Source organism: Channa argus, chromosome 19 (assembly GCF_033026475.1).
Source record: "Channa argus isolate prfri chromosome 19, Channa argus male v1.0, whole genome shotgun sequence".
Lineage (NCBI taxonomy): Eukaryota > Metazoa > Chordata > Actinopteri > Anabantiformes > Channidae > Channa > Channa argus.
The window spans coordinates 17891334-18035512 of record NC_090215.1 but is presented as its reverse complement, the minus strand read 5'-3'; the positions used below and the strand labels follow the sequence as shown (position 1 = coordinate 18035512).

The 144179-nt window shown below is 38.8% G+C and overlaps 1 protein-coding gene across 3 annotated transcripts; it reads left to right on the top strand.

The window, feature by feature from the left end:
- The first annotated feature begins 49553 nt into the window (after window positions 1–49553).
- On the top strand, window positions 49554–137678 carry LOC137104933 (cadherin-12-like). 3 transcript variants are annotated; one of them, XR_010911762.1, is made up of 12 exons: window positions 49554–50053; window positions 79641–80074; window positions 94180–94474; window positions 97903–98022; window positions 99798–99965; window positions 102442–102629; window positions 117502–117755; window positions 122591–122727; window positions 126117–126238; window positions 132184–132304; window positions 133147–133269; window positions 133632–133771. XR_010911762.1 is itself a non-coding variant. In XM_067486823.1 (12 exons), exons 2-12 carry the CDS (start codon window positions 79829–79831, stop codon window positions 136848–136850), a joined length of 2415 nt encoding a protein of 804 aa, XP_067342924.1. In that variant the 5' UTR covers window positions 49556–50053; window positions 79641–79828; the 3' UTR covers window positions 136851–137677. The 3 variants fall into 3 exon arrangements, 2 of the variants coding, with proteins under 2 accessions (XP_067342924.1, XP_067342925.1); XM_067486823.1 differs by lacking the exon at window positions 133147–133269 and adding an exon at window positions 136339–137677 and having other exon boundaries at window positions 49556–50053; window positions 133632–133883; XM_067486824.1 differs by lacking the exons at window positions 49554–50053; window positions 79641–80074; window positions 94180–94474; ... (4 more) ...; window positions 122591–122727; window positions 126117–126238 and adding exons at window positions 126246–129825; window positions 136339–137678 and having other exon boundaries at window positions 133632–133883.
- Window positions 137679–144179: the final 6501 nt, after the last annotated feature.

Genomic DNA, 144179 nt, shown 5'->3' with positions numbered 1-144179 from the left:
AATATTTAGACTGACATTTATTAAATAAAAGATAAATAAAGCCAAATGGAAGCCCCACTTACCGCAATAAGTAGGTATTTATTGACTTTTTGTGCCTGCTAAATTAGTGACAAAATAAATAATGCATTATTGATTAGTGAGTACTGTGTTGAGCAGCTGTCTGGTGGAAAATCATAATGTACTTTGGTGAAGAATCTCACCAGATGAGCCCCTCCATTGAACAGTCACCACCATCCCCAGCTACAGTTCAGAGTGTTTCTATTGTGACATTAAACCTATAAAGTTTGGATTAAAGTTTGCCTTTGTCGCACGGAAAGCAATCAATATAGAACATAAAAAACATCACACGCACACAAAATGATGGTTTCAGAAATGAGTGACAAAGTAATGAAGGCCCCTTTTAAAATGTCAAGAGCGTATTATAACACTTGATGGCAGTAAACAGTTACAGCAATTTACTCCTGACTTGGCTCAGAAACCATGTTATGTACATGTTTTCTACCAAACACTATGCTGCCGCTGTACACTTGAGTAATTATTTCCCACAAGTCCCCATCTCAAGATGACAGTGCACTTTAAAAAAAACTCTTAGTCATAGTTTCAGCTTGAGTGAGGACACTGTGATTTGGTTGGAAAGACCCGCATGTTCATGTTTAACTGGAGAAAATGACTAATTCTGCCTCCCAGGCAGAATTGTGTGCCAAGCCTGTTAGCATTTTGACAGTTTTGTGTATTAGACCACATGCTCTTGCCAACATTTCTCTGTGGTCTTTGGCAGTGAGGGATGCCTTAGATTGAGAGCGAGTCACAAGCCACAACTAAAGCCTTCCATGTTCCCTGCTGGCTACTAATACATTATAGTGAAAGTAGGTGAGGACATCGACATCTTGTCAGTGGCAGTTGCAAATGACCTCATATCATTTTATGTGGTATCTGGTATCATTTGGAACAATGCTTGTACGTTCTGGCATCTACATATTGATGGAACATTTACATAAAAACATTACAAAGAGACGATAAAACCAAAGGTCCTCTTATGAACATATGCAGAAAAGGATTACCATACATTATAATTCATCACACGTATTTTGGATGTACTCAAGAATTATTAATTATAGCAAAAGAAATTAAGTTGTCCCGTGACAGTTGCTGATAATATATTAATAGTTGGAGGACAATAAATATGAGCATCCAAGACAAAGATAAGAATGTGCGATGTTTTATTAAAGATACAGCTTAAAGATAAAGTATAAAACTGGTAAAGTTGCCATCCTGTTTACTGCAGGAAGATAAATAATGAAATGCCAAGTTTTGTCAACTCGTGTGATTTCAAATGAGAGAGCACTTTAGGAATCCTTTAATGCTTCTCTATGTCTCTGTGCAATTACAATTTAGTTGTATGTTTTTCACCGTTTTATCCAGGCATATTATTTGCTGTCACTGATTTATGGGTCTAAGGATTTATAGGTTTGTTTGTTACAAATCCTCCAATTTTAATTATCAAAATACAGAAAGCTTTGCATAAAACATACAATATTAGATTTGCGTGACAATGGAATTTATCCGTCGTTTCCCCGGCACATAATAACATTTGATGTTTTTAAGCAGACAGCCTGAAATTGTACCTGTGTGTGATTTGTTTGGTCAGCATACGACAGCCCCGGGTGCTGGCATTTTCCACCTTTGGTATGTAATTATTCCCCTTTGTCTAACACCGTGTGCTTTTTTTAAATGCAACTCTCCATACACAGAAGGGGGCATCATAATTGGATACAGAAAAACAACACCCATACCCAAAGCTTTTGGGGGTATTGGTACAACTAGCATTCTGTCGTTAATAGACTGCTGTGAAATTAGCTGTAATTACACATTCTAATGTAATGACTGTGACTTGTTGTGATCAGATTATCTGTTTTTATGTAATTGTGGTTTGGTTCTGGTTAATATTCTTAATTGTATGAACAGGGACTGCCTTTCAGACCTGGGAATGAAGCATATATGATATCATTATTGTCTTGTGTCGCACAAACTCTGGTAGATACAAGAATAAACGCACTCACTTATGACAAATCCACAAATCATTTATTCTGGTCTCAGTCTTTACTATTTTATGACATGTCCATGTATGTGTTTATTTCATGTGTCTCACATGCCATTTGACAAAAAACACAAAACAAAAATGTGATCTCTGATTATATTATTATCTTGTGAATGCTGGTTTCAGCTCAGTATGGCCCAGTTTTCTGTGGTCATGGTCGAATTAGTCTTTATTTGGACACAGCTAAAGGACAATCAGCCTTTTCAGACACCTGGCCTGACCAAGTCTGAGCACTCAACATGATGGGAGAAGGGCTGAGACTGGTTATACCGTGCTAGGTGTTTTAAAATTCTAACCAAAAACACAAATTAAGAAAGAAGCCGCCACTGGACATAGTCCTCATTAAATGAGATTGAATTTGCCACTCAGGAAAGGACAGAACATGTGAACAATGTGATAAATAAGATATTTAAACCACATAAATGTGGTGTCACCAACATTAAACTTTACTCTATCCCAGAAATTGTACTCGTACTCGTTGTTTGGCTTTATAAATGTAATGAATAAATAAAGTTTATTCATTTCATCGAACTGGTCTCCATCCATTGTCTTGAATGCTTAGCAGCCTAACAACTCCAGACAATAAAGACCTGGGACTTCTCCTGAGTCAAAAGTGAAGTGGTGACAAGTCTTTAACACCTTCAAGCAAGTTCAAGTGCTACAGGGTAGAATCTAAGGGGTAATTATTTGAGGAAAATATTGAGCAGATTAATAGATAACGAGAATAAATGTTGCCTGGTGGGGAAAAAAAACGCTTAAAAGCTTCCTTATTTGGAAAAACACTGACCATTCCCTTCAACAGTTTCCATTCCTAAAGGCTCTTGCAAAAGGACAGAAATAATAGAGTAGCCTGCTGACAAATGTCAACTCTTCCAACCCTCTACTTTGGGCAATATGTCATTGAATGATGTGCTCCACTCCCCTTAAATATGGCTGGGCACTTCATATTTAAAATTCCCCTCTCACCAAATTATTTTTTTTTTTGAAACAGGTTTAGTGAGTGTGCCCTGGGAGCAAGATCTGAAAATCATGACATGTCTACAGCCACGACTAGGGCCACGACTTGAGTGACAGAATAATTCTCCATTAACGGAGCAGGTCACTCAAAGATCCCTCTAGGCTTCACATGACAACCAATGTAGACTTCACACTCCAAAACATGAGCACAGCACAGTGCTGAGAAGATGCTTGTGGAACACGACAATATAGAGGCTGAGAAAAATAAATGCTTCTTTTACAGGTTAGAGGGGTTTTTTTTGAGGGGGGGGTATCTGATTCTGTAGAACATAAAAAGGTGGTAAATCTCCTCACACGGACTGCTGGGGATCTAGAAGAGAGTCTGCAATATATATCAAACTGTGCTAAAGGGCTTCGCTACAGTTAATGATACATCCCCACTCTTTACCTTAGGACCTTAAAGCACAACTTTGGCAAAGTGTTTGTATAAATAATTTTGTAATCGTACAGACACAAAACCAACAACGAATTGCCTCTACACTCAGTTTATGTCCGTCAAGCTGCAGCCTCACTTTTTCTTTACCACCATCATCTGTCAGAACTTTTAATTTGCAAAATATTTTAGCATTAAGCTCGGGGGCAGATTTTCAGTCAACTGGCAGACTAAATTCAAGCATGCAAGGGTAAAATGGGGGAAAAGGTTGTTTGTTTGTTTTTTTTTGTTTTTTTTTTTAAGTTTATTGTTTTTTGATACCTGTTGTGTCATGCTTAAAAAAAACTACTAGGAATTTATCTGCTGCTACTTTAAAGCAGCATTCAGTACTTCAATCCATAGAGTTTAAGATCAGCTGGTAGGTTTTGTGTCTCGTCTTTAAAAAGGCAGATGAAAAACTAGCCAGGAGGCCAGGCAGCATTAATATGTTACAGATGATAGCTGTCAAGCACTAAATAGTTGTAAGAAGGTTTCTCAAAAAGGTAAACAGAGACAACTGCATGGAACTCTGAATTCTAATTGCAAAGATTTCTTTTTGATGTAACTTGGGAGATCTAAGAAGTGCTTTTTTGAGCTAATTACAGAGTCATGGCAGAGATCTAATTAGAGTGGTGCTAATGAGCCTTGTTTATTCTTATCTGATGTCAGAATAAAATTGGTTGAAATCCAAATAAAGACACCAGCATTAGCATCTTACCAAGTGGAATACAAAATGTCAGCAATTTTATTGTTTTCAAGAAAGGGGATTATACAGTTAGTGTTTCACTGAACTTCAAAATCAGAATGAGAGATAGATATGTATGTTAGTAGTTTGATGTTGCATTATCAGTATGACATTTAATATATGTACAATAGCAATGCAATTACTTAAACATATTTAATTTGCATAAAACTATATTCATGATGCATTAATCAATGCAGATGTATATCATTCCCTGAATCTCCACCTCTCTATTTCTGTGTTTCTGCCTGTATGTGTTTGTGTTTTAGTTTTGGAAATTTTCAATGAAATGCCCTCAGCAATCGGGAAGATGACTGCTGTGGGTTCCCAAGGGGTCTACAGATCAGGGAGTGCACCAGCTCCCTGCTCCGGGCCCCGTCAATTTAAACAAGACTTCAAAAGAAAGAGTTTGTACTCTCAGTGACCTTGAGCACACAGAAGCCCACATTCTGCGTAAGGAAGGTCCAGCTTTTCATTAACAAGAGAAAGTATTGAAATTTAAGATTAACCCATTCAGCTTTCAAGTCACGCTCTGCAACTAAAGAAACAGCATTACGATCACTGGATTCAGTGCTCCGATCTAAAGGGGAAGCAAAGCAAATATATCTATGCGCAAGCGAGTTAGTTTTGCAGATGTGCAGAATATATTAAAGTATAATACATTTTAAAAGACATGTGCTTAGCAAACTCAATATTACTCTTATAGCTTGGCATAACACTTTATAAAAGAAATACTGTAATTAAGGTCATTACTACTCAAATGTAAAATGTAAAACATTTAGTTCTGTAAACGTGGATGTTTACTACCCTCAAGTGTATTCTACAAAATAAATTTTAACCTACCATTGCAGCAAACACACTACTGAGTAACTAAACCTGCCCAGTTGAGGGTCAATCGCTAATAATGGTTACACTGTTAAAGCAACAGCCGTTTTACAACTCAATAAGTGTGTGGCGTGAAATTCACTAATGTGATATTTACATGACTATCATTTAGAATTATCCTTTTTCTAAGTGTAATATACAAACGATACATTCCTGAATGTCAGTAGGTTAAACTCCAGCTGCACTTGATAAGCTCAACAATTGGACTGCAAAAAATCCCCAAGGTGCAAATCACCTTGATTTCAGGTGATATTTAAGTCTTGGGAGTGTTCACATGATATCTGCAAAGAGCCAGAATAAGGTGTTATCAGGACTATGTCAACAAGGACAGGGACACTAACTTGTCACCTTTAAACCTACCCTATAAAAATAAGGGGAGGAGGTAAAATTTACAGTATTTGACAAAATGTTACAAATGATTTCAGCACATCAGAGAGTGCTTCTTGAGTTCTGCACTGCTCTTAACAAAACTCAGGGTTGAGAACTTTCAGCTGGCTCCGATTTTCCTAATGAAATGTCAAACAGCAGGCTGACGACAAGCCTGGTGGCGGTGTGTGCGCGCTCTTGGCATATCGGTGAGGAAAGCGGCTTCAGCGTGGCACCACTGTGTATATCCAAGTAAGAGGTTTTAACGGACTGTAGCTGCAACGGGAGTGAGAAATCTTCTGTGACAAAATGACCAGCTGTTTCATTAGTTTCAGAACTTCCCAACAACTCATTTTTTTAATCATGTCCAAAAATAAAATAAATCAATCAATTCCATAAGGTCATCTGATAGCTGCTTTTGTTTACATTGCATATCCATTTTAACTGGGTATACATACTTCACTTGGCACAAACATTTGATAGACTCAGATACAACAAGCAAATTCTATACTGGATTGAGGGTGGATGAATAACTGTGCACCTCAGGTGAGAAAACTGTTTTCACTTTTTGGATCCTCAGCAATTTGCTCCTAGGCGAAAATGCAGTTGCGTTTGGAAACAACTTGTTTTGCTGGGCATTTGTAGTCTGGCAGTTCTTTAAAGTCCATTTCAAAACTCTGGAAACAGATTGCAAATCTAGATGATGGTATAAAAGAATATATGACCTTTCAGCCAGATCACTAATTCAGGTGGTGAGTTTTCACTGATGACATTTATTTCTAGATGAGTTCAAGTATAATTACTATTTTTTTCCCTTAAGTTACCTTCAAAACATGACGACTTCCTCAATAAAACTCCTTTCATTTTATGTTAGGTTAAGAACAAAACGTGAGTAAAAATAACACGGTGTGAATAATCCCAAACAGATGGGCTGCAAATGAGTGCTGCTTTAAAACAGGATTAAATGGATCAAATCATTGACTGGTCCTTATTGACTCGCTCAACAGAGGATGTTATTCCTGAAAAGTTCAATGTGCTGTAGCCATTAAAGGTGTGACAGTGAGTCTATTCTGCACTCGTCTATGGGGAAAAGAGGGTTTTGGCACCTTCTGCTCAGAACAAAGTAAACTACATCATGAAAAATTTTGTTTACCAACCAAATGTGATAAAAACTGGAGAACTGGCCTCCATCAAATCTAAAATTATGATGCGTCATGTGTCAGGATTAATATTTTATACAGGTGTCTTATGGAATGGTTAGAGTTTTTGTCTGAGGATAAAAGTCCAACTTGGCTGCTGTGGAGAAATAGTGTGATTTATAGTTTGCATAGAGCTGAGGAGTTCAAAATTCTTCCCATCTTTATGTTGGAGTGAGACGTGAATAGCAGTGATTTATACAACAGTTAGTCATGGACTTCAATAAATCAGAACATCTAATTTGTAGAGGAGTGAAATATGTATAGTATACTCAGCCATTTTCTATAACAGAGCCATGTGGCTACTATGGCTATAAAACGGTTACAATGACATCCTTTACACGTTGGTGACAGCTAGCCCGGACATAGCCTTGATGCTTCTCTAAGAAGGTGTCAATGTTGACACAGGAAATACTTTATGAAGGTGAAAACATTAGTTGACAGCTAGTTGACAGAGAAAAAAGGATTTGTTTCCAATGATCAATGGGATCTCACCAGCATGCTCAGAGGTTTGCATACAATGTTTTGGTGAAACCAAGAAAAAAGACAGCACTCATATCATAGTCAGGGATTACTACCGATAAACATTAATCTTCTTACACTCTTAAAGTGGTATCTTAAAGAGAGTGGATTAGGGCAGAACGTGCTTGTAATCATTAGTAAAACATAAAGAGTCACATCTTCAAATGGCTCCAATTAGAGGGGATACCTGTCAGACATTTAGTTCTGCTTATCATATTTCGATTCAAGAGATAGAAAATTCAAATAATGAAAGTATAAGCTCTCACTTAAAAAAAAGCTAGTTCCATCTTTGCATAGGTTGGCATTTATGGTAAGGAAATAAACAGAACCAATCCAATGATGCAAGTGTCATGACCCCATGATGGTGGAACGAGCTACCAAACTCTGCACGCTCAGCAAACTCACTCCCAATATTCAAAAAATTGCTGAAAACAGAACTCTTCCGCATCTTCCTATGCACTTAAATCTATTTAAAAAATAAATAAATAAATAAAAATTCTTTTGTACTCTCTCGCACTTGCATCTTCATAAACTGAACACTTTTCTGATAGCACTTTGCTTTGATTTCTCTTTGACTTAGATTTTTGCTGCCTTGTACCTCACTTGTAAGTCGCTTTGGATAAAAGCATCTGCTAAATGACTAAATGTAAATGTAAAGTGTATAAACCCCCAAAACAGAGAGTCTACACTCCATCATATAAAATGTAATAAATGCATGTGGTGTATCATGTGTAAGCAGTTGATGAATATCATATTCTGAGATTAAATCCCCCCGTTATCAAGTTAAACCCCTTTGGGGCAGTGCTCACTCAAGGGACAGCCTTTCTTCTTATTTTTAAGAGCATTGGCTCAAAGGCAATAAAGATAACCAGTCAGCTCCCAAGCACAGATTTACATTTCCCACTGATGCGATTAAAGTATACAGACATTTGAAATGTAGACAGACATACTTGAATGTGATAAATAGTAAACAGTCCATGGATTATTGGTATAGTTCATTGAGATACTGCCAAAATTTCTCCATCAGAGTTTGCTCTGCCATAAAGAATGGTTTATATTCATTTTAAATAAAATGGCACGCACAAAAAAAAAAAAAAAAAAAAAAAAAAAAAACTACTTTGTTTTTAAAGTTCACAGACACCTGATGGGAGACATTTTCTCCACCTAAAAGAAAAAAAAAAGAAAAAAACCTCAAACAGGTGGGGAAGTAGTCCAGCAATAATGCCTGCATCTGGCATCTGTATGTTAAGCAAACTGCCAGAGTTTTGGTACAGATGGAAGCAATGAGGTGTAAGAAGTATTTCTGATGACAGCACAATTGGCATGAAGGCAGTAGGGGCTGCATGCAATACAGAATAAACCGGAAGACCTCTAGTATACTGCATATCTGAAAACCATACCGAGTTATTTTGCATCTCTAGGTTTATGTTTTACGTGGCTTGATTTTAAATGTCTTATCTGATTGTCGTAACAGATAATGACAACATTGTTTTCCTCAGTGACAATGTGGGTCTCTAAGGTTGGCTAAACGGGAACTGAAGTCTGAGTGTTCAATGTTTTATATAGACTTTCTGACACGCTCATCCAAAACAGCCTGCTGCACTACACAGATTGTTCTGTTTTCATTATGGTATGTGTAAGGCTGAGCCCTGAAGCAGCAAAGAAATAACCTCTTTATTTTTTCGGTTTGCCATCTCTTTGTTAGTGTGCACGCATGCAATAAAAACTACATTTAAGCACAAACAAAGGAAAACGACAGCATTACAGTACATGACTAACCAAGTAGCAGCCTTCACCATGTTATATGCACTGAAGTAACCCAGTTACAGAGGATTTCTAAACTTGTTTCTCTAACCAGAGTAGAGGATTAGAGTAACCTTATTTCCCCGGTCATATTTTGCTGCCACGTTTATGACGTCAGGTTTTTACAAGAGCGCATCTGCAGGAGAAAAGACCGCAGAATAAGAAAAGTGGCAGGATGTAGTGGCCAGATGACAATTCCTCATATTTCAAAACAAGTCTGCTTAAAGTCCTGCTAATACTGATATGAACACTAATTGGCTTGTATACATCTACATAGGTCAATCTCCACTGTACGTTTATTTAAGTGAGCTGTGAAAAGAAGCTCTGTTCAGTTTTCCAGGCTGTTTCATTGTTTATCTGCTCCGATACAGAGAGAGAGAGAAAACAAAGGAACAAATCAAGTACATCTCCAAAATCTATGAGCTATATAAAGACAACATCTTCCTTAATCAAAGTAAAATAAAATTAAAAAAATCACAAACTATGGCTAAAATCATTGTATGTTTTTGTCCAGTCTACAGTTGTAAACCCAAACGTCAATCACCTAAGAAGCTAAATAACAAAGCGCTAGATTTTATCAAAAGCCACAGCTGCTGTTAGGTTGTCCCCGATTTTCCACCACCACACCCTGCCATGTGTTTACAATAATTACATTATCCCTGTGTAGTAATGTAGTTGGAAGCATTGATTGTTTTGACTGGTGTTTAGTGTGGTGCATTCAAGTGCTGGCAGGAAGGTTTTAAATCTGTCAAGATGCAAGGGACAGCTTGCACTTTACTGCACCAACACTGCATTACTCAGTAACAATATTGGAAGTTAGAATAAAAAAAGGAAGGCAGCCAAAAGCCCATTGTGATAGACCAAAAAAAACATTTACGTGTTCTTAAATACAACTTGAGATTGATAAAGGCCACAAATGCAAAACAGTATAATAATCTATTCACTGTCCAATCATTACTTGATATAGGAAAAAACAAATCCTCGGGCAGTTCACAGCATCCTGCAAACACCATCCTAGATTTAATGTGCTCAGTTATGACCAAACACATTAGTGGATGAATAGACAGGACATTCATATTTGATGTGCTGTCACTGGCTTTCTGCTTTTGGTTAATACTCACATGCATTTCTGTCTTATTATTGTAGCTGCTTCAACCCTTGGGAGCTAGAGTAGCGATTGTGGGTCGGACGGAGGGTGGGTTGACAGGGCCATTAGAGGAGCAGTGAGGGGTCTCGAGGTTGCCCACCAGCTGCCTTGCCTACGCTCTTTTGTTCCTGCAGGCCTGAGCACAGCAGGGGCTCCCAAGTGTTCCTAATAATTGAAACGCACCTCTAAGGCTAATGCACTTGAGATATCGCTGCAATTGTTGGAGTAAAGACATCACCAGTTGGGGAGATGTCAATGATTCATCCATTATTGATCTATTGTGGTTAATAATTTAATTTATAAAAAGAGCAAGGCAGAAAGTAGGAGCATAGCAGAGCAGAATGGATTAATTGAGTTTCGTGCGAGCACTAGCTTAAGTTGAATGTTGTAGCTTTAAGGTAGATGTTCTTTGAAACCAAACCACTAGTCTAATGTTTTTGTTTAAACCGAACCAAGTTGTTTTTAACAAACGGAAGTTTATATCGGCACAGAGACAGGCAGCTGAGAAGCTGGCTAATTTTAAATAACTATTTTAACTACAGCAATGAGCTTTGTTGTTGCAGGCCAGGGGATGAGACTGCACAAGGAGAAACTGCAGTTGCGTTAATGTTCAGGAGAAGCAGCAACCTGATAAAACACGATCGTCACAAAAGCGATAAACCATTTAACAACTCTCTGCTCTGAATATACAGGTGCATCTCAAAAGAATTTAATATAAAACATTTTAAATAAATTATACTCTATTGTAGAGTTCGTACATAAAGAGTACGAAACCTAGAATCTAATGAATTGAAATGACAATTTATTGTGGAAAAAAACCCAATCATGCAATTTCTATTTATTTATCTCATTTAAAGGGCAAATTAGACTCGTGTGTGACAATCAGGTCTGAGTGTGAATGAATGTTCGAGCCCTGATGGTGGACAACATTGAACAACTCTCCAGGCCTCCACTACTTTCCAAAAAGATCATTGCTGCCAATCTACAGTTTACATTACAAATCTAGGTGTTGAGCAATGTTTTTTTGTATTTGAAATATTGGCAATTCCTAATTCACAGGAAACCTTGTTTACATCAGCTGCGTTTAATTACAACACGAGCACTAAACTTAGAGTATCAAAGATGAATCTGCTTTTGATGGGTAATATAGTCAGCCATCAATTAGGGAAACTGCTTAAAATTTGCACCTATGATTTCCTGGTTACCAGCTGCTACCACACCAAAAACAATTTTGTACACAGATGATCAAATAAAAAGAACCAGAGAAGAAAGACAGCTGGAAAAAAAGATGATTATGTTGGCAAACGTAGACCAGGGGATGGTAGAGATGGCGAGTACATTTTTAAGGACCCTGTTTAAAGAGCAGAAGAGGAAAGTTAGAGCATGTCTAGCGAGAGAGTTAAATTAGTCTGGGGTCCATAGATTGCTTTAACAAGTGATTAGGTCATCCTTAATAGGTGTGTTTGCATGGAAGTATTAACATTTGCTTTACATACATAAACATTTTGATACTACTCCATGAACAAATTTATTATTTGTGTTATATATCTGTTGGATACATCTGACATCATCTGTTTGGTTATTAAGTGCCAGGTTAAGATGCATCAAATCCATCTTAACACTATGCATTAACCGTCTAATCTAGAAATCTAACAGCATCTCCTGAGAGGATATTACACCTCACACTGAACAAGTCTTCCATCCCAGGCATGAGCGTTTTGGTCTTTTGAAACCCAGAGGAAAGATTTATTTACATCCAGAGTATAGCTGATTTTGACAAAAGGCAATACACAAAGAGGTGCTCATTCCTCACTGAAATGTCCTTTGGCACTTTCCTATTAGAACCTGTCAGGTGGGCTGGACTCATTATTACATCATCATAATGGTGTCATCCCTGAACTTCAGAGTAATTGCTGCAATTTGTCACATTGAGAGAGATGTGCCTGTGGATAAGTATCTGTATGCATAGACATCTCAACAAGGAAAACAATGCATTTTCCACAAAAAAAGAGAAATATTGTTTGTTTTAGTTTGCAGTGTGATCCGACCTCATTTACGATTTAAATCTAATTGGTCTTTGTGTCCCCACTTGTTTATTTTGGAAAGTTTTTAAGAATGAAAATGAATCTCAATCACTTAAGACTACAATTAAACACTTGGGATATGCATACGCAGATCGAAAAAGATTGAAATAATTTAAAAATATATAAATAAATGGCAGGCTAAAAATGTAAGTTTGTGTTTAAAAACATGTGCAGCTGCTTACAGAATCTCAGACACACCATCAATCGCTCAGAGCATTAAACCTAAAAACTTATTTAGTGAGTATTTGAATGTGTGGCCTCATTCATCGTTTTTTATTTCTCGTGTTTGTTGATGATTTAAAAAATATTTTTAAATGATCTCCTTTTTTTAAAATCCCGTGCACAGAGTAACTAAATTAACTAACCAATAACCAAGGCAATTAGTTGAAACATGCGAATATGTGCCATTTTTCTGAGGACCCACCTTCATGCAGACGGATAAGACGACATCTCATATTCATAGTAATTACAACCGAAGCAGGAATGACTTTATGCATTTTAAATAAACCAAAGAGAATAGGTGGGCATCAAATCAAAGGACATTCAAGTTCGAGGTTGTTTGTTTCCCACTTACAAGTGCCAGTAGATAGTATTTGTACTTCAGTATTTTGATTCAAATTACAATACCACCATTGGATGGTGTGATAACTTTCCGACTCCGTGTCTTGATTTTTAAAAAAAGTACAATCACTTCCAGTTGCTACGTCTGAAATAGACTAAATGGAGCATTCTGTAATTGTCACACAGGGACCAATGTGCCTTTTTAAACAAATCTACAGTGACAGGATACCCTGAAGTGTGCAAAAAGGGGGTTAAATGCACTTGAAGTTCCTATTTGGCTATTACCCCATCACCAGAAACACTCTTGTGCTCTCAAAAAATAATAAATAATAAATGTTGTTAGATATAGTCCCTCTCCTCTTACCTTTTAAAAGGGTGGAGAAAAGTGATAAAGTTCATGCATTTCATGTTAAAGAAATAAAAAAATAAAAAATACAATTATACAATGGACCCATTATAATCCTGACTATTTGCAGGTACAGAAATTATTTATAACCAGATAATCCCACACTAACGACAAATTGCTTATCACAGCCCTGATTAATAAGTCTGTACTTAAAATGGACAGGATGCTTTTTTTTAACATAAGAATTTATGCATTTATTGTTACTCCTGAGGAAAACTATCCAGTCTGCGCGACAGCGGCACATGTTCCGCATGGTTGAACAGGTTGGTATAAGTTAAACTGACACCTGGGACAAACCAAACTGGAGGCATGTGTTTAAAGTTGCTATTACGCCACAGAGAGGAGCATTTGAAGGGTGTTGGTCTTCCACCGTGCACTGCCCAAAGGTGCGAGTGCTGGTTTCAGTTTAAGCACAGCAGTCTACAAACAGAATGCCTCGTGTCTATTCTTAGCTCCATTAAAACTATTGAAAGAAACATTATTAAATAGCTTTAAAAGGAATTTCACATCAATTGAATGACATGCTTCAGTGTCAGTCTCTGACAAGAATAATCCTGTACTTTTACCTCTGTATGACACTATTCTAGTTACATCAAAGTGTAGATCTTAAGCCAAGTGAGACAAACGTTAGCTTTTTTTCCTTTTTTATGGATGAAACGTTGGGATGCATAGGTGAGGAAACAGGCAACAAAGCACTGGCTGGCTTGGCTTGGCTTGCTCAAGCAGCCAATATTGTAAGCAAGCCAGCACATTTACAGCATTAGTCACATCATTGCTCGTGTCTGCCTGATGCAGAGCCTACAAAGAGGGATGCAGCCGATTCTTTTTATACTCTGTACCTTCTTCGTCTCTCAATCACTATGGCCCTCATCCTTTTATAATAGGGTCAGTGGGGACACAATCAAACGCACTCTTTCAGAACAAAAAAGAAGCACGTGTGCATTGCAGGTAAATGAAAACTCCTGCAGATGCTTAAGTCGTGTGTATTGCAGAGCGAGAAGAGGGGTCAATGATGAGTTTGATCCAGGGAGTGTGAACGCTATGTCTTCTCACCACCTTCAAAGATGTGAAGCTGTTGAAGGCACTGGGTTTTCAGCACAGTCATGAAATCTGTCATTTACTCTGGCAACCATAAGAGTCCCTGACACCTATCAAAGGTTTCAATGAAAACCTCAAATTCCATTAGAAACCAACTGCTGACAGATTTCTTGTATTCGGGGCTTGCACACAGCATCCCCTCTCTGGTATTTCATATCACTTTTATCTTTTTTTAGCGACAAACCAATCACCAATTGGGGGGCAGACACAACAGCTGCTGTTTGTTTAAAAAGGAAAATGGTGGTTTTATTAACTGATGCCATTTGTATTGTGTTTAGGTTTCTGTGGGAAGAGGTCAAAGTTGTGTTTGAGCGTAAGGTGCTAATATAGTATAATATAGTACGGCCTTACTCATAGTGGTTTCACAGTGGTGAAAACCTGCAAACAAAAATTTAAATTTGCTTTAAATGTTTCACTTGCATATAGCCTACTTTTGATTTGTTGTTAGCGCCATGGCCTCATTGCAAGAATTAGAAAATGCTCAGCAAGTTTACCCACATCATGTGTGAACTCTCAAGTATAAAACCCTCATTAAACAGTCATGACATACTGAGCAAGAAGTGCAACAAACAATGGAGCCGATGCCTGTTGACGTTGATTGCAATAAATGGTTCAAACACAGTGCTTTAGTTCTCTAGTTGTACTACACTGATGAACAGAAGATCGAGAAAACAAACCAAGCACACTTAATTAAATCTTTGCTCTCTGGGAATTATCTCACGAAAACATTTGCGCTGAAGCATTTTGACTTTTGACAGTCAAGAAATTGGCAAAAGGAAAGCCGCTTGTTCAGCAAATGCCTCAAGCAGAAGAACAGAATGCTGCAAACAATAGAGGGGGAAGAACACCAAATGGAAAAGTGGGTATATGATTTACAGCTCGTCACTGGCAGCATTCACACTGCAATTCAAATTTGCACACGTCCCATCTACAGCCCTGCATGTGTCATATCTTCTGGTTAATCAGAGGAGCGGACAAGTGATCTTCAACCTTACACTATTCTTTACAGCAGTGATTATTTTGTAGTTTTGTAATTTAATTTTGTAATAAATAATTGTATTAAAATAAAATCCTTTAAGTTACCCTCTGAAGGTTTTCTACTACTATCCAGCTTCAAGTTAGAAGGAAGCTCTCCCAGAAACTCCTTTCACACAGAGCTGCAGCTATTGTATTGCACTATTTTGCTATAAAATGCAGCCTGTTAGCCTGTTGACATTAACAACTGCATAATTCCTGCTGCCTGCAGATGTTGGAGAAACTTGCTGCTGCATTACATTTGAAGTACACAAAACTCCTGGTTCAAATTAGTGTTAAATGTTGGCATGTAAGGGGATGCAAACCCAACCCATAAACTAATATAATAATGCAAATTTATTAAGTAAGAATTTTCTAAATATCTGAATAAACAAAAATGATCAAGCATTGCTAAAGTTTCCACCTTGATTATACAATTAAAATTAACTTCTGCTAAAAAGGTCGCACTGCTAAAAAGGTCCCTGGTTGATCTCAATCTTGTTGTGGCCTTTCTTTGTGGAGTTTGCATGTTCTCCTCAGGATCTCCCTGTTCTCATGACGTGGGTTTCTGCCAGGTACTGTAGTTTATTCCCACTGTCCCAAGACCTGCATGTTAGGTTAATTGGCGACTCTAAATTGTCTGCAGGTTTGACTGTGAAAGCAACTGTGGTGGCCCTGAAATGGGCTGGCAACCTCTCCAGTGTATACCCCACCTCTCATCCTATGACAGCTGGGATAGGCTCCAGCCCTCCATGACCCTGAACACAATAAGTAGTTGGATGGATGGATGGATTCTTTAGTTTCTTAAATTGACTTCTTGTCACTGACAAGTTAATTGAGTTGGATACTTAGGTCACGGTATATTCATCTCTAGTCCAGTTACATAATCCAAAATCATTATTTAGCTTAGCACCATGCAAGAAAAACAAACATCAATTTTATATTTGAGAAACTGGAAACAACTATTTAAGCGTTATTTGAATAAACTTCAACAGAATAATTTTAGAATTACTTTTTATAAAAAACTGATATTTGATTATCAAAGCAGTTAGTCAGGTAATCATTGCAGCTCTACTTCCAATTAGAATGAAATGACCGTTTAACTTTTTATTTTTTTAGACGGGGAGCCTTTACTGAAACCAATGACCGTTCATACAGGAGAACACTGTGTACAAAACAAATAAAGTACACGTATACAGACCAAAAAGCTCACAATATAACAATATGATAATCAAAATGCAGAATACAATTGGACACTCAAGAATAACAGTGGGTGGATAATCAGGTATTCTGTACTCAATCAGGAAGGTCAAATACTTTGGCTTCTTGCATAATACGTCCTTAAATAAATATGCACATATGCCTTCCAGAAGCCAATGAAGACCAGCCCACCTTTTCATAGAATTCACAACAGTGAGCACTGTAGCTACCTGCAGGTATGAATCAAATAGTGACGTGATAAACTACATTTAGAAAGCAGCAGCAGACAGTGGCTTCATCACAAATTTTTTTCCTGTCGAATGAAAAACAATATTTGTTTTAAAAATGAAAATACATTTTGGGTTAGTAAGCTAGTTAGGGACATCTGAGTAATGTGCCCTTTTGCAAAGCAAATATTTTGTCTTATTAGAGCACAGCATAAAGACAAGTTAGCAAACTGAAAATCCAGTTTCTGTTAACGAAGTTAAGTTGGAAATGTGACAAGGAAACTTGCATTGTAATCAATTCCTGCAGTCCAATTTTTGCAAGGTGTCCTGAGGTACTTATTAAGGACAGGAGGGACTTGAGATCATGGTAATCTTGACTTTTAGCACCAAAAATCTACCCCTTTATGTCAAATTTGAAAAAATAAAACCCTTAAGCAGACATGAGATGCTGCATAAGTAGGAGTAGATGGAAAAATGTGGTACGACAAAATATTTCATAACATAACGTGTTGAAAAATGATCACTGAACGGTGTGGGGGTATTCTATACAAGAAAACCATTTTACAGCATAAATCTAAAGAAACTCTTATATTTTGGTTGAACATTTGCAAAAGTTACCATGGCATAGAGCAATAATAAAGTTTAAGAGCTGAAAAGAAATCCTGATTTCCAAACCTGTTGGAACACACTGTACTTGAATCAACTAAAGTTCCAATAAAGATAAAAAGATTAGATGTGACTCTACAATACATGCAGGCCTGCTGCTCAAATGAAGAAACCATTAAGGGAACAATAAAGAAACACTGTCTTTGCTTGTCTGTCTGTCTTTTGTCCCCATGGTGACGTGCAAGAGCACTTAACCTGCCAGCAGGGTGCTCGACAGTGTTTCCACCTGATCGCAGGGGCTGTCACGAGAGGGAGGTCCGCAGGGACTCAAAACAAAAGGCCATGGGCACGCAAGGCCAGGCACAATCTGTCCACCTCTGCACTTACACGAGTAGACAACACTGACAGGGAAAGAGGGGGTTCATGTTCTAGAAGAGTGCTGAGCTACACAACAGATTCGCCAGTGGCACTCAAACATCTGACCACAGCACTGACTGGGCAACACTTCTCCCCCCCAATATCTGACTGCACATACACACCCAAACAAATGCACACAAAACCAGTATTGTGTGGGTGGTCAGTAATTAAAAAGGGTAAAAGCCAGAGAATGTTTTTATAAACAATGAAAGAATTTTTATTAAGTCTCTTGTACATAATATGCAAGTGGAATAATCTGCGAGGAACCAAAGACAAAGTGTAGAAAGATAAAAACACAAAAGCAAATCATACATGCCTGCGGTGATGATACTAGCAGTGAGACTGTCCTAGAAAGACTTTGATCTCATATGACTTTAATCTCAATATGAGTAATTTAATGGAAAGCAGATAATTGTCATCTTCATATTTTAGCCATCTTACAGATTTCATGCATTAGACAGTATCACACTTATTTTAGGCACAATAAAAAGAACGATTGCATCTTCTGTGCAATACTGCACAATACTGTAAAATTATAAATAGGAAGGGAAAAGTGAGGGAATGACATTGTTGTAACCATGACTTTAGAATCACAGGACTCATAAGTGTTGGAAGGAACCAAATAATGGAAAAATCCATTATTGCAACACCAAAAGGCTGAAAGCCCAGTATTTCTGCGAGGAAGGCCAAGATAGGCAGAATCAAATGTCCCCCTCCTGCCAAGACTGCAGAAGAGAAGGGGACTCTGGAGAGGCTTGACGAGACTATTCAATTGCTGAGGCCGACAACTGACAATGAGGATCATGTCCAGAGGATAGAAATAGGCCTAAGAACAAAGGAAATGAAGGCAGCGCACAGCAGGCTGCCTTTGGTCCCCCAAAAGCCTGGACTGTTAGGATGGCACGCAGCCTGAAAAATTATAGCAACCTTAAAAATCATTGTACAGTGGAGGCTGTTAGAGCGAGCTGTGACAATATTAGACAGACTCTCTCTCTCTCTCTGGTTGCAAATGTAGACCGCTTTAGCTGCCACCAAACCTTGCCTCAAATACAATGACTCATAGTGGCACATATCCATTGCAGAATTGCCATCAGCAGATGTAAATGTTTACAAAGCACATACAAAATGCATTCACATTGAGCACATCTACTTTAAACAGAGATTTCTGTTTTTGTCATTATAGATTTGCTAGATGGAAATGACACAAATACATTTCTAGCAAGGCTGGGCAGTACGGCAATGTCTTATCGATTAAGTATGTAGCTATTACTATCAAAGGGAAGAATACACAATCATCATGTTTGTTAAACCTCACAGTGTGGTACTATGAGAACCATTGAATATATATTGTTAAGTACCTTGCAATTTGATTAAATAAATAAATGTAAAAAGATCCTTTTGGCTCAAAACAATCATTGAACCAACATGGTATAGCATGTGTGCTTACTGAGCTCGCTTAAAACTCTTAGCAGGGCTGTGAAAAAGTGTAAAGCTGTTTTCTAGCAAGCTGAAAAATGGTGCTATCCTGAGACTGAAACAAAAGGCTTGTTTGTAGCCCAGCACTTGGACAGCTAACTTGGCTTAGGTCACCTGTCCAGTTTACAGTTGACATGGCTCAAATCCCATTTCCATAAGCTCTCATAGTTGCTCATATTTACCTCACTGATAAAATACATCTATTTCACTTAGGAGGAGGTTGCAGGTGAGCATCGAGTCGTCTGTGTTAGCTGTTGCCCCGAGAACAGTAACAATTGCAACGTCTGCAAACACTTCTCCAACACCCTCCTCTGGTACAGCACCCTCTCTTCCTGTCCCCTTGAGACATGTTAGCCTGTAATTGACACAAAAACACTTTTTCCCCCCTCCATGAAATGGATGAGTAAGAAAGCTAATTAGACAAGAGATCCAACAAAAATGCTATAATGAAGCATTATACTCTGATGCAAAGTGCTGTAATTCTGTTTTGTGGCTTAAAAACAGACCCCTGTAAACATATTATTGAGGGATCAGATGCATTCTCATTGTGCCATCCTCAATTACAACGGAACCGTTTCACACATGCTCAGTATAAAAGATGACAAAGTCTGGACAGTAACAACAGTAAGTAGAAACGCTCATTCGTTGTTTTGACTGAGTAACATTAAAATGTGAGGAAAATAAAACAGTATTTCTAAAAAGCTTTACAAGAACAGTGCCAAGCAGGTTAAAATAAGCACTACATACATTAGATATACCGGTGCTGCAGACATGGCACGATTTTGGCCGGTCCACCAGTCTCACCTGCCACTCAGCCAATTACACCGCAGCGACAACAATTTACCATATAGATATGGTCAAGACGATCTGCTGAACCAAAGAAGACTCAAGCATCAAAATGGGGAAGAAAGGTGATTTAAAAGACACTGAGCATGACATGGCTGTTGCTGCCAAACAGGCTGGTTTTAGTATGTCAGATACTGCTGATCTCCTGAGAGTTTCATGCCCAGCTATATCCGGGGTTTACAGCGAATGGTCCAAAATGCCAGAGGTTAGAGGAGAATGGCCAGACTGCTAGAAACGCCATTTTAGAACTAGTTTCTTGAACATGACAATGGGTTCACTGTACTTAAACGGCTTCTGCAGTCACCTGATCTTAATGCGATAGAGCACCTTTGGGATGTGGTGTAACATGAGATTTGCCACATGGCTGTGCAGCCAACTGCACAATGCAAGCGTGTCAATATGGACCAAAATCTATAGGGAATGTTTCCAGTACCTTGTTGAATGTATGCAGGTAATCTTGTGAAGGTAAAGGCAGGTTCAACCACGTACTTGTAACATGTACCTAATAAAGTGGTCAAAAAGGAGGGTTGGCAGTTTGTCACTAATATATTCACCGTTGTACGAGTAGGACCAACAATGGCACAGTAATAAACCAAAAACATAACTGCTGTAGTGGAGACAACGACGTGTTGGGTCTTCTGCTTTACATTTCTTAGTCAAAAGTAATCTATTTTAAATGGAGTTTATTTTTTTGTAGTCCGCTTTAAAGGTTGATATACTGAATATATAGGATGACTAAAAAATGCTTTTGTAAACCATGGTTTCTTTGATTAAAAACATAATATAGTTACACCGGATCCTGTGTAGATTTTGTAATTATGCCTTTACCTTCCAAAAATGATTTGGTCTCTTAAACCCCCAAACGCCTTTTGGAATTTCCAGTATCTACTGTATACTTCTGTCAGTGTTCTGTTAAAGTATTTTTGGTCGGCAGTGGCTCAGTTGATAGAGTGGCCGCTCACCGATCATAGAGTCCAAGGTTTGAACCCTGCTCTTCCCAACCACGTGTTGAAAGGCCCCCCCCCCCAGTAAAAACAGTGCCAAATCAATATGCGAACTAACGGTCTCCTGTGGAGACCCTATGGTAGAAGCCGAAAGGACAAAAATGACAAATTAAAAGCTGTATTAAAGCATTTTTATTAAATTTGGATGAAAAGAGAACAAGTCTGAGTTTGAAACATGGACAACTGAATCTGAGCTTTCATACATTTCACTATTAATTTACAGCTCCGAAGGTGTGTAGTAATTTTACTCTGGATACTTTTGTGGGCTTATCATACAATGTAGAGAAGAATAAGTGAAAACAGGACAGTGTTGTAACTAAAACGCCCTGGGTTTATTCTAAATGTTTTATTGGAAACAAGCAGATGCTACATTTACACCATTTTACACATGCACACTTTGGTAATTGTTAAGATTTGTTAGTCAAGGCTGTATGGAAACAAAGCCATTTCGATCCTTTGAACTCGTATGGATAGAATCGATCCCTCCATGCACACTTCGAAGAGTAACATATTGAAGGGCACTTTGCCCTAATAAAATGGATGAGGCACACAAATCTTGGCCAGGCAACAGACAAAGGAGAGAAGGCTAGAGGGGTTGTAAGTGCGCAGCCAAGTCTGATTCATCAACTTATACTGTTCAAATAAAAGTGAGTACAGCTTGCCAGCTTGATTATCAGATGGCTCCTGCTGCATTAGAGTAGATGACATGCTACATTTTCTCTGATGTCTCAGCACTGCCTAAGAATTGCTGGTCTTTGTGAAGATGGGAAGCTACCAGGATTATAGTGCACTCTCTGTCATGGTTTTCAAATTTATATTTACTGTTTACTAGGAGAGAAGTGCCATTTTCTATAGGCTCCTTTGTTGAGATCAATTTCTATTTCTGGACTTTTAAGTGCTTCAAGTGTTTGAGAGTGGGTTAGACTAGCTGTGGGGAAAATATTAATACACAACATATATCAAGTATTCAAAACAGTCTGATTTAAAATTAAAATGATTACTCCAGATAGTTTCTATTTATCTCAAAATACATTAATTTATAACTAAGGTTTCATTGCGATACGTACTGGTAAAAACAAAAACATTGAATCCTACTGTGATAATGCAGTTTCACAATCTCCATGCACAATATCTAAAGAAAAGACAATTGTAACCAAGCCAACCTAACAAAAAAGAGTAAAAGGTGTACTTCAGGGCAGCTAGTTCTTACTTTCATTAATCTTCTGTATTAATTTAAATTGACTTGTTAAATTGTTCTTGATCCCATCTTGTTTAATTGTTTAAACCCCAAAATATTCTGTATAGAATATAACAACAACAATCAAATATTCACAATTATTTATACCCAAGAGGCTGGAAAAGTGGCAAAAAAAAAAAAAAAAAAAAGGGCTTTAAATAATTACTTTATCAAAACAATGGTATATAGTTTCTGGCAATTCACATTTTGATTAATTGTATAGCTATTTGAAGATTATGTGAGTAGGACTGTATTCTTAAAGGCGGCCTAGCACATGCACAGTAACGTACCTCAAAAAGCATATTTTTACTGCGGGAGTCACATGAATGTGGTTTTAAGGACATAGGGTAAACAAAGCCAAAAAACACATCATGTGGCAGCTTGGCTGCCGCTGTCAAACAGTCCTTTTGCAGTGACAGCACTTAGTGAGGCTTAAAATATAAACTTGACATGAGACCATTATAACATAACAAGGTCCTTAAGCACATCACTTCATATGGATTACTATCATGTCTGAACATCAACTGTGCATAGAGACTTGCTAAATGACTGTTTATAAAGGGCAATAAACATAAAATAGACTAAAGGTATAAGGATACATAATGTATTTATGCGCGCACACACAGTAGTCTCTTCTAGTTATGTGTTCTTTTTGTGCCTTTATTTTTACAACAGATACTTCTACTTCATAAAAATGGCAACTTGAAAATTGTTGAGGTGCCTCCGGATGGCTAAAGGTTGAATAGTAGAGGATTCTTAGTGCCTGCCCAGGGTGTCATATTAAAGTGCTGCACTTGTATTAGTGTCTCCACAGGCACCTACACCAAATACAGTGAGTATCTTTTAAAAAAAAAATGAAAATAAAGAAAATCACAGACCTGAAACCAATGCCTGTCCAGTGAAGGTCTTGGAGGGGAGTGCATGTGTGTTCCAAGGGAAGGCTTACTTGAATAGATGAATCATAAATGGGCAGAGAAAGTGTTTTCTAAGGTGAAACGTTCATCATGTAAAACAAAGAAAAGATACTGACAAAGTTTGGGAGAAGACTCCAACAATGGGGGTAAAGAGAGAAAAAAACACAAGTTGGAAACTTTTAATTGTGCATGAACTGAGCATAAATAACTTGAGTTTCACAATATTAAAATGTGTAGCTCCAGCTTGTGCCATTAAACTAGCTCTGACCCATCCAGACGTAGACGCTTCAGAACTCTGAAGCTGTCCTCTAAGGATGTGCTGCTGACATCTTGGTGCTAAAGTCCTGTGAATTGCAAGGTTTTGCCTCCAACCGGACATGTTAATGCCATCGATCCCACAAACGATTGATCAGAATGAGACCTGGGAAATATGGATGAACGGGCAACTCCTTGAACTTGTTGTCATGTTACTCAAAATATTTTTGTACTGTGGCAGGGTGCAATCAGGTAATGAGGGGAATCTGCAACAATTGTTTAGTTATTAGGCTGTAAGAATGTCAACATTGTTGTTCTTCCTCTGACAACTTTTGCTCGGTACTGAATAGAAATGTTTTTAAGACTGAGCGCAAGTACTTACATATGAGTACTTGCCAATACAGAATACAGATACGAGTACGAAACCGTTTTACCAGTATTTTAAAAACTGAGCAACTATTGCCAAACAGAACAAGGAAAAAAGATGAGCAAAGTACAGATCTGGGACGAGTTCCTAGATGGAAAGGTGCATACAACATGGACTGTAGAGTCTACAGAGGAATATAGAATATAAACTTCGGAAACTTTCTAAAAATAAAAAGCAAACTTCAATTTATTACATAGAACCCTCGCTGCCGATGTCAGTTGCAAATAGTATGACTGTTAATAATGGATGGTTTTTAAACTTTAGCAGGGCAGAGCATCATCATCGATTACCTTTAAACAGCTCCAAACAGCTCCAGACATTTTCCACCTCCACCTACCTGCAGAGTTTCATGTGGTATTGGGTGCAGTACCGGAAGTTTTATGAGTAAAAGTACAGAAAGGCTGGATCAGACCTGATGTCAGATGCTGGCTGGTATCAGCAGACATCCCTAGTACTTATCTATGGAGGCCAGAAACACGCTACAAGTCCTACCAGTTCAAAAATGCTCAAAAGTCATTCAGATCCTCAAGCATTATTTTTCTATGATTCAAAACATTGGCTATAACAACTGACAGTTCACTTGTTGCCTAAAATCTCTCACCTCTAGACAGGTGCCATTGTAATGACTTGTAAATTCTATTCTCTTTGCCTGTAATTGATTTCCAAATTTTTGGCTAATCAGTGAGCCGTAGTTTGTGATGGCTATTAGGTGCTTGTTGTTGCCATGGTTGTATTTATTGCATTTGCTGTAAATATGCCAAAATGTAATAATAAATATAGTGAATCTGTCTGCACTGTGGGTGTCCAAAATAGATGTTGGCAAGTGTAGACTGACAAATGGGACAATGAATAACGCACTGCACTTAGCACTTCCCCACTTGCTTACTCAAGTCTGTAAACATCATGTAAAAAAGCCACTATTACGCTTTAGTGCAAATAATCCCCTCTCTGCGAACCACACAACAACTGACAACTGAGTGAATAAATATTGCACTATGGTACACTAATTGAAGCCCAAGCAACTCCACATGAAGTGCACCAATCATAAAATAAAACAACATGAACAACAGCATGAACATTCTTGCTCAGGCAGCACAGGAGTGCATGCGCTTCTATCTTGTCACCTTAATAATTGCAGGACAGACGCAATTGGAACCAACACACCAATGGTCCCCAATCTCACCAGCTTGTTATTAGAAAGAAGCCCAGTGGAGCTCGTTAGAGGATGAGGGAAGACGCGGTAAATAAGGTTAATTGGCCGATCTGTCAGACCCAGGAAGATGCTCATGCTGACACGAAACAACCGGAACATGATTTCACCCTTTGCGCCCGCACCCACCCCCTCCTGTTTTCAGTCATTAGCATTTTGAAGGGTAGGGATGTGCTGGCTGTAGTGGTGGAGATTGTAGCCAAGGTGTGCTGTGCTGAATCCACAGGTAGCAGGAGATCAAGCTGAGAGCGTAAACCTTTTGTGTTCTGTAGTCCAGCAGTCTGCCACATCCAGCTATGTAATGATTTATTTGGAATAACCATTCTGACTATCATCACCAATAAGGCAGCATATTTTAAAATTCTTTCCGATTTTCAAAGTCTTTCACTTGGGGCTTTACTAACACTAATTTGTCACATTAAAATCATAATGGGTTTCTTTGAACTGATTGTGACCCAACATATGGAGCATGTACCACTGACAGACTAGAGGAGTAGTAGTAGTAGTAGTAGTAGTAGTAGTAGTAGTAGTAGTAGTAGTAGTAGTAGTAGTAATAATAGTAGTTATAATAATCATCTTCATCACCATACTCACCTGCTTTAAAGCAGTGGTAGAATTCACAGGCACTTCAGTGGACAAAAGCACTGTAAGAAATGTTAATGAGTCTGACTGATATGACTGTTACTTCAAAGGGTAACTCATTAGTTCCAAGTCCAAAATGGAGGACGGGATAACACTAAGACGAATGGTTTATGCATAACATCAGCACACCGTGTTTTCCTCTTCATGCTCTCATTCGTTTTCACAAGCTCTACAGTAGAATGGCTAATGGAGGCTATAGTTTTGGGTGGACTCAGAAGCCATCACAATATTTTGGCTGCTCCCGTTAATGACAAAGCACTGGTAATTAAAAGTCTTGTCTTGTGGAAAGTGTATCCACCATCAGCTTTTCTGAACCCATCACAGTCTTACAAAAGAAATTTCAAAAGAATGCTCTGTCTTGATTAGTTGAATATTGCTGCACCAAGATGGTGGGTGCAGATAAAAAGTGTGGAGAAAGTAAAAAAAATAAATAAATCACTTGAGAGTAATTCTGATACTGAACATAAAAGCGTCCAATAAAGTACTTCCTGTGTATTTTTCCCGGTATATAGTAACAAAAGCAACAAAATCTATTGCTCCTTTGAAATTTCAAGACCTTAATCTGAAAATTGATTTATAACTGCACGCATGCTTTCTCAATATAAATCCCTTCAGAGACCCAGAATCCACTGTAGTTACACTGGACTTTGCTTTTAGCCATTACTGGATAAAAAAAAGCACCTAAACACCTAACACCTAAACAAATGCATTAAGTGGAAAGAAATATTTAACTATAGACAAAAAATAAAAACTCTCCATTGAAGATATTTTGTGTCCTTGAGCACTTTCTGTTTCCAACCAAATGACACTCAAAGGCTCAAGAAGAAAACTATGATGTGAGTTTCCACCACACTGATTTCAAGGACACCGCTGTGAGTGCAAATGGAGGTCTTTGAACGCATAAAACTTCCCCCCCTCCCCCCCCTCAGGTGTATGACTAATTTGTACGCATGTGTTTCAGGTAAGTTGGTTTTCACTTTTTGTAATTATTTATTGGCCTTGAAACTACAGTGTGTAAACACAACAGTCTTCTCCATCTTAGAGGAAAGATGGCACCTTGTCAGTTTTATGTATAATGTATCTCTTATGTAGCACCACTGCTATTAGGTATTTAAAGTGCTATACAAATTAATTTGGTCAGTAATTATGTAGGAATAAATGGCTGTTTTATTATTACAATTACCCTGAAAGCTGAGATCCTGAATATTACAAGATCATTGTGTCAATAGGTGAAACGTGCACAGTATAACACAGACCAAAAAATGCTCAGAATTTATATAAAAACATATTATATCCTATTTTTACAGTCATTGTAGTTGTAGGAATACATATTGTATTTGCTTTGTTTTTTTTAAACCTCATAAAACTTAAGTAGAAGTACAATTTAATGTATTGTAATTTTACTTATCTGTCAAAAATCACACCAAAGCTGGATTATCCCAAAAACAATAAAAATTACATTTACATTACATTTTCAGAATTTGTTAACTTGAGCTTCAAGCAATGCGCTTGATACTTGTAGAATAATTAAAAAAGGTGGGTATTGCGCTACAGTAATTTAACTTGCAAGGAGTGTGAGGCTGGTAGACCTTTCCCCATTAGCTGATCTGCCTTTGATGTTAATTTATGCTGCTGGATCTCCTTGTCTCCACTGAGCCAAAGTAATGGATTTTGAACCAGCGATCAAAGCACCCTCAAGAGTTCTTTCACTTGCCCTCTAGCATGTAATCCTTCTGCATTTAGGAAGCGTATGTTAAACAAACCACTTGGTTCCATTAAAGACCCTTCGATTTAGTTTCAACCTCCAGAAACTTGGAGCAAATATCATTTTTGGATCACATGTCATACTGTTGACAAAATAAGCATCTGCAGATTTAATGTTAAAAAACAAAACAAACATAAAACCTGTTGAGAAGGCTACATGCTGCAGAAAATGTAAAATGAAATGCTGATATTGAAAAAGTAATTCATCAAATGTTATACATCCCAAGGCAGATAAGTAAAGTGTTGTAACCTGTCAGGACACTTGACTTTGTACATTTTTTAAAAAAGAAAAAAGGCAATTTTAATTATTGAAAAACAATATTTGTTTGATTTACAGGTTACTGCGAAGGTTTAAGCTATGTAGTTTATGTCACCACAGCATGTACAGCAATTCATTACTGCATTCACCTCCTAAAGGATTCTAATATTTAATGCCCCATTATGTTGTATAGAAATGAACCAATTTAAATGTCCCTCATCCCAGAGCCCAATCTAAATCATTTTTTAATCAAGTGAGTGCCCTGACTATAAACACTTGTGCTGAGAAGTGGTACATTATGCGTGACCTTGGATGGTGATTTATCTGTCAATGCTTTTATTTATGCACCCATCTTATGATCACACACTAATAAATCCTAGGTTAAACTTTAGAAGCACTGGCATTTCAAAGACTAAACTGTCACCTGACAACGGATAGAAAGACTTTATGAGCATGGGGAACAAAACCATATAAAAAAAAAAGCCCTTCATTTAATCTGTAGTTGATCAAGGGGGATGCATCAATAGGGTTATTATGGCTCCCTGAAGGAAGTAGCAGCAAGTGTGATAATAAATCAATAGTATGCCATAAACTGGCTCTACTAAATACTTGGGTGTCAGAACTGTGCACACAACACTGAATGTTTGGCCTGAAGCACTTTGAAAAGAAAAACAATATGCTGGAATTACTTGAGCAAATGCCATGAGTCAAGACAAATTGCAGCTAATGCAACATGTTTGTTGGGACCACAGACTTTAGCATTTTCATGTTTTGTGTCTTAAGGCAGCCATTACTCAAACATCAAAATGTATGGAAATTCAATTAGAAATTAGACTTCACTGTTGGGCTACTTTGAAGGTGGCTATATTAAAACCCAGCTGTCATGGGGAGGTTAGTGTCCAAAATGCAATATATGAAGTATCAAAATATTTGATAATTTCTAAGTACATATGAAAATATGATTGATACAGCAGCCTTCTTGTTGCAAATCATTCCTCATACATCGTAGTAGAGTTTCTACTCAATTCAAGTTAATAAAACTCATTCAAGTTTTACTAATAATAAATAGTTGTTAATGTGCGTCTCTTGCTAATAATGTGAATACATAGATTGAAGATGAAAGGCAAATCACCCTTTCAGCAAAAAACAAATACCGAGAGATAATGTAGAGTCAATGACACTGAATCTCAGTCAAGTGTTAGTTTCTTTTCTAAAACAAATATTACTACCAGCATTAATGCATGAAGGGGAAAAAGAGCAAGGGAGAAAAAGAAATTGAGTGAATGTAGCACTGCAGTAACAGAAAGCAACTGCAAAGAGGGATTGGAAGCCCGCAGTCAATGTTCGAGGCTTAGGATTACTACTCCAACACATCCAAGTTCAAATCCAAAGTTTTAAAGGTAAAGGTCCAAAGGTTAACAACAGCTTGGCTAAGGTTAGAGAAAGAATGTAATTTTGTCTAAAAGCAAATAATTATATTTTCCAGTCTCTCTCTTAAACAACTGCTGTGACCACCTAAACACATTTATAAAAATGTTAATGATGTTGTAGTCATACTTAGGCAATATTTGGATACATCTTCAGTATGAATATGTCTAAAACTTACCTTGTTCATCCTCAACATATCCAGATCTTGCTTACAAAAAATAATGAGTTGCTATTGCTTTCCACACATTTAGTTGTATAACCTTAATAAAATTAAATCCTGTTACAAAAAAAAAAAAAAGTTTTAAGATCATGCAATATAAATTTGTAAAAAAAAAAAAAAAAAAAAAAAAAAAAAGATCAGGATTAAATGCGCAACCTCAATATCTGTAATACAACCTTGTACTCACAGAAATAACAGGACAGTAAATAAGGAACTAGACACTAAACTGATGACCCAAGGGCAAAAAATAAATGTTATGCAACTATAAACCTATATTCTTTTTCATGCACCAACTGTTGCAAATAGTCTTTTGTACTTAAATACATGGAGCTTGATAGCTAGGGAAAAAAAAAAGCACTGGCTCATTGTAAACCCTGCCACTGTTTTCTAGTCGGCCTAAAATGGAACACCCTTGTGCTATTCATCATATGCTACTCAATTATGAATGTCTGAAAACTTGAATGTGCTGCAGTAATACATTTGCAGGGGATAAGAGGAGAAAGAGCTGTGCTCGGAAAGCCAGAGCAAGCCATGCAGCTATTAGAATGCAGAATGGATTCTTTGTGAACTAGACTTTGAAATAAAAGCCCTTTTCATCACTAAAATATGGCTGCATTCACAATAAATACAAATTACACGCCCATCCACGGTATCTTATGTTATTGATTTTACAGACTTTAAAATGTATGCAAGCATAACATGAATTACTACTTAGTCGGTGGGTGTGACTAATGCTGCATTAAAAGCTGATGCATTGCAGTGCGTGGCGACCTCTGGTTAATTTTCTTTTTGATGCATTAACATATGGCTAAATAATCAGGGCAGTCAGTCAGTCATTGTCCTCTTGCAGCCCTAACTAATAACAGTGAATCAGCAAAAGCCATTGGGGTTCCCAAACCTAATTACCCAAGCTCTCTTTGTCTAAAGACATTAAATAGAGGATGTAAAAAAGCCTTAGATGTGTCCGATCTGATATACTAACTGATGTGAGTTCACTTTCTTTATGGTTCTAATTACTGAAATTAGATTTCCAACAGAGACTACTGTAAATAACTGCAGCAGGCAGGCTCTTCATCTCCAGCTGTAGCCAACTCTCTTTGTTCTGAGAAACAAGCCTTCGGTTCTTGGTTTTCATAAAACTAAGAATGAATGATTCAGAGTCAAATAAAACACTTTTTTTTTTAAAAAAAATCTACTATTGCGGAAAGAGTCTCTTTCTCTTCAATGTGTTAACTTTACTTTCTGATATGATAAGAGGGGAAGACTGCCACTTAGATGCATATAGTTGTACTAGCCCTTGACTTGCAGTAGCAAAACCTTGCCAGTGTCTTCATCACAGGGTCTCGTTATGTATTACATAGATAATTAAAAACAAGAAATGCTTTCTTCACAATGGGGTCATCCTTGGAGGTTTAATATTTAAATAAGATGGTCCGAAGGGCCAATTGGGATTTTTCGCCACATTGACATCCTCAGGAGTTTATTTTATGCCAAAAGTACATTTAAAAAAATTTTTAAAAATGACTTAACATTTGTGTAATTATGTCAGCCCCTCATTATCTGTGATTAGATCTGTGACTAGGAAAGTCACATGCTCACTGTGTAGAAAAACAACATTTTCAAGTGCAGGAAGACGTCTGAAATGAATCTTAGGAACAGACCAACTGTGTAGAAAAGGTTATTTATCCAGCTAGCTGATTCAAGAGGTATGTTTAATTGATTAGAATTGTAAATGAAATTTACCACAGGCATTTGAGAAAACAGCTAATAGCTTTGCCATCAGCCAACACTATCATTTGTCAAAAACAACTGGCAAAGCCAGCGGGGAGATCTTTGTTTTCTTTGAGGATAGTCTCTTATTACATTCACTCCTGCACTGCAACATGGCACAGAGCAGCACACGGAAAATAGTAAATAGTAGCCTGTTGTCAATGTACTAATTTCAGGGATATTTTGTAGATTGATTCCCATTAAATACATAGGGACCAGCGCATTTACGGTAGCTTATCTTAAATAGGCACCTGTTTTGAAAAAAAAAAAGTAATTTACTCCTAAATCTGGCTGAAAACAATTTTTTTGGGATAAATGATAAAATGTTTCTTTCCTTGAGCAGCTTTATTGAATATTCATAGGCACATTAAATTCAGTCCTTTGAATGGTAGTCAGTAAAGTACAGTCAGCATAGCTTTAATTTTATAACTACATGTATAAAAGGCAAGATCAGAGCAAGTTTTTTTTTTTCCACTTCCCGAGTTACAATTGGCAGGTAAACAGAGGCACTGAAACACAGGTGGCAGCATAATAGCCCACTGGGAGAGCTGAAAATGTGAATCTCTGTCCTCTTCCAACAGAACTGGATTATGCAGTTTATGAGGGCCAAGAAAGCAGGTGGAGTAATTGACCCTAAATTTTACATGTTCACTGGTAGAGAAATCAGTGCACATATACTAACACAGTCTGCCTCTGCTTGCACACAGAATCAACTGAGAACAAACCATAGTATGAAACTATGTTAGACTTTGCAGAGTTGTTAGAACATTTGAGAAAAGGAGTCAAAATAGATTTTGCTTGACCATACTTAAAAAAAAAGAGTTTGAAATTAAAACCACCAACGAAACAACCACATGTTTAACACAGCTGACTTCTCATTCTACATACTGCTAATGTCTTCCACAGTGGAACAATGCAGGAAATGGATGGTATCAATATTAGTACAGTTTTTTTTTCTTCCTCTGGGATTGGGTCAATACTATTCTCTCCAGAGAAAAACACAGGAGGTATTAAATGAAAGTGTCCCTGCCAAAGAGGAATTGGGTAGTAATGTCCCAGGCTCTAAATGGAGCTAAATTACCCCCTCAGTGCTGTGTCCTCCATCAGCTCTCTTTTCCAGCATAACCAAACACTTCTGATCCCCATGAAACCACTGGGTCTCAGATCACTTGGTGATTGGTAGACGCTGGGCAGAGATTAAATTAAGTTGGGTTTTGTGGTCATTAGTGGTCAGCAGGTTTACACAACACCCAACCAATACTCCACTGTGAACCTGTGTCTGTGCTCGATCACCAAAAACACACAAGCTTCAGTGCAATTCAAAGGACACAATTCTGTGGTCAGTGGAAATAATTAGTAGTGCATGTGAAATTTAGCAGGCCTGTTCAGCTAACAAAGGAGCAACTTATTTCCTTTAAAGATTGGTATTTTATTCTTAAACTTCACCAAAACGCCCTGCATATTTCGCTGGAATGGAAAGACGAGCATTTATGTCAAGGACACAAGATTTTCAAGTCCTTTGATTATATGCTCACACTAAAGAAAGACTGATTGCAAATAGTTTGAAATGAGAGGCAAGAAACAACATTTAAGAAACAAGACAAAAGGAGAAAAGAGGCTGCAGAAGTGTGAACCTTTCAGCAGAATTAAAAAACCAACAGAACATCTGAAGTGAAGTGCTGCTTCACACTCCTAAAGTCATTTCCCAAAGATTTATCCCCCAACATTGACAACTGGATCAAAAAGAAGAAGATCTGTTGGTCACAAACAAGTATTTTCACAGACAAGTGTCTATTTAAATGTGAAAAGTCTAACTAGAACTCTTAGTGTTCTAGAACAAAAGAATGCATCTGATGCTTGTTTGTGGTGCCAGATATTCAAATGCAGCCAGTAATATATATATCTGTCAATACACTCCTAAAGGTGCCTTCAAGCAATGCACACATTTTGCACCTCACAGTGGATGAAAGTAACAACATGGCTGTTTTAAGTTATCATACACTTAAAATTGAAAAAAGAAACCAAATCCTGTGCGCTCTCAGAATTATCTGAGGAGGAGAAAAATCAGCAATGCTGTTCTCCTGTTTAATCAAGTGTTTTGTCTGCATCATTCAAATGCTTCTGGCACAAGCCGCTTCTTTTCAGGCTTATGAGTAATCAACGAGCCAGTCAAGAATGTTTGGATTTTACAGCAGTCTGTCATTAAGAGCCAACGGAGCTCAAAAGGCGTTCACTGGAATGATCACGAAAGGCATGAAATAATAAGCAATGGGAAAGCGCAGTATCACCACCTTTTGATTTGTGCTTGGCCCAAAAACAGAGGCAATCACAAACACTGTGTAAGGCAGCCATGGCCCTCAGAAACTGCAGCAAGCCAGCTACATTACTAGCCTGATTGTCTCATTCCACAACTGCAAATAGGCCATAAACGAAAAACAGCAGGGAAAGAGACACTTAGGGCAGAATACCATTTATACAGAGGAAAAGCAGGCTTGCATCAAAACCTAGAGTTGCTATTTATAGGCTGCCTGCATGAACACATAGTAACACACTTCTCAGACGACTTTATGACGTTTTTGACTGAAAGGCACCGACTCCTCTGACATTTTTAGTCCACAGTACCTTGTGCCCATTACCTGTGGCACACAGACGAGTGTTTCTGTATTTAGCATATGGCTTCACTGATACAGATGTAGTAAGATGCATAAAAAACCCCTGTTAGGAAACAACACAATACAACAGCTTCAAACACTGCAGCCTCAGAGATGATCATACAGGTGAATCACAGACCAAAAACAATTTTGTCGACAGTACTTTAATATGTTTGTTAACACAACAAGAAGCTTCTCCATTTCCCCCTAAACTACAAACATCTTCACAATCGCTCTGGAACAGTTGGTTCTTTCCAAATTAAGCTATTCAAGGCATCTAGTGAAAATTCCTGTAGTTATTGCAATATACATCACGAACATAAAACAATATCCCAATACAAGTTATTTCCCAATTTCATGCAGTCCCAATTTAAGGGGCAGCAGTGGAGCAGTTGGTAGAGTGGCTGCCTACTGACCATAGGGTCGGAGGTTCGCCCCCGCTCTTCCTGAACACGTGGAAGTGTCTCTGGGCAAGACACTGAACCTCCAACAGCCCATCCCCCAGTTTGTTTTACTTTGTATTTTCATTCCATACATGCAATCACTGTCATTATGCCAGCAAACCCAACCCTCGATTGCTACTGATTTATTTTTCATGCAACACACAGCAACAAAACCATGAACATTTGTTTTGCTATATAGCACAATGGAAATGCATTCATGTCATCACATTTATAAATATGCCACATATTTTTCACATTAGTCTTGCAGCTAAGCAACCACTTCTCTATCCAGTCATTTGTCCTTTGTGATTATGGTTTGTTTTCAATGGGGTTTAACTTTCTTGGAAGTACTTTGTGACTTCTGAGTGTCAGTAATACAGCTGGGCCACCGATAATGTCCCATCGTCTCAAACGCTCCTCTTCCAATATAAGTTCACTTTGAAGTCCAGTCAAAGGATCAGACAGAACATTTTAAGCAGTTAATCCCTCATTTTTAGTCAAATGCACAGTATCCGCTTAATATTTACCACAGAGAGGTTTCTAATTGTCCTGCTTACTACTTTAAAGTATCACACTGATTTTCTACGTGACCACTGGAGAGATATAGGCCATTTCTTGAAAAGTTAAAAGAATGGGTGGAAAATGCTTTAAATGGTGTAATTAGCATACCTTTGAAAGGAAAAAAGAGCATCTCTTTTTTTAGTTGCCCTATGGTCATGGTGTCTAAGTACAGCAGTTTAATTAAATTTGCTGTCCATAACATTTGAGGAACATTATGCAAATAAGATTTTAATTATTGCCCATTCCACATGTCAAAGTGCTTGTCTAAGAGGGGATAAAAATGCCTTCATCAGTCCTGTTATTTCCCATTGCTGCATTTCCCACTATTAAAAGGAGAAAAAAAGAAAAAAAAGAAAAAGAATCCCAGCTCATCACAACTGCAAAAACTTTTCCGGAGACATTAAGTTCTTGCCATTTAAAAGTAACTCAAAAATCACTTCAATACCAGTTGGCTAAGTAAATGCTAAAAACAGCCATTCATTTTGCTTTCTGAAATAAAAAGAATAAAAAGAATCATTTCATATATCTAAACATTTAAAGAAATAGTAATGCATATTCTGATTAAGAAATATATTGTTGGATTTATAAAGGCCTAAACTATATCTTGTTACAGTTTTGCACAAATTACACACCCAGAGTCTGAATTTAAACATCATCTCTGATTAATTTTTCTCTTTATTTGGCAGATGTGTGGCCAGATGCCTTAAATGCATTTATGGAGCACAATCTATGGAAGCGAGTCATACCTGAAATTATTTAGGTCAAACGGCACTGATTGTGAGGGCACACTTGGGAGAAAAAAAACAAATATATAAATATAAAAATCAAATACTGGCACAATCTGCCATACCAATTTAAGAGAATTATGCATCCAAGAAAAGAATTAAAATGGGGATGCGTAGGATGTGATGACTTTGGGCATTGATCAAATATTGATTGTTGAGCACAGTAGGGGAAGAAGAAAATGCTGAGAAGTCCAAAATCCATACTGTGAAATTTGTGAGACGTGAACCTCCATTATTTAATTATCAATTCATTGAGTGGGATCAGCTCTCCAGTCAAGACCTGACAGCTCCTCTTGAAAAGAACCTGACAGAGGGAGCAAGGACTTTAATTTGCAACTTTTCTTTCCCTTTCTTTCATTTCCGCCTTACTGGTTCACCCTGAAGGCAGAGTCGATTCAATCCCTCTACAGTAAAGAACAAAGGACTATTCCAGAACGCGTATTAGGCACAGGTATTGAGATTTATCACCAAAGACAACATGAAGTGAAAGAAAATGCCAACTTTGGAAACTGTTAGACAATCGTTCAAGAAAAGTTTGAACATCATTCCACCCCTGTCGTACAAAGTCACATGTGTAAATGTGCAAATATTCCTAAACTTTTCTAAGGTCTTATTTCCTCTATGGAATTATTTGAGAATTAATTATGTGAGGAACACTTCAAATATCAGTGTCCCCAACGTACATTGTGCATGCATGGAGCAAATCACAGGGGCCTCACACACACACACACACACTAGTTCGGGAAGGAGCCTCCAACTCAGAATTAGAAACTTGTCACAGCTTACCCAAGTATGAGTATTAGAAAACATTACTGTCATTTTTTGGGGGGCCAGGGCTACAAATTCAAAGGCTTATTCAGGGTAAATCAATGCTTACACGTCTCTGTGTGTTTTGACTCAACAGATGGACAGCAAACTGTTCCGTTTTCCCTCTGATGAAGCTAAACAGGATTTATGTCTCTGCTCATCAGATCAGGAAACTATGTGGGAAAGAAATCCAAGGGAGCTTTAGCCAACAAGGTTTAAATGAGGTAGGAGCAGAAGTTCTCCTCTAGGGCTGGGTGATATTAATTTTTTTCCCCTAATAATCATCTTTTTCTACGTCGGTCAATACTGATAATTATCCACCCCATGTTGGTACAGGTTTCTGACACAACTGGCAAACCACGGATATTTGATTCACATCTGACTTTTAGGTCTGACCTTTTCCAAATGACAGGGGATCCTCCTCTTTCCGTATTAGCTAACTCTTTCTCATAGACTTTGAGCTTGGCCGTCAGCCACACTTTTTCTGATTTTGGCCTTGTTAATGTCACACACAAATGCAAATTATCAAGTATATGGTCAATAGAAAATGCCCAATTTGTATCATAGGAAAGAATTATACATTATATTTACCATAAACTGTAAAATGTGACAACATGCAGTGCAGCAAATTCCTGTCCTTGAAGTTAAACATATGTTTACCTTTTTTTCTTCATGTTTTTATTTTTTTGGGTAGAATGGTGAGATTTCTCATGTGTGCATCACTCTCTCTCAGAGAAAGAGATCATCAGAACTAAGCCTTAAGCAGAGCTCTCGAGACCTTCATTATGTGGGGACCTCAGGTAATTAATGAACTATCAACAACCTCTGTGATTTATACAGTCACGGGTGAAAAATGCACTAAAAGCACCAGTCCCGTCAATACAGTGGTCAAAACTGACCGATCTAATGTGACAAAATGTGCTATTTCCCTGGAAAGATATTACTATTTAGCAAAAAATAATATATTCATTTTTACAGAAAGCACTCGGGTGGTAAGGGTTCAAATTAATGGCAATTGCCCTGATCTGCTTACTGTATGCTGCCATTTTTACTTTATGTACTTTTTATACACTAGCATAACAAAGATATCCCAGTTTCACCATTTCTGCAATTATTTGTTTTTACCGTCAGAACTTATAAACCTGATTTACCTACTGGACAGACAAAAATAATACATGTAACGTACAGAAAATTGTAGGTTCTCCATTAGATGGAATTTCATCCACACCAAATGTAACATGTTTCATCTTGTGTAAAAAATAACAATGGTTTAAGGCAACATGTTTCCATGCAACCTTTTAGGAAAGTCAACTAATTTGGGTGTAAAAATCAGCTTCAAATTATAGGGATCTACAATAATGTTAAAGTTTAAAGACCCTGGGTGTGTTTGCAGAACCCAAAATAAATACATAAATAAAATATTCAATGTTGTAGATAACAAAAACTGTAAGATTAATCAGAACAAAATTATGCAAAACACACTACACATAAAGACCTTAATATAAATTCTGTGAAAATAGAGCGCAGTTACAAATACTTAAAAAAAAAAGAAAAAACAAACTTCCTTTCTTTATGGCAGAAGAAATATTAGAGGTCAACTTGTCAATCAAAACAAAGGTCAGGAGAACGCCAATAAAACAATAAGGATTTCTTCAGGCCTTTGGATCTTTGGAATTGAAGATCAACTCTCAATCTCAAGAACTCTGTACACACATACTAGAAGGTGCCTTACTAAACTTTCCCACCATCCTTAAGCTGTTGGAAATGTTTCCCAAAGTTTGTCACTACTCATTTTTTGTTTTTAGTAATATGAACTTGAAACCAGCTGCCAATCCATTTTCAATAGGATGGAAAAATAATACACGTCTCCCACTGGAGTCCCCGAATTGTCAAAGAGGAACAAAGTTACCGCTGGCGCTCAACACTTATTGCAGTTTATGAAATATCTTTACCCAAAAGGCTCAGATGTCCATCCTGCACTTGCTGTGAACTGAGCCCTAAAAGAGTGAATGCGTGAAACGGATAAATAAGTAAACACACACTCAGCTTTATATTCTCTGTCTGTATGCACCCGCCTCCTTTCATATTGTTGGGACCAGCTTCAAACAAGGTGAAAAGATACACCCTTCCAACACTTCAAAAGTGCATTTGATATCCTAAGCTGGACATTTGGCACATAAATAATAGATTGTGTGATTTTATATTTAAAAATCAATGGATGCGTCTTCTTGGAGGACTGTTTCTTTATGTGAAAGCAGGAAAAAGACACACACACAAAAAAAAGGCAACATGGGAAAATGTTGGCCTTTATGTTCTAAAGCCCTCCATATGCTATAAGAGACATAATGCATTTGTAATCCACCAGTGTGGAAGGGGGCGGGTGGAGGTGGAGTGGGTGGTAGTGAACAAACAATGTAATGGTGAATGACTCAAAACACTTCCCCTGCCTCATTTTCATCTCATCTGTGTTAGATGTATGTGGATCACCCTTGTTCACCTCTGCTACTTTCTGCAATAATACCATTTCATTTTCATTTAATTACAAGTCTCGATGTCTATCGGAGTCATGTGTCTGTTCAGAGAAGCCATCACAAACAATAGTTTTATATTCCATTGAGAAGTTAATCCCTACTGTCTGCAGTTAAATGCTGAATGGCCAGTACCAGAACAATGTGGGAGTACTGGACCCCCCAACGTGTACATTTTGTTAGGTTTATGTAGAATAACACTACATAAATGCTCTATACCAGCTCAGAATGTCATGATCAGTCACGAATAGCTGTCCAAAAGATCACCAGAACATATTGTAACTGAACTATTGTAACAAGCTTCTTTTAACATTGTGTTCGGTTTATTTATATACTTCAGAAAAAAAATCCATAGCTGCAGAGATTAAAACAATGTACTATTATATATGATCCACACCTTGCCATATTAGAGCCTAAATGTTTAAACTAATCTCACACTCAATTTATGAGATTTTAAAGGCCAAATGTGATAGATTGAATAGCGAAGGAAATAATGAGGAGATATTAAAAATAATTCTTAGTTGCAGTGGTAATCATTACTCATATTGGTTAATTTATCCCAAATACTTGTTTAGCTATTGCTACATACATCGATTATGAATATTTGCTTTTCTTCACATTTGACTCCACTTCTTTTCTCCTGTGCCCATGCCGTCCAATTCTTTTTCTTCTTAAATTTTGTTTCATTACCTCCCTGAGTCTTGAACACTGTTTCACTGACACATTTTGGCCTTCCTGACAAGAGAGCAATTAGCCAGCGTAAGGGTGAACAGCTTGAGTCCTATAGCTGCCAACACTACTCTTTAGTGCCTGTTGGACGGAGCCATTTGATAATGAACCCGCACTCAACGTCACAATAAGCTAAGTCCAATAATGACCGGACCTCTTGCCAGGCAGGCAGGCCCTGATTGTGACAGGTCATAAAAAAGTATGTGCTGAAATACAGTAAAATGAACTACTTCCTAAAATGACTCCAAGTTGCTGTGCAGTGCCACATAATAAGCCACAAGCAGAGTCCGTGAGAAATCACCGCAGAACCAGTGTATTTAGTCTACTTCACATACAGTGTGTATGTATGTTTTATTTATTTGGGATTTGCCAAAGTGGGAAACATGCCGATTAAATTGCAGATTAAAATCTCCAAGTCACTAAGAGCATTCAAGCAGAACCAGTGTTATTTGTTGCATACAAGCCTGTTGACATTAGTCAAGAACGCCTGTGATTTCCCTTGCCAGCAAATAAAATGGAAAACATCAAAAACAAAAAAAAAAAACCCTCAAGTTCCTTTGGTAAAAAGAGAAAATTGAAAATGCACTTGCATGTAAGAAGATCACACACTATTACCTCAAAGAGTCTGATTCTAGTCAATATCCAAATCTTGTCTCCTTCTTACTATGATGCACAAATGTGCGTCAGAAAAAAAAAAAAAAAAAGAAATCACGTTCACAGCCAAGGACCATATTGAATCATATTCCACTATTAGCTTGCACATTCAAATGCAACAGCAAGTCCCAGTAGCCGCTGGTAGAGATTACAGAATAAAATGGAGTGGCAATTTTAATACACATCCACTCCAGTTGTAGTATTTTTTTCCCTAAATTCCTTAGTAGACATTATATAACAGAGGAATAGCCCTTTATTTAATTTAGCACACATTAGCCACTGAGTGGCCACCATGTATGTCGAATGAACTGGACAGCTCATTTAGAGCAACTAAATTAACCACATGGTGCCATCGTTTTAGGAATTTGTAAAGAAATGTGTTCTGTATGTAACACACACACACACACAATCCAGCTGAACATTAATTTAAGCTTAGCTTGCCAAGAAGGGTAGATGCAGCAGTGCCACAGCAGCGTCATCTGGCTTTAATGACATAGTGCCAAATGAATTAGACTGACAGCAATTTATTGACCCAATATTGAAACAGAATTGCTGGAATCACAGTCAGCGAAAAAAATAAAAAAGGCTCTAGATGGTAAATGCTGCAGAGATACATTGTATTATCACAATGTCCAAGCTAGTTGTGACAAATGCACAGGGCTCATTATTTCCTGTACATTTTAAAATGAAATGAAGAAATAGAGGGTATACTGGTTGCCTAGTAATTTAAGAAGCGCACAGTGTAGCCACAGCATCTTTGTTTCAAAACCATCTGGGGACCTTTGCTGCATGTAATCTTCCTGCTTCCCACTGTGCCAGTGTTTCCTAGCCCCCCAATGTATGATCCAACAGGCAGAAATTAGCAAAACAGGAAGAAGTGAAACCTGAAAGCATTCCAATGTGTTTATTTACTTAACAGTTACATGAGGGACTGTGGATCATAATGAGCACTTCATTTGGTTTTATCTCTCTTCTACTCTACAGAGATCCTGTGCTTTCCAAGAGACGACCCTCCTTAACTCTTATTGTGTATTCTTGCTGCACAAAAACACAAACCATCGTGTGGCAGATAAATCTAGCTGGAACTCTTTAAACCCACATCCTGTGTGTGTACGTAGGATGTGGACGCATTAGTTTGAATGTACGGCAATGCATGGATGACATGGATACATCTGCATTACTTAAAGTCTAGTTTTGTAGAAAAACATTTCTAGGAAAAAATAACAATTGTTTGCCAACTTCCAGAGACCATATCTGGAAATGTTTCAATTTCCACAAACACAATGCAGAACTGAAAAGAAAGGAACAGCAATTTGCAAAATCTGCAGCAGCAAGTAAGGAAGGCATAATGAGAGCAGTCAATGCAGTGTTGAATCAGAGTGGGAAAGAAAAAAACTATCTGGAGGAGCAGTCAGCCCGAGGTGAGTAACCGTGTTAGCAGTGGCTTTCAGAGCACATTAGCCTACAACTCCCCAGGTCAAATGCAATAACTGAAGCTCTAAGCTAATGTCATTTCATTTGTAAGGACATAGGTCTGTAGAAAGTTGAAAATGTGAGATTTAGACAAATGACTGACTGATGTACAGTAACAAGTCAGTAGCATATCAATGATGAAATGCAAAAATAACACTGTATGACAAGGTGAAGAAAGTTGATGAAGTAGTCTACAGATGAAAAGCTCAACGGCTTTCAGCTCGTCCCTTCAGGGGGTCTCCACAGCAAACGTGTTCCGCACATTGATTTGACTGCCGCAAACCTCCCATCTCATCAGAGCACGGGACACTTGTTGCCTACTACTCATCATTTAGATTATTGTCTTATAATTACTGATATATTATTGCGTAAACTTTACTGTTGCAGTTGGTAAATTCAGACCTGATTTTAACCACTTTGTGGACAAGGTGGATAATCCACAAAAATACATCATTTATTAGTTATTTGTATGCTGCAATTACATTTTGCAGTTGAAAAGTATCTAAAGCTCTCAAATGAATTTAGTGGGGGTAAAAACAAAGTTTACACTGTAATTGAAAATAAATAAATGGTAATACTACCAGTATTTTTAAAAATCTGAACTGAATAAAATACTTAAATGTAATATTAAAACAGTTCATATCCAGTTTTGAAGCATATTTCTCTTTGGCTAGTTAGAAAAAACTAAATATTACTGAAATGTTTTAACATCATCAGTCTATTAAATCATGGATTGTATATCAAATTGCACAATGAATTAGCCAAGTAGGGATCTGAGATCCGCACCCCTACCAATACAAGTAATTTGGTCTTAAATTGCATTTTTGCCTTTTCCCTTTGAGTGGATTTGCCATGACACTCAGTTTTGAGCTCTGGTGAATCCTGTTTCCAATGCTCATTGTTAAGGTGTTTCTACAACTTGACTGGAGTCCACCTGTGGGAAATTCAGTTGATTGGCCATAAAAAGCATACGCACCTCTATAGAAAAAGGTCCTACAGTTAACAGTGCATGTCAGAGCACAAACCGAGCCATTTAGTCCATCGAACTGTCTGTAGACACAGGCTGTATCGAGATACCGAAAAATGTCTGCAGCATTAAAGGGCCCAATGAGCACAGTTGCCTCCATCCTCGGTAAATGGAAGAAGTTTGAAACCTATTAAGCAAAGGTGGCGAATGCTTATGTACACGTGATTATTTTATTTTTGTTTTTATTTTTAATTAATTTGCACAGATTTCAAACTAACTTTTTGACGTTGTCATTCTGGGTTATTGTTTGAGGAATTATAAAAAAAATTATGAATTTAATCCATTTTGAAATAAGGCTGACACATAAAATGTGGAAACCGTTATTTTAGCTGTCTAATTTTTTTTCATGTGACCAAGTCAATGTTTGGTAGCACAGTCCTTTAGTGATAAGCGCTGCTGGAGATTAAAGTTCTATAGAATTGCAAGATCTCCCTCTACAACGCTCTGTGTGAACAACCACTGAAAAACTATTTGCCCACCTGGTTAGCAAAATTATTCTGGTTAAATTATCCCGGACAGTGTTACTACCATCAGCCACCACCAAAATTAGCCAAAAACTACAATGAATACTTTTGTTACGTACGCTCATTCCACTGTTATCTGTTTTTACAATTTTTATTATACTCTGAACTAAATGTTGGCTTAATATTCTAGCTACGCAATAAAGCAGCTCATAAGATGACTCCATTTGCTAACAATACCTTGGCAATCATCACTTTTGACCATGCTGCGTTACATGATACAATGTCACTGGCTGAAGGGGAGGCTTGTTGGGAGGGAAGACAAATTCTGTTTAAACACATCTGTTGATTGGCCACACCATGGGAATTCAGAGAATAATACACCGTGAAGGCAGTGGGAGAGAGCTGGGATGAAGGGATCTAAATCCGGGCTGTGGACAAACAGCAAAGCCATTTCCCTGGCATCAGTCCGCCCTCAGAGATTACATGTCTCTCGTTTTCATGATAACATCCAAGTTGGCTTGCTACCATTAATAGGACAGACCTCAGTACTTATCCCATCACATCGGACTGGCCAGACATACAGGCCACAGTGGAGCAACTGTCATGTACACATCGCTGGGTTTGCACAGCACACAACATCTCAGTACAAGTAGACTGTGTGGCATTTAAGTACATTACTTCTTTTCAAATGATAGAACAACAAAATCCCTTTCACAATGTAAAGCTGCAGGTAAAATTACGCAGTCACATTGAAATACTAAAAACTCAAAAAGCTCAAGTGTCAGGCTGTGGGCTGCATTTAGGTGGACAGCATGAAAAGGTAATATACTGTAGCATCAGAGCAAAATTCAGAGCCTGCGGTGAACTGAGGCAGTTTCTGCACCACGGCCCTCCTGGCTCTTCAACCAGTCCTCGTTCACTCGCTCAATATACCTCCACCTCTGCAGGCTGGATCCCATATACTGGCCGCTTCATCTCTCCACAGTATTTAATGTGTTTCTTCCTTCCCACTCCAAACCTTTGCCAAATGCTTGCCTGACAACACATCCCTCAGCCTTTGCAGCAGACAAGTAATATGGGCTCATTTTGCAGCAGCCTGTGGCACTGACAGGAGTGGGCTTGTGTCTGCCAGGACTGATTACTTGCAAAGATTGCTGATCAAATTGTCAAATCATCCAAACTTTGAGACAACTTTCACTCCTACCTGCAGAACATGTGACCCCACTTTATTTGTGGAGCAATTTCGGTGACATGCTCATTTGACAGCCTAAGCCTGAAGTGATTCTAAACGAAAATTGCACGCGGGCTTTTCTCCCTTTCAAAAAATATTTATTCATCCATAAGATGTTTACGCTCATATCTTAAATCTTTGTTGAGAATAATTTTTCGAGCATTATTACCTTGCTTTTATCTTCAGTGGAGGGAAGAACATATCATCAGGAAAACACATGCTGGCCTCTCTCTCAAATAAGCTTTTTTAATCTCTTTCATTAGGTTGGCATTAGAGCTTTGAGAAGTGATTAGATGTCTCATTGCTAGTGCCTGCACTGATTGTTAACGGCAACCTGTACTGCAGGGGCACTGTCAGACTGAGTATTTGGAGTATCTGCCCATGCAACTCTCTGAAACACATAGATGTCTTAATTACTGCTTCATTCAGATCGATGCGTCTTGGGTACCGTGATCAGTATTCAGCATTTGAATTTTACTTAAAAACTCATTCTTTGTTGTGCCTCAGGGTCTTGATTGTGATGAGCCCGTTCACGTGAGCAGGCTTAATCAACGATTTTTGTACTCAGATTTACCATTTGGGTGCCATCTGTGAATGAGCTCTCAGAATCAAATACAATACTCTGAACTGTAAATGTTTACCAGGGTTACCATTTTCAAAGTGCTTCACTAAGATAATGTTACTCCAGTATATGCCATCTAAAGTACTAGTATAGATTACTCTCGATAATCTCATTACAATACAGTAACAATACATTATGAGTGAACTAGTCATTATTATTTCATAAGATAAAGAACATAAGATGATACAAGATGCACTTGCATGAGCTACTACATAATATCTTCTGAGAATAGAGGAAATGTGATGCACGGATATAAAAAGAACACCACAGCTTCCTCTTGAACGCTAAATATGGTAATTTGATGCATATTGGGGTCAGGTTTACTGGCTACATCCGACAAAAGATTCATCATACTAAATACAAATACAGTGGTGAAATGCCCACAAATGTATAACAGAATTTCTCTCTTCGGCTTTTCAATATTAGGCCATCAATAACATCAAAACAATAAATCATGAGCCACAGATTTGGTGGATTTGTTACAGCATAATGCCCGCATCTCTTCCGCTGGTAATTGCAGTGAGTCACCAAAGAGGAAGCAGACCGGGGCTCCAGATGCCCTCTTCTGGGCCAAGCCTCCCTCAGGACAGGCTGGTCTCATCTTGAGTTCCATGATCTGGAGAGAGGCAGACCAGTGATTCCATTGGCTTAGCAACTAATGAGAACTACACCTGCGTCCTTGCTGTCCTGCAACACATCCCCATCCATCCACCTCTTTCATCTTAGTCATCCTCCAGGGAAATAACGAGAAGACAAGAAAAAAGTGAATAATAAAATCTGTGAATTTTTCAATGTCTTTTCTACAAGCAGGAAAAAGTCAGCTCGAATATCTGGGTCATTAGAAGTTTACTGAAACATCAAAATTATCCTGTATACAATGACTTGAAAGCTTGGGAAAAAGTTGAAATGGCATGTATCCTGAATATGATGATCAGCAGTGCAAAATACCATTTAGAAATTTTGCACCCCAATAGCTACTGTATTCACCCATTGAAAAATAAGCTAATGCTCTCCTCCTGTGGCCAATTAAAATTAACAGATAAAGCAGCTGCAATTAATTTGGAATTAATTCTATGCATTACTTTTACAGTTTAAATACCCCCCTTGGCTTATTAAAATTTTAAATCATTATAATTCACTGCACAAAGTCGTTTGATATAATGGTTAAAAGCAATATTTTAATCAAATCAGTGGCTACATTTCTGTCTTAAGAGACATTTTTGTTGCAAATTTAGTAACCAACACTTTGTTCCTATGCAATTTAACTGCAATTGATAATATGTTTAGTGACATAATGTAATGCACTGGATAGAAAAGTTTCTTGTGCATTTCTTATGTTTTATACTGTGCCACAATTGATGCCAGCAAAGGCTTTTGAGCTCGATAGCAGATTTACAAGATGGACACAGCAGAATGTAGTTCAAATCCAGAATAACGTGTAGGTGAGTCAACAAAAGCACCACATTTTTTACTAGAACCCTAAAAGATCCAGCACGTAACGTGATAAATATGTGCAGAGCAGGTGAGAGGTAGAGCAGGGTCAGGCAGAGTAGAGTGAGGACAGTCTCTGCTAGCACTAGCTTACATTGTTTGTTTGTTGCAGCTTTAACCATGTGCTAAGAGAACAGACATAATGATACAAAAGAAAAATAGAATGTAAAACTGATATTCATTAAAATTTGTCTTGATATATACTCATGATATGTACTCTAAACATCTGCACACAAGGCCATTATTCAAATAAGCCAGAACGACCACATCAAAACGTATGCTGTATACATGTGAATTTTGCCATTTATCTGAACTAACAAGTTGGTCAGGGCTCTCCAACTAGACCAGCCATGAATTCTGGATCTGGAACCCCATCATTTTACTAGTGGACCTACATGACTGGCGAGTAACAGTGCATCATGACCTTCAATAAAATGTCAGGCAGTCCTCCGCATGGACTGATGCCAATCTACTTTCTCTCTCTCTCTCCTACTTGTGTGTCCCATATAGCAGTGGACCAGTCTGAAATGCCCTGATTGACGCCTGACTCAGAGCATCCGTTCCACCTCTTGCTTAGCGGAGCTTGTGCCAAGAGGATTAAAAATGGAGTCCTCTAGGGCCATGCCATGCCATCTGGACAGGGTTGATCTGGGAGCAGGGTTGTCAGCCAGGACTGCTGAGTGAATAAAATTCTGCGTAACTACATTCAAATACAGCTTTCAGCTTTTTTTTTTTTACTTATTTTTTTGTTCCTTTTTTAATATTGTTTTCTCTCAGGAGTCGAGACATTTGGTTTTAATGTATTCAGAGGGATTTTCACCATCTCCTTCCATTTTAGAAGTAAACCGGAAAAGAGATGATTGGCAAATTGGAGTAAATGGGGGAGGCTTCAATATAAAATTGAATCATGATTTCATATTTGTTGTTTAGATATTATGGGTTTTTCTTTGTCGTCAAGCACACTGGTTTTATCTAGCATTTTGATGGCAACTGGTATCGAAGTTGTAATTTTAATTATATAGAAAAGAAGCAGAACCAGGTATTTTGACAATACTAAAAAACCTCAACAATCTTGATTGTTCTGAAATTAAAACTGACATTTCCACTCAAACAGAAAGTGTCACTTTAAGCAGAGGAAAGTGGAGAGCACTGTCCATCTTCAGGACAGTCAAAATGAAATATAGACAAGACTAAATGCTAATGCCTCAATAACCTTTTCTATAGAGTGATGTGTGCCACCTTTGATCTCCCCACCCTCCATATCAATGTCTAATTTAAAGGTTAAAGCTGGTGGTTGCTCTTCAATATGCTAGAGAGAAGCAAAATGACATCTGTGTTCTGCATGACCAAGTAAAGCAAGTAGAAATGCATTAAATCATGCAAAACATCACAATAAGAGAATTTAGGTCACCATCAGCGACAACTGCCAGACATCAGAGAAACCCGTAAGGTTCTGATGTTCAGATGATGTAATTATTTCTCTGTGGCATTATCTACCGGGAATAGAGAAGGTGTTGGGTTTCTTTATTAGCTTTCTCTCTTTAAGGGGTTATGGGTATTAGCAAAAACCAGCTGATGCCTCCTCTTCCAACTGGATTCCCAAACCACCTTACCCACTCGAGGCTATATGCATATCATCACCGCTTTTACAGGCAGCACAAATGTCAAGACACATTGGTAATGTCCAAATTTATTGCTGGATAAACATGCAGAGCTTCACGCTCCAATCAATTAAGCAGCTCATGTTTAACAATAACCATGTGATAAGCTTGGCTGTGTTCTTAATACCATCTTAAGCATAATTTTAAATAAAACCTGAGCATAAACTAGTCCTAGTCAATTATTCAATCTCTTTAAATTACCTTACAAGGGTGGTGTTTTCCAGAAATGTTTCTCACATTTCAACACGACCACATGTATCAACCATACACCTCACTAATCTTAAGGTTAATTAAACTAAATGGGTTTTTGACATTTCAGTCAGTGATTACATGCCTTTTGGCTTCCCCTTTGCGACAGAACAAAGACTATTTTGTTTCTTTATTCATTTTTTAATGAAGGCACAATCATATGTGGCTGCTAGCAGGGTTACCATTGCGTACTTAACAAATCTGCATCTATATAGATGAATGTAAAAAGTTTTATTTTACCTGTATTGGCACCTATCATGATGAGCAACCTCCAATTGACTAGCAGTCACTCAGCAGCCTAGTTAAAACATTAGCTTTTGTCAGACACATCAATTTGGCTACCTGTCTACCTGACGGTCAATGATGCCGCCATGTAAACATGCACTTGTTAATGTCATTAAGTAGTCTACAAAGTCAGCAGGTTGTGAACTGGAGCAGCTTGGACAGCTTTTAAAGCTACTGGCAAAAGTCCAACTTCAGATCACTTTCACCTTCTTTAATACCAAAGTGACAAGTTTGTTTACATTACATCCTCTGTTCCATGCTGCCTCAGCTGTCAGTCAAACAAGAAAAAAAAGGACCCTCACAATACCACACCTACCCTCCCACAGAGGTTCATCCTTTCCAAGAAAAGATTAATGAACTCACTTATAGCTGCAAAGAGGGAGAAGTTCTCCTAATCTAGCTGGACCTTGAAGAATCCACAATCAAATAAGAGCTATGGATGAAAGACATATGTACTTTTGATTAGAATATTGCCCAGTGACAGCACACACTACTGGCTCTGTGTGTGCGTGTGTGTGTGTGAGAGAGTCAATGGGGGGTGCTTGTTCGTTGGCTGTAATCTGCTTGATGATGAAGATCCCCAGCGCTCAGAGGGGGGGTTGCTACTGCCTTACACCAATGGAATCACGGTTGTCGCTCACTACTGAGCCAGCAGCTCTCACAAACCCTCTCACATTTGCTCTCCTTACCCTCCCTCTTTCCCTTCTTTCTCACTCACAAACACACACACACACACACACACTCTCTCTCTCTCTCACTCTGATGCACAAGCTTCGTTTTTCTCACTTCACCATTCCCTCACTTGCTCCGTCTCTCTGTCGTCTTCCTCCCACCGCACGGACACACTTCACTTTGGTACAGCTCCTGTATATTCTCCAGCTATACTGAAGCTCTCTCTGTGCCTCGTGCAGCACATACACTCAAAAGCGCCTGTTCCGTTTCCAGCGTGGGCTCCAACTATACACAGCGAGCAAGATAATGAAAAAAAGGCACCAAAAGGAGAAGCAGGGTGAGAGAGGGAATTAAGAGGAGTAAAAGCAGCAAGGAGTCTGCTATTGCGTAAAGGTGGGAGGACAGTTTGATTTAGTGAACATTTGGATTAAACTGGCTCATCTCTGCTCAAAAGTGTCCCACTAAAGGTAAGTGCATCCTCTCTTTAACCTAATGTTACTCCGCTTATAGGTAATTCACATGCACTTTTGTTGTCACTTTCACTAGAATTAAACTGATTTCCAGCAACTCCACTGCGACTTGGTGTCTGCAGTTGACAATTTATAGCTTGTTGACAGACATTCACAGAACAGAAGGAGCTATATTCAATTACGTTATTGGTCTTAGTCCCTCTGCTAACACAGCTTAGACACTTCTAACAGCTGGTTTATGCTGATGAAATCAGCTGTGTCCTTGACAACATTACAACAGAAGGAGTTCTGAGAAACAAGAATGCTGTTAAAAGCAAAAAGGACCACAAACACTTCTCTCCCTTGTGCTTTCCGTCATTGCTTGAAAAATGAAATTGGAAATAAGTAAGCGTAAGTTAAAACCGGCAACACTTAAATGTGCTGACCCCATTTGTAATTCTGAGTTATTTCAGCTCATCTCCATTTGAAAGGCTATGTAGCTTTTCAGCTGTGTGTTGGAGAGTGTTCAACACTGATTATCACACCATGGCATGTCAAGTGGCATTGGCAAGTTGATTTAAGCTCAGCATAACTAAGCCACCAAACTACAGACATTTTAAACCACCATTAATTTGTCATCTCCTTCAGTAAATTATTATTGAAATTGCAATTGTACATGAAAATTGCAGCTTGGAATAAATACAAATGCATAGTTAAAAAGTAACCGCATAGTATCAGTTTAAACTCTTTAATGCTACAACTATTTCCAGTTGTGAAGAAGAGTTCATAGGGTTTGATAGCTCAATCACATGCTTGAGATTATCCCTTTTGTTTGCACACTGTACATCACCACATTCTTGTGGTGTAGAAAAGGATTAGAGAGAACAATCTGAGAGGATATCAGAGGCTTGACAGAATCTGATTAGCTGAGAAACATGGAATTACAGATGCAACCTTGTCCCTATTATGCAGCACTAGCAGTGGATGAGCAAAAAAAAAAAGATAAGATATTTAAGGACACAAAATATAGAAATGTGCTCCCGAGCGATGTTGGGCTACATCTGCTGTGAACTAATACTTTGTTACATCAGTCGTCCCAGTGCAAGTTGTTATGACATCAAATTTGCATCTCTTCAAACCTTTCAAGGCACAGCTATCCCAAGTACTGTGTTGCATGGAATGCATCAAACATCTGAGCATCTGGCAGCCATAGGGACAGAGACATTATCCAATAACTATTGCCACTTTATGGATTTTTATATTGAATGCTCAGCACTATTATTCCACCAGTAACACTGCAGATTACTCACATCCTATTCTCAGTACGTCTGTAACATTGCTTCAGTCTGACTAAAGAGATGCCTTGTGAATTTTAGCACAGCTTTTCAAAGTCAATCCCATCTTCACAGATTAGATAAAAAATAAATAAAAAATAAGCTCTTGCCTTCCACTACTTTAAACACATCTAACTTTGCTGTCAGAGGCACTCACTCAGTCTTCTTATCAGCATTCAGCTGAAAACACCTGCTTTGGAATAATCAAATTACGCTCCAAGGAGTCCACTTCCAGAGGAAAAGAGGAGCTAGACCCTTTGAGTACAGAGAGGCTACTGTGCAGAAAATGAGCATTCAGGGCATGCAGCCACCAACCACTCAGGTATTATAACTGAATTAGAGGGGATAAATGAAGAGACACGCAATATACTGGTGGCATATTAAGTGATGACAGTGATACTACCTGACTCAGATGCATATCCTGACAAAAAAGATCCATCATTTAGTAACAGAATGAGTTGAAAATAGTGTTTTCTTAACACTGTTAACCTGTTGACTAACTGTATAAATTGTGAATCATGTTAGGTTTCTGCAATAATATGCTATTACAAATATAGCACACTGTCAGTGATGCCCTTGACAAGTTTAACCATTCTTCAAGGACAGAACGCAGCATAATATAATATCGTATTGTACTGAAAAGAGTTACATTAGATCACCGTTGGACACTAGAAAAAAAAAAAAGAAAAAGAAAAAAAACTGGATTTAAGTCTCAGTTCATCTTGGCCATAAAAGTGTTTTAGCATATGCAGTTTAACACATTTAATTAGAATATATACGTTTTCCCCAACTGATGCTGTATTGATTAAGTGTATGAGAGGGATAAGCAATAAATGTTAAAAATATATATAAAATTTAATCTAATTGTTTTAAATTAGCAGAAAGAATCTGTAAACGGCCAAAGCATAATATTATCAACAGAAACATTTGTTACTGCAGAACCACTAGCGATGGGGAGCATAAATTCAACCTACTCCATATGAATTATGTCCATGTAAATTTAATGACAAGACGAAGTGCTTCACGGTAAATTATAGCTTGTCCACTTGGCTGTCATCATGTCTTTACATCCGCTGCACTGATTAAGGTGAGCTTTTATTTATGGATGATCCTCACCCTTTACCGTAAGCACAACTACAGTGATCAGTCATCCAGATATGCCACCTATCACTGCGCTTTGAAGTAAGTGTCCATCATGAGCCTTGGGCTTAAATAGAATCAATAATTGAGATTATTTGAAGTCTCCAGACTCTCTTTACCTTGGGCTCTTCAATCTCTGCCCCCACTCAATTGACTCATTTTGACATAATTCCTCTCTTAAAAAAAAAAAAAAGGTGCGCATGCCTGAAAATGACTGTTTGCATTACTGTACTGTAGCTTCGCAAGATGTAATAAGCTAACTGTGCTCGCGTGCCCAGTTTAAAGGATCCGATTTCGCATCAGACAGTGGGTGTGATTGTTCTGTCTGCAGTCTCAAGGTATCGCAGATGAAACCATTGCAGTCATGTGAGTGTGCTTTGTGTCAGGCAGCAATTTCTCCCACAGCGAGCAACACTCAGCTGAGTCCCCTGCAGACCTCTAAGACAGGGGCTCTTCCCGATACATTCACCACAAGTCCTTGTTACGGCCTTCGGCCTTTTCTCCTCTCCTCCATTGGTATTGTGTGTGTGAAGCTGTCTTTCAGTGTTGTTTTTTTTCTTTCTTGGTTTGTGTGCCTACCTTGGTGCCACGCCCACCCCGTTCTTCATTGGTATGGCTCTTCTACCTGATCAACCCCTCCTCTCCCCATCCTCCTTACTCTTCATTGGGCTGGCTTTCAGAGCCCTGGTACCAGGCTGTGATTTGGTGTGAGCAGCTTGCCGCTGCTCTGCCACGCACTTTGTTTGCTAGCTTTGTAAACTGTAGTTAGAAATGCAGTCAAGCCTGTATCAAGTCTATTTGGAGCTTGATAAATTTGTTTAGTTTAACTTTGAGACTGTATCAAGTCTATTTGGAGCTTGATAAATTTGTTTAGTTTAACTTTGAGACCACTGTTTTTCTTGTGCCTTTACTTTAAAGACACAACCTTGTTTTTGGTGTGTCTTCTTGTTTTTTTGGAGATTACAGTTGGCTGCTGACTCCATTTTGTTATGTCATTTTTCTCCCTTGTATAGGGAGCCTGTTGGCTCAGGTGTAGAGCATGGGGTTGGGATGCAGAATGCAGTGGGTTTCAAATCCCACGCCACCAAGTGAGGCCCCGCCCAGCCACAAAGGGTGATCTTGGTACCGATCTCAGACACGGATTTAAAAAAAATAAATAACTAAATCTCCTTTTGGTTTTTGTACTTTTAGAAGTTTCTTTTTTGTACGTTGGATCCAAACTTTCCTTACTTACATTAGACAGATTAATCATTTAAACAGCTGGGATTTTCCTTTACGTTACTTCCCCCACCCCTAGCGAGGCAGGGTCATAACAGTCCTAAACATCTCCAATTAACGTCTTGCAGTAATGGATGACTCCATCTCCAGAAGAAATTGCACACACTCTGAATGATGGGCAAGTGCTCTTTACTCCACTTAGCAACGATTTATATAGATTTGTCTCTGCTCTTCACTTGCTTTTTGGACACTGTGATGTTTTACCTCTACATGGTGTTTCTGCCACAGAGAGGAAGCGACAGTTTTTGCAGCCTACTGATCCTGAGACGTTTTTTCCTGAAGAGCAAACCAATATAACATCCCCTGTGGTACATAGATTTTATTTGAAGTATTGGTGAAAATAGAAGTAGGTAGGATACGGCTACCTGAAGTTACGATTTTATATTGAGGACAAGTTCTCCGCCCTATAAACAAACAAGACACTGAACTTAGTATGTGTGCTACGTGAGATAAAAGGTGTGGCAGGTCCTCTGTGACTTGGCCTTAAAGAGTTGGAACATTGATTATTACAGAGCACTGCTCTGGTTTATCTTAGAATGGCCACAGTTTTAAAAGCTATGAAGAATGAACAGAATTTTCGAAAATTCACTATAACGACCTTATTTGGTTGACTTTCTGAACCACTTACTTTTAAGATATTTTCAGGAAAAAAGGCCAATTCATAGTTTTTCTTACAGTACTTTATGGAATGTATCTTCTATATGTTGTGAATTCTGCGGAGCAAAGTCTTAAAATACTCCAAAGAGAGCCTTGGGCCTTTGTGCCTTTGTATACTTCTGTGCCATCCCTTTGAGAGAACCACCACAGATTTTCAGCCAACAGTGGGCAGGAACGATTGCAATCATTAAAAAAATGCTGTAGGCCATGTGAAGGCACAAGAACAAGTGGATGATGGAGGGTGTTTCTTTGCCAATGTGTTTATTCTATTTATACAGTTCCTCTTTGTTGTGTCTCCCTATTTGGCAAGCACAGAATAATAACTTCTGATTACTTGCCAGTTTGAAAAAGGCTGTCAATTAGCAGGTTAAACACGAAATCCCCATCCTTTGCATTTGTGATGAAAAACTTTTTATGTGAGGAACATTTAATCATCAAGATGCATCCAAACAATAACCAGTCATCTCTGGGTGGATTTACCTCTGTAACCTTAAACACAACCTCACCAGCACCCAATGGCAACTTGGGAAAGATTTCCTGTCACACAGGTGAATGACTATTAGTTTACTGACCCTAGAGGTGGAGGGAGACTGTAATGATTTCTTGAGGTGTTGGGGGGGGGGCGGTGCTTTCATTATAGGCATTGAGCAAAGCTGGAGCACTCCTGCAGCAAAGTGTGGAGTAGAAATAGATATGGAATACTCCATTCTTGTGAATTGATTAAACCTTGAAGGGGAGTCCAAGACCATTAGCATACCTCTTTTTTATAATAAAATGGCTCTGAGGGATCAATAGAATTCACACTTTCCACTCCAGCTTGGATCTTCAAAAACATTGCGTATCAGTTATTTGGTGACAGTAGTGATAAGAAAACCATCAACATACAGCACTGTTTAATGGGGGTTGACATAAGGGCAGCAACTAATGATCACTCGGATTATCAATATATGCTGATTACTAAAATAAATAAATACACTCACATATATACATACACACACACACACACACACACACACACATTAATTTTACTCTACATTTCACCCAAAGTTACTCTCAATGATAATGAAAAAAAATCAACACATTTTCAGATTTAATATTATTTGTAATAAGTAATGATTTCCTCCACTTCACTTATAACCAAATTAAAATACCAGCTAAAGCAAAATTGATCAATCAAGTCCCTGATGAACTAATGCCATAATTACTGTAGGTGGCTGATATGTATGCAATCCATGGACTTCATTGAATTCCTGTTGAAAAATGATCAATATGTACAGATGGGTGCGCACATTTGGACTTTTTACTTGGAAAGATTTAGTTTTTTTTCCCCTCTTTTAAATCACCATAATATGTAAAGCACATTCAGAACAAATGCTCCCTCATCAGAAATACAGAGGGAAGAAAGAAGTACTTTCTTCCTTCTGTATAAGTACTAATAATTATATCAAAGGGGTTAAAAACTTTTGATTTAAAATTATTTGTACTATTTTACAATAACCTTTGTATACACACACAATACAAGTCTGAATTGTTATTTTATTAGGTTTAGTCTTACATGCAATTTCAAATGTTACCACTACAATCAGGTCAACAGGTCAGTTTGACATCAATACTGCATCTGTACATTATATAGTAGCTGTGTTTCACTTTTCCTTCTTTTCAGGAAACCTCTGCAATTAATTCTGTCCTCTCCCGTATGCCACATATGATTTTCACTTTTATTCATCCACGTCAAAGCTCATCTTTTCTTCATTACAAGAAAATGTGCTCCTTACATTACATCATTTCCCAGAGCAGCAGTCACAACCATCCTGTGAAGCACATCTCACAAAGTGTAACATTTCACATTTTGCGTTACACACTTGAGTATCCTCAGATATAGAGTAGTTTAAATGTAACCAGTACAGCATAAATGTTTCAGTCTCTCTCTTTAGTCTATACCCGCTCAGTAATCCTATCATGAAATCTTACTTTCAATGTATGCATCGTTTCAGTTTCAAATACTGTGGTGCATACTGGAGAATGCAATCTATTAATATATTTTTCAATAAACAAAAAGTTGACAAAACAACAGCTGGAGCTATAAAATGACAAAACATGAAGTATAAACAAATATCGCTCAGAATGATTTACAATATCTGAAGTGTAATTCAAAGTCGGTGTGCACAGAATGGTTTCTGTAGGTGCTCAAGTTAAAATTGGAAATATTTACCACCGGAAGTTGCTCTTTCTGGTATCTCCTCCGTTTATCGTTATCGGGGCAGAAAGGAAAATTACATCATAACTTACTGGAGTAGAACAGAGGCTGAGCCAGCACGGCAGCAGGCAGCAGTTTGATATGGGAGGATGGGAGCTAGCTGGAAATGCCAACCCGCTCGTTTATATCATCATGCTGTGAGTCTATACCAGAGTTGGACTGCCAGTCATGTCACCTACTGCTGATATGATGATGTCGCTACTGCTAAATTAAAGTCTGTTCAACATGCCATGAAACTTTATCGCCTTGCTCTTTTTACTGAATTATGTTCATTGGCCTAAGCCTTGGTTGACCCCTAATTTAATACCAAAAATGTAAAACAAGCATTTCTTAGTGACAGCTCTACCAGCATGTTTAATATGAAAGCGTAGATGACTCAATCTCCCTAAAATCTGCATTCATATTTTCACAAAATAAATTTCTTGCTTAACAGCAACACAATTCAACTTCTGTTGACATTAACCTGCAAAGTCGAACTGTCAAACTAAAAGGAAAAGCTTTTACTGGAGCAGAAGAATCAAATTCTGAATTGTGGTCTTAGATGAGAGAACAAGGACAAAGAAACACTTCTCTCTGTACTTATTCAAGCTTATCTTCCAACAAATGCCTGAGTGGAAAATGTCATTGAGGAGATAGGGAGACACTGTCATCTGTTTCTTAGTTTACTATTCAGAAGGGTGCAGGTTTAACATAAAATTACCCCTCCCTTGCACCTAAATCACTATGACTCTTAAGGACGTCTTTTCTGTACAGGGTATTTGACGTAACATCTTATAATTTCCAGCGTTGTTGGTCCTTATGCTATATATAAACCATGAACCTGGGGAGTGATAAAGCATTGCACTTCGTACATTAAATAGAATAAGAAATCATCTTGACAGACCCTAGATCTTGGCCTGCTTGAGTCTTCTTATGAGCAAGACTTCCTCAAGGTCAGCATGATCGCACTTTCCTCAGTATGTGCTGTGTCTGTGATGAATAGGACGTGGTGTAAGGGGGAGAGGAAGTGAGAGGGCCAGAAAGGTGGGGGGAAGATTTGAAGGGGTTTAATGTATTGGGTTTACCTGTAAATAAAAGGAGACTGAGAATTTGGTGTACTTTAAGCTCTGACAAAGACAACAACAATAAGACTAGGGCCTTTTTAAGTGTCAATGTCACCAGTTTAAAAAATAAAAGAGAAACTAAAAAAAAACAAAAAACAAAAAAATGACTAATCCACAAAATAAAATATAAGAAAGTTTTAATAGCTTTAATAAAATGTTTAATTAAAATATGCATATATGTTGTGACCTTCAATAAAATTAAAACTACTTCACCATTTAAGGACTCCGAAAGTGAAATACTTTATTTCAGACATTTAAATTTACAGAATATATATAAAAAATGGTTAATGGTATATCAATTAATTATTGTATGCGCTGATTTGAAGAAATCATCTTTAAGTTTTATAATTTAAAGGTCAGGTATGCCTTAACTTTAGGGCTTCACAGATTTGAACAAGAAAAAAAATTTAATTGAAAAAGGAAAATGAAAGTTAAACTAAAAGCTTTAAGATGAAACTGTTACATCACAGTGGTTTCTTAAGCACAGGCTGGAATTTGATATAATAGTCATACAGTTGGGATAAATGCCAAAAAAAGGGAGAGCGTTTAATACGATATAGGAGCAAGAAAAGGCAATCTACACACAGTAGGACGTACACAGAAATGTGGATTGTTGTCCTAAGAAGCCACCTTGACTGTTGCTATTTTTCATTTTAACTTTAGGTCTACTGTGGGAGTCTATTTTTCCTCACCTAAAAGTGAGCAGAATACAATACTGGACAATTCAAATAGAGTATTACCCAAATATTACACCTTTCAAGAAAGCAACTTTACTTAAAAGAAAATGTGATTCTAGTGTTTTAAAAAAAAACAAAAAAAGAAAAAAAAAGAAAAGCAGTAATTGCAAGGTTTGAACGAAGTGTGGATTTCAAACAACCCCAGAGAAAACAAATGGTCTCTCATATGTTGTATGAATTAAATTGGTCGTTAGAACTCGTGCCAGCACCACAACATGGTAATAAAAAATAAAATTAAAAAAAAAAAGGTGCTGCAAGTTACTTTTAGTCAGGGGAACAACATCCTGTTTTGTTCTCGGCCTGGATATCTTAGTATTGAATATTAGATACTAAATCTGTGGTTTACAGACACATTTTGATGACTCTGTGGGTTTGTGTGCTTTTGTTTTTGCATACAGTGGGTTTCAGCTTGTATGTATCAGCACACAGATGGTGGTGCTTACACAGGTGCTGCACCCGCTCTGTACTCTGCATCTAAAATTATCCAGTGTAGTTCTTCAGTTTCTGCACAGTGCCACATTCAAACCACCTTCTTCAGCTCTTACAGAATCAGTAATTGTTTTATGTGATACAGTATCATGCAATTTTAATGCTTGGCACTTAGCACAAGTACGTAGCCCTGAAATGGTGATGTCCATTTAGGACATCATCCATAGTGTAATAATTGCATGTCGCCAAAGTGTATATTTGTTCTTTAACTGTCTCGAATAAGTATCTGCTTCTGTTATTGTTAATGCACCCGTTACAGAGGCTGGATGCCGCAGTCCGAAATGACTAAGTCAACCATAGGTGCCTAAGCGCTAGGACAATGGACGTAGACTCAAAAGAGTGGTCATAATTCTTGAGTCACAGGTTCCACTTTGCTTCTCTACAACTGAGAATAAAAATTAAATTATTAAATAAAACAACAAGAATTTATGCAAGTTTCAGTTTGGCTGTTTACTGGGACAGAGAGCCAGAGCTAATTTCCCAGTCAATTGCCATTAACCAACTGCAGAAGCCGACAGCACAACTAAATGGCCTATTAAAGTAGATAAAATAATGAAAATAATGTCCAAACCATGATAATAAACATGACATTGATGTTACTTTTTATGTGTTACTTTGAGGAAGGTAAAAGTCTCATCATTGCTACAAACAGATCTGATGTTTTCATCTGCTGCAAATTTTCCCCCTCTTCAAAAGGAGTCCAAAACCACATTAGTTATGTGGCTCATGATTAATTAAGTCCTTTTCCATTTTGCTTTGTCATATTTTTCTTTTATCAATCGGCCAACTTTTTCCACATACGCCAAGTGTGAAAACCATTTTGCAGTGCTAATATTGTGAAATCAAGCTAATAGAACAAAGTTAATAAATGTGGTTTAGATATGAATGTATGGAGTGAACTTTGATTGTAGCAGCAAAACAGTACATGTAATTGGACAGACCCACAGTACAGAAACTGCTGATCTGAGGCATTTTCCATTCTGTGTAATGTATTACTCCATTTATGTCAGCAGAAATATATCTTTAAAAAAAACAAAACAAAGAAAATTAAAAACACACTGTGTTTGGGTAAGTGAAGTTTCCACATGGTAATGTGTGACATTTGTATATAAAGACAGACAATATCTGGGTTGAGTGACTCATTAAGAAAAACACACACACACACACACACACACACACACACACACACACACACAGCTGATGTCTTTTCTTGTGTGAGCAAAGGTTACATAATTAACAGTAGCTCTAGGGGAATCATGACTGGAGGCTTGAAACTTCTGGAGAATAAACATTCTCCACATTTCTTTTTTATTTAAAGAGCACGTATGATTATATTATATACAGTTATAACCTACTGCATTTATTTTCTAGGGTTATCTGTGCTATTTCTAGTAAGTTATAAGACACCAAAATACTAACATTGTACATGTTTGGGCATTAATTTATGTTCTATTCCAAAGGAATGCGTCTGACTGCGATTATAATAATAGATTTATTTACAATTCAAAATAACATGAGACAGGTTTAACACAGATTAACAATGGCAGTATCTACTGAAAAACCATTGGAAAAATATTTTTCTAAATACCATCACATCTATATTCTCTCCAGCTTAAATACACGACAATAGCTTTTCAAAGTTTTCGTGCTTACTGGAACTGAATAATGTAAAGACGAAAAAAAAATCCTGAATCTCAAGTTATTCATAAGCCTTTTATAGCCATTGTGAGCATTAGGCTGCATCTATTCAATATTTCAATACACCTTGCAAAGAATCAAGTACAAATGCAATTGAGAGTGAGTGATAAAGTTACTCCCTGTAGGACTTTCAGGGCCAGTACTCTTGCCACACACAGTTGTTATTAAAGTTATTGCATAACATTTGAAATTCAGAATAATCCTTTCTAAAAATGTGCCAATACATCATAAAAAGGGTGTTCCCATTTCTAAGATGGAATAAACACATCCCTACAATTATTATTCTTAAATTCAGCAGTCAATATTTCTGACTGTTAATACGCAACAGTCAGCAGTTTCTTTTTGAAAGTGCTTGTAAGTCTTTGCGTAATACAAAAACACACTTAGAATGAAAGTCAAAGAAGCCGTTGCATTTAACTCCCATATTCTTCAGTAGTTCACTTAGTGCATGGGACAAATAGGTTCAGTCCCCCCCCCCCCCCCCACCCCCCATCTGTATGAGTCATGAAACCCAAATACGCTGTCCTCAAAACTTCTTTACTCCAGTTTTGTATGCTATACCATTATGCACCATTGACCCTGTGAGACAGAGCCATTACAGATAAGACTAATTCTTAATCTAGGATATTGCTTTCTCATTATTCTCTCTCCCTCTGGCCTCTTGTGTGATAACTGTTTGATTAAAGCAGTTATGTCACTTAAGAGCCTGAAAGAACCCACCTTTTAATATTACCTGGCTGACTGATTATGCCAGCACTGCTTGAGGCTAATAATGTTGAACTGTGATGCTTGATTGCGAATGCTAATGGGTCCTCTGTGACAAAGTAGCCTTCAGATTTATCCAATATTAATCAATAAATGAAACAAATTAATTTTCCCACACACCAAAAACAGAATCCCATTGCAAGTTAATTTGCAGTGGTCAGTCTTAAGACTGACTGTTCAATAATATTCATATGTATATAGCACTGTATGCAAGAAACATTACCACAGCTGCTTTTCAAAAATGTTAGTTACATACTGCATCACTCGTCTGCAAAGAAAAACTAGAATGTGAGTACTGGAAAAGTAGTCCACTTCAGGAAATTAAGACTGCCAGACTTTCAAGAATGCTTTGATTATCTGCTCTGAGGATACTGCTCATGTCACTTTAATTAAGTGCCAAAAAACACTAGTGCTTAAGTAGCTTTCTGAATGTCTTTGAGGTCAGACCATTCTGCTTTAACAGTGAGGCTCAACTGACGGTCCATTAGATTATCTGTGATTTGAGATGGGGCTTGACAGTGTGAAAAAAAAGGAATCTCAGGAACGGGTTGAGCCGTGGCAGACAAAGTGTGCTCGGTGAAAGAAAATCCTCGAGGGGATGGGTTATTAGACAATAAATAAAGACGACTCTAGCATTGTGTTATTTAGTGTGCTGAATACATTTAAAAAAGCAGTCCTTTTTAATTGAAAGCATGTCACCCTTGCCTGTCCTAATGCTCTGTCAGTGCTGTGCCTCACATTGTTTTCTGTAATCAGAGGAAGATGACAGCAGGCAGTGGAACTGGCAAATAAATTAGATCACAACTGTTTCAAAATGATAATGCCATGGAACACCCACCTCAAAGGCACTGACTCCCAAAGTGGCTCCTGTCCTATTTGCAGAAAAGGTATGAAAGGTTAAAGTAGACCTTTTTTCTGGCACTTATCTGAGAGTAATATTGTCCAGCAGCATAGAGTGCATTGTTGCAAACATCAATAGCTTGCACTGCCAAAGGGGAGGAAGATGAGATTCCACGAGGCACATTGTTTATATCACATACTGTGGACACCGAGGGGTGCCTAAGGCAAAATCCTAAAGACAACTCTTCTATAGCTTTGCTCTTTTGATCTTCCTTAATTAATCAGATAATTATTACACTAAAATTCCACTGTGTGGAAAGTGCATAATGGCCCATTAGTCTGACATGATGAAACCGAATTACTGAGCAAAATCTGTGAAAAACCTCTAAGGAAATGTTTACTATTTTGTCAGATGTCTTGCGTTAACACCCTACACACAGTGATACTCCACATTCGCTATGAAACGCTCACACACAGACATGCTCACAAATGTATATTGATGCACACGCGGATGAACATGACATTAGGCTGGAACATATGCACATGGAAAGCAGACACCCATTAGCATAACCAATGTGATGTTCATGGCTATACATCAGTGAGTTCCAACCCTAATGCTTTTTGATTTTCTTTGCCCTGATAATGAGGCTCAGCTTAATGTGACTGTGTGCCTAATAACCCATAACGCCATGAAAAAAAAAATATTTGCTTTTGTCACTCTTTCTAGTTTTATTTTGCAGCACAACTGAGCAGAAAATGGACAACACGTAGGAGAGTATGAAGAAGACGTTAAAAGCAAGGTTAAAATAGAGCAAGTTGAGGAGGAGTTGAGGTTGACTGGAGCCCACAGCACGGTAACCTGGCTAAGGCTGATTCACTCCCACGCTCTCCCCACTTGACAGAGGTTGGAGACCATAGAGTTCAACTGCTTCATTTTAGGTTCACTGACTTGGCAAAATCTAGCCTTTAATGAATTGTGCAGAGTGCTTTGTCGGGAGGTTTCCTTTCAAGGACATCTTTAATAAAAGGAGAAAATCAGCCAGGCTATATTACTTATTGGATATTTTTGCTCAAGCTTCCACCTCATATTTCTAAATTATTTCTGTTTTTACAAAGAATGATTTACTGCAATCAAGATTAAACCAACACATATCAGTAAACAGGACAGCAAGAAGATTGGCAAATCCATAGAAATCAAGAAAGAATACTAATACTCTATATATGTATCATTTGTACTTTCCATCAGTTCATGCCACCAAAAGGTTGAGGATCTTCTAAATAAAACTGACTTTGCTAAAGTTACTTGCCTTTGCTAAATCAAACGCATGTTACTTTTGCTGCCCAGTTGACCACGGCAAACACATCTTAATGTCAACAATTGTGTGGTGTGGATGATTCTGCTAGCAATTTTCCTGCTGTTATGAAGAAATTATGCACTGCCCTCAGAGGAATATTACAGCTAGACAAATAAGTCGACAGCCTTTCTGATAATGTGACAGCCAAATAAGAAGAGAAAAGGAGGGATTTCATTTCAACTTACGCAGCAATTAAGGTTGATAAACAGGAGCAGACTGCGAGGAAAATAAAGAAAGCTAAGAGCATTATAGCAGGTGCACAATGGACAGTGTGGTTTGATCTGAAAACAACTAATCAGACTCCTACAGATTTTCAAAAACTGAGCTTCTTTCAAGTCTTGCTCAGATCCTACCCCTGATCTAACACAGCTGACAAGACAAAAATCTGATTACACAAGCAAGAGGGACTTGTTCTTCCTACGGTAACATTTCCTTAGGACTGCATATTTGCAAAGCAGTTAATCTAACCATGTAAGCCATGTGTTCCACCTTTAAGTGGAGGTTTTATGATGGCTGCAGACCCCTTTGAGTTACTGTCTTAACATACAGAGGGAGGTTTAAAAAGCAATTGTAAAACATTTAACCACTCTTGGTATGACTCATACATTGCTGAAACAAGAGCTTCCATTGCACAGGATCACAGGATATACAACTCCTAAATAATTTGGTTTTATCTGAGTTTTACGTAAGCATTCCAAAAGTTAAAAAAGGTGAGATGGAACAAGAGAAGTTTCTGAAATAATTCTGTTTTTTGCCTTCACACAGAGTTAAGTTTTGTCTTAATGAGTTGTTTATACACCAAGTATGTTATTAGCTTGCAATGCATTAGCTAAACACAACTCAAAGTCTATTTAAGGCTTATGGCTGTTTTCACACTGCTAAATGTCTAGTCTGTAAATGTGATTGTTTACAGCAATAATTTGACACACTGACTTTATTTATCTATTTGAATCCCCCTTAACTATCACCGAAGTAGAAACTACTCTTCCTAGCATCATTTTCATTTGTATTATAAGGAATAGTGCTTATATAACACTTTGTTTATCTGAGATCCATTTATTCCTTCTGTATTCTAGATTGTATTTAGACTTTTCAACTCTTACATCAGGAACGTTGTCATGTGTACTCTAATGAATATTGACACTAAAATACTAATAGGACTGGAGTTTACCTGTATGAGAATAGGGGAAGAGCACATCTTACAAAGAGCCACATGAAATAAAAATAAACTGACAAATTACATTCTGATTCCTGCTGGTTGATGGTGTATGATACCAACACTGTACTTGTTCCAGTGTGTTCACTTACTAAATACCCTAAGTTTATGTTCACAAGAGCACTTAGCTAATTTCTCAGTTATTTTCATAACTATAGTTACAGTTATCATCCTAACCCCATCTAAAATTCAAAGTAAAAATTTGTACAGAGAACATGTCACACAGGTGTCGAGTTGATTCTTTTTTGTTAGACAAACTTGTTGTGCTGACATTCTAACACTAAGCAGTTAAATATTGATTTGTAGACTTAAGGGCCATTTGTTTAACTATACTTTGTGCAAGCACTGCATTAATAATTAAAAAAATTTTAAACTTCTAGGTGTAAATAATGTATCTATTTCTTTCTCATAACTACAGTAAAACGAGCATAGCTGCATTCCTAGCTGATAATAACCCTTTATAGTTCGACGGCTCATCGGCCACAATTGGAATGGAAATCTCACCTTGGCTGCAGCTGTACAAAAACTACCTTTTAAAATTATACAGTGTATTTTAATGCGATCTGTGATGTTTATTTTACTGACTTTTCATTAATGCATTGAATGTGTCTCAGAGCTCTCTGCCACATAAAATGTGGCTTGAACCACTAATTATTCTCATTCGCTACAATGCTACATTCTTCCACCTTTACTTTTATTATTTTGGGCCACCAAAGGAAAAATGCAATCCCCTCCACTCCTGGGTTATGACCACAGGTTTAAATTGATGAAGCAACAGGAAATGTGCACAGTACAGACCTCTTGCATACACATTTGACCAATGCGCAATAACAAATTGCTTTTGGCAAACGGTGAGATCAGGGGATGGGGGTCATATTTGTGGCTACACGTTTTGGAATAAACAGCCTAAACGTTTGATTCATGAAACGAACAGTAATTGTTTGGCCTTCTGTGACACAGAACAATTAAAAGACATGCTGAACCTAAACACATACACACCGATTAACAGTTCTGTATAATTAATTTAATGTTATTGTGTGGCTCTTTATGCCAGGATAATATTAAGAGTCCCTGCAATTACTCTGCATCTGTCAGTATGTTAAGCAACAGATGTTCTTCAATAGAAAAATCTTTAAAGTGTCCAAAGAGGGACAGAGTCAAGTATTAAAAGCTTTACTGTTGCTGATTTTGCTTGTGGACCTTGGTATTCTTTTAGCTACTGTATCACTATTACTCTTTACAATTGCAGTGGCCATTGAGATATATAAATAGCCCAAGGCACTACACAAACTAGCATTTAATTTTTAAACATGCTACTGTCCAGGAATATTCTGAGAGATATATTCAAAGAAAGTAGTTAATTGGTAACGTAACTGAATTTGGGGGAAATAAGTCTGAAATATCTACCTTCCTACAAAAGTTAACAGATTCAGCGTTTGATTTAAAGCTGAGCAGAAGATCTGTGGTAGAATAAGTGCCATAATGATCCTCTGATCTTCCATTCTTCCATTTGATTTAGAGCACTGAATCCATTTGAGGCACTAAATAATTAATAAGAACTTTCTGAGTCAAAAAAATAAATAATGTATTCTACAAACATAATTAACACCAGAAATCATTTGTATATCCCTGTGAAAAAATAAATAAATAAAAAAATGACATTAGGTGTACCAGTGGCAATACTAACGGATTAAAATTTGACCAAATTCTGATATTAGCAAATTTTACACACTTGCTGTTAACAAAGGTTCTGTACGTGCTTACAGAGTGACCTTTTAAAGCATAGCATAATTAACCACTAAAGGGATAAGCTCATGTGCCCATTTGACATAAGTGTTTTAAGTTGTCTTGTTGTCTGGAGTTTTATTTAACGGTAGTCATTTATGTTTTAATGATAATTTCTATCATTAGTATCTATGTGTACACCAAAGATTTAGAACAAAATCCATATGCTTTTGGCTAAAGGTAATAAAAGCTGATACTATTCCCGGGAATCAATGGAGTTCCATTAATAATAGTGCTTGAAAGTTTTACACTAGATTACCTGCATACTATAACCCTCTAATAACTCCCCTTTAGTAGTGTTGTGTTGGTAAAAGTTTTGCATGCATGTTACTGCGTATTGCTTCTACTTCTGATTTGGTGCAAGTTGCCACTAACTGGCAAAGGTAATCCCTTTGTACTTAAAAAACAGCAAACAAACACTGCACAGTTCATCAGCTAAGGCTTTGAAGGCTTTCTATAACTATTCTGAACTGAGAAAGCCTTTTTTTCCACATCTAATCAGCTGTTTCTACCTGCAACAACAGCACATAGTGTTTGCAACAAACGTTGTCAAAAAGTATTGCCAAATCAAATTTCAAAAGATTTTGAATTACACATCAGACCCAAATATACAACTAAATTCAGCCTTCAGGAAAGGGTCCCCCACCTTTACTGGTTCTTAATTTTCAGCACCACTTTTCAATAAAAACCTGGCAAATGCAAAACCTTATTTTCCTTACCTTCCTAAGCAAAGTAAACAAAATGGCACATGTGACGCTGATTAAACTTGGTAAAGTTTTTTGCCCAGTTTAAAAAACCTAAACCTTTTTTGGTTTGCACTAGGCAAGCTGAAAGGTTTTTACCACCAGAATCACAAAGCCCAGATTTATTTTGCCATGTTCAGTTCAAGGTTCTACATTTTCTTCTAAACAAGCTCACTGCCACACAAATTAAAATTTGTACATATATCTTTGGACAATAAAATGTACCAATTGTCCACCATTTCAATGCAGCAGGCTAACGGTGCAAGTTAGGGTGATGAATGGTAGATTTAATTTTAGATTGAGGCTACCTAGCTTTAACAGACACTAGGTAAATGAAATATTTGAATCTAGATGTTCCCTAGTTTTTATCCCCTTTAATGAAGAGCAGAGGTTAAAATAAAGCCACAGAAAGCTTCACGATAGGGTAATGCCAAAGTAGCAACATGCAGAGCAAGATTATGGATATCAGGCCACCAACACATGGGTTTACAGTTACACAAGAACAGGCACGTTCACTTCCTGTGTTATGGATGTATTTACAGTGCAGAGGAAGAGCAGAGATAGGAGAAAGCAACTCACCAGGTGTCACTCAGGACCATATCCATGCAGGGAAAATTGATGGCAGGAGCAACAAGGAAGGTAGGAATGATGAAGCCTTTCAGTGCTACCAATCCACATCAGTGCATCCAAGAGAGCAGTGGCATCACACTGTGTGTAGACAGTGTGCAGTGTGCCTTTCCCTTCGCCCTGTGCAATGAAAGTAACTAGGCTAAGACCTTCAATGAGAAAAAATCTCTGCAGAATTCTATTTAAGTCCAGAAGGTAAATGTAGTATAACACCCCAAGGAGTAGAAAATGATTTATTTAAGAAGCACCAGATATTGAACGTGATTAGATCAAATACAAAAACTGCCACCATAAATCCATATGTCAGTGACGGATTTCTTACTGTAACAAGACGATTCCTTTTAGTACATCCCCCTCTTTAGTCTTCCCTTTGGACCAGCTCAAAGATGTTCCTAGAAAGCTTTCAGTTTTAAGCAGCTGACTCTGTAGATCCAGACGAACAATGTCAGAATTTAACTGCAAGGCTTTACTTTTATTCAATTAGTGACATCTTTTTTTAACAATATGTCAACATGATAAAGCAGTCTTCATTTGAGATGAAATTTCCATGTAACGGGGGTAAAACAGATGACAAAAACAAAAGAAAAACCCACATCTCAATCCTAGTGCACATGCTGTGCCAGAAGCATCATCCCAGTAGAAAAAAGGGACAGTTAAAATTTGCATTTAGATTACTGTGGTAATAGAAAAACCATGGTGATGAGTCTTGTTCTGTAGAAGAGACTAATGTGGTAGTATTTTGAATAAATTTGTAAAGTTAAACACTAAATCTGTATGAAAAGATGTTACAAAATCATCATACCAATACATCATAGACAAACAATAAAAGCTAAGCTTAGTTGTTAACGTGTGGAAAAGCTGATGTAAAAAAAAGCTGTTCTAGTAATAAATGACACTATTAACTTCACCCAAATAGCTCTGACCCATATAACTATGAAGTGTACAGATATATAGATATAAATCTATAAACCAACAATGCCGAACAAGTGCACCTTGTACAAACTCAAAAATACTGCTCGGACATTAATTGACCTAATGCTAACCCTACACCTTACCTAAATCCAATCCTAACACAAACCCCAAAACCAAGACTCAACCGCCAAAAAGCCCTTTGAAAGGGTGCAAGGAGGTGAGGATCATGCCCACTTTGTCAAAAGGTCCTCACTTCGTTGCTAGAAAATTCAAAGCTGTTCTCACTCTGCTGTTCATACACATACACGTACGTCAAGTGCTTATTTTTGCATTAATAATAGCCGCATTGTCAGTTGTGCATACCATAAAGACTCATTTATTTTCAGTTCTCCTCATTCTCCAATTGCAAAAGTGACAGCTCACCAGCATCAGAGCCACTTAATAAAGCATCAACCAATTCTGCACATACACCACTTTTTAGTGGAGTCCTCAAATAAAAAGGCATTCGTCGGGTGAGAATTCCCCAGGCGACAGTGGTCATTACTGTGGCAGGGAAAATGTAAACAAAAGAAAAGAAACCCGATTGAACACAAGTTGGAGAAAATGTCCTATGCATTAACTTAATCTGTATTTACTTTTAAATTAGAGAGAACTTTATACAGCAGCACAGCATGACGGCAAGCTGGCTATTACTCCAAACCATACATTAATGGCTGGTAATGACAAAAATAAGTTTCACAAGTTTTTCAATTTTGCTCAGTGTGACAAAATATACACTTGTTGCACAGCTTAAGACTCATGAAATTTAAAAACTGAACTGTCACATGCCATTAGCATTCACTTGACTGTAGAGGTGAATATGTTAGTCCCATTTAAGCTTCAGTGAATAACAATGTTGAGAAACTTGTGCTCAAAGTGAGCATTTAAGTAATTCTTTCCGATACAACACTGCTAAATTTGTTTTTTTCTCCAGTTCTATCATTTAATGTGAAATGTGAGTAATCCAGATGCTGTGGTCGGTATGAATATCAGATGTAATGTTAAAGCAGCCATGCCTAACAGCTTTAACTTTGAGTATATAACCAGTGAACCAAATGAAAAAAACTCAACCATTGGGGGGGATCAGAAGAAGTGGGGCTGTCTGTAATATCCATTTGACAATTCGTGATTATACTGGCATCAGGAAAAGGAACATTGCATGGCTTTGTGACAATTAAACAGGAAATCAGCAATTGTTTAGGCTACTGCCCATTTTTACTACTCTTCCTCTCTCTGTCTCATATCTAATTTATTGCCATCTGCTCAGCCTGGGAGTAAATCTGAACACAGACTGACTTGCTCACCCAATCTTTATCTGTTAGCATTTAGCAATGTCTAATTAAGCGAAAATGGAAAATGCTGGCTGAAAAATGCTGCGGACGGATAATGGCAGTCATAATAGTTTGGGATATATATCTGTCAGAGCGAGGAAATGCACTTATTAGATCAGGCTAATTAGAAGAAGACAACAATTGTAATAGGCAAAAACTGTTCAGCTGTGAATTAAGAGGCCAACTTGCAATACATCAATTATTTTGTCATTGTGTCAGTTTAGCTGTGGCAAGGAATTAGGCAGAAAAAAGGAAAAAATAATCTTTCCCCACACCCACACAAAAGGCTTGATTTAAAAAAAAAAAAAAAAAAAAAAAAGTGGCAACACTGAAAATTGTCCTTTTCATAAATAAAACACTAATTAACTGCAATAATGTCTCGCCACTAAAGAGGGGTTTAAGGTGAAATTACAGTCAGAGCTGAGCAACGGACTTAATGACTGCCTTTGCTTAAAAGGTTCAGGTTTATTATCACTTCCACACATTTGACAAAGGGAAATACATTCTACATGGACCTAAGGATGAGAGTGAGAAGTCAAAAATGAGCAGCAATAATTTGAGGTAAACAAGTACTGATGTTTATCTGCCCTCTTGGCATGTCAGCAGACTTTCTCAAAAACTCTATAAATATATCATGTACATGACTGAAGTGACCACTGATGATGACAAATCTGTTATTCTCTTGTAAGTAAGTAACCTGCTACAACAGGCAACTCAGTCGATAGTATAGCTGGCACTTCACAACACAATTTTCCCTCCATCAACAGAACAGTTTGTGGATCCCTTTCCTTGAATGGTGCAAAACTACCCAATCACTTCAGTTGAGCACAAGTCAAACACTGAAGTTGCAGTGATTTCATAATGGTTGGGAGGGTTTAGAAAACTGTTCAACAAAGAAGAGCTTGTAGAATGACAAAAGTGAAACGCTTACAATGATTTAAGTAACTTACGGGAAGAAATAAGTAAATGATACTTAACAGATCAAAAGGTAAGAGACCCATGAATGAGGCTTTTGCGCCTCAATTTATCCAGCCATTAAAGGGTTTAACCCATCACTGAATTTAATGTACTATATTTAAGGGGCCCATCCTCTGCCTCACAAAGTATAGGGCCAACTGATGCATTAAATTCAGGAATGTAATGAACTCTAATAGAGATGATAAAGACATTTCAGAATGTCCTGTTGGCCTTTACTTGGCTGCAGTTTTTCCTAAACTTTGAGACTCTACATGATGGTAACCGATTTGTGATTCAGCTGAGGTTATTGTACTCCTTTAATAATAAATATGCCTGTTTGGGAGAATGAAAAAGAAAAATCTTACATTATTTGTGTGTCTTTGTATTAAAGCTTTCCAGGGAAGACCAATCAACTTCTTACTGCTTTGCTTGGAATAAAATAAATATGTTTTTTTTCCCCAAAGATGTTAACATTCGTGTCTCGAGTGTAGACATTAAATATTCAGGGAACGAAATGTCTAATACTGAATTAGCTCTTAACTTTCGTTTTGTAAAAGTGTTTAGCTTTGCAAAGTGGATTTACAGCATATTAAATAAAACGTTTTTACTTACATGTCTCAAAATACTGGCCATCTTTTTGCATTTACATTTTGGCTCTGTGGATTAGCCTCACAAATTAATTTTAAGGCTTAGCAAGTAATCTAACAATTATAAGAAAATGGCTGTTGTAAGAAATAAAAAATGTTTACTTGAAATCCAGAACAATTTCAGATTTGCAGAAACCAGAAGTTATGATTGCACAGGATGTTGTTGGACTTAAAACTTTATTTTCCATTTCCACGTAGAAAAGAACAGATGCTTCATCACACGCTTAATACCATCTCTCTTAGCATAATCTCACTTGCCTTCTATAACCTTCTGCCAAGTGTGTCATTGCCTTTGGCAGTATTGAATGACACTTAGTATCACAGCAACGTTGTTTAAATTCAGCCTTACATTCTGCTTTTTCTTAGTTAAAAGTTAAACAGTAGGGGCTAAAACACTATGGGGGTTTGCTCAGCAAACCCTTTAATAGCAGGTAACGCAAGATTCCCCCCCACTATCAATTTTGCTTGTGGGTTTGTAGACGAGCTGGGTACTGACAGGTCTCCACCTTCACACCTTTTAGTTTAATATACTTTTATTTGTTTCAGATCTGAGACCAATAGCAGAAATAAAGCATCAGTTTTGAGCTGCTCCAGCTTTGGGAATCCTTACTTTGTATGGATGAGCGTGTGCTCAATATGTCACAGAAAATCCATAGCATTTAAGAGTAGAGAAGAAAAATGCATAATTCTGATCCTAGGCACCCATTTAAAGTTTGTATAAATTTCCTTTCAAATCATAACCTTTCATTGGAGCCATATCTATTGCATCACACACTTTGTTGGCAGGGGAATCAGACATGTTCATGCTGGGGAGAGCTGAGTCAGTCTGGTGTTTCTTTATTGCCTCAGGCCAGTTCTGTCTCTACAGCTAAGCCTTCCATATCTTCAGGGGGGGAGAAAGTTCAGCGTCTAACAGAGAGGCAACCATCGTTCAGTAGGACACACGGCTAATTTATTTTTCATCATCACAGGAATTTATTCAAGGTCTTATACCATCTTAGAGGGAGAGCATGCACTTGATAGAGTTTCCTTATTGGCTACACTGAACTGTTAAAATCATATCTTGTAATGTTATGTAGCCTGTTTTTTCTGCATTACAGAATGATTTTTTTAAATTGCAGCATAATTTACCACAATGTAAAGTAATCCAATATTTTAACAAGTAAAACAGTAGTTCAATTTAAACTAACAAATAGACAGCCTGTGAGCAGTCAATTGATTTTCAAATGGACCACAGTTTTTTAGGTCACATAATTTTCCATAAACATATCTGTCCATTAGCTATCCACACTGTTCACAAACACATGAGGTGAACAGCTACAACCAGAAGCACACTATTGTAGTCTATTTGCTTGTAACTTCACACATACTGTGACTAACTGCTAGAGCTAGAGCCACAGTTGACTGAAGCAATACTGCAACTGATGCCTCCAGTGTAGACTGAGGACTGTCTCTACAGCAAGCCTGGTGTTGTCATTTCACAGAGGACCGTCTGGTCAAAATAAGGTATTAGATGCACTGAAGTATAGCTTTTTCTTTGATAAGAGTTATGCAAGAAAAACACCCCCCCACAAACACACACAATGAAGCTAAAATGTGCAGTCCCTCACTGAATGAAGAGTCACTGCAAATTACTTTGAGCAGCAAGTTACTGTGCATGTGCACCAGTAGTGCTTCACAGCTGCCTTGGGGCAAAGGCTGCTTCATTTCATCTCTATAGTTTCCCTGTCTTTCACTGCTCCAATAATAGATCAGGCATGTGCCCTAACTCTGAATATTTGTATCTGTCAAAACTTCAGATGTCTAAACCAAGAAAAAAAAAAACATAGCTATATACACACACACACACACACACACACACACACACACACTAACAAGGAAGCACATTTTAAGTGTTCAACCATATTAACGAATACCTTTTAGTAAGAAATGATATATTGGGAATAAACACTGCTTTGGTTTGCATCTGATTTCGGAGGAAGGTGTCAAAAGTGAAAATGTGTTGCATGAGAGAGTATTTTCATATTATAAAAACAAAGTTGACATCTGCTGTATTTTGTGCTGCGACAAGTCTAACCTTGTCTTGTTTGCCTTTATTGCCAGACTGTCTGGCAGTCACCTGTCAGAGTGTTTCCATTATAAACACTGTACACATTGCTGAAACTAAAGATGTTCCGATCTGAGCGTCTTAACATTGGGTGTCTGCCGAGTCTCAGTTTGATCCAATGCATTTCCAGTCTAAACATTTATCTAACTGAAATAAATGCGGTACACTAATAGATTTGGCACACATTGCGTTTCTTAAGTAAACTAATCCAAATGTTTCAAGTCTTGATTCAAAACTATGGATGTGGTGAGCTTTCACCATCGATCAGATGTGAATGAAAGTTAAACTTTCACTGACTGAGAAAATTTATCACTATCTGCGTCACTGAATCTGTAGATACACTTGTGGTTGTAGTGTTACAAATTGGAGCTTTTAACCCCAAAAAAAAAAATAAATAAATAAAAAATAAATTTAACAAACTGTGACTAAGAACTCCAGATTGCAGAAAGCACTTCAACAAACAAGTGTAAATTTAGCCTCCCTAATACTTCTAATACAAGATGCCATTGACAACATTTGCAGTTTTTGTTGGCTGAAGGTACAGACCAAAAGAATGTTTTGACCAAGATTCTTCCTACTGAAATTTCATGGACCACTTGGCCAATCGAAGTTTCAAAACACAGGTATTTTTAGTGAGCCAAGACATACACCTTTCACACAAAAATGTCACAGCAGAAATCAACTGCAGTAAATGGGTGTAATATTAGCAGGTCGTGTTAGACTACAAATTGACTAAAATAAAGAAACTTGACTAAAACTACTTAGGAATAAACAAACTGATTTTAAATTGATCATGGAATTTTACATTATTTTCTGCCATCAAAGGGTTCAATGTGTTTAAAGCCTTGTGTGTTTGAAGTAGACAAAAAAATAAATAAAATAAAACTCTCTTCTCTAGAAACTTAAAGAAAATTGGGAACAGTTGGCTCTACATCAAACATAAGGTCAGAAAACTTTATTTTTGATAAAATACTGAAAAGTGGTAGTAAAAGTGCCAAATATATTTTTAACAAGTTGTTTGTAACTGAACTACTGTAATACTAACAGAAATTGACTTCTATAGGGTAACATATCTGTTGTACTACATTTTCCTATATTATATCACTGGCGATCTGTAAAACAATCCTTTCAAAGCAGTTTCCCCCAACACCACAAAAACCTTCTGCAAATACTCTTTCCAGTGATGACTTCTTAGTTCTGCCGACATAGCACTTTAGTAAAGTAAGCATCAAGGCACATTTATCACTGAAATAGCCTTGGCAATGAGAGTAGTTCCCATTTGTCACTATTAAAAGAATGTGTTTTGGCTTCCTGTCTTAGTGTTCTAATGAACTCAATGAAACAGAGGTGTTCAACAGGACAAATCTCTGGTCCAAAACATTTAGTGCTGGCACTCAACAGTGGCATCATCTCTTTTAAATCACCAGTTATTTATGGCTGAATCAGTTTTTCAGTTATGTAGCCAATTTAAAGGTGTGTGCTAGTACACAAAACAACGGGTTGGGAAGAATAATAATTTAACAATAAATAACAAAAACAAAAAAAAATTTGTAAAACAAGGCTGTTGGGATAAAACAAGTAAGGAACTAATTAGAGATCTCCTGAACAATCCATTTTGAGTTTTCTAATTTTAAGTTTTGAGAAGTAAAGTTTTAGAGAAGTGAAAAGTTACAGCTTTTCCTCCCTAACACCAACTTTACAAAAACTGCCCAGACATGATGTGAGTTGAAGGCATCCTTTGGCTCTCCCTAAACATAATGTGCGTGGGATGTCAAGAAAAGTGGGGAAAACAACTCATCACATCATATTATTGTTCCCATTGTTTAGTGAACCAAGTATTGTTCTCTTCACAGCTTTATGCACAGGCTTACATGGAAGGAGCATTCTAGTGTATAATCTATAAAGAAAATCAACCAATGAAAGTATGGTTGTGTTTTTACCCAACGCAACAACATAGTATGTTGCATCTAACATTGAGTGCCATTGTTAATCCACCTAGACACAGAGAAGGCACACAGTTTTTTTACACCATGCCAACAAAATGAGTGAATCCAAACTAATGTAAATAAGTAAGGGTACCCTATTAACTAACAGAGCCATTCACTATTCATTATTCTGGGTGTGCTATAACCTACGCATGAGGTGTTCTTTGGTAATTTAGCCTGACTGGCCAGCTGTGTTGCTACTCCCATTTTCATTACGTTGCTTGCACCTACACTGCTCTCCTCCCACTTTTCCTCTCAAGGGTTTCAATTATATTACAGTCTTCTTTTGCCTTAGCGTTGCAGAAACAATGTCCTGTGATTGACAGTGATTTCCCTCACTAACATCCTCCTTCACCTCCCCAGCCTTAGTGCATATTATTTCAGTCAGACCTGTGTTCACTTTTTTTGATCACTAAGGTTCAGCACTGTGTCAGGGCTGAATCTTAACACGAGGTACTGCAAGAATACTCTTTGCTGCCATTACATTCAGTTATTGAAACAATCTGTACTCGTACCCTTAATATTTATGCAGAAATACTAACTACACACAGCCCTAGAAAATTTTACCTGTATTGTTTTTCTTTTCTCCTTTATATTTGCAGAGAATAATTGTTAGCCTCATTTATGACAGCCCAAACCACAATAGTTACACACAATTAAACACATTAAAAATTTCCATAAGCTAAGATTGAATAAACACATTTAGTTTTTCATCATACAACAATTTTCAAGTTTTCTTTTAACTGAAAATATGCTGTATAATACTTTTTTAAACAACTTAGTTAAACAACTGATTTAACTTTTGCCATCGTATCTTTCAATGTGTTCATTTTAGGGCTGATTATCAAGCCTGAAAAAAAGCATATAGACAAGTGTGTAATACATTCATCATATTGATTCAACACAGGTTAGCTTAATTAGACGTCTGAACAACACTAATAGTAATCACCTCACTATCTGCTAATCATTATCTGACAGGTAACTATTCCCAATTTGAGCTACCTTTAATGCTTTTTGTAGACTGTGGAATTATAGACCTAATGGACTTTGTAGTATTTATTAGCCACTTTTTTTGTTTCTACAATCTATAACTGCATTTATATGCAATGAAATCGAAAATACAGTGTGTAGAATCAAATGTCAAAAATTCTTCACACACATTTCAAATAACACAACTGTCATAATTCAGTTTGTAAAGTAAACATAATTTCAGTTTATAAATAGCAGCTCTCCATTAGCAATAAAGGCTCTACTTCCAACAACTATCAAATACACTGCACCTAAACCTCTAAAAATATATGTAAAAGCCAGGAACAAATCTATTTTGTATTATATTAACTATACATGCTTTATTTGCATGATCATAAGAGGGGTTTTGGAGCTTGTGACTGAGTGAGGACTTAATACACAGACAGCACCATTCCAATTAACACACCAAGTTTTTTAATCCTAATTAAATGAGGTACTTCTACATCCAGGAAACCTATTTTGTGTGTTAATCACACCCAATTTTTAGCAATTCAAAAGCTTTCTTGATCAATTAATTCTATGGTATTCTGGTCCATAACCTCATTAAAACAGCTATGACTTCTCCGTGTCTCTGAATGACATGTCAGCCCACAGTGCAAAACACTGCAGTTGTTAAAGAAGGAAAAGAAGAAAATCTCTCTTCCCACATATCTATCAGGGAATGAAAGTGTATGCAAAACAAGAACTTGATCCGGATGACTCATTTCTCCCCGCCATTCCAGAAGTCAATGCCTACTTATTTGTTTGTCAGCCTTGACGACTAATAACTTTCTGTGGGAGTCTCTTGTGGGTGGTAATCTGCACCAGCAGATCGGCTAGCCATATGTTCTTTGATTATTGAAGGTGATGTGTGAAAACGCTGTCAGCCCACTGCATCGTGTTATCTGAAGTAGACACACAGGTCAAGGCTCACAACCGAAGCCCGACACATGCTAATGAACTTATCTCATAAAATATGCATCAAGCCAAGCAGGGCTGTACAGTGGCAGAGGCGTGATTTTGCAGGAATTATGAGAACAGTCATTTTCCATTATGTCGATGCTAAATGAGGAGCGACCTGAGGGAGAGGCATGTCTGACCCATGTCAAGATAGTTCCTGCCAATTTTGCACAGGGAACTTTGCAGATCAGTTTTGACTTTTAAGATACCATGGTGACAGAGAGAATAAATGGATCTGGGTGTACATCATAACCTTGTTGAAGTAATCTCCCTCTGAAGCTGATGTTCCAAGTCTGTATAATTAATCAAAGACAATGATGTCAATGAGGGCTCTGGTTATGAAATTAAAGGCACGCTGTCTTACATTACAGTACAGCTTATAAATGCATTAGGAAGGAGAGAAGAACAATAAACCAGGTGTGGAAACCATTATCTTCATTCTTCATTCCAACCATTTGTGGTTCCCATTTCAGCACAATTAAGTGTCTTGTAACAAAGGCTAGAGCTGAATGCTTGATTGTTTATTGTAGTCAGTGTTACAAAGAAGGTGTGAACAGCAACACTGCAATAGCTGTTTGCTCAGTAGTGAATAAGGCTTAACAAATTAAGTTGGTTGTATAATATGGTCTCTTTTATGCTGTATAACAACTGATAGTTAAATTATGAATATATATTTTCATCCTTCAATTTACATTGATCAATTGTGCTACGCATCACCACAATCACTGCTAGAAAGAACATGTTACATATTTGACTGCCCATCTATGAGCTGGATTCTCTATCTGACATGTTCTCTACGGAAAAGGTTCCAGTTTTTTATAAAACAAATCTGTCAAATGACGTCCTGCAGTAAGCTTTACAATCTCATGTGGCCCTTGGCTGTCAATTCTACTGTGCTCCTACCCAGAATGACATCTGAAACAAAGCAAACTCCTAAACCATTGTGAGGATGATGCTTTTGACTGACATTTCATTTATGTCTATGCACTAGCAATGCATTATGCTACATCTTCAGATGGTTGCCTGATGTAACAACTAGGCATTTTGCCTTTTTATCTCCATTTCCAGAAGGTTTAATTAAAAAAAAATACTAAGACAAGGTTTGTGAAGCAAAACACAAAAGCTCATCAGCACTCCCCGATTAAAGTGTTATTAAATAATGCATGACTTTTAACCTCTATGGGAAATGAGGGAACAGCAGTAACCACTGACAGGATTGTGGCACATTGTGTGGTGGCCTGTAACTGACAAGTTTTTCACTGAGGAGACGCATAAACAAGCTAATTAGAACATACATCTTAGAAAACAGACAAGTGCAGAAGTAGTCTATCACCATGTAAATAATCGTAACACTTAAGTTTATGTTTGAGAATGCCAGTAGTATTGTTCCTCACTGAGCAGTTAAAATCTAAAGCAGGCAGTAGGTGGGGACAAAGAATATGTGCTAGAAATTGCCAAATGCCATAGGTATTTATGAACAGCAAGATATTACCTCATGATATTTTAGTGTGCTGTGAAACAGTCGTGAACTAATCAGAGTAATAACACTGTATTATTGAAATATATAATGCATGTAATGCCAGCTTCAGCAAAAAGCAAGCCTTTTGAATCAATATATTTTTCTCTCTCCTTCAGGTGATGAGCTCCATACATCTCTGAGTGGGATCCTGACAGACCCAGGAAAACAGCTTTGGGGTTTATGCCCCCCACCCCACCTTTCCACCTCACCCATTCCCCCATAACCACCTTTACAAGTTCTTTCACTGTGGCGCAGCTCTCATCACTGGACTTTAACTTGAGGACTTGAATCTCAGAGATTGCCAATGCTAACAAGGAACTGCCTGCTGCTGTTCCTGTGGATTCTTGTTGACGAAGGCTCAGTCTCTTCTTTACGTCCACCTTCACCACTACTAGGACGGAGCAGGACGGGGAGGGAACACACCAGGACCTTGGTGGGCCCGATGAGGAATGGGGTGGCTGGATATCAGCGGGTCAAAAGGGGCTGGGTGTGGAACCAGTTCTTTGTACTGGAGGAGTACATGGGGTCAGACCCGCAGTACGTGGGCAAGGTAAAAACAAGCCTTTTTCTGGTTATTGATGGTGTAGGAGAAGTCATAAATCACGTAGTAAGGAGCTTGGAAGAAATTGGATTTGTGGTAAATAGAAGGACCGAGAGCAGATGATAAAATATAAAAAGAAATTTACAGTAAGTTTAAAGCTGAACAACATCCAGAAACCAAACAGGTTATATATTTATTATTGATACCATTCCATACAAACTGATTTTTCTCCTGCAATTGAGTATAACCATTCCAAACTAATAATGCATTTGTTGTAAATCTGTCCTTGTTAATGTTTTTATATGTAATCTGTCTCAGGCATTGTGAGAAAAAAAAAAAAAAAATGCTATAGATGCTAATGGAGCTGTCCCTACATTTCTGTTAGAATAGCTTAAGCCACATGACACTGAATTGGTGAGAGAATCAATAGAATAGTAGGAATAAATTTAAATGATAGTTGTAAAGTTTTCAGAACATCATAGTTATGAGCCAGGGAAGATGCTGAAGGTAATAAAAAGACCGCGGTGAAACCCTTTAGAGCTGAACTGAATCCAGATGGATGTGCGTACACACACACGATATACTTTTTGTCCCTCCACAAACCTTAGCCATTTCTGTTTTTAAAGTAGGGTTTTTTTTATTCTCTGCTGTGGCTTAAGAAACTCGTAAGTAAACTCCGTGGGGCTTTAAGACTAAAGTTGTAATTTGGCACTCCTAGCTTACATAGGATAATAGTAAGACTGACTTATCTGCCCCAGTGCCACTGCAATCAGCCCTGACAAGCCACACTGCTTGTGGAAGTCTCTGGGGCTAAACGCAGGGGGAGGAAGGTAGCTGGTTGCATCAACCTTAATCCTGGGCTGCTGCAAAGCTTCAAAATAATTGACTGATTCTTTGCCGTATGAAAAGCATTTGAAGATGACAACCTCGGACCTTTGTCAGGACAACCACAAGGGAAAGGCTTTTGCTTTAAAATGACTGTAGCTGAAGAAGATCAAATTTTAGCAAATAATGCCTGGAGACTGGTAGGGGTGGGCGTTAGTGACATGTTTTCCAATGAGTTATCAAGTACGATCATGGAGGCCTATAACGGGAACAATTTTGTTTTCAAGGCACATAAATGAACTCTAATGGACCATGAGTCTTGTGCAGTGAATGCTTGTTCTATAATACATCAATGCCTAATTGTGGTAATGTATTCACTCTAGAGTGTAAACATGATTTCCATCCAATGACCTGCTGAGTAGTGGGGTTATAGTGGCTCAAGAGACTGCCACTTTCCCTGAGTGGTAGAAGTGCCCTTCTGGACCAAATGAAGATGTAATTATCAAAATTATTACTAGTATTATGTGTCAGATGTCAGCATTAATTTCTCAGTAACTGAGTTAAGGGAAAACACCACAGATTTTTCCTTCTAGCCTTTGGCTCTTTCTTTGAGTAGCAGTTCAATCAAAATCAAAGACATTTTATGATGTTACTAATGATGATATTGATTTGAGGGCCTGGTGGTTCAGTGGTAGAGGACTGGGTTGGTTTGTAGAAGGCCACAGGTTCAAATCCCACCAAGGGCCACCTTGTTGCCGAGTCCAAATAAAATGGGAGGGTTGCAGCAAGACAGGCATCTGGTATAAAAACTCATGCCAAATCAACGTGCGTAACACGTTCCGCTGTGGTAACTCCTGAAGGGACAATTACAGCTAAGGTTTTACATTTTCAATCAGTTTACTCTGAAACCAGGAGCCATTTTATCACAATTTCTATCTACAATGGTTGTGTTTGTATCAAATTTAGATTTTGTTTGTGATAAATTCTGTATTTTTTTTTAAACAATACTCATCTGTTCATTAGCACAGGCAATACCTAATTGCAGCTGTTGTGGTTTTTTGTGTGAAAAGAGTAAATGTTCACTTTGGCTTCATAATTTATTTTTTATTCCCCTTCTTTCATTTAAAAAAAAAAAAAGGTTCACCTTTTTTTCGCATTTTTAGGTCTCGAGGCAGCATATTGGTGAAGTAGTTCGCATCATGCCTGACAGCAATTAAATCTATCATGTCCATTTAATTTAATTTTTTAAAATCAATATATAATCATGACTTAAATCATGAGGTGATTAATGAGATTAGTGTGATAACTATTGTGGGCATTTTGAGTGGACTTTTTTTGGTTCTTTGCATTTTTAAAAGTTAATCCAGGTAAGAAGAAGTCAGTCCCCTTATTTTATTTCCGGCCTTCTGAACTGTATTCAATTCATTACGGTCAACTGACATCAACAGCCAAAGCTATGTATTAAAATTGGCCGTTAAATACCATGTGTTATTAAAAAGTAATTGTGTCAGTTTAGATGCGATAAAAATAAATAAATAAAATATTTTAAAAAAGGTAAGATAACTAGAGCTAGGGGGGCAACCACTGATTGAGTGGAGAGTCATATATATCATATAAGATATAAGTGAACACTGTCTCTTCTCATGTTGCAGCCCTATGAAGGATAACTATTAAAGAATTAATGGACAGGTTTACTTTCCCACTTAGTGTGTCTTGAAAAAACAGTCAGGTGCCCGTATGTACACTGAAACAGGTTTTACTTGCTGTAACTGAACCTCCTGTTAATACAGACCATCAAGAGATCCCACTAAAAGATGCTTCCAATGAAAGGGATAGGGGCACAAATCCACACCTTCTTAAATAAAAAAAAATATATATATATTTTTTATCTTAAGGCAATAAAATGCTTTAAGCTTACAAATTAGGCACATTAAGAGAATATCTTTCAAAGTTACACCATTTGTAGTTCAAAATTCCTTTGGTTACTTTCCTTCTACTACAATTCAACACTGTCAAAGGAAAGAGGGTTATTTTTAACACTACAAAGACTCATTTTGAAAGATATCCCATTTTTTTCCCCCCACCGATTTTTTAAAATATTTTCAGACTGCTTTCGCCTCATATTAGCTTAAGATCCACATTGAAATATATATATATATATATATCTTTGCTTAGAATAAGGAGTTGGATTTTGGCCCTCTATGACTTCAACTGAAGAGCCTTGAAGAAGGTAAATTGATGGAGTGTATTAACAGGAGGAACAATTACAGCAAGTGAAACACCTGTGTGTTCATATGGGCACCTGACTATTTTTTTAAGACTCCCTCTTCAAGAATAGTTTCACATTGTTTCAAGACTTGGGCAAAGAATAGTAGAGGGACATAAATTCCAAGAGGAAAAAATAAAATAAAAAAATAAAGCCTAATTTTGTATTAGTACCAATACATAATATTTTTCACCTTCGTGTTTTCACTTGAGACTACAATATAAAGAGAATTAACTTCAAATAAAGGATCTTATACCATTTGATAAGTGTGACCTAATTTGAGAATACTTTAAAACTTTAAGTGAAAAAACAAGACCAGTAATATTTTCAGTGTGTGTTTGGGTGTACACATTCAGAGAAAAACAATGTCCTAATGCCTAATTACAACTTCTTGGCCAGACAAGTCAAGGAGGCAAACACCAAAACGTGACAGGAGCCTTAGAAATCCTGCAGTCACAACTGGGAGCTGCTACTTACACTACTTACTTAATTATCCTCTTTTCCACCTCAGGTGTAAATCAGGTCATGACAAGATTCAACTTGGTCTTTAGCACTACTGCTGGTCCCTGGCTTTAAAATGGAAGCAGATGCCTTGGGGAATTCTTCAAGGTCAATTCAACTGCTGTTGTTTGGAAAAGTACTTATTTAATTTTTCACATAGCCACCATGTCTCCAGAGTCTCTGGATCACCAAGGTTCCTCTATGGAGTGCATCAAATGTACTTCTGCTATAAAAAAGTGGTATTGATACCTCAATGGATCTACAGTGTAAATAAACACAAAGCATCTAGCAAGGTTATTCAAAAGGGGTTTTATACCTCTTATTAGCTGTTCAGGTTCATAGAAAGGCTGCTTTTCTGAGTGGACAGTAATGTAGTGTGACTTCTCAATTTTAAAGGCCAATCACAATAAATTAAGAGAAATATTGTAATTGTGTCCTCTGGATTAAAACATATATTACATTAATCATTTCAATTGAAATACAAAGCAGTCACAAGGACATATTGAACAGGAATCCCTGTGAGCACCAGAATTTCACATTTAATACTAATCTTCATGTAGAGAAACTTCTCAGTCTTTCGTTGACAACAGCCCCTTTACTGCAGATTAGCAGTTTAAGCCCACATGGCTTATAGGGGTTAATGTAACAACCCTGTGCACTCACAATTAGATAATGCAGAGGATTCTCCTATGCTGAGCAGTGATTATCTGCAAGAAAAATCTGCCATTAGCAGTTTGGCTGTAAATCAATCCAGGCTGCTTCCTTTCACTCCTTATTAAACTCTCAACAGAGTTCAGCAGATATTCTGCAGCTCTTCTCTCAGGATATCACTAACAATGCTCGGACTTTCTAACTAGATGAATTTTGGATTGACATCATACAGTGAGATATGTGTGTCAGTGTGATTTAAGCAGATTAAATTAAGAGCACTGCAAGAAAATACAGGAAAGGAAAGAAAGTTTAGACACACTTGTATGTTGCATTTGAGCTGTCTAATCAATTATACAAACCTTAACCTGTGATAGCACAATAAATATACATTTTGTTTACGAAAATATTGAAGCGGAAAAGAGATTATTAAAATATCAGGGAGCTGGGGAAGACAGAGTAGGGACCAATACGGGGAGGGATAACTTTGAATCGTAAACATACAATAAGATTTAGAGGGACTGTCAACCCCCCAAGAAAGAAACCGCAGTGTTTTCCCTTTTTAAATATTGATCAAAAGGTACATCATATTAAGGCGATGTGCACAGCTTTCCAAAGGGGATTAAACAAATTATTCACAAGAAAGGCAGTGAGGGAAACCGCTACACAGACTAAATAAAAAAATAAACACTCACACTGCACCATTTAAGTTCATAAAGCAAGCATTATACACCTTACAGCAAATGCACTCAAGATTAAAAAGAAATCCAATCAATTAAGAATTAAGATAGAGTCAAACATGGGACCTTTAAGAGAAAAGGAGTGTGTAAAGTCTGCAGTGGCATGCTCCAATGCCCCATTTCACAGACAAAAGGTCGCTCATTTAAATAAAACTCAATAACCCACTTATAGTAGAAAGGGCAGCACTGTTTTTCCCCTACAACTTGTTTATTCCTTTGCTTCCTGCCTGTCAAGGAATAACCATCCATCTTTTTATTGATGGCTCTTCCTCCCAGTCCCACCCCACACCTGGCTGAGATTTATTACTGATGTGGAGACTGCAATTTAATTTTTCAATGAGAACCTATAAGGAAGGACATAAAAACCTTTTAAACAAGACTTATGTACAACAAAGATTGCATCACAGGACGACAAGATTCATCAGCCCTTCTATGACAGCTTCGCCAAGTCATTAAAAGATATTGTTTAAATACTGTGGAATTTAGCTGCAGAGTGCTTGGAAAGCACATAAAGACCCATATTAAAGCAGCAAAGCAGTTTACATGCCATGATGATGATAGTCACATTGTAAAAGCCTTCAGAGGATCTGAGCAACTTATTAACATCAACTGCAAAAATCACAGGCCTCATAACTTCATACCTTTCATTGTTCTATAGAAAGTCCTGTTCAGTGACCTATAGGTAAGCAAGACTACATGCAGAGCCTGACCAAAGCACCAAACAATCTTGTTGATGTAGCCATAACTCCAAAAAGCATGTCTGATGCAGTAGCTGATTGCCTGGCAGAACAATACAGCAATCACTGAGTCTGGGGGGGAAAAAAAGCAAGTACAAGTACAAGTACATACCACTAATTAGGTGACTCGAGCTTTGAGAAATGTATTTATTCACAAGAATCAGACTAAGAAATTGATAAATGTTTACATACTAAAAATAAACTTTAGGACAGATGTGAATCATATAGAATATATATCTATATATAAAACCCAATCCTACAAAAATGATCATATGTGAACTTATTTCTATATCATCCCATTCCCTCATCTGCAAATTTGATACCAAAGTAATTTCCTGTCAAATGCAAAGTAAGTTGAAAAGATCACTCTCCTGAAGATTATGCATAAGGTGTGCCAATGATTCAGCTGCTTGTTAGAACATATTACAAGGTTGAGGGCATTTACAAGTGTAATGTATGTTGATGATGAATGCTGCAAGAGATTCTGAAAAGAACATCTGAAATAAAAGCTAATGATGCCATTCGTCTGTCCTGCCAAAGTAATACGTTTCATATTTTGTCCTCGTGGGTAATGGACTTTTCTCCTGAATTGCCTGGATCATATTTCCAAATGGTGTGCTAATGTGCCAATCAGTATCACTTACTGAAATGGTCAACATTTCCATTTGTGTCTTGACATTGATGAATACTATTGTTGTGATTCTAGGTTTTTTAAAAAAATGCATTATGTATGTTGTATCAATATCAACATTGATATATTAGTTAATTAAATAGAATATGACAGCCTCAAGTCCTAGTAACTACCACCCTAAAAAATTATCGTGGTTTGGGCTTTCATGTCCACTTAAAAACGGGTGAGATGTACAAAGCAGTGCCTTGAACAACTACAGCTTTAGTGGTGGATAAATCTCAGAGGTTTCTCCCTGTTGTCATACACACTCTACAATATCTGTCCATCTATCCCATTTTGTCCTCTCCCCATCTTCCAATCCCCTCTCCCCTTTTCTGTGGTTGTATACATACCAGTATAGCCTGGTGTGTGTGTGTGTGTGTGCGCGCGTGTGTTATCCCCTTTCCCCAACTCCTATTACCTGACTGAGGCATGACACAACCCAGATAGCAGGCTCCGAGCTGTCACCAGCAAAGAATTGGCTTGCAAGCAAATATCGATCAGCTTTAATAAGCTTGGAGCATTTGACATAGTGCTTTCTTTCCATCAGCAGCTCACCAGTATGAGGACTTTTGGCAGAAATTTACCACGCAACCAGCAGCCATTATGTGATATGACATGCCACTGGCCTGACAATGCCCCACTTACAACATACTAGCCAGTTTCTCATCATGCAACAGAGTTGATAGGAGATTGGTTGAATAAGCATGGTTAGTGTTAACATTAGTGTAGTCTCTCTCCCTCTCTCTATAATAAAAAATTGCTCCCTCTACTACATTGCAACAAATGCCTAAAAATGTCGCCACCAAAAACATCTCGTACTTTAGGCCACAACCATCACATCACATAAAGTCTGAAGTCCTGGGGGGACTAATTTTAATACATATATAGCATAATTATGTTCTAATGCTCTTAAGAATGTTTACCAATTTACAAATTGTACTTGCTGGTCCATATGCTGCCAGCTAGGAGTTGTAGTTTCCATATGTTTTCTTCAAAGGAAAGGAAACCCAAATAATCACTGTTGCAGAAATCCAATTACAGCATTTTCGACAGCGGTTGGCTGCATTCTCCTCTGAAATCACTTGTATTAATCAATATGGAGGGTTACTGCAAATTCTGAAAGTAACAGGGAACACCACCATCTCTTACAGTCAAGAATTTCCTCTGAAGCTCAATCACCATCCTGCACAGTCAGTAAGAGGAGCTATATTTTTCCTCCCCATTTGTACAAGCAGTTGAGTAGCTTCAGTCAATAGATGTATTTTGCAGTGATGATTAATAGCACATGAATAACAGGGCTTGCCAACATTTGTTTTGACAACATTGCTGATGCATTGGCAGCCCATCTGCATTGGCTCAACTGTTCCAAGCAGGGCAAGATAGCCTAATGGTTAGAGAGAACAATGTGGAAATTAGAGGTCACAGCTATGAACGCTCTGATATCTGTATGTGTGCTGATAAAAAGCCATCATAAAATAGGAAGTTAAGCCAGCCTCTGAAGTGTTCATAGAAACATCTGTTTGACAAAAGCATTTACTAACTGTTTAAAATGTAAATGTAAAATGCTTGACAATCACTCTTGGAATAATGAAATATGAACATTGAGCAGTTATCAGAGAGAAAGAAAAAGTCTAGAATGCAAACAAAATTACTCAAACAGATGGTGTGACATTGGATGCTAAAAAGAATCTTATTTCACTTCCTCGCACTACCTGTTTCTTTTTATAGCTACCATGTCAACTGGAATCCTAAGCAGAGCATCTTGGTAATTATGCTTATCATGAAGAATGAGGTGTGAAGACATTTTTACCATAATGAGTGTATATCATCATGCTGTCTATGTGAGCCAGTTCTCAGGCAGCCATCCCGCAAATGCTTTATTAAGTAAATGTATGTTTGTTTCCTTTAGGTTTTTTTTGGGGGGGGGGTTACATGAAGTTTATTATTTATCCTATGCCATCATTTGAATTCTGCATGCATGTACTCGGTTTTGTCGATTCAGCTATTATAAACTCCAAACAAAGGTTAACAAATAGAAATAGATCATTTAATTTCCCTGTTTAGTAAAATCACTAACTGTCTTGCATGTTGAACAGGTTGTATTTTTAGTACTGCCTCCTGTCTATTCAGCCCAATGAGCTGTTTTTATGCTCAAAAAAGCTCATGTGCGCCTCCATAGTAATGAATCTTTTTATATAATTGATTACCATTACCATTGTTAGACTAATGGAATTTTTAATTAATAGTCAACTTTAACTTATAATTAATGAGGGAATGTGCCTATTCATTCTATATTTGCATTTCTTTTCATCTTTAACTGTGCAGTTATTAATTGATTTGCAGGTACCTCTCCAGGGTATTTGTATTGAATAAACTGCAAATAAGCAAAATATGTTCACAATGCTGTCGCCCCTTGTCAGTCCAAAAGAGAGTGCAAGAGAGAAATAAAAACCAGCTCTATATAAACTTCATATTAGTCATAAAAAGAATGTTTATTTAATACCTCAAATTTACTCCTCAGACAACACACAAGTACACTATAGCCCAATGCATCTTTAGTTCAAGTATTTAGTGTTGATGATTATTAGGGTATAAATTAAAGGCCTGCCTGAACACTTGATGAGTTATGAGTACAGTAATTATTATCTATGCAGTAATCATTGTCACCATCTCCCTATTCTGTTTAACTGCCTTTGTGCACTATATTGTATATGTAATGAAAATTATGATGAACACCTAAACAATCCTATACAATCCAAAACAAGTGGCCTGAAACGGACACTGCTTGAGGTTTACAATGCTCATTTTCAGAAGGGTGTCAGAACGGTACTGATTCAGTCCCCTCAGTTATAGACTTCCTTGTAAAACGCTTGTTATTTTTTCATGTGTGATAAATGAACATTTTAGATTATAATGCAACCTATACGTCCTCTCTTTTTATGCATCATTTCAGTTTTCTATTAGATTGCGTGAGGTTACCCACAGGTGTTGATGCTGTGTGAATACCGTGCTCGTTTTCCATCAGCAACATCTCTTTCTTTGCTTAGTATAATGAATACAGTTGATCCCATTGTCACCAAACGTTTAGAACAGTACATAACAAGCTAATACTATGCCAACTCCGAAATTGCTAATTACACGGATTGCCATCTTATCTATCGTTTTATCTAGGACAAGCTGTTTGGAAAAAAAATAAATAAAAAAAATCTGCAACAGTTAAACATAGATTAATCTAGTACAAATGAAGTCATATATAATGTGAATGGATTACATTAGATTACTGAATTATAAACCAATAGGAAATTACATTGATAATAAAATGACCAACGGTTACATGAAACAGTTTTCCTATTGCCATGACACCAATACACAGTGTACTAAAATACTCAGTTATGAGGTTAATGAGTGGAAAACCTAGAAGCACATGTTTCTCATAAAAACTAAGAGCAACCAGATTCCTGAAACTAAACTTCTGACAGTACAAAAAGGGCAATGGTAAATAGTTCCCTTCCATTTAGCTCAACTGGAAATGCAATTATTGGACCACTGTGCTTTGTGAGAATAATATAGCAGCTACTAGAAAACTTTCCACCACTCTTATTACTGTTTTTAAGGGTTTAACCCAAAACCCTCCAGCTTTTCTAATAGCAGTGTTTGCTCTGGAAGCCACATGCAGACAAAACAGAAAACTCAAATGAGTACTAGTTATTTATATAAGCAACCTAATAGAGGAGGTCCCTAAAATGTAAGCAACTACTGCCAACAACACTGCCATGGGTCAATAAGAGAGGCAGAAATACACATACAGACAGAAAGCACAGAGGCCAAGGCCAAGCCTTAACACAGACAGCATGGGAGAGAACAGAATTATATCAATAGGCAGGAACAAGACATGTTAGCATCAGAGAGAGAACATGCTTCAAACAAAAGTAGAATAAGGAATATCAATTTCTAAGTCAAGATTTCTGCACTACTACTTCACATGTCAAACACTACAACACAAACGCTCTCTAAATCATTTTAGTAGTTAATTAGCTGTATAAACCCATAAAGTTAAAGACAAAACCCTGCTGGCTTTGTACTGATTAATAAATGAACTCTGCCTTAATTTCAAAGACGTGCCATGTCTCACAATGATAAATTGTTACAATCACTGCAGCTCACCCAAGTTGACTGATGACACAGCTCAACAAATAAATGTCGCCGACTAAAATAAACTACAAGAATAGAATGTGATTTATCCATAAAAAAAAAAAGAAAAATTCAGCCTTCACCCACACCGCCTCAGCAAGTGGGACAAAACCACAACAAACGATTGGTACAGCGACCAAAAAGAATAATCTCTTACATTTCCAAAGTGCATCAACTTTGCAATCTGCTCCAGCAGTTGCATACAATCATCAAAACAAAATGCTTCTCAATTTATCGCATATTCGGACAAATCACTCCCATTACATAAAGAAATAGCAGAAGCCACAGCTGCCTTTGAACAACCAACACACAGCACAAAGCGGAACTGAATTAAAACGTGTCCTACCTTTACAAGTCCCTGCTAACTCCGGAGTGTGTTGACAAGCCCCTCGTAGGTCAACGCCATCGCTGTCAGGATCCCTTGGAAAAACCCGGAGTTCATCTCCTCTGTCAAGTCCTTCCAGACTAGGTGTCCCGCGTTCACGGCCAACGTCACTTTCCATTTTTCGGTCCACAAATTCGCACGTCACAACGCACAGGTGCACAGCGTCACGTTAGCAATAAGCTAGAAGCCTCGCCGTCAAGCGCGCGGGTGTTTGTTCATATGTCCCCTCAAGAAATGTTTATTTTATTTAGAAGCAATTTAGCAGCGATTTAACACTTGTGTTTGACCAGTTTTCTTTCCAAAACGTCGTCTGGTGTCGTCTGCGTTTGTGCGCGCTTCGCACTGATGAGCTAGCATGTCAATTTCTTGCAAACACAAAGTTGCCACATTTTAGCTAGCGTTAACTATGAGCTGCCCACCTAGCCGTGCTCACAAACTGCACTTAGCTCTCATTTATTCGACATTACAGCCTCAAAAATACCCGGAGCTGTCAAGGTTTATCACTTGCGGTATTCCGACCGTGACAAACACCGAACTAGAAGCCTCAGTTCACATTTACCATGAAGCAAACTCCGAAGTACCCAACCGAAATATGGCCGCCAGGCTCGTGCCCGTTTTATTGGCGCAAGGGCGGTGGCATCCGGAAGCTAATTAAAAAGGGGCGTTTCTTAAGTTACCAGTTTAAATGAATATGAATGTTGAAAAATTACAACTTTATCTGATGTTTTTTTTTCACCTGGTTTGGTACTTTGGCTGGTGTAACTTTCTTTATATCACAAGCAAAAGTACACACCCTTTTTTTAAATTTTACATCTGAACAATACATCTTGATTATTCGCTGCAGCTTTCAAATCAGTTCCATGTTGTTCCTTATAAATGCACAATCAGATGAACCTCATAAATTCATACAGCAAGAAACTGTATATTCACCACATCTTTGCATTAAGGTGGTTAAAGGTCATGGGAAAATTAGCAGTTCCATGTTGAATAGCCCGATGAAAAGCAGCTAAGGTTTAACTTTTTTTGATCAGCCATAACATTATGGCAACCTGTGCAATTTAAAACAATCTAATACAGAGGCTCTGCCATAAATTCTACCTTTGCAAGGTTATAATTTCTAAGTTTTTAGGTTGAAACAGGCTGTCAGAAAGTGTATTGTGTGTATTATTGGGGTCAAAGTGGGTAGTGGAGTTGAACTAGTGCTTTATAAAAAGAAGTGGATCTAATGTTTTGGACAACCTACAAAAGATATGCACAAAAATCTGTTTTAGATTGCATTACATTGCACAGGTGGTCATAATGTAATGCCTGGTCAGTGTATAGTAATTGTTATTATCAGTTAAACATGAGTTGAATATACATATTTACTGTTAAACTTTAATTCTTGAATGCCAGTTGTTAATCATGGGTATAAGTGACATATCACAACTCATTAAGCGTGGATATCATAACACTAACACTATAATGATCATGGTAGTAAATTAACTTAGCTGTAGAGGACAATAATTTTGAATAGGGATGGTTGACCTTGTTCATATTCTAAACCCAGAGAATAAGCAGAATGGTTTTCATGCCTATAAACAGACCAATTAGGTATAACCTTATATTTAGTGTAAGTAGTGTGTTCAGATTGTAATATACAATATTTAATGTTAGTTAGTTAGTTAGTTTGTGGAGGATATTTTTCACAATATTCGATTGGAAAATACACGTTCTGCATATGACATTTTGTGCTTGTTGTAGAGAATGCTATGGGACTAGGTTGTCACCCAACAAGGGTCAAGGACTAAAAATAATTCTCGTTCATTTTAATAGCGATGAATAATGCACCATGGGTACACATTATGATGCCATGCTATACTTGTATGAACTGGGCAATTTGCACTGAATCAGCAAATGCTCTCAGTGTGTTTTGGGTTGTTTTGAATCGGAACCTACAGAGAATTTATAGCTGCATCTCAAATTTCCCCTCCTCTACATGGCTGAAACAGCCATGGAGGTTCAGTGGAAAATTGGATATGTGTCAAATGATGACGTATTATTTACCAGAAGGATAGAGAGCTAGTAAATTGGCTTTTAAAAAGTCAGCTTTAGAATCCGGAGCCAATCGGTCTATAGCTAGTGAAAAAATACAGAGGTAATTGCAAGACAATAATCCATATTCAGTCAGATGACACCAGCATTAAAACATGAGTTCCCATCTGAAAGAACCCAAAGAAGTAACCATGCTGATTTAGTTATAGCAGTGCTAAAGAAGAGCCCTGCACGCAACCATAAAGTGCAGAATTAAAGATATGTCAGTGCGCGTTATGGAAGCGTTATGACAGAGAAAAATTAATCCACATTGCCCCAAGCCAGCAGGTTCTCTAGTCAACTGGTTACAACATATGCTTCTGCCTCAGTGCTTAAAATATCTGTCTCCTTGGATAAGATTGCTGTATGTTGTTGGAAAGTCCATGTCATTTATAAGAAGCGGAAAATCCATACCCATACTGGACATTGTGATGATTATATTGCATTAGAGCCCTTAAATATTTAAACGGCTTTGAATTTTATGACTGATCTCTGTAGGGAGGTAAACATAACTGTGTCAATAGGCGTTCTGCCAACAGCCCAGAATGTGTTTGTCTTGTACAAAGAGAGGTACTGGGCCCCGGATCTATATTAACAAAGATGTTCTCTGGCTGGAGTAGTGATATTTTGCAACTGGTTAGGTGTCACTTGGTCACAGCCCTCCCCTGTCAGGTGAAAGTATTAAAATTTGTTCATGTGGAAAATGAGTATTTACCTCTAGTTTTCACCGTCTGATCTTTGCCACTTTGAGAAAAGCTTCTATCTCCTATAAGAGCAGAGAGCAGACTTATCGCTGCGGCATAATTGCACTGAGAGAATACATTATTTATGAGAGATTTAGCCCCATTAATCTGTGAAATGTTCTGAAAGTACGATCATTTTACATTTCTCATTGCCGTAGTCTTTTGCAGATCCTTGCACAGACATGAATTTGCTCTTTGATGCACAGTCAGTTTCCTTGGCTGTCTTTGTGAAATACTGTTCCTTGACAGCTCTTCCCCAGTGCTTTCAATGAATCATTATCTGTGCCAATGTTTGCACTCAACCTGTCTTTTTTCCTCCTTTTGTCTTGCAGCTGCATACTGACCTCGATAAGGGGGACAGTGTGGTGAAGTATACCCTCTCGGGGGAAGGGGCTGGCTCCATTTTCACAATTGACCAAACAACGGGGGACATCCATGCCTTAAGGAGTCTTGACAGGGAGGAGAAGCCTTACTACACTCTACGCGCCCAGGCTGTTGACCTCAACACCAATAAGCCCCTAGAACCTGAGTCTGAATTTGTGATCAAGGTTCAAGACATCAACGACAATGAGCCAAAGTTCCTTGAGGGGCCCTATACGGCCAGCGTTCCTGAGATGTCACCAGTAGGTAAGTGACCAGTAACTTGTTCTGATTAAACACATAGACATTAGAGAATTGCAATCTGCACAGCGAAAGTTTTCTTTTCTGCTGAGTTTCAGGAGCATCACAAGTACACCTAGTAGAGCAAAGCTGTTCCCCCAACAGATTTTGACATTTCAAGAAGCAGTTATTCTCAGTGTGGCCTGCGTATATTTGCCTGCTTTCTCTTTATACGTCTCCCTTAGGAAGAACAGATCAAGGTAATTTGCAGGGAGAATGGTACCTCTTGATGTGAAAGGCAACAAAGCCCTGAAAACTCAAAAATCTGTTGTCCCCAGGGTAGAAAGCAGGAACAACATGGCATAGTACCAGTGAACACTCAAAATCACATGCTCCTCTGAAACGCCTTACTGAAGAATCACAGGAGTTTTCAAGTTGATCAAAACACAAAATTAGTGACCACAGAAGCAGTAGTGCAGAGATTCACTTTAACACCACCTACATTCAGTGTGATCAATTATAGGGCCGATAGATAAATACTGTTAGAAGTTTCAATCACCTTAACACTTATTCTTTCAAATAAATTACCTTCTACCACCTTCTTAGGGATTTCAGATACATCTTTAGTTTTTATTTTTATGATTTAACTCAATGTGGGGAGACTCTCTTTAGTTTGATGTTTAGATAGTCTGAATAGGTACCTGCCTTTCTGTGTGATGCTCCAACAGGGTATTACAGCTTCTTATCACTTCCATCAGTACAATTTTGAAGTAGCTTAAATATTTAAATATTTCTACTCAATGCTGCTTTTATTTAGTTATTTTATGCAGATTACAAGTCTGGACTAGACTTGTAAATGTACGCTATCAACAGCTTCAAATTTAACACTGTTAAGAACACATTACTTTCTCACTCGAGTACTTTTTTAATTGAAGCGACTGTAGAACATCTACTTTGCCTTAAGTAAAGAATTTGAAGGTCTACTTTTACTTGATTGGTGAGATGGTGTACCTGTGTTAATATGAGCCTATATATATACCATAATACAGCTGGATAACATTGTTTATTAGATGAGACTAATTGTTTTTTATGAGGAGGTAAATTTTAGTATTTTAATATTATTTGTGCTGAATAAATTCTAATATAGTTAATGAAATAAAACATGAAACACATTGTCCAAAATCGCTTTTTTGCAGTTTGCAGACAGAAGTTGGCTATGATATCAGAAAGAACTTGCTGCACTTTTGTGTGCTAGGGCACTGCTATAAAGTGCTAAAGAGTAAGCAGACTAAAATATGTACTGCTACAGTGCTGCTACAGTATAAGCAGTGGGTTTAGAAATTACCTTCCGAGTCTGCCGTTATTGTTAGAACATTAACAGGGCTGATAATTGTTGCCAAATTATGCAGAGTGACATTGCTATCAGAAATACCTTTGCTGAAAATCCAGGTGGGAGATTTAAACAAATCCCCTCAATTGGTGTGAAAGTTACCTCTACCTCAACTTCTTAATACTGCAGCAGATCAAACAAACTTTATCTTTATCAATATTTATAGCAGCTAAACTTGTGTGATCAGTGGGTCCATTAACTGTTACACTCCTCTCGTTGTCTTTGGCTAGAATGTCCCTGTGGATGTTTTTATGTTAGCAGGCAAAACAAAAAGAGAGAGATGCCGAACATAAATATGCAAAGGAAGTTGGCAATAAAGACAAATCTATGGCCCAGCTGTATAAAACTACTTACAGCAATAATCCACATCCCCTTAAGGTTGTTGCCAATGAGCTTATCCCTGATTGGAAAAGTCACTTATAAAAATACTTGAGTTGAAAAACTGTGTAATTACTACAAAGTATCTATGGCTAGATACTTTTTTTTACTGCAGTCTTCCTAAAAACTTGCACTGCAAGTTGTTAATATGAGACTCTGCAGAAGTCCTTTTATGACTGAATCCGTCTTTTTTTATTGCTCTAAGTCTGTCTCTTCACATTCAGACGTAAAATATGTCAGAAAATCTGTGTGTACTTTGCATGTTGGTCCAAATTAGGTAGTTACATGTGCACTGTACAGTAACTGGTTGGATATTATAATATAAGGAATACCTAATGTAACCAGATAGATTTCAGAAAGCCACCGCCTGCATTCTCTTCCCCTGTTTACCAGCAGTGACATTTGAAGCCATTCCTGCCTCCCAATTCTTACACACACCTGCATTTCCATAATTATATGAATAGAATTTATTCGACTTGTGCAGCCAGAGGCCATTGCCTTAGTTGCCTACAAATGTGAAGGTGTCAGCCACAATTACAGGCTTTTAAACTTTCACTACATCTGAGCTCTTAGTGTTGTGGATTTCCTCTGCTTGGCTCAAATGAAATGTATTATCTCATCCATTGTATATATTCATGTTGAACACGACGGAGTCCTTCTCCTGTATGTCTAATCAGAAATCTGTGGCTTTGTTATCGAGGATTGAGACACTAATCTCTTTCACCTAATGTTTTAATGCCATTGTTACCATCTGCTCAGACGGCAAAGCCTATTTAATATACACTAAGTTCTTTACAGGCAACTAGGAGCACACCAGAATCTAAAGTGACCGTGCAAATGCAATCCACCTGATTGGTGTCTTCTATTCTGAGGGGAATATTTTACACAGTGTGCTTTTTTTCTAGCCAAACGTGGGTATTTGATTGCTACATGGACATAGCATTCAATTAACCTGTCTGCAAGCCCCCTTTCTAAAGAATCTCCCCATCGGCCCAAGAAGCACCACGTTCGTGTTTTGTGCTTTAAAGTTATAAAACGGTTAGACCGACAAGGCATTCTGGAAAGACATTTTTTTGTGGTTGTTCTTGTTTAGTGGAAACTTTCGACTGAATCTGTTAAATTTGAATAGGTGCCAAATAAGGATCGCGTTAATGAAATGGTGTTTTCAATGCCAGCTAGTTAGGGAGGATGAGCCGAATGTCTGACAAGTAATTATTCTGTCCCTGTTGCTGCCGCAGTTTGGAAGTCTGCCATCTTAATACTGTTCTTCCCTCAGCTCTTTGTTTTCTTAATGATAGCATTTCTTTTCTTTTTTTTTTTGTTTAACCTTTATTTATTCAGGCTGGTTTCACAGAGAGGCTACCTCTCTTTTGCTCGAACGTCCTCATAACATTCACACCTTGAAGCTGCCTGGAGAAACCACAGTCTGACCTGCAGCAAAGCAACTTAATAGCCACTCACAAACAGAACATACTGAACAACTCCAGACATTCTTTCTCTTTCACACTTCTACTAATTGCACCCTCTCAGGGACATGGACTGTGCAGCATTAGCTGTAGCTTTCTCACTTGTGACTCATCCTTCATTAGTGTCAGGTGAGATCATTCAGTACACTGATCAAATTCAAAGGGCTTAGGTCTTAAGAGGAAACAAATGAAGTCAATATGTTTCCCGCTTTTTTCCACAGGGACATATGTGACACAAGTGACAGCCACAGATGCAGATGACCCTACCTATGGAAACAGTGCGAGAGTGGTATACAGCATTCTCCATGGTCAGCCATACTTCTCTGTTGACCCAAAAACAGGTATGTATCCTCTGTCTTTTGCTGATTTATGTAAAGAAACAGTCAGGCATTGCAGTGAAATAAGGTCATTTGTGCCATTAGTCTGGAATGATATGAATTGTTGAGTATCTTCTCAGTAGTGAATGCAAAGCGACTAGTTGAAACATAATTTACATCAGGGCCCGTATTCATCAGGCGTATGAGAATCATTCCTGCAAAACAAGGTAATTTACAGTGGGAGTAAAAACACTACTAGGTACCTCAGAGAGGAACTTTATAAAACTTCCTAAAAGTTATTTATGAAGTCAAAAGAGTGTGACATACTTTACACCATTCCAAGCCGCAGGGTGCAGATAGTAGCAACATGTTGTAGTTTTTCTCACAGTTAAGGTTTACAGTTTTTTCCCCCTGTATTTAGATTTTTTTTAATGAAATGCAAAATCAGTTTATGCTTAATGGCAAAAACATAACAGAGCATACTATCGATATTAAAAGCTTAGTAATATGCATTAATGCTACCAATTCCATTTCTGTAGTAGGGTACATTTGTTGGAAAGCCACTCCAAGTCCCCCCAGGGTTATGTGGTATCGCTGTCAGCACTCCTACATTGTTGTGGAGATCTGTGACGAGTGATTTCCTAACTTACCAATGTTGCTAAATTGCTCTTACTCCTACAACTTTTGGCCAGTTAGGAGTCATTTCATACTCTTTATAAATAAGGTCCTAGGACAATGTAATAGGCCTCGGAAATGACCCCATGGGGGCTCCAAAAATCCGCAGGCCACAGAAGAACATGTGTTCCCTCATAGATACAAAATGCAATTATGCGACAGGTGTGAAAAAATGGCCTGTATGGCAAATGACTGCTCCATGTCTGAAATACATTTATATCAGCAGTGTTTGCTTGCACATAGCAAGCTGCTGTTGGCTTATTATCTAGGACAGTTCAAAGGATATGAAAATGGGTTCATACATATCACGCAGGCAGATACAGTGGAATCTGTTGCTGATTATGTCGCTCATCCCACTGTGACAGTATTTCAAAGTGATGCTGGGGAAAAAAATCAAACTGTTAAAGTAAATGTTTGGCCTGCTGGGCTTGCATCTATCTCTAAACATACATCAACAAAGGGAGCAAACACTGGGATCAAAAAGGTGAGAAAAGGGGAGGGTGACGATAACAACATATGGAAATCGCTGTGCACATCACAGGAATTATCCCTATCAGAGACAGACACACTTCCTTCTCCAAAAATACAAACCTAAAAGGATGCCAGAAATTGTAAAAATAAGCAGTCTTTGATTTTGACTTCGCACGTTAGACATCTGTGCATCAAATGGGACATTGTCACCATATTAAATGGAATAAGAGGAGGGACGAGGTGCAGGCCCACCTTTGCTGCCTGCTCTCTTTTAGCCTGCCAACCTCCCACTGACCTAGCTATTAATCTGCAGTACAAACGCTCTCTGATCTCAGGGTCTCTGATCCTCAAGTGAATCATTATATGGCTTCACCAGAGTTCCCTATTGAATGTCAAGTGTCTCCAGTTTGTGAAATGACCTCCATTTCAGCCTTGGTCAGAGGCACATGTGCAGCTTCTTACTGAGGAGCAACCTTCTTAGGTGGAAATATATTGTGCATTTTGGTGCCAAATATAATTCAGGGGCTTTTATGTTTACCACATTTCCCTTTGTCTTTCATCTCACTATCGCTGCCTCTCACAATCTCTTCTCATTCCTCTATTTCTCCCTGCTTTATTATCTGTATTTCTCATCAGTCTTGCTTTTCCCTCAGGGGTTATAAAGACAGCCTTGCCCAATATGGACAGAGAGGTGAAGGAACAGTACCAAGTATTAATCCAGGCCAAGGACATGGGGGGCCAGCTGGGAGGACTGGCTGGGACCACCACTGTCAACATCACCCTCAGCGACGTCAACGATAACCCACCCAGGTTCTCTAAAAGTGAGTGTCCTTTGTAGGTAATGCACATTTATAGATTATGACTGTTTAACAACACCGGCTCCTGTTTCTGTGAAACAGTAGTGACACAGGTGACCTTATGCAGGTCGACACATTTTATGATAACGAAATAAACACAGCGCAATTACAACAGGGCAGGGGGTGCTCATCACTTCTACTCTTTGTAATTGGTTTTCATTATTTGTCATTATGCTCTGTTGTAAGGAAAGGGCTGTTTATTTAGCATGATTGCATCTAAAACTACCACCTCTGGCAAATAACCTGGGGTTATTTCGCTCCTGGGGCACCCTTCTATATTTAGATTAGGTTTGTGCATGCATGTTGCTGCACCATGGATTGAGTGACTGTCTTTAAACACTAAATTTTACTTAAACTTCTAAACCAGATTAATTTGATTCTCCCATTCACCAGGTCATGTAAAAAGCAGAGCTGGATGCATAGCTATAAAGTCACTGATCTGTGAAAGCTTTTCTTCTTATACTAAGCATAAATGTTAAGCTGTGTGCAAAATGTATTTTGCTTCAAAACAGCAAGCGTATGACAGGAAAGCAAAAATACCACTCTGTACTGATGCAGTCTGTTCAGGTACTGTGAGGCGACACATGAGTGGTCTCCTCTGAATGTAAATACAGGCAGTGAGACGGTCAAGCTCCTTTGGCTGCAGGGAAAAGATGATATTTCCATAATGCTGTCACAGCACAGAGGTTAGAGCCAAGTATGGTGCCTCCTCTGCCCTGTCCCAATCCTCTTTTTGTCTTCTTCTCTCCCTATCTATGCCCAGCTTAGAAGTTAAAAAACATGTTGTGGATATAATGGTGGACCTATTCAAATTATTCCATTTGCATATTATAATGCCACCTAAAATCTCTCTTTCCCTTATCTTAGACAGCAGGTTATTAACTCACTGGTAATACCATCTAACATCTGTTTATTAACTGCTCTTAACCTGAAACTTACAAAACAACTCATCTCATCACTGAGAGCACATGAACTGTAAAACAGGTTTAAAATAAATGCATGTACTTGAAAGTACCTCATTTAAATTATACCACCCAAATTCATCCATGTGCCTCAGCTCTACTCTCTCAATCTTAGGGCGAACACTGAGGAACAGCCTAAGATAAGGAATATCAAATGAGACAGGGTGCTGTGACATTTACATTACAGCAGGGCCAGTATCTCGTGGTGTAGCACTACCTCACTGACGGTAGTGTAACATTTCCCTATAACTCAACCAAAGAAGCGTGTTTTGGTTTTATATTAGTGCATTTTTTGTTCCTGCACTGAGAGAAAAAGCCATGCCTCCCCGCTAGCAGCATCCTTTTTCACTCTTCTAGTCTGACACTCTGGCTTATTGTAGACATTTATGTTCAAGTTCATCCATCTCCAGGTTTGCTGTCATTGTGTGTCAAGCAGCGCTGTCGTTAGATGGAGTTTATAACTCGTGTTCCTTTCTGTGTGGCACGTTGTCTTCTGTCTCATATGCTCATTCTTCAGCTCCAAGTCAACTAACTTTTCGTATGTTATCAGTGCTAACAAAGCAAATTAAAAAAAAAATTAAATCATGTTGTCTTTGTCGCTGCAGAAAAATGTGTTAGTATCTTTCAGGCTCGCTGATTGATTCATTAAATAAAGGAATGTGTAAAGAATTTGGCTATACAAACGTGAAGCTGGAGAAATTATCAGATACCAACTGTACACTGTGATTACACGACTCGTGGAATTTCACTCATTATGTAGTAACGAATAGTCCCAAATAAATGTTGCAGAAACCTTTGACATGGCACCAGCTTTACAATTAATGTTGAAATCTGAATTACTCTGTTGACATTGCTTGTACGGGTGAGAATATTAAAAAAGAGAAGTGTAATTGTGAACACTAACCCTGACAAATGACCCTAAGTCTTAAAGGTAGTAGTACCAACACTTTGATATACTGTGCTGTACAGAGCACGTCTATAATGCCACCTGATGTACTGTAGATACTACATTTGTTATACAACAGTAAAATATAAAAGCTGATGCTGTTGTTGGAACAGGTAGCAAGTGAAAACAGAAAAAAATGAATTCCCACTCACTGAGACATGTAAACGATAATCAACCAATCCACTGTTTGTTCGTTTGGAGAGTTCTTCCCAAGTCCTCAGCAGTGATTTCTGCTGTCAGGAGAGTCAAAGCCCCTGGGGTTTGTTGATTTTACAGGTTGATCCAGCCAATTACAAGGAGCTGAGCAGCCTTGATGTCCAAAAATGCCAAAATTGAATAATGTCATGCCTATAGCTACAGGCCTGACTTCAGACAGACAGCATATCAGCTGCTTGCCTGTGGATGGATAAGACATCCTCAGGTGGCTGAGAAACTACATCAAGCACAGAGGATGTGAAGAGCTCAGTATTACCCATGTCAAGTGATGGTAATGAATGATTCTGAATCCAGTTTGATGTTTGTTTGTTGACAGGTTTCTTTCACCTTAGAGTCCCTGAGTCGTCTGCAGTTGGGTCTGCTGTTGGGAGAATCAAAGCCCATGACCTGGACATCGGCAGAAATGCCGAAGTAGAGTACACAATTGTGCCAGGTGATGGAGGTGCCATGTTTGACATCACCACCAATGAACACAACCAAGAGGGGATCATCATTCTCAAAAGGGTACGGAGAAAACAGACACAGAAAATATACCATAAGTTCACATATAAAGCTGGAATAGCATTTGTATAGGACTTTTTCCACGAGTGCAGAAGCAGCAAAGCAAAGTCAAACCCAACACTTTTGTTTGTGTTTTTAACAGAATAACAGATATAGTGGTGCAATCGTGGTACTGTAGCTTAGTGTTGGAAAAGAAATGAAATGTTTCTGTTAGAGCAGATTGGAACATAAGACACGGATATGGAATGCTGTGGATGGGTGCACAATACATAATGGGGACCAGGTGAATTAGTATTGAAGAAAAGGGTAAATGATGGCCAACATTTGGAAATGTTTGGTATTTTATTCTGATGGTACAAACCATTTATAGTTTGTTGTGCTTAGACAGTGTCTGCACTTTACTTGCTGCTATTGCCATTTAGACTGCAGCATTTCTTTCACGTTGGAGAGGGTTTTATGTCCTGTCAAAAGCATCATGCAACTGTGGATCAACACAGCAAAAAAATCTTTTTTTAGAAAAAGAAAAGATGTTGGAGGTAACGGGGGAACAGAAGAGATGAGAGAGACAGGAACATAAATCAACTATACATTCATATAATATGTATACATACACTCACTGGCCACTTTATGGTACACCAGTACAATCTAATGCAATCCAATACTCTGCCATGCATGTTACTTTTTATAATGTTATCATTTTTCAGTTTTTAAGATGAAACTGTCACACACACCTGTGAAAGGTGACAAGTCTACTCGCTCTTTATTTATGAGGTCATAGTGGGTGGTGGAGTCGTACTGGAGTGCATTATAAGAAGAGGTGGTTCTAAAGTTATGGCCGTCTCATTCATTTTAAATAGCGTGGCCAAACCATTACAACTATCCTTTAATATAACGGACTCCAGAATTATCTTTCTGACAGTTTCAACTTAGAAAAAACTGAATTGGATTGCATTCGATTTTAAAGGTGTAGCCAATAAACTGGGCTGTGAGTTAATATGCTTATACATACACATGTGCTACACCTGGTGGATGGTGTGCTACAGCAATGCCAGTGCCCCTGTGCCCCACAGGTATGGTATTCTGCATGTTATACTTACACATACAAGCTTCCCACTGCAACGCTGGCACTGCAAAATAATCTCCAACATCACGGGCTAAACCGTTTCAAACATAACAGAAACTCTACGTCTCATAGTGCTTTAAAATCAGGACCTTTGGCAGATGTGAGGGCTGAACCTGTGATCTTTCAGTTGCCTGATGTCTCTGACTGATTGTCTCCTTGCTGTACATGTCTTAAAGCACAGTTCAGAGTTACGGCATTTCTCGCTCTTGGAGCACCTATGCCATATCAATCACTCAGCATGGCAGGATTCATTTACTATAACATTTGTTGTTTTTTCCTCAACAGTTTAATACATCCTGTGCCAAGTGACCCACGTCAAGAGGTCTTTATCTTTTAGCTCTAGCTGCACTTTCTTTGAACCACGGAACACAAGTATCTCATTAAATACCATCTTCTATCACATATAGCATTTGTACAGCAAAGATATAACTCTACAAAATGGCAGGTGGCACCAAAGCACCCGTGATATTAGAGAAATGTATTACTCCTAGGATAAACCCTCTGAGATCTATCATATCATTTTCAAGGAGGACCCTCAACTATCAGGGGTGAAGAAAAAGGACATTATAGCCACAAACTATAATTAGATGAGGGAGAAATACAGTGGTCGAGCCCGTGCAATGAGAATCAGTCTACAAATACGTACAGTATATAGCTATGGCAAGACTTATTATGCAATTAGTCAACTTTAAAAACATATAAAACCCGTGTTCAAAATTAAGTTCATTAATACTTTAAGAATAATGTCAACATATTTCTGTTCCTTCATCTATCTTATCAGTTTGCATAATGCATTCATGTTGTTTTGGTTTTTTTAATGAAAATCCCCCCCATTAAAAGGAATCCCTCACATTCTCAGCTCTGTTGTGACACTCTCCTCAGGGTGCGCCCAGTTCATGACTTGAAGATCCATCATACCCTAATACACTAAATAGAAATAATATCATTCTTCTACCCACGGGCTTGACTGTGGAAAGCAAGAGCATGTTATCATTTCTCTTTAGAAATTGAAACCATTGAGTTCAATGACAGTGGGTGGGTAATATGTAATTGTGAGTGATGCATGCACGGAGAGTGAAAGGGTCTCAGTGTGGTCTCAAGGTTTCAAGAGCCTACTCCATTGATACTTTTTAAAATTGTGCCAAAAATCAATGTGACGACATGGGACGTTGAATTACAAATGTGTATTCATAAAACCATCATTAGACAGACTCCTTGTCCACATATTAATCTGATATTAAGTGTATTATACAGAGGAATCTGGGCTCACTGATGTTGTTTACTTCTCTAAAATCTGTCTTGTACACTACTTCTTGCCAGACTAGTAAACACGATCGTGCAGCGTGCAGTTTTCAAACAACAACTACTACCTCTCACTGCCATTTCTAATCACGGCGGAATATCACAACTGCTCATGCTTCTGGCTGCCAGCATGTTATTAAAACACATCATGTCAGCAACACATGAACAACTGCCACACGCTCGGTGTCTGCGAATGTGTCGTGTAACCGTTAGGAAGCATGTAATGTGAAAGTTAGTAGGTTCTGCCCACACACAAAATTACACAGGTGCACCTATTTTCTTGTGCGCGCATACACACAAACACACTTCAGGCAAACATACACAAACAGGAGCTTTTAGCCTGCTATTGTGTTACTCAGATTGACTCAGTCACACAAGCCCCTGCACATTGATTCCTTCATACTCATGTACTGCATTTTCCCTTCAGCAGGATCCAGTAGACCCCATGTGGCGAGTTTAAATGTCATTTGCTGTCAGTGATATTGAGGTTAAACAGAAAAAGAAAAGAACTGCAGAGCAATGCTAAGTTTGCATTCCTCCGATATGCACACATTACAAAATCATCTCAAAAGGGGGAAAATGAAAATGTCAGAACATTTTTGTAGGCTGAGCTTTGATTCACGGATGGGATGGGATGGATTCCTTTACTACAATGAGCTCTGTTGTTATTTTCCAAAATGCTTTTTGAATTTTACAAATCATCGCATGGAAAAACGTGTGAAACCACACAGAGTTAAATGGTGTCAGGACATAGCAAACCTGAAGTTCAACCAATAAAATCCCATTGCAAATGTGGTTTAGAACACCTTGATTTACAAGAAACAATATTTGGAGCTTTTAATTACTAGATACAGTATAAAAGCATCTGCAGACATCCTCTTAAAAGGAGAAATGCTTATTTGTATAAAGCTGGAGATGGTTACAAAGTCTTCCTAAAGAGCTTGGATATTCTTTACTCCACACTCAGACAAACTGTCTATAAATGTTGATGATTTAATGCTGTGGCTACTTTCCAAAGAAGTGGGTGCTCGGCTAAGATGACTCCAAAGGCGCAATGCAGAATGCTTGTTGAAGTGAAAAAGAAGCCCCGAATAACAGCTAAAGGCTTAAAGGACTCATTGAAGCTGCTTAACAGCTCTGTGCACAAGTCTTCCATACACAAATTGCGGCGCATGGTTGGAGCACAGTGTCAGGTCCATTACGTCCTAAGAGTTTAGCTGAACTGCAGCAGTTAGGTGATGAAGAGTAGTCCTAAATTCACTGGCGAACATTGTGCAGGTCTGTCTTTTTGAGGTTACTGCTGCCAAAGGAGATTTGATCATTTAGTAAATCTAAGCACTGTCTTACGCTTTCACCAACACTGCACATTTATTGTGTTTGTTAAGTTAAGGCACAGTATATTGTTTGTGAATTGTTTGTCATTTCTTTGTATTACCAAGCAATGCAGATAATTCTAGGTACACACAGGAGCACACATACTATCCCATTACTATGCCACTGCCAAACAATCCATCAGAATTCTTCTAAAAACGTGGGGTTTTACCCATAAAGTCTCTTCTGACAGATCAAAAACATTGTTTTTCTCATTACAGCTTGCATTTCCGATTCAAATTCACAAAACCATTTTGAGGAGTGGGTAAACACCCGCTTTCATCACTTGTTGGTTCACTTTACGTATACAGCACATACTTCGTCTGATTGCAAAGGCAATTCTGTTTTTCTACCTTTCAGCGCATTTCTCATGCACGTGTCTAAACTGTTCTTTGGGGGGGATGCAAATCTGCATTTGTTTTTCCAGATGTATCCGACTGAGGTGTTCGTTAACGGATACATTTTTAGTACATGCCCCAGCACACAAGCACACAAAGGTGTGTGATCCTTTGATCCCCAAAAATATGCTGCTGAGTGAGTAATTGGTTCCCTGCTCCGAGTAAGAGCTCCCTCAGTATTCTCTGTGCATGTGTACGAACATTTGCAAAGCTCTGTGTGAAAATCATGTGCATATATACGCACACACACACACACACACACACACACACACACACACACACACACACACACACACACACACACACACACACACACACACTGTATGCATTGAATGTGAGAACAGTGCATATAGTCATGGCTATTGATCACTGTATAGTGCTCTTTCCATGAACATGGATAACAGAATTGGACAGGAAGCAATTATGATGTAAATGAAGCCACTTGTTTGTTTACATCATGTATACCCTCGCTGGATGGCGAGGATGCCGCTCTCCTCCTATTGTTTTACTTCCAGTGTTTGATATGCTGCCATAACAACAATGAAGCAGTGTGATATATTCCCTGCAGTGGGAGACTACTGCACAAAGCCATTGTGAACAGGGGAGACTCTGAGCCCCTTTAACTGACCAAGCCCCCTCGCACAGTGTAATTTACTGAACAACATGTGCTTCTACCCATGTGGGACTGTGATATTACCATGATATATACAGTAAGAACCAGAGGAAAAGGAGAGAGAATGCCTTGTTCCTTGGAAAAGGTGTGGGGTGTAGGTAGCTAGAGATGAAGTCTTTATGAGTTGTTCACTGTGTTCCCAGAATACTGACCCACCCACAGGCTTGTCTTATTTCAGATTGGTAGAATATCCCCAGAGACAGGTGTGCAAATGTGTGCAGACTATGCATCTCTCTACCGCCCTCCCTCTCTATTTCTTTTTCTCTCTGTTTTGACTTCCCTCCCTCGCACACACGTCATAAAAAACACAGCAGGACAGAGACGAAAGGCACATTGTACACAGAGCAGAGTTTGGCAGACCCCAAATCAGAGACTCAGGAAGGTTGGTTATGATAAGAGGATCAGGCTGAGTTATGGGTTCAAAGGATGATCATCTGTTTCCCAGTCTGCCGATACAGGGGCAGAGGGAAAAAGAGGCACAGAGGCATGGAGGGGGTTTTGCACATCCCATCTGCAAAACACAAGATTATGGGAGACAATAGGTAAATCCACCAATGAATTCCCTGGGAAATGTGCAGACAAATGTGTGCACAGGGAGCAGAAGTACTGTACATGAATAGCATGTGGAAGGACACAGACACATTCAAGCTTTGTTGTACATGCGGTACGTGGAGAGCAAGAGCACTTCCACACACTTGGAGTGCGGCATGATAACCTTGGGTTGTGTTCGTAAAAGAATTTACTGTCAAATTAAATGTCGTTTGTCCATTTGCATGTTTATTTACTTCCCCTCCATCCCTCGGGAGAAGAAAAGATGGCAGATATGCGTAATTGAAAATTGCTGTTCCAAGCCTAAAGGAACAGTATTGTTTAATGACAGCGTGTGTGGCGCAGCATTCAGAGAATACATTTTAGCAGAGCCCTCCACAGCATCACCTCACTGTACTAAATGCCCCCAGTGGCCACAGTGCACTTGATAAAAGAACGTTTGCTGCAGACCTCTGGCACCAGCTCCCCACAGTGTCACAGGAGTGACAAAAAGTGCAGATGGCAAACTGCTGCATGTATGCACTCGTATTTAACTCTAAAAGATTGAACCGAAGGAGCAGCGGTTAGTGCTGCCGCCTCACAATGTCAAGGTCCCCAGTTGGAATCTAACTGCCGACTGTGGCCTTTCTGATTGCAGTTTGCACCCATGCTTGCGTGGTTTTCCTCCAGGTTCTCCAGTTTCCGCCCACGGCCCATGAACAAGCAAGGAGGTCAGCTGGTGACTGTGAATTGCCCATATGGGTGGGAATACGAGCCCTGTAATAAACTAGCAGCTTGTGCAAGGTGGGCCCTTCAGCTCCAGCACCCTGTTGCTAAGATAAAGGTTGCACGGATATTTATTACAAATAATACCACTATTACTAAACATATAAACTTATGCAAAGTAAAACTAATTGTTCGGAGTGGTTTCTTTGGGATGCATCTGAGGTTTTATGCGATTATTAATATGGCTCTCATTAAAAGGCTCAGTTGCTAAAGTCATTTTGGGTGATTATGGCATTTTGAGTATGCAGCACCATAGCAACCTATGCATAGCGAAAGTGGTTGGGCAGCTGTGAATCAGGGTGTAAATCATTTGCGAGGTTGTTGTTATTATGTTACCACATGTTCTTGAGTAAGATACTGAACCCTAATTGAAGTTGATTTTCTATTTAAGTAGTTTGTAGTTTTGATTTGGGTGTTGCTAGGGGATGGCTAGGCCGTGCATGTTGGTTGCTAAGGTGTCGTTAGGGGGTTATCTCCAGAATTGCTCCCAACTTTCTATTCTGTAAACTTAAATAACCATCCACTATTTTGAGTGTCAGAATTCAGAGTTTTATACACCCTATAGTGCATAAGTAAGGGTAATGACTGAGTTATTTCTGACATATCTAAAAATGAAATCCTACAGCAGGAGGGACAGAAACAAAAACACTAGTTTGAAGAGTTGAGAACAATGGAGGGACACAGATTGCAAATTTCATTAAAAGCTATAATGTGAAAACACCGACTGAGGTATTATACAGGAATGTAATTTGTTTACCAGCATGAACTGATTTTGTTTTAATCAGGTAACACTCCAAAAAAGTGGCTAATGATTCATCCAGCTTACATAAAGTGACATTTTTCCCACTTCCAAATAACAGCACATCCAAGTGATTAATGTTATAGTGTTGCATGGCATTTAAGAAAAGAGCTTGTCACCAACAGAGTGCAAAATTGATAAACATGTGCATTCAAAACAAATGCCACTAATTGCCTGGATTGCCTTTGCTCGAATGTGGCCATATTTAGACTTCCCTAAAGTCAGAGCTTTTGGCAGTATCGAGACAAAAAGTCTTTTTCATCCTTCCTGCCATCAATTAAGGACTTAATTTCACTAAAGCCAGCCAGTCACTGCAGTCTAATTTCTCTATCAGAAATGTCATTACTGGGCTGTTTGAACAGTGAATCATTCCAGAGAAATGGAAGCCGTTACTGCTTTTCAGTCTTGATGAGATACGACCAGCCCCCCGAATAAAAATGGTCAGATGACAAAAATAATGAATAAACTGCTAACTTGACTGAAGGCCAGAAAACACTTAGGAATACTGGTTGAATGCTAAAGAATACAATAGGCTGCAGTTTGCAGTTTATACAAGGACGTTTGTGCATTTGAAAATAACAAAATGTCCTCACCTTGTGAGACCCCCTTGGGAGCATATATGTAATCTCTATATTGCTGGAGGGGGTGACTGCAGTATATTATAGCTCAAAACTGATAGTCCTTGTGTGTACATCCAGTGGTATGATACCAACTGAGTTTTGCTCACAGACAGGAGTTGAAACTAAACTATTGATTATAGTGCTGAATGTTCCAGTAGGAGGTGAAATGAGTTATTTTCAGCCCTGGTGTGAAAGGAGTCTAAAGAGGGCGGGGAGAAGGAAACAATACCTCAGAACAGCAGGAGATCCAGGTGCCCAGCGCAGACGAATAACACCTCACCAAGCACCCAAGCAGGGAGCATATGCGAGTGTGTCTTTGCTCTGCGTACGTCCTAGTATGCATGTATGTGCTGCATGTGAGTGAATGAGTACAAGGAGAGAAAAGGAGGAAGGAGGAGGGAGAGACACAGGCAACTGAGGTGGTGCTTGAAGTCGATGAAGTGCCTTCTCTCCAGTGGCCTGGGGAGACGTGGGCGTAATAGATTAAACCAGTGTCTCGGGGCTCATCCCATGGCTAACCCGGTCCTATTAAGAGTGGCAGTGCAAGTCTTTCACAGTCACTCCAGTCCACTGCAGTGTGGACATGGCTGCTGGCAAGTCTCTCAGATGGCACTCCACTCTTGTAAGCATGGGGGGTGGGGGTCGGGGGTGGGGGTCGGGGGGGGGGGGGGGGGGGGGGGGGGGGGGGCTTGAGGGGGTGAAGATGCTTGGAGGCAGCCAAGGACACAAAGCAATGTGACTGATGGCAGCACAATAAAGTGAGCATCTCCTCTCCACAGTGTTAGGACCCCTCAGTATTCAGAAGGACATCAAATGGCTCTCTGGGGCATGTAAGCTTTTCTCTGCTGATGATAAGCTCATTGTGTTCTGTGGTCAGTTGACTGCTGATGGCACAATAGCAGTTAAAGGTCTTTAGCATTCTTCTGCATGGCAGAGTCTTGCTGAACTGTCACTCAATGACTGCAGTGACCTTATAAAGAAGTCATTCACTCACAACAGAGATATTAGGCCGGACTCAAACCACTGACTCATAATTGCTAATCTCTGAATCTCAGTGGAATGTTCACACTGAAGTGCCTTTGCATCCCAGTGATAACGTGTTTAGTTTATTGGCCATTGTTAGGACTATTGGAGCTCACAAATCTTTAGCTTTTCAATGATGGGCGCTTGTCACGTGGACTCAGAAGGTTTTGGCCTTGTTGGAATGAGGTATTGAGACTTAGCCTAATGCTTCTGTTTGGAGAAATGTGTTGACACACAATTAGAAATGTGTGAAATTCTAGGCAAGTTTGGCTTGGCTTTGATTTGCTCTCAGAGGCTAAATCATATGAGGGGGTGTGTTAATGATTCATAAGTGGTACTGTAAAAACACTGTGGTTAAATGGATTTAAGGCCACTCTGCACATCCCAGATTAAACAACATTTGCAGTATTTCTCACCCTATTTAATCTTCAGCCTCTTCAGGTAATACAAGTGCTCAGCACAAACAAATGAAGTCAGCCTGCTAATGGATCACTGTGCTGTGATAATGATTCTTCAAGGGGAAAAACTAGATTCAGCCACGGGTTTTGGCAGCAAACTGTCCCCAGCATTAGTGGCTTAGCATGTTGAAGGCATACTGAACTGAAAATACAAACAAACTGAGAAGCTATTAAATATGTATATCATCCTACTTCATTCGATCCCCAAAATAACCGGCATCCTGAAATTTTTCTTTTTAAAAGCAGCTGCAAATAACACTTTACACCACACAGTGAGGAAGCTGTGAGGCAGGGACGAGAAACAGTCCTAAGTATAAAGAGAGAAACATAATTCAGTTTATGGATTATCTCTTATTATATCTCAGTATAAAGTGTCAACAAGCGTAGCCATTGTTCTGAATTCACACACGGGAATCTGACGATGTAAGGACTTTTTAACGTGTGTGAAGTATAATACTCTACCTGTGAGACAGTGATGCCTTGATTAGTCCCCTGTTCTAAATTAATAAATTCCCTTGGAACATAACAGGTTCAGTTGGCAGAAAAAAAGTTCCTTCATTCAGTATTACTGCCAGTGCAATGAAGGTGCACATTTACATATCAAAGGGCTCTGCACCATGTCTAGAATTTCAAGTGCGTTCTGTTGTGATGTTGAAGAGCAGCAGCACTGACATGAGAGGAACTCGGGCTGTCCTCCTTACAAATTCCACTGTTGATACACTTCCTTGTTGTGTCCGCGGTAACCCATAAAAGGTGCATAACAACTGAAGCTATAAGGAGACACTTCAGACGCGTAATTGAACACGCCTAGGTGTGTGCATCCTGTGCACGGATAATGTACTGCATGTGTGGATATGTGTAATAATTACTCACACAGCGCCAGCTCTGAGAGCAGAAGTAGGTCATTTTCGAGGAAGGGGGAAAATGTAAAATGATACATGCAGCCTGAGAATGAACGGACGTTTCTTCCTTCTGTGAAATTTCCCCTATGGCCTCCAGATCTGATTTGATTCTCCCCAAGTCAAGCGTTGACACATTAGCACATCTTCTCATTAACTCAGACTTTCTCATTACCAGCTCCTGGCCTCATTTTATTCCTATTTAACAACAGATATCCCAGACATACTTGGACCATGGCATGTCTCAAACACATTAAAGAGGCAGTGAATCTCTCCACAGTTCTGTTGTTGCACCCAAGCCAGAATATCTGAATTAATCTGTGGGATTTGCTCGACAGTTAATCATATGGCAGTCCACGCATTGTTCCACTGGTTTAGGAGAGGCCTTTCCTGCTGCCATCTGCTGAGGAAATGAGCGGCAATTTGTTCTTGCCTTGCTTTTCTTTGCTACAATTTCATGAGTACCTTCACTAAGAAAACTACTCTACTCTGATTAGATTGGGTTTGAATCCCACCCCACCAGGTGTGGCCCCACCCGAAGCCCGGATAAAATGGGTTTGCGGCCCTGGGTTTGCGGCAGGAAGGGCATCAGGCGTAAAAACACATGCCTTAATGCATAACTTAATGCACAAAATCACCTTTTCAGGTCATGTAACATAGCCACCTGGTGGCCATATTGGAGAAACTCTAGAAAAATAGTCAGAGTTTCCAGATAATGTTAACTTATTTTTTTAGTGAGCACTGGATCAGCTAAGAATTCACCCACACTGGTGAAGTCCTGCCTTTGAAGTCAGAGTACAGTAACAACAGATGCTGGGAACAAATGTCAAGGGTCCAGGGACACATGGTAAGTGAAGCACCTAGAGGCAGCTTTGTGATTTTGGGCTTTCTAAATCAAATATTCTTTGATTAAACTAACAAATTGTGCCTGTTTCAGATGTTATTACGCCATTTAACACCCACTGTCTGTTGGTATCGGCATCACAGATGTGTGCCAGCTGCCAGTACGTTCATCATGCAATTCATACACTGCAGCGTTTAGTTTTGGCACAAAAACGTGCTCTTGGTTCATTTTAGGCACAATAACAAGAAGGCTTGTGTTAGAGAAAGGTCATGGTTTGGGGTAAAATACAGGAACAACAATGACTGAAGTAGCAGAATTCACAAACGGTATCTAACGGGACACAATCTGGTGTCTCACATCCCCCAAATGGTGCTGTGACTCAACAGCAACGCACTTACAGTAGATGAAACAGCTCTCTTAGCTTGTTTGCCCTTCTCTGACCCTTTCTGTATGACAGTGGCCCAAAGTGTACCAAACCAGGCTCAACTCAGCTTTGACCAGCTGTGTTTTGGCTTTATATGCACAAACAGGTAGAGCACAGTAGCTGAGGTGTTAGCTCTGAACGTCCCACTGCTTCTGAGCGAGGAAAGCTTAAAACAAGCTCGCTCTGTTAACAGTCACTATTAACATTCCCGAGTCTGCACGCCCACAGGAATAATATTTCTCATGCTCTGCTCTTTGCAATTGAGGTATTATTTCCACAAATTTGTCAACTGGACTTCCAGAATAACAGATGTGTGTTGCTAGTAGATTTGTGTCAAAACAACTTCTGCCTGCGAAAGGAGCATTTCCCTTTCGCTTCTGCTGCCCAGCCATTGCATGAAAATTAGACAGGAAGAGGGTCAGAGTTTGGGCCTGTACCCTAATTGTGGTGATGCAGCAAGCTGAGGCGGAAAGCAGTGCTTCTCCTCATCCCCGGTGAGACTCTGGCTAATGAGGCCTGGTATACACCTCCTGCTGTCCACCTCCAAAGCATTGCCTTCCCTCCTCCTAACCCACCTGTGCACATATTTCAGCTGAGCTATGCATGACTGCCTGCACACTCTGGTCCAGGCACAATATGGTATACAGTGCACGAGGGCCTCTCATTAAGTATTTATTTATTTGTATTGTAGTTACTTGGCTATTTCATAGTTATTGCACAGCACATAAACTCAGTAACATTCACACAATGGTGAGTTTTGATTGCACTGTATTATTGACGGGTTTATTTGAGTCTCTTTGAAAAGAAAGTACATTGAGTTGCTTTTGCTGCTAATTTCCAGCAATTTACTGGAACCAGCGGGAAGCTCAGAAAACTGATATAATGACTGGTGCACACTTTAGACTGCTTTGTAGGTGCAGCCCGGTGGGGAGTCTTTTGGTTTGATTGTAGGGATCAGCATTTGAATGACGCCTACAATGAATTCAGTTTTTTATAGGGGACTGTTGCTTTGGGGAGCTTGAGCTTCTCTCTGTGTTGTCACTTCTCAGAAGAGATTGAAAGGGGAGTGTATTTCCTGTTGAAGGCTCTTATAGCTCTGCCTAGACAGTTGCATCTGGTGCACTGTAATCAAACCAATCATGGTGGTTGATGGTCAATGATTGCTTTCAGATTGGCTTGCCTTCACATAGCTTTCTTCTTCTTTTTTTTCCTTTTTACGGACACCTGCTGTAGTCGGAAGACTGTGAAACCATGGAGATGGAGGGAGGCGGAGGACCTGATTAGCATCTGTTATCACTGTGAAATCATGACTGCACCACCTCTGATCATTTCTAGTGCTTGGAATCTAATTAGATCGCTCATTCGTGTGCATTTAAAGTGGACACATGATTGGTCATATATATCTTGCATCACAAAAAAGCCTTTTTTCCCTACATTCTCCACTGCACCTCCTGTCGCACATTCACTCTCCCTTTACCCAAACACATTTTGCAGTGCTATTACCAGCTGTTTTCACTTGGTGCCTTTTGGAACAACATGCCAGAGAAGCCTGGAGCAGGAAGATAGCGATGCTGCCATAGTGGTTACATGTTAGTCAATTTGAAATACACAGAAAGGAATGTCTCTCATGTGACTCCAGGCCAGTGGAGCATGACCGACGGCAAGCTTGCCAAGTATGGTTGGTCACACATGAGAGGGCAAGAGACGGGCAGAAACTCGAACATGGGTGTCACTGCTGTCGGATGTTTGCACCTCGGCTGCAGACATGCTGGGGATGCTGATTCCTGCCCTCGCTTTTGACTAATTGACCCTGAGCTGATATGTCAGTGGCTTGAAGAGGCAGAGCGTATGAACTGCTAAGCCTTTGCGTTAAGAACACTTGTAAAGGGCCAAAGTTCTGAAGCAAGTAAGTGTAGCTCAACTTTCTCACTCTGATGGGGTGAAACAGGAGCCTGATCAGGACCTGAGGTTCCACTCTGCTACTGACTGCTCATTTAAACACTAAACTACCGCTGTGTGATTTGACAAAGTAGCTCAGTTGGTGATGGTAGTCATCCACAGGGGCAGTGGTTCGATCCCCAGTCGCAGCTATATGTCGAAGTGTCTCTTGGCAGGGACACTGAACCCCTAACAGCCCCTTCCCCTTCCCAGCTGTACAGTGCTGGTCCAAGCCCGGTAGAAATTGGGGAGGGTTGCATCAGGAAGGGTGTTTGGCGTAAAAACTGTGCCAAATCAACATGCGTATAATGATCTGCTGTGGTGACTCTGAACTCACGGGATAAGCCGAAAGGACAAAAAAAAAACCAAACTATTATTGTGGACAATATTTTGATTGTTGTTTTTGATATAAGAAATGGTATCATGAGTCTCCTTGCTTGATTATTAAGGAAAATGTGCAGATTAATGCTCATTTTGATGTGTGTTTCTCACTGCAAGTGTACAAACAAACTTGCAGAAAACATGAAAAATGTATAGAAGAATTACAGAAGAGAAGTACTGTAGTTTATGGGGACAAGTGTTTGAATTTCAGCCCATTCACAGCCCATTCACACTTCTTTGTGGCTGCTGATGGGTAAACTGAATGTGCGGCTGCCCCTCCCCATAGACACACTGAACACATGCAGCAATGGAGTCACAGCCACTTTTGATAGAGTCGCTTAGTGGGTCTGAAAATTCATCAATTCAAGCTACAAGTTGCCGTCACTTCTCTGCACACCAGTCAGTCATGTGACCACAACCGGCTCATGCTCCACTGCCTAAACACACTGACTGGTGATCTCATCATTGTGTGTGGTAGATACTGAGCAAACTGCACACGAACTTCATACACATTTATATTTATTCAATTAAGTTGCAGACCTTTGTGATGATATAACCACACAAGCTGATATTGCATAGATTGCAATTAGATTAACTGTGCAGCTCTACAATAAACTAACATGGAATGAACACCTGTCCTCTCAGGAAACAGATGTCCCAGACGCTGATGTTCTGACCCGGGCCCTGCAGTCTGCATCAGGCTGTCATAAATCTGCTGTGCCACATGACAGAGTACTTCACAGCTTGACCACATTGAAACCATAAGTTACCCCATATTCCCATTCATCTGAACGCCATGGCACACAAAGTAGTCCAATTTCTCTAGCTCAACTAGTCTTACTAATAGATAGCCAGTTTCCGTCCTCATGCAAGTCATGAGCTGGTACTTGGCGCGACCTGGTGTTGTACGTGCTGATAACGTGTCGAAGAGTGTTTTAAACATGCGTTTGCTCCTTTACTTGGGCTTTTCTGGCAGGTGAGAACAATGCTATTTAAATGTGTGTTTTGAGAGACAACATAAATATAAGAAATCATCTAAAAAAATGAAATTTACAGGATATGAGGAGGCTGATGTTACCATCTAATAGCAGTTACTCATGCTTGAATAAACAAAAGTGAACTGCTGTCAACACTGATGCTCACATTCACTTACGTTTCCTCAAGAGCCCTTAACCTGCACAGAATGAGCACTACAGAGAAAGTAGATTACAGCAGAAGGGGTGACACATTCTACTGCATGATTAAGACTTATAAATAAACCATAGGTGTGAAAGTAAATTATCTTGTGCTGTTGTTTGTGTTTTGTAGCCCTTGGACTATGAAACCAAGAAGGCCTACACCTTCAAGGTAGATGCTGCCAACGCTCATCTGGATCCACGATTTCAGAGCTTTGGGGCTTTTAAAGACACAGCAACAGTGAAGATTAACGTCTTGGATGTGGATGAGCCCCCGGTATTCAACAAGCCCTCGTATGTGATGGATGTGTATGAGGACACACCAGCGGGCACCATTATTGGAGCTGTGACGGCCCAGGATTTAGATGCCAGCAGCAGCCCGGTCAGGTAAAGTTAAACTCTTTTGTCTTAAAAAAACCCCAAAAAACAATTTAACTCTTTACACGTTACTTTATCAACATGTCATTTCTAAACGCATTCAGCCAGTTTTGCTGTATCAGGATAAATGTGCAACAATGAATGCAGTGTGACTCTTGATATAACATTTTATTTTGTGAAAAAGCTGTATCACCTTTAATGCTGTTTGTTTTCATGTCAAACAGTTAAAATTCGCAGTCTTAATGGGATCTACAGGGACAGGATGATACAAGTTATTCTCTTTTGGTTAAAAACACATATTGCATCCTCTTTCCACCTTTTTTAATTAAACATCTGCACTTCATTTTCACTGTGTACTTTAATAAACACACCAAACATGAAAATCCCTGGAAAGAAAACATCTAATCATTTATATTTTACCTAAATCATTTAAAGCTCATAAATCAGTGAGACTTTTAGTTCGTTCAAATTGTGACGATTTAGCACAGAGGAAGAATGTTTTGGAAATGCCTTTTGTTGCTGTTTTTAGCTATTCACCAACGATAAGTGTCAGTGTACTTATTAACAACTATTGTGACAACAGACAAGTGGTTAATGACAGCGATTCTCAGATTTGCCTCTCTGAAAACCTCCCTAACAACTCAAAACCACAAAACAAAACCATACTACAATACAATATGACAATGTTCACAATTTGTATTTTTTTATCAGCTACAGAACATGAACTTGAGCAGCGAAGGCTTCAGTCACTCAATGTGCATGAGGCATTCAGGGACTGTACAGAGCGTAAAGATCAGTTACTATGGAAGTGCTGAAAGCTTAAACCGTTTATATAATCTAAATCCCAATGTTCATGTTCATAATAAGTTAAAATAAGTTCATAATAAGTTAAAAAGGACTCCACAAGCTGATGTGGAGCAAATTAGGAACTTATTGCACACTGAAGAAGATGTAGCTCAAATGTCTGTGCATTTAATTGAACTAAATAAAATGAAACACCTCATTGATTTGGGTGTGTGCATCCTCTCTTCTGTGCTCACATTATTTAGGAAATGGAGTGAAAATAATGTATAAATTATCCACACTTTCTTTTCTGTTCCTACGGGTTCATATAAAGAGACTAACTAAGATCTAGTGACTAACTGTGGCCTAAAGTAATGGTTATAATGTTATATTGTAACCAGGGGTAAATCTTACTCAGGATTTCATAGAAACCAACATAGGCCTGGATCTAAATGCACATCTTCACCTTGAGACGCTTTACTATTGAACCAAATATCCCTCATTACTCCTCCAAGGATGAAGGAGCTAAATTGAGAAGTACTGTGATACTGCAGCCAGTGATCGAAGGGTTTAGATCTCTAATCCATTCATCAATACCTCCAGTCTCCATTCATCAATGTCATCATGTCTTTAATCTGGAGAGGATCGTCAGTTTTACTCATCAGCTCGAGGACTAATCAATCTATATAGAACATTTGACATTGCCATGTAAAATCCCGCCCGTATCAGCTTTAGGAGATGTTGGTGATGATACGCCACAAAGACGATTTTCCAACTTTATTAGTGGGCCAGCATTTGCATTTGCACTTGTGAAAGGAGACCAGTGTTTACGCTTTGATTTTGAGATGGTGGTTTCAGGTTTTGTTCGATAACGATTGTTTCGTGAGGGTTTACTACGGAGTCATTCAGCTGTTGCAAACTGAGGCTGACATAAAAGAGTTATTTCAGTAAACGTGCCGATAGCTGCCGCTCTTTAGGGTATAAAGCTTTCTAGTGTTTGCTTTCAGAAGGAGTTATTGCGCTCAGTTTGGATGGTATCAATGGTTGTTGTCTGTGTGTATCAGCACCGTAGCCTCAGGCCAGTAGGTGCCTGCTTGCTATGCTAGTAGGCTTAAGAGGTCATTATCATGCACTGCAATGCCAATTTGTTATGGCACAAAAATACACACTAATGGTTTAGGCACAAAAACAAGGTCAGGAAAGATCATGGTGCTGGTTAAAGAACGGACACAGCATCGACTAAAGTAACAACACTGACTAACAATATCAAGTAGTAATTAGTTAGTACGTGACCCACCAAACCATAACTATGGGTGTGATATGGACTAATAACAACCATTCAGTGACATAAACTCGAATCGGTTCATGTTTATGAGGTGTTGTTGCATTAGATCGTATCAGTAATTAGAAAGTTACACAGAGGAAGCTGTCCTCTGTGCTTCTGTGTTTCCAAAGTCTTAAAATAGTTTTGCAGTAACTGTGCTAACGGCCACTCTGGTTTTCTGGCATTCTGGTTAGACCAGAAAGAATAAACTGGCGCCTAGACAATACAAGTCTTGGATATAGAAAACATTAAAAAATGTGTTTAGTAGCAAACATGCATGCAAATAAAAATAACCTTAGAACGGTATAGCAGCAATAAGGGTAATACATTTACAAGGCAGTGTACTTTATGTGGCTGTGCTCCTCTTAGTAATTATCCGGTGAGAGATTCAAACATCACTGCTCAGTTTGATACATCTGACATGCCTGACTAAACCTCTGATTTATACCCAGGGCAAATCATTCCTTTTCTTTCTCTTGGTCTCCCTATGCACCTGGTACCACACAGAAGTGCAGACAGACACGCACACACACACACACATGCTATTGTAACATAAAGCTGGAGCAGTAGATAACAATAGAGTGCCCCCCAAAGAAGTGCATTCTTAAAAAATGAATGAGACCCCCCACCCTTTAAAAATACCCCAAAAAACAATCCACCAGCTTTAGCTTGGGCAGATTGTTTTGTAGTGATGGTTTTTGTCACTTGAGTGTTACATAAAGAGCAATAACACCTGTTACTTAGACAGTAGTTGTTTTATTATGAATATTTTATTTCAGAGCAAACAAAAGAATGTGAATAAACTGAGGTTTGTACAACAAGGAGCTGATGGCCTCCGTTCTCTGCATCTCCACTTTGTGTCTAGCACTTTAAATATTCATCAATATCACTGCTGACATTGTTCATTTGTGTGCCTTCGGAGAGCAGCCTTACATTCCTCACTTCAAAACAATAGATCCAATGACCCGTTATGCATAGGGAATTATGCTTTTAGACTTTAGACTCGACTGATTCTGCTATTTAGCAGTATAGTGCCAAGTTATCTGTAGCTGTGGAAACAAAAGGGCATCATGAATACTGCATTGTTGGCCGATTCTAAAGAGCTTCCTCGACTTTGAAGGAGTTTTAAAGACTGCACTTTTGGCTTCTGTCTAAAATGGTAATCTCGCAAATCACAAGACGCTGGAGAGCCACATCGGTCCCGCACGTTAAAGGCTCTACTGTGGCACAGCCTCAAACAGTAAAAATCAATGAGTGTGGAAAATAAACTCATACATGCCTTCCCTTTTTTCTTAAATGACTGTGTGCATTGTGTGTAATGTTCACTGGACTGAATAATCATCCCTGCAGCTGAAAGCAGGAAAGGACAATGTAATTAATTTTCATATCTACAGCTATCAGTAGTGAGTTGAGTTTAAGTAGACTCTTTAGATCTGTGATTTCTTTCTCACGGCTGTTGATGAGCTCTTTTCTCTTTGAAGATAGCTTAGAGATTGGACCAATTACAAGTTAAAACATTTTGATGATTTGTATCTCACATGAATACAAAAATAATTTGAGTTTCTGAAAAATGTTTGCCATTTACTGTAGCTTGAGGGATTGTGAGTGAGCTGGCGGGGGGTTTGTCGCCTTGTTCAAAGAAATTGTCAAACATTCAGACACAGATTGCGATTTATGATGCAGTTTCTTTAACAACTAACTGTAAATGCATGCATCAGAAGCAGCTGGACTCAGATAACACCCTCCACAAAAAAGCGATTTGACCTGAGGATGAATTGCACACCACTGATCTTTAGAACTCTTGCGGGAGTTTGGCTGCAATAGTTATCAAAGCGACTCATACTAAGCTTTTTTGACACGATCAAATTCACTTCGAGGCTGTGTGCATTACGGCATTAAAGAGACAACGTGGACAAATCAGAATTTAAACAGAAAATGTAATTATTCTAATTAAAGCAAAACAAATGATGAGTGATGTCCAAGACGAATGATTTCGAGGCTCTATAGTATAAAAAGCAAGCATGATGAATATTTCTGAGTAATTGTTTGCTGTGAGAAGCTAAAAATGGCATGTCAAGGCTTTCCTTCATTTGAAAGGCCCTTCAGAAATTAAGTGTCAGTCATGGGGAAGTGCCCGTGAGCAAGGCACTGGACCCCCAACCTTTGACCTCAATGGGAAGGCGAACAAAGCAACAACATGTTTTCTCCTACAGGAACTCCAGCAACTATCACGAAATCGTTAATGAAAAATAGCCTTTTAAGATCAAATAGCATGGCGTGATGAATGGCTCTGTCAGGGGTATGCGGTCTGGCTTCAAGTCTTTCTTATTTCATTGTTTGCATTTGGACCCACTAAAAAACAAAACCAAAAAAAAAAAAAAAAAAGCATTACACTGTTCTCAGACACCAAACCACCATTTTATTCCATTGTTGTTCATCGGCCGTGAGAGATTGATACGGTTTCAACAGTGCCTAAAATGAATTTATGTCCCCAAGAAAAAAAACGTTGGCTCAGCACGGACAACGTACATGTGCCCCAATTACTAGATTGGAATGCATATGCCATCCTCAGCACATTTTCTGGAAATGACCATTCAGAATGAGTAATGAAGGCTACGCCAACATTACATCACACCCAACTCATGATATGCACGAGACCGGAGGGGAAATCACTGTAGTTTAATTCTCTCTTTTTTGCCTTGGAAATAAATACCATTAAACCAACATTTTCTTTCAGGTACTCCATCGACTGGAAGAGCGACTTGGACAGCTACTTTGAAATTGATCCAGTGGAGGGAACCATTTCCACAAACGAACTCCTTGACAGAGAGAGCATCGCCCAGCACAATATCTCCATCGTAGCGACCAAACTTAGTGAGTATGACAACAAGATCGATTGTGATTCATGCAGGTGTCGTCGTCCGTCCCCCCGCCATAATCTGTGTGAAGGATTTAACACACTTTTGCTCAAGTCAATACTCAATCCCATTTTGCTAGAAAGGTTTATAGGTGACTATAAACTATGATGGCTCTCCTGGAGGAATGTATCTTTAGGACATTGTCTCCTCCAGCACACTCACCTCAACTGTTTTCATTTTTAACTGCCTTTTTTTTAAAAACACGTTTGATGACATTGGCATTGGGGAGGAAGCCTTTCTTGCCAGAGTCAACTTTTACTTACACTGCAGTAAAATGTAAACCTTCCCAGAGTTTTTTTTACAGCAAGCAGCTGCAGCTGCATCACTGCATGCTGGGAGCTTGAGAAGACCGAACTAATGCCGAGCTGTGGCTTTAAGACATGTCATCAAGCTAATTATGTTTTTTATGAAGGAAGTGGAGCAAATTTCCGGATAAATAAGCGAATCCATCGTCATCAAGTCATCAAATCTGCTAAGAACCGTCAAAGTCATTATCCCAGAGGCAGGCTGGTGCTCAATCAAAATTACCCACGCTGTATATTCATTAGGACAGACTGTGAAATATGGGCTGTTAAAACTTGAGTCATTGTCGCCTTGGAAACTGATATTACTCACTTCCCCTCAAGGTCATGGCAGTGACATGCAAATTCTGCTTTCACTGTGTGTGTGTGTGTGTGTTCTTTGTGTGGCCTTTGTGCATGGGTGTCAAGGAATTGAAGAATGAGTTAGAATGAAAGGATAGAGTGCGGATGGAGGAGGACGTGGAGGAGGAGGACAGAGATGGGAGTCTATCACACTTGATGCAGAAATAAAGCAGCGTGGCCCTCGTCCACCCACATTTCACTCAGCTTCTGATCCAGGCCTCTGCCCTCTCTGGTTTTCCCCTCAGCACTTCTGATGCGCGCCTAGAGACAATTATCCCTGTGACAGAAAACAACAAAAAAAATAACAAATCACATCCAGAGCCAGTGTTTAAGAAATAATGGTTGCACTGTTGCAGCAAGCACATAGATAAAGGCAGCACTCCAGAGTTTGTGCCCCAGCGTCCGAGTTCAAATCTGTATTTGACCTTGAGTGAGTGAGCTCTTATGGCTCCGCGATGATGCATCCTGTCGGGATGTTTTCTGTCTGTAATTCAGGTTTCAGACCATGACGAAGAGCAGTAAACACTAACGCAAAGATACCTTCAATGCCCATAGATATAACGCATTGTATGTTTAGAGGTCACATGCTTTAAAAAAGTTCTGACTTTACTACAGTCTCCAACAGCCTCAGTTGGCACTGTGCAGCATTTTTCAACAAACAGGAAATTATCGCAGGTCTCTCTGTTTGACCCTTCTCTGCATCTACTATGTGTCCTTGCTGACTAATGCTCTTCAACATTTATCCACCCACACCTTTCATTCCCCATTACAATGACTCGAAGGAAAATGTCCGACAAAATGAGTTGCCGGATGACATTTTGCTTGAATAAAGCTACCATTACTCGGTGATGATTAGCACCTGAGTTAAAGACTTTTAGCTTCACGCAAAGCCTCAGAGATTCGCCCGGACCTTGCTAGACACTGCAGTCATGCAGCAAAATGAGAGCAGTGTCTGCTGCTCTCCAGAGACTGTACACAGCAGAAGGTGTGCTAAATAAGAGCAGGGGCTAGATTACCAGTTTGCTTTACGGCATTTAAGTCCAGTGGCAATTTTTAGGAGCCAAAGAGAGAGGAAGATTTATTAAACGCAATAATAACCTTGGCAAGAGGCCACGTAAAGGCGTGCACTTCTATCAGTTACAGCAAATGAATTTAGTTTCACACTCAACAGAGTTTTGTGTTGTGCGTTTTTTCTTATTCTGTCCACATTTGCACTTTTTAACAGATTGTAATCTGTTATCTGATTTCCATCTCTGTTTTACATCAGATTTTATAGATTTGTGGTTGATTGCTTGCAAAGATGGATTTTTTTTTATTTTGTTTTAAACTAAAATTGGCTTAATTAAAAAGTAATATCCAGTAGTTAAGTGGTATAAGGCAGGCAAGTGTGTGGCTGACCACCCAAGCCTTCTGCAGCAGTACAAGATTCAGATTCAATAAAATAAATAGAGCATGTGTTATTGGCCTGAATTGCTGACGCCCGTCAGATTTGAGTTAACCACTATACTATTGCTCCACCTAGTGGGCTGAAAGATAAATCACTGATGACAGAAGAGTTTTTCAGATGGAATGAGGAGGAATGTAATGAAGATTTCTTTTCAAGTCTCTTTCATCCAGATGTTTGGGAAACACTTTACAGAATGACAGATTTATTTGATCTGGAACATTTGAAGCTTTTAGAGGATTCAGCCCGTTGTGCCAAAAACAGATGAGTGTTTGTGCTGGCCAAGCATCAGTGTTAGTGGTTCAGTCAGTGTAAAGCAGCAAATCCCATGCTCAGTGTCGTTTTTACCTCAGTGGGAAGATTGCTTTTTCCCATCAAGGTCAGAAACAGGTGACTAACTGAGCCGTGGCTGTGTCTCCGATCCCCTTGAGATGACTCTACAGATCCCCCACCCCCACCCCCACCCCCGAGTTCTTCTCAACCGTCCACCGACACACAAACCCACGCACCTGTACGCTGGCACTCACACAAACAAGTGCCTAGTAAACCCCCCGCCCCCTTCACTTGCGAGGAAAGCTATTCCCACATCAAATCCATAAAGTTTACCTTACTCAAGCTTCCACACAAAAAGAACATTTCCCCGCTGTGTCGCTGCAGTGAGGAAACATTGTAACAAACAGGCCTGGATTCGGGTGAGCCCCTCTCAAGTGGGCTTTCACAATATAATTAATATGTGTAGCACATCTTATGACCGCAACCCATAACAGGAGCAGAGGAAAAGAAAATGCTTGTGAAGAAATTATTCTCCCCTTAGAGCCATATTCTGTAACGTGAGACATTCTTTATTTGCAGGCATGGGATGCATTTACTGTGTGTTTTTATCTAATTCTGCATTTCATCATCAATCACAAGCATCATAAAACAGCAGCATTTGGGGGCAATTTATGCACCGACACATTGCAGACTCATCAGAGGTTTTCTAGCATTTAACCAGTGGGGGAGCAGCTTGCAGGTTTAGTATCTGCTCAAGAAAAGATAAAAAAAAAAAAAATATATATATATATATATATATATATATATATATATATATATATATATATATATATATATATATATATATATATATATATATATATATATATATATATATATATATATATATATATATAATTTATTGTGTCTCTTTTGTTTTTAAACAGAACTTCCAAGGCCACTATTGTTGTATTTAAACTGTCTGTGTTGTGTTTCTTTCTCTAGATAGTCCAGTTCTGACCAGTCGTGTGGCTGTTACTGTCCACGTCTTGGACATCAATGAGTTCCCACCTGAACTTGCCAGTCCTTATGAGACCTTTGTGTGTGAAAATGCCAAAGTTGGTCAGGTATGTTCGCATTCACTCCTTTGAGATTGTGGCATTAAAGGGAACCTTCACGTTTTTGCAACGTGCCCATGCAAACACTGAAGGCGATTTACTTGCTCTAATCTTACCTCCTGTTTATACTGGTCACTGAGAGATCTTTTATTTTATCAATTCCCATGGAAGTGATGGGGGCATGAATCCAGATTTGAAAAGCGTTCTCAAACGTTTAATTTGAGCTAAAACAAAGATTCAGCAATCAAACTTTTTTTTAAATTATTAAATTAAATCAAGTCATATCAATTAAATAAAAAAAAAACTTTATTAAATAGGTTTTTTGTATAAAATTTCCTCCATGTTTCTCTGTTGAGCTGGAGTAGAAAGAAAGTTATGAACAAACAATGTTGAGACTTTGAAAGATTTTTACCCAATCTGACTAATTTGGGAGATTGAAGGACTGTGGATTTGGCCCCCATTACTTCCAAAAGTGTGGATGCCTGTAGAAACAGCAGTTACCCTAAGCAAATCGTGTTACATTCTTGATAGAGACTTGGGGGAAAAAAAAAATTGAACCACACATTTTCTAGTGTTAAGGCATGTTGATTTATTAGCGAGTTGACAACTGTTTGCCCTTCCACAGAGCTGATGTGGCTCAAGGGAGTTGTTGAAAGCTAAAAGCATTAAATTGAATCTGAAACGTGTGAATCAATATGAATGTTGGCAAAGAGTCATTATTTACCCTTAGAGTGAAAGAAATACTTATTTGGAGGTGTGTGGTAATAAAATCTTGTGATGCTTTTGCATTTTTTATTTATTTTTTTGAGTAGTACTTGCACTCATTTACATTGACACCTAACGGAGGGTTGGTTTCACATTTCACTCGAGGTCACTCGTACGAAACCTCTCATTTCAAGGGATTTTGCAGAGAAACCCTTCAGCAGACAGTATGAATCTCAATCTCGAGCTGATGGTTTCATACAGTGCGATTCAGCAAGAGAAGCAATCAGAAGCGGTGCTTTGCATATCAGCAGCCTGGAGTACATTTCAGATGATACATTTGAAATGCAGTGAAGGGTTTGCCTGTATGCATTGTAAGCCACCTTGCCTGTAAATTAGCCTATTACCTAGCATCTACATGCGGTTAGCGTTCTGAGGGAACAGCTTCTCTGGCAGTCTATCAAATCGCTGTAGACTCCTCATCAAATCGACGACGTTTTCCGTCCTCCGGCCTGTTGCAATTAAAACAAACGGCTGCGCCCTCCATTTGAGGACACCACCATCTTCCTTGACATGTGAATTTTCTATTTCAGCCTTCGAGGTTAAGTCGGTACACAAACAAGATAAGTCCATTTTGAAATAAAAACAAATCAAATCACAAATTGCCTAAAGGCCCGTAAAAACTTTTCTTTCAATCATCCGCTTATTACAAAGGGGTCCCACATAAACACACCAAGTTTGGTCTTAAAAAAATGTTTTTTCTATCTGTGCACTTCTTATTTTCAAGCAATAAATTGTCCCGTCATGAGCAACATTTGAAGTAAAGCGTGATGATAGAGGCTCAATCAAATGTAATCAAACCACATTCACACACCCTTCTTCCAAACTTTCACTCTCACTGTTGTGTATTTCAGTGCCCCATCCACTAAAAACAAGCAAAGCAAAATATGTGCAGAGATTAATACAGAAAGGCGGCTGAGGAAAGAAAAAATCTCCATGGCTGCCTTAAATCTTATCATTCAAAACATGCCTCGATTGTCTCCTTATTTATGCTCTGCTATTCATATTAACCTACATAATACAGTTAAAAGAACAAACCTTTTTTAATATTCTCTTACATGGCTTTGGCCCTGCACAATTTGCCATTCAGCCAATCCATACTTCAGAAAATTGAATCTATTAAAGCCTAAGGTCCATCACATTTAATCCAATTAGGTTTTTCCTATTTGGGATAAAATGAATATAGACGTGATACAGAGAAATACATACTTCAATACATTTAAAAAAGTACAAAAAGTCGGCACAAAGGCAAGTCAAAGTCAAAAAAATGCAAGAACTAAGTACAAGAGAAGACATCTATAGCCTTTTATTCCTCCTTTTCAGCTGCAGTCATCACACAGTATGTGCCCTGTACTTAAAAGGCATCACTATCTGTCTTCTTGCCTAATTCTCTTCTATTCCATTTCTTACTCCCTTACGCAAATCTCTTGCTCTTTATCTCCCTTTTTTCCATCTGCTTCTTCTACTATGCCTTCTCTCTCTCTCCCTCTTCTTCTTCTGCCCTCCAGTGCAAAATCTACTCCTTTCCTCTAGTGTTTTCACAGCATGATTCCACCAGGTGTTGCGCACAGCTGGTGGATGATAAAGAATTGCAGATCCTCTCTTGGAAAATCCATCACATGTCTCCCCTGATGATTATCTGCACTCACACTGCCGAAAAACATACAAACTGCTTGTTTTGGAGTGCCCCATGCTGCGGCACAACCTCTCTTGGAAAATAGTCTGTATCCAGGACGTAGCCATGCACGGCTGCAACTGACTATTTACATATAAATGTGTGTGAAGAGCAGTAAAGAGGCTGATCTAAGACTTTAAACTGGAATTTGCAAATAGAGAAGGCTGTGTTGAGTCGTGGCAAAGTAGCACAGTATAACATTTCCTCATTTTATTTTATTATTTACCATTCTCAGAGTCTTGACGGGTCAACTGGTCAAGCATGAAATAAGAAAAAGCAACCACAAAGGAAACACACTGTCTATGCTGCAGACTGTATTATACTCAGGGCTACTAGTGCTAATATGTGTTCTCAGTTCTTTCTTGTATTTCCTTTGCTTTTTATAATGTCACATTGAATTGCCAACCAAATGAATCAGTTTGTTATGCAAGAATAATTGGATTTACTTTTACAGTGTTTAGCTGACACTCTTATTTGGCTTAACTTACAATGCAGCTGAGTGCAAAAGCAGAAGCCATTTAACATATGCTGTAAAAGAGCTCCCGGTGATAAACAAGGTACAGCAGCGACGGCTCCACTTATGATCGAGAGGATGTGGGAAGCACTTTTGAGCACAAGGAAAGGATAATTTGTACAAGATAATTAGAGAATAAAACACGCATTATTGTTTTTAAAGCCGATGCCAATACTAATGTAACACGGAAGCTGCTGATAGCCAGCGTCACATACAAACATTCATTATTTTAGTCGATGCAGTATTGATTCTTGCCGCTGAAGCAAGAGGTATGATGTTACACTACAAAGCAATTCTAGAACCTGACAGTAATAGTTAAAACAAAACTTTGTATTGTATTGTGTTTGTTTTATAGAGATATTATCCGATGCTGCAGGTTTATCAGTGCTGGAACTTTATGACCAGCCATTATGAAATGTCGGATTGCCATTTGACGGCATCTGTCATCGTGTCAGTGTGCCTGCTGTCATGTAATAAACAGGTTTGTGGCTTATCTTAACGTGGAGAGGTGCTGTCAGCCTCATTGAACAGCACTGTCAGCAGTGCAGACATATTCGCTTCTAATGTTTTTGAGCCAATCGGAGAAGAACAAACAATGAGGGTTACATGCCGGCATGATCTCCTTGAGACACGCTTTGACAAAGTGTGAGTATGTGATGTCCTGGGTGGACTGATTTCGAGTCAAAAGTTGCTGATAGGTTGATTCCTAATGTTGCATAATGTAGCTTTAATTACTGACATTTCATAACTTAAAGTGTTAAACATTTGCGTCTAAAATGCAAAGATTCGTTGCTTTTCTCTTTTTTGCTTTTGTAAATCAAAATGCATTTTGGTTTTTTCATGATACATGATACAAAATACAACATTAAAAGAAATGGCATTAAACTTCCCTCTGACTTCCTTCTATTCTCTAATTCTAGCTAAAAAAAGCCTCCTGATGATATCACTCTGAGGAACCTTGAGTTCAGATTATGTCATCTTGTTGCTCACAATCTGATATTTGTAATTGTGGTCAAGCTGCTTTTCCACAGCTCCTCTGAACTCCTAATGATGAAAAAACTCCTCTTGGTAATGTAATCTGGAGTTTTTCCAGCTAGAAGCAGAGAAACTTTTAACATAGAGAAGTTAGAGGAAAGTTTAAAAGCATTAATGTACATTTACACTAAATAAAAGCCCCAGAAAGCAAGTTGAAAATTGGTTAAGTTGCCCTTTAATAATTTCTAAAGCCAGAATTATAGAGATGGGAGAATGTTCCTGTCTAGAAATAAAGCAGGGACACAGCAGTTTTTTACGGTGCCACTAGGACGCTACAAAACATCACTGCATTTTGGTAATTGGATTTCTGTAAACTGGTTTACACACAACGTGTGATAAATAAATACAAGTGAATGTAATGTTTTTTTTATGCTTTTTGTATTCATATATCACAAAGCTAATTATGGTCGCAGGGAATCAACGGTCTGAAGTGGACTTCTGCCGTAGGATGCACAACAGAGCACTCAGCGCACCTGGTGTCAGGCTTACCCTCTGCAAAGGAGGGGAAAAAAAGAAGCAGTGCAACAAGGTTGGAGTGATGTAAAAGGGCATAAGGGCTGATTAGTTGCTGCTGAAATGTGGGGGATCCAGGGCTGAGGCATAAGGTCTCCGGTAGGTCAAGCCCAGTGTAACACAGCCGGGCTCAGAAAGCTCTGAGACATCTGGGGAAACAAAGAAAGTAGGAAGCCATCAGCAGTCTGATACAGAGGAGCCTGAATCAGCAGTCTGTGTGTAGCAGGGTGCAGGTGAACTCTGTTACACATAAAGAACTGTTGTGAAGTTTGCTGCAGTTGGTACAGATCCAGTCTTTTTCCTTCTTTTATTGTGGTTGTTTCAGCTGTGGTTACAGCAGATGCTCTGTAAGAACAATATGAAACAGCTGGTTTAGGTTCACGACCCTTGAACATTCCCCAGTAGCTCTGAGTAAACTTAATCCATCAAACTATGTGCCGAGGTGAGCTATAAATTCCAACAAGTTATCAATCTAGTGCTCAGTGACTGTATCTAAAACCACAGAGAGAACAATTCACCGCCTTGTTTCAGCACTGACAGCTCTGACACGCACTCAGTTCAGGACCAGTTTTCTGTCAGAATAAACCGACCTGTAGAAATTTTATTTTCCATTAAAGACAAGTGTTTGACGTTGGAAAAAACTACTCAAAACAAAACCTTTCTGCTGTGTCAGGGTGTAGATGTAAAGGCTTCTGTTCTACTACAGTATTCAGTACTTTTTTGCATACAAGCAATCTGATATTGGGCAATGACAACTGGAAAGCTACTCATTTACCACCACTACTTCTTAAAGGGCAACGTCACCAATTTTTAACTTGCTTTCTATGGCTTTAGTTAAAGGTGTAAATGTACAGCAATGCTCTTAAACTTCCCTATGTTAAAAGATTTCTCTGCTTTATGCTGAAAAACTCCTCCAGATGACATCACTCGGAGAACTTTTTCACTACTAGGAATTCTGATGATGACATCTGGGGGAGCACTGGAAAAGCAGGTTGACCACGATTACAACCTCCATAGTATGAGCGATGAGACATAATCTGAATTGAAGGTTCCTCCGAATTATGTCTCCTGGAGGCATTTTTGCGCTAAAAGTATATTTGATATTTGAATATAGGGAAGTTAGAGTGATGATTAATAACAGAACAGAACCAAAAGAACCATTTAAAAATCAGTTACGATGTCCTTCTGAGGAAAAGTGATTAGGGACACTTCTAAATACATGTCCTCCAGGAGGGTTTTGTTTACAATGGCTAACCCGTTTTAGAGGTTTGGGGGTTTAAAGAAGTCAAACACCTGGAAGATATATTTTACAGTTTCCCTAACCAGCTTTCTTAAGAACGAAGGAGCTACAAACAGACAGGAAAGACGTCAAGTTGTCACGAGTCAACGTCCAGATGTCCTCCCCTGGTGCCCTCATAACCAAAGTACATGCTTGGTATGTTTTGTTTTTTCCAGGTGATTCAAACCTTCAGTGCAAAAGACCAGGATCTACCAACTGCTGGACAACAGTTCTCCTTCAAGCCACCAAGAGAAGATCTAAGAAACAACAAGAATTTCACCATCCGGGACTTTGGGAGTAAGTTTTCTTTTCCTCTGACAAAAGCTGTGTTTGGCTGAATCCGAGCTGACAGTTTAAAGAGATATCATGTCAGAGCCGATGCAGCCTAGTTTGTCTCAGAACTAATTACTGGCTAGTTGGAAATTTGGTTGTTCTAAGCTTGTGAGAGAGCCATGTTTCAGCGCTAAAAATAAGCGCAGCACATAGAGTCAGACGTTGTCTTATGATAAGGGCACACATGACAGTCTGCAGCGTGCACTAGCCAAGCACTTTGAAGTCTAACCAGAAAGATTGTTAATGAAAAGTGGGACACGGCAGGATGAGGCCAGGGAAACGAATGCATTCACCATCCCCGACAAGCCCCAGTCCGATCCTCTGATCCAGCTTTACCTTTTGGACACACCGTCTTGCTCGCTTCCTGACTGCCACTGGCCCTGCAAACACACTCTCCACATGCAGAGTCGAGATCTGATAGGCAGGGACAGGAAATGCAAACACCACGGGCACCGTGGACAGGCTCAGCAAGAGAGAGGGAGAGGGAGCACAAACAAAATCACGGCCGAGCACAACATGCAAGGTGTGCTAAAACGGCTGCCCTCCTGTCAAGAAAAAGTGCGAGGCTTCGGCAGTGGAACAAACCTAGCTTGACAGGGGTCAGACAGTCTAGCTGCAGCAGACAAAACCAGGCAGGTCCAACCTGACACGTTCCCTCTCCCTTGTATACATTGTCGACCTCCATTCCACTCGCCATCCTCACACCTCCAGCTGTCTTCCCCACTTGTTCCCTGTGTGTATTTTTCATTTTATTTTTTTTTATCTCTCATTTCTCACTGCTAATCTGCTGTTTGTCTGGAGTGAAGCTGCCTGCACAAAGACATCATAAAACACAGACGGATTCCCACAGGTGCAGGTAGATGGAAAAAGCTCTGCGGTGTTTCAAGGAATGATGTACTGGGTGTGGTTGGGCTCTATCAGCTTTCAAAGTAAGTGGTGTAAATTGGCCAGAGCTTTGATAAGGCAGCGCTTTGATACGTTACACATTTAGAGAGGCACATTTGGAATCAAACATAAAGAGTTATCACACATTGAAAGCTGACCTCCGGACTTGTAATGTAGTTCAGAGGATTGACGTTTGATGTGAGGTTATACCGAGTGGGAGGTTTTCTTTTGCTTCAGTATGAAACACCTTCTAACCTGTAAAGATAAAAAAAATAAAAATAAAGAATCACACGCTACAGAGCAAATTTGACGACTTATAACGACACACGTTTTCAGAAAATCAAACTCTGTGTGTGTTATTGATGGCTGACGTCAGACGTTCTGCTTGTTTCCCCCTTTCTTCTAGACAACACGGCGGGAATTGTGACAAAGCGGAGTGGCTTTAGACGGCGTTTACAGGAGATCTACTTTCTTCCTGTTGTGATTGAGGATAATGGCTACCCACCCAAGAGCAGCACAGGCACCCTGACCATCCGTGTGTGCGGCTGCGAGTCGGATGGGTCCCTGTTAACTTGTGGCGCCGAGGCCATCTTTCTCCCCGTGGGCCTCAGCACGGGAGCGCTGATCGCCATACTTCTATGTATCATCATCCTCTTAGGTGAGACCTTTCTGTCGTTGCAGCTTGTAAGCGTTCTTCATCTTAGCACAGTGTCATTGATAATCATAAAGAGAGCAAGAAATGGGCTGCAGCCCATATTGTAAATGTCTAAAATCAGGAGACCTTTTGGCAGATGCTTGGAAACAAATGGCTTGAGTTAGTTCCTTATGGTGACAGACACTAACATGGAGAAGATGGCTGTTTGTGGTGGCATTTTGCAGTGGACTTGAAGTGCAGGCTGTTCTGTTTTCTTTGTTTGTGACAACTGTTGACCCTCTAACCAGGTGCAAAGGTGCCTTATATTAGCTAGTAGTAAGGGCATCTGCTGTCTCTAGTGGCTCGGAGGGCAGATACCCGGATAGGTTCGCACATTTTTTGTGTTTTTAGCCATTTTTATTTGATTTGATGTGTATTTCTGCACATTTCTGCACATTTTCTGGTCATTGTGTATATATTTGAGGATGTTTTGCGTCTGTTTTTGCTCATTCTGTGTTAGCTTTTTGATTTTAGTGTCTATTTGCCCACCTCTGTAGGGGAAACAGTTACATTTTCCAAAATTATGCGGATTGTGTATTTATTAATTTTGTTTGTGTGTGTTTTTGGGTTGAGCATCCATTATATTCAGAAATGTCCCAATTTTCCGTTTTCCAAATCTGTGGATTTTAACCATTGAAGGGCATTTTTTGCCTCCGTAGTCAAGTTTTCAAATCTTTATTAACTGAAAAAAACTTTTTTTGAGCTCACTAGACGCCACACCTGGAATACTAATGCACATCTTAGCAGCCATATTTTTTGGCCATTTCTGATGACACCTAACAAACAAACTTAGCCTATCAGAGTAGGGCTGGCACCTCTCCTGCAGTGTCTGCAGTTAATTATAGAACCTATATGAGTTTGGTGATTCAGTGAGACGTTTGAGATCGGAGGGAGGGACGCTTAGCTCTATAAACTAAATCCAATCTTGCTGCCCTGTGGCTGCTTCCCAGGCTGCAGCTTTTATATATTCCACAAGGTCACGGTTGTAAAACTCCTCCTTAATCCCTCCTATTAATGTCCAAACTCATCTGCATAGCAGCGAGGAAGTAAATGTAGGTTTATGACATCATTTTCTGAATAATGAATGTGGGATGGTTGGTTGTTAAAGAAGTTCCCATTTTACAGCTATGACCTTTGAATTGAGCTGTATTTACTTTTCTCTATCTCTCTCTAATAAATAGCTTAACAAAGAACCATTCATGAAAATCCAACTATGCTTCATCATTAATTCATTTTCATTACCTCTCTAAATTTACTCATGTGCGATATCACCTTGAGTTTTCATTGTTTTGTATGTGAGCGAACATAAAAGCACACAGCCAGCTGTGGTGGCAGGCTGTAGAGCTGTGTCGATGTGTTCACTTCATCTGAGAAGAATGTCTTGAAAGCTCCAAGTCGACTCGCCCCCAAGGCTGAGACTTACGCCAAACTGTCATGCTGTCCCTGAGAAGGAAAGCAGCAGAAAAAAAAAAAAATCAAAACTCACACTGATAACATTTCTATAGAGACACTACTTCCCATTGCAGGGTTTGTCAGGATGACCCAGTTGTCCCGTGCAAACAAATGGTGAGGTAAATTAGCAAAAAGACTTTCATCTGCATTGCCTTTTCTTCCAAAATGATGGATTCTGGCTGCACCCAAGTCAACACCCCTTGCTCGACCAGTGCGTCCCGTAATAATCATCTGTTGTTGAAGTCTAGCTAGGTGCCACTGGGGGGAGCTGACACACTACACACAGGTAGATAAAATCGCTTGGGAGTGAAAAGAAGGCAGAAAGGAAGTGAGATCCACAGAGGATGAAAGGAAGGAGACCTACTTAAGGCTGTTTTCAAACATCATTTGAATGATTTCAGTTCTATCCTGGCCGTTGCTTTTCCCTCTAGATGCAATTGTATATCAAAAACTCACTTCACTGCATTTTTTTTTTTTTTACTGGTGAGACAGCAAAGGGGACACAGAGGACAATAGACAGAAGGAGACAGATTGCACTGACAAGAGAAATAGAGAGAAGGAAATGTAACATTATTTGTTAGAAACCACACCATCATGCTGCAGTGACTAAAACAGACAGAACCTCAAGCAAACTCTGAAGGGCTCCGTGCTAAAACTGTAAACAGTTGGTATATTCTCAAGAGCACAGCTTTATTCTTTACAGTCGTGGTACCATCGGAGTATGCAGTGCTGCTAGGACATGTTACTTGCTTTGAGACACAAAAGAACAGTGCACAGTAGGCGTTAATTTACGGTGCACAAGATGTCTAGACATGTAGGTGAGATCTTGGTGGAAAAAAGTTTTAGACATTTAAGCTACATAAAACTCTTCTTTTCGACAGGATTTCATTTGCACTGTTTGGAAGAAAGCAGATCCCAACTACATCTTTAAAATGTCTAATGTGATTGTCTTGATTTCTGCCCCCAGTAATCGTGGTCCTCTACGTGGGCTTGAGAAGACAGAAGAAAAAGGAGACCCTCATGTCGTCCAAAGAGGACATCCGGGATAATGTGATCCACTATGATGATGAAGGAGGGGGCGAGGAGGACACGCACGCGTTCGACATGGGGACACTCCGCAATCCCAAGGTTGTCAAGGAGAACCTGTACCGCAGGGACATCAAACCTGAGCTGAAGAGAGCCCCCAGGCACCCTGTCTCTCAGGAAAGCGCAGACATCCGAGATTTCATCAGTCAGCGTCTGAAAGAGCACGACATGGACAACTCGGCCCCTCCTTACGACTCTCTGGCCACATACGCTTACGAAGGCGACGGCTCTGTGGCCGAATCGCTCAGCTCCATCGAGTCCCTCGCTGTGGAGCTTGAGGAGGACTATGATTACCTCAATGACTGGGGCCCCCGCTTTAAGACGCTGGCAGGGATATTTGGGGAACAGTCAGAAACTCAGTCGGACTCAACAAGCACGGAGAACACACATTGACGTTATTCACAGACTCTCAAAGCAAATATGTAACAACGTTCTTTGGGTTGGCGACACAGTGTTTCAGCATTGTTTTCCTCTCACCGTACCTGTTTTCATCTGTTTTTTTTCCCCCAGCTTCCTGTTTGCTTTTTTTTTTTTTTTTAGGTGGTACTTTACCATGCTCAATCCCAAAATTGTAAAATTCAAGGGAACATGTGGAAACTTGGCTAGATGAGCAAAGCAGCCGTTCAATTATTCTTCAATTGAATGTTGTTTCTTGTCTTACATTTAGTTTCCTCTTGGGGAATGCGCATACGCACGGAAATGTTGTCATTTCCTTCAACATCCTTAAGAAGTGCCTCGATATAGTTGTTCTTTCACTTGTTATTTCACGCCACATACCCAGTGTTGCCCCTTTGATCCCCTCAGCTGAAGCTGATTCAGTCAGCATACAGTACTGTGCAGTGCACTGGCCCAGACATCCGCCTAGACCAGTGTCAACTCTGTTGGGAAAATGAAGTGGCCCGAGTTTGGCCAAAGATGTTTTGAATGTTATTTATTGTTCTATTTATTTATTGGCTGATTGAGTTTGTTTCAATTTTTGTCTATTTATCTATTTATCTCTCAGTCATCAATCTGTATTTTTTATTTTTGGAGACACTCGAGGACTTTTGTAATTAACAGAGGCCCACGTTGAAAAATGTATGTTTCTGTTAGGTGGGTCCTGTGTAGACTTGTACTAGAGTTGTAAAAAGCTAAATTAGGGCTAAATACTGCAGTTCAGTCATGTAATAAACACTTGTTTTTTAAATAAACCACACTTGGACAAATCCCTGAATATGTTTACTTATTTTGCTCACAATACATCTAAGTTATTAATATTTAAAGCTTGTCATCTCCTCTCCAAAATGCACTGTACTCACTGCATTGAACGTGTACTGTATATGATGACTGTTACACTCGCACAGCTGAAACACTATGTTTATTATAATAAAAATTCCCTCCATAAACAAACAAAGACAGCTTTAGAAAAACTCATAAGTTGAACTGAATAAAAATGGAGAATATTACAAACAAAAGTCTACTACAGATGAAAAACACTAAAAGTCCAACTGTATATGGGGCAAGGACGATGGAGGTGAGGGATATTCTGCACAGTCCCTGGTGTTACATAGCAGCTTAGATTAGGTTTTGGGCCATAGATGCTCGCATGGCTCTATCCTGACTCCAGTGCTCGGTCGGCCTCCTGGTGTCATCTTCTTGTTGGTGATGCTCATCCCTCTGCTCACTTGTTGCTACCTCTGCTAGCTTTGGCTTCTCTGTTCTATCACTAGTCTCCTGCTGACATATCAGTCTTCCCTCTTGTCCTGTGGCCAGTTCTCTCAACCCTTGTCCAACTTCCTGTTGTACTTACCACGTGTTGTACTACAAATGTACCTGCTGGAGACCCCACCTTCTCTCTAGCCTCTCTGTGTGTTACCTGTTACAGTCATTAATCCATTATTAAATGGAAAAAAAAAAAAGAGTCTCCAAATAGTGTGTTAAAATACGTGCAAATATGACGAAACTCAAAGCACACAATAAACTATCCTTTCCATCCTCCTTCAAATGTTGCGTTAGTGCATATTTATCCCTTCAACAAGACAATTCAACCAGAAACATTACAGTTAACTTTACATCTAAAAGGCGTTCGAAGAGAACATTTCCGAAGTCAGCTAAACATCTGCCCACTGAAGACAGCTTTGGTAGAGTATCAAAATGGCCCTATTTCCCCAGTCATTGAATAGAGTGGCTTAGACCTTTCTAGCCACGGTCCGGTGATGACATAATGGAAGGTCTGGATGAAAGCCAAAGCAGTCAGTCAGAGCCTCCACCAAAAGATGTGAAGTGATTCCCCTTTCTGTCTCTCTCTATCACATCCAACAGGTATACCCTGAAGGCTGAGCTTCAGTAAATGTGCGGTGATGTGTGTTTGAATCTATGACCCATGTAGGCAGAAGGAATTGCAACTAGAGCGATACGAGTTAACTCCTACCCCGTTGCCTTCATTTTAAGGTATGGCGCTCTGTAACTGTTTGCCAGTGGGTCAGGCCCCACCCAGCCACTAAGAGCGACCTTGGTGCTGGTGTCGAGTCAACGTGCTTAACATGTTCCACTGTGGCGGAAAAGCCATTGATCTTTTTTTAAATGACACAAAGCGTGTCACATTTTTAAAGCAGAGGATTGAGTAATAAGAAACAAGCATCATAATAGCATCATTATTCAGCTTTTTTTCCACATTAGTCCTGTAAAATTGTTGTATAAAATTTGTGCTATGCAGCTGTTTATTTTATTTATTACTGAGCAAAAATGATTTGAACTGTGACCTGTTGCTTGTTTTGTGACATTACAAGGTTGAAGTATGTGGTGATGAGTGAAATGTCTCAACAACTATTGAATTAAGTAGCATCACATTTCATCCTCAGGCAGTGACAATCATAGACTGTACTGGGCCTCGAGCAACAGTCCCAAGAAGGACCCTGGTTGTTAGAAGTTGCCTCTTTTTTGGCGTAGCAGTTCAACTCTGTTTTCACAAATTAAAGGGTGGTTATAGTTATCATTCCAAAATGTGCCAATATGATAAGTCCTTTCACCCAACGCTTAGATCCCCTTACACATGTTGTTATATGACCCAAGAGAACGTAGGAAATCGTGGGTCCTGGGTTATAAGGTCTATTGGAAAGATATAACTAGAGTATTTTGTTGCTTTGAAAAGCAAACAACGATATGCAATGGTTAGTGCTGCCGCCTCACAGCTAGAAGGTTGTGGGTTCGCATCCCCGACCGACCGTGGCCTTTTTGTGTGAAGTTTGCATGTTCTCCCCGTGCGTGCATCGGTTTCCAAAGACATTAGGTTAATTGGTGACTCAAAATTGCCTGAATGTGTGAATGTGAGTTGGCCCTGAGATAGAGCGGCGACCTCTCTGTTGTGTACCCAGCTTCTCGCCCCATTGACAGCTGGGATAGGCTCCAGCCCCCCTGCGACCGTACACAGGCTGAGCAGTTACATATAATGGATGGTTCCTTGGTTGAGCAGAAGGGGTTTGAGCGATAAAAGGGAAAAGATGCTGACATACTGTCTTGTTTTCCTCATGCTGTTCATCACCCTTTCTTCGATTCTTCAAACATCTTGAAACACTTGACTAAGGAAGAGGGAAAACGTATACACCACAGTACAACGCCGCCCTGAAGTGATTCCATCTTCTCCTCTAGTGCCGTAATTAGGTCAGTATTTTAATTTTTAACAATACTTTGGCAACGGCTTTTTGACTTTTGTGCTTTTTACTAATGACTGTTTATTACAAATTTCAATGTTGCTGTGCTGCACCAGCAATTTTAAAAATTATTTTTAATTTTTTTGATACAATCTAAATTTTTGTATTTTAGTTTAACTTTTGTAAGGACTTCTTCACTTCTATGTTGTTGTACTTTATATTTTTAGTTTCATAGGACGGATAAGGATTATTTAGTATTAAGCCCAGTGTAGTGGCGATAAACAGTCTACTGATCATAGATTTATCAACATTTCAAGACTAAACTTTACAAATATTTGCATATCACTCGTATTCTTTTCACACGAGACAATCGATATTTGATCCATTGATTCATGCAAAGTTATTCACAGGCATAACCATTATGTGATGTTAACGTACGGTAACAGCCATTAAGGGTTTTTGTGTCTTCTCCCTCCCCTCTGACTTCACTCTTTCGCTTGTTAATTCATACTTTACCAAGTATTTAGCACAACACAAGTGTTGGTAAAAGTACCAATAGCACTGTGAGAAATACTCATTCAAGTTGTTAGGAAACCGTGAGCTTTCAATCGATACATCAGGGCAGCTCAACGCTGAATCTCCCCTGTTGTTCTGTGGCCTTCTCTGAAAACACATTTCAACACTCCTTGTGAGTCACCCAGTCGACAGACCAAACAGAGACATCAGCACTAGCAAGGGAGGAGGCTGCTGTCCTATCCATAAGCATGAGAGAAGTGGCCCGGTTTATGCAAAAGCTCAGGGGAAAACAACCATCACGACCAGCTGAGGCAAACACAAGAAGTGATGGCATTGATAGTGCTCAGCCCTTTGTGCCCCAGTGAACAGCGCTGTCCAATCTTATTGTTTAGCCTCCTCTTTAGCATTTTTTTAGTGGCTGTACTCCACTGCGAGCAAAGTGACTCCAATAAATCACAATGCCCTCGCACTTGCAACTAATTTATGAATAATTTCATCACAACAACACGGTTTATTTGCCACAGGAAACCTGTGGCTTCGTAGTGTACAGTAGGTAAACATCACGCTTTTTTCCCAGGGATTTCAAATTGATGGGAGTAACAGTTTGGTTGTGAGAGAAGGTGTTTACACTGTTCAATTTCCGAGTCGTACAAGACTGTGCGAGCACAGCTGTCACGATTCTACAAAGTTGAGTTGTCACAATGTCTTTTGAATAGACGCCTCTATTGTTAAAAGGCACTGAACAATTTCTTTAGCTTGAAATAAATGAATATGCAACATCACCAACACCACTTGCTGTTATTACCTTTCAGTTTTCTATGGAAATTTGCCTTAGATTTTAATGAACTCATGTTTTGCTCTGTAGTCAGGGACCATAGTGCTGATACACACAGTACCGCTGCTCTAATTAATACCAGTCACTTTGCATTATTCTGCATCTAAGGTTGTATTGTGAGGATGTTTATGCATATGGAAAAAAGCTGTCACCATTGCTGCCAAGAGCTCCCTAAGCTGACAGGAATGTGCTGATCTCAGTTTTTAAAGCTGCACACCTTTGTTAACCCTGTTCATTATGCAGTAAACACAGTGCATAACCTTAAGACATGTAAGTGAGCACAGCAATCATTATCGCTCTTTAAGAACATGATCTCTATGATAAGCAAATGCTGAGATTTTAACGGCAGAAACGTTTTGCAACGACAATTTGAGCACAGTATTACTGTAATGGAATTCAGTGTTACTGAACTGGTCTAGGGGGAAGAGACTCAGAGGCCCGTGGGTCAGATCTTCTAAAGTCTTGTAACAAAACTCAGTTAATAGACATAATGGCCAGAAAGAGATGCACAACAAACACAAAATGATGTGAAGCAACTCAAAAATTGTGACTAACAGACACAAATTTTTCAAAGATAAACACAACAAGCTAAGCTTAAAGCAAACATCAAATGACTACAAACAGAGAACATCCAGAAATTAATGCAAAAATTGTCAAAAAACGAGTCTTTTGGTTTTAGGACCCAACTGTGGAGACAGCAAGCAGAGGTTCAAAGCAAAGGTATATTTATTCAACATAATAGAGTAAAGCTGAAACGCAAAAAATCACTCCCACAAGTACAACAATCACTGCAAACCAACAACATAAACCCAAACCCAGACTTAAACACGACAGCGTTACAAAAGAATAACCAAAGCTGGTGTGGCAAACCAACGGGGAAAATAACAGACGTACGCCCATGAAAAGCTGGAATCAGAAACACACAAGACAAGAAAAAACAGGAGACAAACTGGCAACCAACTGAGGAGAAAGATGGGTTTAAAAGGACAAGGGAACAAGTGAAACAAATGAGGACAAACGAGGTAGGTAAGACACCAGACATAGTAACAGGAAGCGACAGAGGAGGAGCAACAAAATAAAAGCTAAGGACAGGAAGTAAAGCTGGGACAAACCAAACACAAGGACAGAGTTATGACAAAAAACCACAACCAGACCACAACCAGAGTCAAAATGTCCAAACACAAAGAAGGGGGCGCCCTATCCGTGTCTGTGGCCAGGGGCCTGTTTCCTTTGTACAGTATGTTCGAGCAGACCTTTAATTGGCACCGTCAAGAGATGGAGTTGATTTTAAAGGACAACTTCAGTCATTTTCAAAATGTATCCTATCACCCACAATAAAGCTAACACTGAATCTTCAATATTCATGTTTGATTAGTTGTCAGCCTGCAGTCTGGATTCACGTGTTTGTTGTTGCCGTACACCTCTGTTATTGTCAAAAAACTATTTAAAAACTATTCTGATGACCAAGGTCCTTGTAAGTTTTGTCCAGGCTATTCAGAGTCTCTGTAATTTCGCCTTCAATGTTACACAAAATCAACCTGTTCCCATTCCAGAGGCGTCAAAAAGCGTTGCTTTGTCCAGTCCCTTTGTGTTGCACGCTGACGCTTATGGTACCCGTTCACGTCGTGATCAACGCTCGGAACTTTTAGTGTGGTACAATAGAAACCAACACACGTCATATTTAATGCCTAAAGCCTTGATGTAGCATATATGGTTAAAAAAAGAGACACATAGAGATAAATAGACCAGCAAAGTTATCGTGTAAGTCCACAAGTAGCATTTTATTATTTTGCATCTAAGTCACGGTGGGTGAAAATAACTTTAATTTTCACCGTGGTTCAAAAATGACACACCATGAATAACAATGACTGTGCAGCAGCAGTGATGCTCCAAAATCTAGGTACACGTGTGCAGCTCATTTATGTGGAAATCACTTAAGAAGCCTCAGCTACAAAAACACACTTCTATCTCTGGTGCTGTACGGCAGACAGGTTTGAAAAGGACAGGGTGCAAAAAGTCAGCCACGGAACAAAAAAGCATTTTTATTTTTCCTTTGAAGGTATTACATCCAAATTAAGCTGCGGAGTAACTTGCAAAGGAAAAAAAAAAACCTTACATTATAGTAAGTATGTGTGAAAATTTCTATAATTCTTCTTTTATGCAGCGTCTTTATTTTCTCCTTGTTGTTCTCCAAAAGCCCTCTGATTCCTAACAAGTCAAACGAAATCAAAGTGTTTCATTCATTTTCTTCCTCTCAGCAGGGAAGCCAGTGCCAGGGAACAGAGGAGAAAAGACCTTCAGACTCAAGTGTTCAGTTGCTCTGTTTCCCTTGTAACACTTAGCAATATGGATATTTTCATTTATAGATTATGCAGTTAGTAGCTTGTAATACTGCAAAAACACAAAAGGCATATTTAGTCAGAGGAAGAGGAGTCATGCCTGACAGGGAAGGAGGCAGGGAGAGTTTATTTGTGTTTCATAGAATCAAGACAAAGCTTTTACATCAGGAAAAGGAAACGCAGCTCAAACGGGGAAAAAAGAGAAAAGAAATCAAACAGCGCTCTCACATCTTTTATACGAAAACAGAATCCAACACACACAAAAAACATTTGCTTTAGTGATGTCTTGCAATTTGGCAAACTATACACAGAATGATGCTGTGGATCTGTTTTTGATCCTCCCTGGCATTTCTGCAGTTCGGAAGGTGTTGCATATAACTGCATATAACACACACGCACACAC

Coding starts and splice junctions, on each gene's coding strand:
- LOC137104933 (XM_067486823.1), top strand. CDS start 79,829: ATGCTAACAAGGAACTGCCTGCTGCTGTTCCTGTGGATTCTTGTTGAC. Junction 126,239..132,183: donor AAAATGCCAAAGTTGGTCAG/GTATGTTCGCAT, acceptor TGTTTTTTCCAG/GTGATTCAAACCTTCAGTGC. Junction 133,884..136,338: donor ATGTATCATCATCCTCTTAG/GTGAGACCTTTC, acceptor TTCTGCCCCCAG/TAATCGTGGTCCTCTACGTG.